The sequence below is a fragment of the Pholcus phalangioides genome, unplaced genomic scaffold, assembly GCF_987345545.1.
Source record: "Pholcus phalangioides strain wild (caught in Gottingen) unplaced genomic scaffold, Ppha-v1.0 ptg000037l_1, whole genome shotgun sequence".
Taxonomy (NCBI): Eukaryota; Metazoa; Arthropoda; class Arachnida; order Araneae; family Pholcidae; genus Pholcus; species Pholcus phalangioides.
The window spans coordinates 270764-414942 of NW_028301624.1; positions in this window are offsets into that span (position 1 = coordinate 270764).

Below are 144179 nucleotides of genomic sequence, written 5' to 3' on the forward strand. Positions count from 1 at the left end.
CGTCCCAAATGATCCCAGATATGCTCGATTGGTGACAAATCTGGGGATAGAGCAGGCCAGGGGTGACCGTGTATCGTAAGCAATGGCACCCCATACCATGACACCAGCTGTGGGAGCGGTGTGTCGCTGTAAAGCGAAGGCAGGATTGAAGCGTTCACCACGGGGCCTCCGCACACGAACACGATTGTCATCACTGCTCAAGTTGAATCTCGATTCGTCGCTGAAGACGACCTGGTTCCATTCCGTTGCAGTCCAATCCCGTCGTGCTCGACACCACTCCAAACGGAGGCGTTGGTGGGTGGGTGTCATTGGCAGCACACGTATTGGGCGCCGCGATACCAGATGCCCTTCAGCCAGGCGCCTTGCGATGGTTCGGGAAGACACAGGGACCCGTAGTGAAGCTGCTGCCTGTGTCTGGATAGCGGCCAATGAGGCAGTTGGCTCTACGCGTGCGTTTCGGATGATGTGACGGTCTTCTCGACGACTGGTCTGTCGAGGGCGTCCTGAATCTGGTCGCCGTGTAAATGACGTCTCTTCTGTCCACTGGTCCCAACACCTCCTCACAGTAAAATCAGAACGGCCTAGTTGACGAGCTACTCGCCGAGCTGACCACCCAGCTTCCATCACCCCGATGATTCTTCCCCTATCGAACTCTGACAACTGCTCATATGGTCTTCGACGGCGGCGTAACGGCATGTCTACCTCAGCATTTCCTTTGCAAACGATTAAATACACTCCAGTAAGCTCTGCTTACCTGTTTTATACTCCAAGGAGAACGAAGTTCAATGCCCTCTAGTGGCATTACGCAATGCGCAATCACGCTGCATTTCTAATCATTTGCATATCTGCCCGACATGTACCTTCAGGCCAACTTTCGTTTCGATCCCACAATTATTTCTTGGTGCGCAAATTTTTATGGCAATGAGTGTATAAGCAGTTGAAGAAATTTTGGAAGATCAAGAATCATCTTAAATCAGAGAAAATGTCAAATCGTTACAGTTTTCCCTTCAGTGTTTATGCTATGCTTTATTCAAATTGTATATTTTGTAAGAACAAAAACCATATTTATTTTTTATGCAAAATAATTCTATAGAGAGTAGAAAATTATTTTACAATCATATTAAATATTTATTATTTGTATAACATAGTCACTTTAAACATTACATGCAATTAACGTGTGCATTTCCAATGGGAATTTTTATATTGAAAAGCAATGTTTGAGGTTTTTGACGGATTGTTTTTGACGTTACAGTTTAAACCGCAGTTTAAACCGTCAAAAACTGCCATGTGTCAAAACCTGCCACCCCTGCTTTGATCCCTTAGTATTTCAATTGCTGAGTTGTCTTGTCTTTGGAAGTGACTCTTGGCCAGTTTTCTGATGAATGCAAACACTGAAGGAACTTTCAATTTCTTATGAAAATCAAAAATTCGATAATATCTGCGTACTCCGGTAAATCTTAGAACAGTATTTTAAAATTTCTGAAGATTGTAAATAGTCGCTTTCTGAGCATCTGCCCATGCAGGAGCTCCATGTAAGTTAACACTGGTCTTATAACTTAGGCATACATTAGCATTTTGTTTTTAAGCGATAGGTGCTACTTTGGAAAAAAAAATCTTAGCAGAGAGACTTACCATAAAATTAGGCGGGCCGGATGTTATGTCATATTTCCTCTCCGTTTTGCAGGGCCTATAATTCATTCAAGAAAATTTTATGGAAACATTTCGCCTTCACCGGGCAAGGATACTTGATGTGCCTAGTAAAGTATACGGGATCGATATAGTACAGTTTTTGATAATCTATATGAACAGTAGCGTATTTACGGAGCGGGGTGGGGGGCTAGCGGGCTATAGCACTGAGCGGCGACAATTTGAGGAATGAATGGCCGAGAAAAATATTAGAATGGGAGGAGGACGGCAAAATTTGTATAACTCTAAATAAATCCGCCTCTGCCGAGCAGTGCTGTCTTGACACGTGGGTCTACCCGGGCACGACTCGGGGCCTCAAGAGCAGAGAGAAACTTTATAAAAATGAGATCTGGTTGAAATTTTCTAGGGTATTTTTTCGTTTTAAGCGTGAAAATTTGGTAGGGACAAGCATTTCGAGCCAGGTGGGGCCTCAAAAATATTAATTTACTCAGGGGTCCCTTGATGCTTTTAAGGCGACCCCCGCTGCCGAGACAGTAAGAGACTAGGTGAGTGGGTGACCAAAAGAGTGACGTAGAGAAATTGAAAGGACAGAGTGGGAAAAAGAGTGAGAGAGAGAGAGAGAGAGAGAGAAAGAATTAAAGCATGAGCAAACATGTGAATGAATAAAAACGTGACCCCCCCAGAGCGAGGGATCAGATCAGTGAGTGACCTAGAGCATGTGCAAACATGTGAATGACCAAAAGAGAGAGTGAGCTGGAGAATGTGAAAGCATTTCAATGTCAAAAAAGTCATCTAGAGTGCGTGCAAACATGTGAATGAACAAAAGAATGACTTGGAGCATGTAAAAACGTGTAAATGATCAAAAGAGCAAGGAACAGTGTCTATAAAGCAAGGAACAGTGTAATTGAGTGACAAAAACAGTGTGCAAGTATATGAATGAACAAAACAGTGTGCAAGTATATGAATGAACAAAACAGTGTGCAAGTATATGAATGAACAAAACAGTGTGCAAGTATATGAATGAACAAAACAGTGTGCAAGTATATGAATGAACAAAACAGTGTGCAAGTATATGAATGAACAAAACAGTGTGCAAGTATATGAATGAACAAAACAGTGTGCAAGTATATGAATGAACAAAACAGTGTGCAAGTATATGAATGAACAAAACAGTGTGCAAGTATATGAATGAACAAAACAGTGCGCAAGCATGTGTGACCAAAACAGTGTGCAAGCATATAGATCACTAAAACAGTGTGCGAGCATATAGGTCACTAAAACAGTGTGCAAGCATATGGGTCACTAAAACAGTGTGCAAGCATGTGCATGACTAAAAAAATGACAGTGTGTGGGCATGGTAGTGACCAAAAGAATGGATTTGAGACACGGGTATACTTGCAGGCGGGGGTGGGGGGGGCGGAAGCGGATTATAGTGCAGGATGACGAATTCTGTAAAACATTCGTCAAGAAAATTAGACTAGAATGGGAAAAATTAGTGTAGCCCGAAGCGGCAAAACCATAAATGCGCCTCTGTATATGAGAGAAAGGTATATCCCATCAAAAACATTTTATTCATAAACTGAAGCCGTCTCGAGATTCTTTGGCCGTAAAAAGTTGTGATATCTGATGTAAAGCCAAGTCTAATGCTGCTATTAACTGTGACACTTCGATTTACAAATCACCCCAAGCCTGTACACTTTTAGTTGAAGAACATTTGGGACTTGGAAATTACACGCGGCACATAATTATTACATCTCACTATGTTATGTAAAATTAAGTCAGAACGCTAAAAGTACAGATATCCCCTTAGATAAGAAGTATTTGATGGAATTTGATTAATGGCGTGAGTAATAAAACTTGAACACACTGTCGTGCTGTGTAATTGCGAAGTCCCAAAATGTTTTTCAACTAATGGTCTCGATCATAGTTTCCCAACCTTTTTTGTCCCATCTCTCTCTTCTTCAGAAATTTTTTTCTCCCATCTCCCCCCAACGCAATCTAACCCATAGGATCCTATGTTAAACCCGTAGCTTCTACCGCCCCCAGGGGACGTTAACGCCCACGTTGGGAATCACTGCTGTAGATCCTTGGAGCGATTTTTGAATCAAAGTGTCACAGTTAATAGCAGCATTTGACTTGGCTCTACATCAGATATCACAACTTTTTACGGCTAAAGAATCTCGAGATTTGGCTTCAGTTTTTACATGAAATGTTTTGGATGGGATTTCACTTCTTTTTGTAAGAACCGTAGTCCTTTTTCTGACGTTGCGAACTTTTTGGACACCGTTTTATTTATTTTACAAATTATATTTTGTGCATTGCTTCACCATACAATGTAAAGTAAACGAGTTAAAAGGCCTTCTCACTATGATGACCGCATGATCCGCATTTTAAAGGATATTTGAGTAATTTTTCTGTCCCCTACCTTACTTTTAAAAATGTGTTCAAGTTTTTCCAGAGGCGCATTTATAGTTTTGCCGCCTGCGCGGGCTACGCGAATTTTGCCGCCCTTCTCCCATTCTAGTCTAGTTTTCTTGGCTACCCTTCCCGCGAATTTGCTACCCTGTCCGATAACCCGCTTAGTACACCCCACCTTCTGCAAGTGCAACTGTGTCTCTAAGTCACTCCTCTGGTCACTCTATCTTATCCACTCTTTTTGTCATTCACATGCTTGCACACTATTTTGGTCACTCACGTGCTTGCACATTGTTTTGGTCCCTCACATGCTTTCGCACTGTTTTGAATACTCACATGCTCGCACACGCTCTAGGTCACTCTTTTGGTTGCTCACTGACATGGTTCCTTTCATTATGGGTCACTCGTTTGATCATTTATACGTTTACACATGCTCTTTTGTTCAATCACATGCTTTCACAATCTCTAGGTCAGTGTTTCTCAATCGCCGGGTCGCGGACCAACCAGTACCGGGCCCTAACACTAGTCATACCGAGCCCTAAGTGATTCACAGTTTCATTTTTCTTATTAATTCCTCATTAGTTGTGTGTATGGCCGAATCTTTCACTTACCCAAAGAGATTTACCGGGCCGCGGGCTTCCAAAGGTTGAAAACCACTGCTCTGGGTCACGCTTTTGGTCATTCACACGCTTGCTTACGCTCTAGGATTCACTGACTAGGTCCTTCGCTTTGCAGGTCTTTTTTTTTTAGTCATTCACATGCTTGCTCAAGCTCCAAGTTGTTTTTTTCTTCGCAAATAGATGATTTTAAAAATTATATCAATCATAATAGAGCTATAATAAATGAAATTTCTGTTTTCGAAATTAACTCTGAATTGTTATATTGAGACAGCACTAAACCAAAACTATTGTCGATATACGTATGCAAAAACCATTTTTTCCGATCTTCGGCAAATTTTGAACAATTTCAAATATACTTGGCAATCCTGCAATCAATTGACATTGTTCCTTGTTCCTTGGCGACAGTCGGTAATATCCCGAATTTTCCCGTATTTCCAATCCTCACGAAAATTTTCCGGATGTTTTTGATTTTTCCTTGTTTTGATTCCTAAACACAATCTTCATACCAAATTTCATGTTTCTAGGGTTGCTAGAAGTGCCTAAGATTTTTGATGATCGGTGAGTGAGCCAATCAGTCAGTGTCAAAATAATGAAACTTTGAGTTAAAATTTCTCAAGAACTACAAATGATAAGAAAAAAGTGAAATTAAGAAGTTTAATTGAATCTCTAAATGCCCTAGATATGCCAAGTTTCACGTCTCTGAGCAGCTTCAATGAGGAGATATGAAGGTCTCAAAAGTGCCTAAGTTGCTTCCAGAAAAGGATGTCACGGCCGTGCTTGTTTTGATCGACTTGTCGGGGGCACTGCCGTTGCCGTGCCCGCCAGATATAGCATTAATTCCATGCTCGCATAGATGAAAAATTAATTCTCCTCTGCCGCAATATTCATGAGCAGTATGAAGTTGACAGTAAACGTCGAAATCAAGTATCAGAAGATCTTTGTAGCAATCGAAGATATTCTGACAAGAGACCTTGACTTTAATTAGATTGTTGAGCCGCATTTGCGCACAATCTAAAATATATTTTAGTCCATTTTACGGATACGCACTTGTCAGATTTTATTATTCTAAACGGAATAAAAAAGCACTCAGGCAGATATAATTTTCAGACGAGACGTTTTCATGCCGCCAAGTTGACATTTATTTGTCCTCGCGTAGAGCATATTTATTGGCTGACAAACCAATTCCATATTTGAGCTGCGATGAGAAATGTGATTCTCTTTTCTCAATTTAAAACTATCGATGATGAAGAAGAGAAAGAATGAGACACAGAACAATTCTTCGTTTTCTTAGACAGTTTCGACATTTCACTCATTAAAGAGGTAGGTTATATGCGATAACGTCATTCAGTTACTATAAACAATCCTGAATGTCCATATTCCATCAAAAAAATAGCAGTCATGACAATGACAACTGTGCCGAAACTGCATTACCTTCAAAATGTCGCTTTGCTACGCTGGTTTCTGATACACGGTCTCGCAATGTCATAAAAATGGATTAGATCATACGTGCTCAACCCATGACCCACGGGCCAAATGTGGCTCTCGGAGTCATATGATGTGGTAATCGACCTCTCACTTAATTTTGAAAAATGAATTCAACGGCACATTTACAGGCCAATTACGGGAGCCGCCCATAAGTTCAAGAGCACTTAAGCCACCGTGGCACATTTAAGGATCACTTAAGTCACCTATAGAAAATTTACAGATCATTGAAAGACTCGTGATACAGTTCCTCATCACTTAATCGACCTGCGATATATTTATAAATCATTGAGTGACCTTCGACACTGTTTCAGAGCAATTAAGTGGCCCGCAGCACAGTTACAGCACACGGTTGAAGAAATTTACTATCGTTTTACCATTAGTGTAGCACGCGTTGCGGATTTGCTGCTCGCTGTAGTCAGACTTTTCGGAATAAGAAGCCGAGTCTCTTTTGCGAGTGGAAGTTGCGTCCAACTCGTAACTCAGTCCAACTCAGAAACCCAACTTAGTCGAGCGGATGAGATGAAACGTGTGCACAAGTGAAGTGTCTATACAATCCACGTGACCAAGATAGAATTTTTGCGGACGATGAACTTGACGGCGATAGCTTGGGAGCGAGGGAGTGACCTCCGTAGGCAAATGACAAGGTGGATCAACTTATCAAACGCACTATGTGCAACGCTGAAGTAAAAGTTCATTTACTCAAGCCATTGATCAAAGATAATTTTACAGCTTTTATTATTTATACGTTTTTTTTTTCAATCTCTGAATTCGAACCTGTGGACCTTGACAGTTCTGTAACAGCGGAGAACTGCACCAATCATATCTTTGTAGAGGTCTTCCGCTTTCCTACATTGGTTTCCATCACAAGAGATTGAAAAATTTAAAAATACATACAGGGTGTTCAGGAAGTCCTAATTCGGCCTTGTCTCATCAACCGTTCGTCGCAGAGGTATGTTCCAATTTAAAAAGTGCTCAAAAGACGTTCAAAAATTATCCTGCACCAGTTTCAACAGTGAAAATGTAGTTTGTCATAAAAGAAAAAAATATATATATTTTTATATGGGTTTTTCCTTGTCTTCTAATTTCCAATTAGAAAGTTGTTGCCTTGTTGTTGCCTGAAGCCAAAAAAAAAAAAAAAACGAAAAGAAAAACCATATAACTCCCTAACCACTGGACTGCCCAACTGGTTAAGGAACTAGCCTCTGACTGTGCAGACCTGAGTTCGAGGCATGGATGTCTACTAACACTAACAAACCTGGACAGATCTTACGGATCTCTTGGGAATACGTGAGGATCATATTATTGTTTGGATAGTTTTCCACAAGACTTCTAGATTGCAAAACAAGAAGCGGTTTGACGGACAAACACAGATTTATTTACAGAACAGCAATTTACACGTTAAAAATTTTACAAGCTAATCAGAGAGCTAACAACTTTCTCGTAAAGTTTAAACACAACTGAATCTCTCTATTCGAGTCTCTCTGAGCCTGTCTAGCCTGCCATCTTGTGAGCGCCGCACTATTTATAACCCCGGAGGAACTTCGAGAAAAAGAACATTCCACAAAATTCTATTTTACAGTTTCCTAGTCGACGGCACCACCGTACGGAGGGGTTGAACCAATGTCTGGAGGGGCGGGACTTTCTATATTTTTCTCTACACGCCCTGCCTGTTCTCCACCAATCACAGTCATTTTCGCCAAACCGAAACCGGTATCAACCGATTTCGATATTTCTGAGAGCCATCGAACGAATCGCGCCATGTATCGTCGATAGTTCGTAACATTATTATTATTGCCGTTAAGTGCAATGTTCGCTGAGATATTTGGATTCGAAATAGATAAAAGGGGAAATGGACAGCATAATGAGCTCGTCCTTAGTCATTAGTTATGCTGTCCTTTCTCCCGTTTTCCCCTAATTTCGGAATTCAAATATCTCAGTGAATATTGCACCCAGAAATGGAATTTTTTTGTTGACCTCAAGAGAGGCAGTGCGATGACTTTGTAATTGGAAGTTATGTGACAAGGGGGGGGGGGGACGCGTATAAAAATTAAAATTTTGGCACTTTTTATTATTATTTTTCATTTGAACGGCATCTAATATGGTGGGCGACATCATTTGAAACATTTTTCTAATTGAAAGTTGTCTCTAAACCAACGGTTCAGGAAATAGTCATTAGACAACGATGAGAGTGGACACCCTGTATATCGCTTGAACACCCAAGACTTCTGCTGCCACCTATTGAATAAAAACAAAACTGTGTCATACTTCTTAAAATAAAATCATCGTTGGTTTTAAACCAATGTAAAGCACGAAAATGAACAACATGTGACATGAAATTATATATTTTTTTATTTTCATGCTGCATGTTGGTTTGTATGTCAGAACCGCTGCGGTCCTCAACCAGAGCTTCCTTAATTACTTTGGTTTCTGAATCAAAATATCTCAGTGAATTTTGCACTTGGAAACATGGAATTTTTTTGTTGGCCCTAGGAGAGACAAGGCAATAACTTTCCGATCGGAAGTTCAGGGACGTGAGGATCGTAGAAATATCTACGTTTTCTTTTATTTTATGGCACGCTCTATATTTTCACTCTTTAACCTGGTACTGGTATTTTTAAACTGAAACCATATACCACCACGACGAATGGTTGATTAGATGAATTCCGAATCATGACTTACAGGTTACCCTGTATATTTTAACAACGTAACAGTTCTTATTGAAAAATTCGTGAAAAAAAAAGAAAACAGCAGCTTTACGGTATTTTGTGTAAAAAAGAAGACAGTAAGTACAAGCGCAACAATATTGATATGAAATCTTCTTCACTGCGAAAAGTCGCATTTGACGGATCGCTTCTGGAGACGGAACCCATATTTTCATTCTTGAAATCTGTGCGGAAAGGATTTTACTCAAAATTTATGATGGAATATCTTTTGTTGAAAGATAAAGTGATTTATATGAAATCATTTTTCATCCGTTCGCGGAATGAAATCCAGAAGTTTAAGAAAGAATGCGATTCTTTTTGTACAGTAGCCATATTCGTTGTTTCTTGTTCTTCTCCGTCTTTACTGATCTTTTCACTTTCTTCATTTTGAAGATGATCCGAAGAAAGTGATGGATGACGAGTCGCGTTTCAATGTTTTCTCATTCAAAGATTGAAATCTGATCAGTCAGCTTTTTCATCAGCTGTGTCATCCTATAAAATATATTTTCTATAAAAGCGGGCAGCTCTTGTGATCAAAATCTTTCCTCGATTTTGTCTTTTCACATCATGTAGAAATAAAACATTCAAATTATTCAAATGTTGTGTGAATCCTCCAAAAATTTAACCGACTGATGTGTATTCGTTTTTGAATATCATTCTTTGAAATACTTTCATTCATTCAAGCCGAATACAACTCTGGTCTATCGTCTTAGGCATTTTATTACTGACAGAGTTGTGCCGGAAGTGTGAGTGTGCGTCCTCTTGATCTCCTGGAACTCGAAACCCCTGGGCGAAGAAAACCATTATATAAAAAGTATACGAATAAACACATACAGTACACACAACTGCCTCGCGACATTGGGTCAGTCCCGGCCCAGTCTTCAAAGCTCAGTCACCTCGCAAGCGGTTGCCTAATTGGCACGGTTTTCAGGGTCCTGCTTCACGACAGTTGCCTGTATGGTGCAGCTCTTGTTCTTCCACGAGTAAGATTATCAAGTGTAGCCAATGGCCCAGACCCTTAAATACAACAAAATTACATTTCGATGTGATCTACTTCTTTATGATAAACACACGCATAAAGACAAAATTCTCAGTTTACTCACACCTGGCCGCCCTTGCGTATGAACATACTGCTTTAGAAAATATTTTCCAGTGATTCGATGGTTTTTGCAATTAGTCGTTAGTGCTTTGAGCGATTAGTTTCGAATTGAATTGCGCGGCATTAATATTCCGCCGATTTTGTCAGGCAGTAGATTAAAAAGATCTATTTACTTAAACAAGATTCCGACAACAGAAGAAAGAGGTCTCTGTTAAAATATATGATTCCGAATAATTTTAAAGCTATTTTACTCAGTTGTTGTTTTCCCTCGTAAGAGAAACTCACATTGTTTTGGACAATGTTCAAAAAGGAAAGTATGTTTTTTTTTTTTTTTTTCAGAAGGAAAGTGCGATATAGTTATTAGTAAGATGAGTGAAAGAAAACAAAGCACATGAAACGACAATTACTGACTTGATCCATTATACTCGTACATAAAATAGGCATAGCAAAAACACACGCTCAAACCATGCATACAAGGCAGCACCCGTTTAAACGTCGTTTCTTCTATTATAGGAAATTTTTTGTTGAAAAAATGTTTTTAAGTCATTTCTTCTCTTTTGTATATAAAAGAAACAAAGTTTTGGAACAAAAGGCAGAAAAAGAAAATGCTTTCGGCTCTTCCTGCAAATGACAAGATCGAAATTCCATTTTTCTTTCTTTATTTTTTTTCAGATAAAAAATTTCTTTTATTCAGTACGAAGATTTCTGCCGTGCTCAGTCGTAAAAGTCTGTCTTCAAACAAAACAAAACTCCATGTAAAATAAATACTTTTTAACTACAGAACAGAAGAGACCGAGCACGACCACGCTCTGCCGCTTACGCGGTGTAAGCTCATTACCCCAGATGGCGTGATCATGCCACAGAAAACTCTGAAATATAAAGGAGAAAAAAATAATTGGGGTCCCTACCATGGGATCTAAAGGGCCCCTAAGTCTTGTTTGTGGATTCATATACTGTACAATTACAAAAACCATGTGCGAAGTTATGGACGAAGAGAATCACATTGCACAATGAGCTTGGAGCCCCATATTTTAGGGTGCCAATAGGATCCGTTGACAGTATTCATTCAAATACGAGATTCAAAGTAACATGTACTAGTATAAATATATACACAAAAGTGTGAGACTGTACAAAACATATAAGTAAAAATAACAAATAAATCAGGAGCCCTCACGTGGGACCTAGAGGACCCCGAGTCACAGACATTCGGATACAATTTCAAATACAAATACAAATTCAAATACACCGCCACAACAGACAAAATGCCTAACGAGGTGGCTGATAAGAAGATGCCCATAAAAATATGGTTGTCATATATTTCAAAAATACAACAACCCAATTAAAAATGCAATTAACACATATTATAAACAATATATACACATGATAAAATATTATACAACGCCCATAAAGAATACTTATGGTTGTCTTATTCTAAGAATGGATAGCTTCTCGATTTACCCCAACATGTTTATCGTATTTTTTTTTAAACGTGTCAAATGTGTTACAATTTAGTACCTCCGGGGGTAAGCTATTCCATTTATTAACAACCCTATTAGAGAAAAATTCCCTGCGACACCATAGCCTTGCATTGTCATTCACCAATCGATACTGGTGTCCCCTTGTAAAAGCAGTCGATTGGCGGTATACTAAAAGTTCATGGTCCATCCTATCCATCCCATTGAAAATTTTGAACACTTCGATCATATCTCCTCGACACCTGCGTTCATCCAATGTAAACATATTCAAAAAATGAAGTCTCTCTTCATAACTCAAGCCCTGTGTGCCAATAAGGACACGCGTAGCTCTTCTCTGCACCCCTTCAACCAAGTCTATGTCCCTCTGTAGGCATGGTCTCCAAAACCTTACAGCATACTCCAGTCCAGGACGAACTAAGCCTCGAAAAAGCGTAAGAATGACTTTAGGAGAACGCGAAGAGATCTTTTTGAAAATGAGACCAAGCATTCTATTCGTTTTTTTGACCACCGCTGAACAATGTTCAGAAAACCTAAGTCGCTCGTCAATGAGAATTGCTAAATCGGTGACCCTAGTTGCATCTGGGATAGTGACACCATTCAACTCGTAAGAGAACCGTGGGTTGTTCGAACCAAAATGAGCGACCATGCACTTATCAACGCTAAACGTCATGCTCCATTCATTTGCCCATGCTGCAATCCTGTTTAAGTTGGTCTGGAGCAACTCCCTATCGCTTTCATTCCCGATTACCCCCATTAGCTTCACATCATCTGCGAATTTTCTAGTAATCCCATCGATACCCTGATCGAGTTTGTCGATAAAAAGTGAAAAAAGTATGGGGCCAAGGACACTTCCCTGAGGAACTCCACTTGTGACGTCTGTCCAACCAGAGAATTTCCCGTTCACCATAACTCGTTGCGACCTATCTCTTAACCACGATTCTAGCCAATTCAGCAAGTTGCCCCCCTATTCCAATCTCGTGTAAATGCTTCAAGAGTTTGCCATGTTGGACCCGATCAAAAAGCATGCCGAAGAGGGCATCCAAATATGAAAAGGATCAGGCTATACAAGGAGTTCGGGGGCCCCCTATTTCCGGGTTCCTAGAGGACACTTGAAAATTTTGAAGGGCCTCTTTGATAATATGCGTTCAAATGCTAGATTTGAAGAGGCATATATAAAAGTATACATATATGAGAACAAAAGTGCGAGATCGTGCAATGAAGTGCAGGGGTCCTGGTGTGGGACCTTAGCGACCCAAAGTCATTTCCATTCAAATACAATTTAAAAAAACATGTGCGAGGTAAGGCATAATAAAAATAAACCTTCCAGGTACATTGAGGAAAATAAAAACCAACTATTATAACTCAAAATACGATAAAAAGACACCAAACATGCTGTTTCGCTCCTGCTTCAGTGGTAGAATGTCTGTAATAGGGCAGACTATTCGCTTGAACACAACACGTGATTGATATGAGGTCGGCGAATGATGATGATGATAACAGAGGAAGATAATTAACTTGTACACAACTTAGTATATACGGGTCAGTCAACTCCATTTTTTGAAATCAATCCCAGACCATCACTGAGAAGACATTCATTACAAATAAAAATTCCAACTGCCAGGAACAATGCTAAATTTTATAACTTCCGATGCCGAGTTGGAAGAGTATGGAACAAATTACCACCAGATCTCGTGTGTTCATCTACATATCACAGATTCTGTCACTCTCTCAACGCTTCTGATCTTTCAACATTTTTAATGTGCTATGCATTTTAGTTCATGTCGGGTTTTATTGGTGCATATATGCTTGTTTTATTTATATAACTTTTTTTTTTCCATCAGTTCTATTGATTATTTCACTTTGGAATTACATGTGATGATTTTTTATTTACTTTTCTTTGTTTTTTTTAAATATATATATATATATACATGTATTTTATTCTGATTTATATATTGAATTTTATTGTGTAAACATGTTTATTTTATTGTTGTTTTGTGTTCGGGGATTTTTTATTTTTTTAATTTTTTTATTGGCGTCATCTTTTATGCATTTTTCTCCTTGTATATATTCGTGTGTATGAATGTGTACTGATGTTCCCTGCCGTCTCTTTCCAATTTTATTGATTGTTTGAATAGTGCACCTGTGGAGTTAGAGCCTACTGGCCTTGCACAGGTTTGTATATAATAAATAAATAAATAAATAAATAATTGACTTGACTCGATAACGGTAATGATGTATATGATTACGATTGTAGGACGGGGTGTATATCGATCATAGAGTGGAAGGAAGTGGTCAATTTTAAGAATTGGCCCCAAATATTGAAGAAATATGAAGTATTGGAGAAATCTTTAATTAAACAAGATAATTTTTATGAAAGTGGAGTCCTTCATAGAAATCGAAGTCGAAATGAATGATTTTGGCTGAATTAAAGTCAAGTGTTCATTGTTGATCCAACAATATTGTGCTATCGGAGACCGCTTTTTACGCAGCGCTTATTTTCCGAAAGTGAAAATTTCAGTTTATCTGCAGGGTGTTTCAAAAAAAAAAAAAAAATCGCCAAAATGAAAGGGTCATTCAGGCATACGATAACAATTCGAAATCACATAAGGACATAGGTGCGCAAGCGCCATATGGAAACAGCAGACATCATTCAAAATAATATGTTATACAAGGACGACGAAGAGAATTCTTCTACAATAATTTCTTTAGGAACATACTATACTACAGTAGATGCTTAAAGTTTTTGCCAGACGCAATGGCAATTCATATATACACATATGAATGGCCGCTGCGGTGGTCGAGTGATTATAGTGACGGACTCGCGATGCGAGGATCCGGGTTCGAACCCCACAGTGGTGGTCGGCTGAAGTTGGTTTTCTGTGGTTCCCAACTTCAAGGCGCAAATGCGAGCCGATCTCCCCGTTAAAAAGTCTCGCCACAGAGAGCAACAGTCCTACAACGATAAATCATTCAATCATAACACTTCACTCATAGTTAGAAAAACTGGTGGCAGATGGCAGCACTACACATAACAAGCATTACAGAGAAACAAAAAACTTTACGTCAGGTTTCACTACACGTACACGCACATTCCCGCATGTACCGATTCGTTGGGGTTCCGCGGGGGGCGGGGTGCATGTGTGGTGTAGCAGTAGTGGGTAGGGCCTCCAAAAAATGGCTCGGGGATCCATGATGTTCTTAAGTCAGCCACCTCGTTGGGCAATTTGCCTGTTGTGGTATTTGTATTTGTATATACATTAGATCAGTCGACTCCACCTTTGACGCCCCCCCCCCGCGTATATCCACCCATGGAGCAGGCAGACATTCAATACGATACTTCCTTAACACGAAAATTCTAGCACCTGCCATTTTTATTTAAAAATCTGGAACACAGATGGCATCACTACTAACTGGTATGAGATACTTCCCGGCCTGACGAATGCGATTCACCATAAGGGGTTCTTCCTAAAAAACATAAAGGAAGCATTTATTCTTTCCGGAAAAGAAAATATTACATCCTACCCCAGAGACCACCAATAACATCTCCCAGGCAGCAATTTAGAACCTCTGGAGTTGCAATAAATACTTTACATCCTTACATTAAATTACCAGTAACGAGTATACGAGAAATGAAAGACGCATAACTCTAACAACATAAATATAACGGGCCATAAATACATCCAGAACACACCTTCCGGTATGTACAATTCATTCGGAATTCCTCAGAGGAATGTATACGAGGTGCATGTACGATTAAGGAACAGTGATATATGTAATTAGTACCCTTATAAAAAAACACGGAGGAATTCAAGCATTTATTACTTTGTCTTCCAATATGGAGAACTGATCGCAGTGATTCGTTAACACAATCATAAATACGATAGGGCCATGAACCATTTACCACCCCATGTTCTCAATAGGGAACATCGGTTTCATTAATTTATTATAAAAAAATATTTTTAGTTCATGAAAACTTAATTTTTTTTCTGAAGGTGAGATTCCAAGTTTGATTTACAAAACAAAAAAAAAATTCATTAGTACTTTTGTCATAAATTCAACGTTTTTTTAATTCACCTATTTTTAAGGAAAAATAAAATGCAATTTAAAAAAAAAATTTAATGTTGTATTAATATGGACAAGTTCAGAAAATATGCAGGAAATTTTTTAATGATATTTTCAGTTGAAAGCTCTAAACTAAAAGATCAGGAGTAGAAATAGAGTAAAAAATTATGAATTTTAATCCTATTTTTAATTCGACCGATAAAATTTAATGAATGCCTGGAGAGCTTACATGGTGAATGATGCTCAGGCCGGCCATCTTTAAATCAACAATGATTTTGCTGTACGTAAAATACAAATTAAAAAAAAATCACAATAAAATAAAAACTAAAAAAATAACAAGAATTTGTGAAACCATTGCTTTATACGGACCTTATTTTAAAAGCTTCTATATGTTACTGCCAAAGCCCAAAGTGCGGCAACTTCACAAATTTTATTTGTAGAAATTATTCTGTTCTTTGGCCGGCCAATTCACGAAGTTGCTACTACTACTTAACCGACCATGCACCTCGTACACATTCCTCTTCGGAATTTCTAACGAATCAGCACGGAATGTGTGTTCTGAGTGTATGCTTGGACTTAACGTATTTATGTTGTCGAGTTGCGCTTGTTTTGTGTTCATGCTGCCATCTGGCTTCCATTTTCTGAAGTAAAGATGGGAAATGCTTGAATTTTCATGTTTTGTCAGTATCGTGTTGTAGGCCTGCCTGCTCTCTGAGGAGAGACTTTTCAAATGGGAGACTGGCTCACATTCGTGCCTCGAAGCACGAAGATCTTACTTAGTAGGATCACGAAGTTATCCTACTAAGTAAGTGGAGATCCCTAGCCAATCTTCGATGAGTTGATGTAAGACAGTCTAGTAGGGCCCAAATCCATTTTCTTTTCATCGCCAACGTGTGAGACATGACTGTATATGCAGTAGCTGTATTGGATACTAGCTCCATGTGACGAGAGAGAAAACATTCTTCATATCATAATATAGTCTTTTGTGGCAAATTTTGAAATGGGCATTTGAACTGGAACGGCATTTCGCGAATTGGCTGATTTAGGGTTTTGGCAGTTGTTTTAAGGTAATTGGAAAATCTGGCTTCTTGCGATAATCCTGAATGAGACCAGTCTGTTTGAACATTGATTGGTGCAGTGGTAAGATACTCGTCTACCACTATGAAGCTTGCCGTGAAGAACCACGGGTTTAAATCCGGACAAAAAACATCAGAAACAAGTTCTTTACTTACCGAACCTAGGGCGACCACCGATAGATGGTGCGAGAATTTCCCCAACACCCTCTGTTTGCTAATTGCCGAATGGCGATATATGACCGGAGTTGGTGTGCAGTCATATAGTCTGTTTGAACACGCAATACCAAATTTTCTAATTAGCTTAAAGGTGTATGGGTCCATTATACTAACAGCCTAAAAGAACAAATTACACAAATCACAAAGTACTAGATAATTTGATAATTTTCCAACTAGGCGCATTGTAAAAATGATCAGGCTCTTTGCTATAAACCAGATTTTCTAATTCGCCTAAATATACGGTGTATACATACAACCAAAAGGCTGAAACTGCGGAATACACAAATTTACCACGCACTTCTAGAAAGGCGTAAGCCTTCAAATTTTTACGGGTCGCTTGCAATACGAAAAGTTGGGAACCACTGATGTAAGCAATGCAGTGTATATTGAATTAATGCGTTTTGCAGATTTAAACCGGATCCACAAAACTCATCTTGTCAAGGTAGCAAATGTTCTCGGTCAATATTTTCGACATTTTCAAGGGTTGTCATTGACGAATTGTACCCGAAACGTAGACTCAGTGATGAGACAGAAAATTTTTTTACCATAATATTTATAGTTGCATTAATTGAACGTAATTAACTTTGTTTATCGTGTATCAAGACATTATTTTGTCTCGTACATGCACTAACTGTTCTCATTAAAATGCTAAACTACATCCCATAGGTACCTATTTTAATGGTACTTAATTTAATGAAATTAATTGTTCCATCAGTGTTCGGACTCAAATAGAATCCACCGTAATGCAGTTTAATGTAATGATAGCTATTGTGATTGCAAGTTTAACTTAAGTTTGTTCATTTACAAGAAAATACCCCAGTTGATAATCGCTCTAAACGTTGCAAGTGGTCATCGTTTTGAACTCGGGAAATACTCTTTGGTGAGAGATCAAGATACATTAAATACAAAGGAGAAGGAATGGTTTGAGATAACTCCTAAAATACTAGATCGTTACCGCAAAAGAGAGGTAAATATCCACCCATTATATTTTACATCTTTGCCAATCGTTTTATAATGGGGGTAACAGATTGAATCAAATTTACGTGTTTAGTTGTATTCATCCAGAGAATTCATATCCAGAAGAAAACATTTGATGGCTCTGAATAATTATCTTAATGATTTACAAGTGAGTTTTCCTGTTGGATTGCCCTTCAACAAATTTCCTTCGAGATCGATCTGAAAAGTACAGAACGTGTCACTTATGAGTGCTGAAAGGTTATTTCAATTGTAATGAAGACATTCGGAACATTTACACAAAATACAACATTCATTTCCAAGTTTTAATTAACATTTTCACGTTTACTCGCCAGTAAATGGGACTAAAGCAACTCAAATGGTGCGAATTTAATTTCTCCATGATATTTTATTCACTCTCGTAGGAAGAGATATGCCATGTTCATATAAAACTGAAAATTCTCTAGTAGGTGTTGGATATGCACGCATACTTCACAGTTGCTATGGTGGTAGAAAAAAAGTTTAAGGACAACCGAAAAATCATCATGTCTCAAAAACTTAGGGATGTAAATATATGAAAATGTTAGAGTGACAATTGCAAGTAAAAATAAACATTTTCCAGGGAAGATAATTTTGATAAGTACCGCACTTTTTCCGAAAATGAAAATAAAAATTATGGTAAAGGTCGAAACCTGGGAAAAGATATAAGAGCACACAATTGGAAACTATGTGCAAAAAGTTTGTTTTTAATCAAGAAAGACACCTTTATTCTTTATAATATTTATGATTCGGGTTGTCATAGATTGAGTTAAGCCATGAATAACTAGTTTTGTAACTGTCTTCCAAGCTTGTTTGACGGCTGCAATAAGATGATGTTTGTTTTCGTACTGAGTGCCCTTTAATGAGTCAAAATGCGACGCCAATGTTTAGTGGCCATTCAAGTATTACGTAAGCAGATTTTCAGCCATTTTTGACCCTCTGCACCCCCCTTGTCAGCGAAACACTGCCTCCCCCCCCCCTCAGCAAAATTTCGTCAGCAGCTTAGAATATTTCATATCTTCAAAAAGGGGTGGTTGATGACGTAAGCAACCTTCAAACCCCCCTCCCCCTTGTCATGAAGAGTTAGCAAATCCGAAACCCCCTCCCCCCTCGATGCTGACGTAATACTTGAATGCCCCCTTACAGGATAAAGAGAAAGACTACTCAATGACCACTCGAGAGGTTATACCTGAATTAGCTTCAAACTAACACCCTTTAGACTCTTAAACATGCCCTGTTGGAACAAAAACTGTCTAAAAGTTCTTATAGGTGACTCAGAAAATATAAATTCTCCTGAAGCTGTTTTGATATGCATATATTTCCAAAATACGGCTCTGTCAATGCACAGGTCAGTAACATTCAAAACCATCCGGTCCATCTAAATTGCTTCTCATCAAAGAAAACATCCTCATATCACTTGGCACCAAATGATGTGCTGTTCGGCCAATTCACGTCGCTTTCCTCTGTGCTGTTTTATGAGGGGAGGTGTGCTTCTCTCTCAGTTTTACATACCAGCCATTTGAATGTTTTTTATCACATCAGGCGCAGTTCGACCTGTGCTAGGCGAGTTGCATTTATTCTGAATTACCCAAGGAATTTTTTTTCACGTAAAATCTGTGAATAATAGTCTTTTTTTAACGAATGTTAAGAGAAGGAAGCCTTCTTATACGCAAGCTTTCAGTCGATAATTCTCTCTGGCCCGTTTACTAAACTTCAACCAAAAAAGTCTTCATTCTTTTAATTCTTCTCGAAATTTCATGATTAGGCATCGAAGTATTTCTGAGAGGAAGCATGTATTTTGCACTGTCAATGTCCAATAAATATGTTGTCTTTGGCCATCTTCACACTTTCAGAAAAAAGTTCGATTCCCCAGCGCAGTGAGTGTTAGGAAAATTGTTTTCACTGGAAAATGTTTAGTTCCACTTGTAATTATCGCTCTGAAATTCTCATATATTTACACTAGCACAAGTTTTTTACATATTACGATTTTTTTTTAAGTTGTCCTTAAACTTTTTCCACCGCCTTATTAGCGTTTGTATATACGCAGCCAAAAATGTATTACTACTCACAAAGTAGTTATTTCGAAACAGAATAAACAGGTATAGATAATACCTGCATTATATTTTTTTTATATGAAAAGCTCCAGGACATTTCGAACATAATAGCCACCTACTTGATACATTTTTATTTTCATTCCTCATTTGTTAGTGGAAGAGGATCAACAAATGAGCAAGAAAACTACGTCGCAGAAGAGGATTATCGATACTTTGAATAATAAATATTGTGACGGGCATATAATAAACGGATATCACCAACTTGTTAATTTCAATAAATGGGCGTAGTTTGGCACATTCTGGAAAGAAGGAGGTTTGAATCGAGGGGCTATCAACGGGTTGTCATGCCGTTTATGTGCTTCGCGCCGGACGTCTTCTGTTGCTGACAGGTAATTTGTATAATTTGCGTTGTGTTATGCGGTCCGAGTAAACGACATTGAAAACAATATGCGAAACGATATTCGTAAAATGGTGGAAGTGCCTCGTTTTGTGATATAATGCGTTCTGCTTTGAGAAAATGCGTTTCCGTTACAGTGTTCGTGGAAACGGAATATCAGGCATGATCATCATCCTATTGTCTGAAGTAATAATGAACAGATTAATGCTATTAAGCAATAACAGTAATAATCAGTTTAAAGACGACGTCCCCTGATGGGGATTGTGATCATGATTATATATTTGTTCTGTTTGCATAATTTATATTATACAGGGTGTTCTGTAAGTGCGAATGTGACGTTTATCTCATCAACCGTTCGCCGTAGAGGTATGGGATTAATTTAATAAAAAAATGTTCAAAATGTGTTCGGGAATCACTCTGTAGCAATTTCGGGAGTGAAAATACAGTGTGTCACAAAATAAAGAAATCTAAATTTTTATATTGTCTCTCTGTCCAGTGGTATATTTCCATAGATCACTAAAGTTGGCAGTGAAACACTTTCGCATCACTTAAACGACTCGTGGCACATTTCCTGGTCACTTAAGTCACCATGGCATGTTTTAAAAATCTCCTAAGCTTCCTGCGGCACATTTCCAAAATATCGATGTGGCTCCTGTCACATTTTCAGATTCTCTAACCTGCCCGTGTTATATTTACAGTCAGTTCATTTAAGTTACCCGTGACACATTTCCAGATCACTTAAGTCGATTGTGACAATATTTCAGACCGCTTAAATGGTCCATTTTCAGATCACTTCAGTAGAATGCGGCACACTTCTAGGTCGCCTAAGTAACTAAACAACCCCTACGCCCACTCAAGGCATGTTTCAAGATCCATTGAGTGGCCCGTGGCACACTTCTAGATCACTTAATTGGCTTTTGAGGTACATTTTCAGACTACTTAAGTGGCTCGCGCACTCCAAAAAGTTGCACCGTATGGCTACGTGCCCCAAGTGCGTTTCGGTTTCAAATTCCATGTCTTAATCCTTTGGCTTTCGTGAGAAGCAGATGTCTATCAGATTCATACGTTCGTAGATTCAATACTATCAGGGAAAAAAAGGAAACACGGTTCAAGCAAATCAGTCAGAAAATAAGGAAAATGATTTAAACAAATACGTCGTAAGCACATTTTTTTCAGAATTCCATCTCAAAAAAATCAATTCCTATCATCTTCTGATGGTTGGGCAGGCCACTGAGGCTTTCATCTAAAAGCGACGGGAACGGTTTAAGGGTTAAGAAGTCTTGTGAAAAGTGCTGGTTTCATGGATTTATGAACAGAATAAACAGGTAATGCTAGGTGATCCGTAAAAATAAAATCAACAACATTCTAAAGTGAATTTCTTCTGAATGAGAGGTTCTCGGGGCAAAAAATCGTTGTCTGTAAGCGTTCATTTTATGGGTATCACCAGAAGGTGTCCAAAGTGCGATACTAGATACGGAAGTCGATGATTCATTTCTAGATGAAAGTTCAAGACTTATCTAGTAACTAAATGAGTACTACTACTGAACCAAAGATGCATCTCGTCCATATTTCTCTGCGGAGCATCTAACGAATCGGTACGTTTTGAATGTGCGGCAACGTGTTGTAAACCTAACGTAAAATTTTTTTCTGTGTAATGTTTGTTATGAGTAGCATTGCTTCCAGAAAGTCTCTTTGATGAGCTGTAATGGTTAAGTTGCTGGAAAGATAACATCTCTCCTCAAAAAGTTGATTTCTTATCTCTCCCAACCTCCCGAAACCCTTGAAATCTTTCCACGGACCCCGATGGTTATGTAGGCCACTGGTCAAGAACGATTGGTGCAGAAGGATGTTTTTGGTTAAAGTCGCAGAGCAATCTGATAAGTGGGGGGGGGGGGAATAGGATTTTTATACAGCTTGAAAATGCTCCATAAAAAATGCATTTTGCCCTAAAAATCTAAAATTACTCTCATTAAAACGAAAACAAAAAAAAGACAAAAAAATTATTTTTCCATTGCCGCTTAATTTAATTTTTGTGAAATAATATCCTAATGAGGAATATTAATGCAATTGAAACTATTTTAAATCATCAGTAATCTCCTAAGTTGTAGCTTGAACTGAAATTCTTCAATTTACCAACTGCCAAATGTATGTATAGGCCTCTCTCATGGAACCAATATAACACAGCTTTTTTTTCTTTTTTTTAAAAATTGTTTTGGTTTCTTTACCAAACTTTACCCTCATAGGATATGCTTTTAGGCAGTAAAGTATGCTTTTAGCGCGTATGCTTTTAGCCTACTTTAGCTGAGTATGCTTTTAGCGCATTTGCGTTTCATGTTAGATCATGCATTCTTTGATGACAAGTTTGTAGTGTGTGTACTATCATCTCTTAAAGTTTTCCCCATGTTTTCTGAATCATCCTGTATATATTATATGTCTCCTCTAGGAATTCTCTAGGAATTTATCCGTTAAGACGCTACTGCGACAATCAAGACACCATGGCTAAATTATTTATATGCATGGCAAAATTATTCGCCTTTGGGCTTCACGTATTTTTTTCCACAATGTCTTAAAGGTTGAAAACTCATGTTTTTTTTAGACCAGGTTGTAACGGTTTCCAGGTTTTTCGCAACAAAAAACAGCCGATAGGTGGCGCTGGTATGAGTGACTTCGGTGGAAATATGCAAGTGAGACGGTCATAAGAACTTGCGCAATCCACAACCAGTTAACCGTTGTAAACCGTGTATGTGGACCTGCTGCACACTGCCGTTGCTGGATTTGTGACTCGCCTGCAATGTGTTATCTCCTGTGGTTTTGGTGGTCATGTGGAACTCACATACTGCTTGAATAAACGATTTGGAGGCATTCTGTTCGTTATCTGCCTGTCTTTTCTTTGACTTGTGTACGTCAGCGCCACCTATCACCTGTTTTTTGAGTTATTTTTTTCCTGTCTTAAAAAAATTCTCGTGACCTAGCGATGCTAACCCAGCAAACCGTTTTTTATTTCGGTTATTTTTCCGGTTTATGTCAATTTTTAAAGTTTCCACGGACTTTTTGCCCACCCTGTGCATTAATCAAAATGGTTTCGTAATCTAAGCGTCTAGGAAAGTCAAATATTATATAAGTTATGTTTTTATTATTATTAAGTTGATTTTCAGTGTGAAAAATGTTTAATATTTTAGGGACAATGCGGGAAAAGCTCTTTCTATGTGATGTTTCATTAGGTTCTAACTCGATTATATCTATTTGTAGTTATATTTTGATTTTTCGTCAAATATTTTTCATTTAATTCAAAGAATTATGTAGTTTTCCTTTTCAACTCCTCTTATTATTCATCCAATTATTTTTCCCAATAATTCTTCTATTAAAAATTTAAATGTGGAGAAAACCACAGTATAGAATTTTGGTAATTTTTTTATAAGAATCGTGAAAACACCGGGAAATTTCATTGACATTGAAACGAAAAAAACCTACGGGACACAAAGACATTCTCTGCTGAATTACGGGACGTCTGGAGACGCTAAAAATAAAGCTCTTTCCAGAATAATATGGGAATTACTAGACTGTCATTTATAGACGATATGAGAAAAAAAGAAAAAAACTCTATGCAAAAAAAAAAAAAAGATGTCCCATTGATTTCTCAATTCCTGACCAAATTCAATTAAGGTATCAATGTCGCCAGACCTTTTGTGTTCCTTTTCATGGAATAGCAATGCAGTAGCATCCAAAGAACCTGAGATAAAGGGTAATTGTAAGGAGGCTACAAAAAGCAAAGATGTCTGGCATCAAATTAATGACATTGTCCTTTAAGACAAACTTCCTCCAAGTTCAGTCATAAATCAAAGGTCATGAATAGGCTCTGATACTACTTATATTAATAGAAAGATCAGATCGTTTCTTTTATTTTATGAATTTCTGTATAAGGTGATCCGAAAGTAACCGAAAAAGTTAAAATTCGATGATTCAAAAATTGCAGACAGTAGCACCTATATAATAAATGCTATTTCCACGACACGCCGGAGTCGTTACAAGCTGACGTTATGCGTGACGTCATTGCTAAAAATTACCCGTTTTGCTACTACGTTAATTACGATAGTTTGAAATCACTGCGCTGACCATTTTACTGAATTTTTTCCAAAATAATCTTTTCGATTATTGTCAAGAAAGGTATTATTGATTATTAAGATTATTGTCATTTAAGGTAGTGAGTATTTGTATATATATATAGGGGTTCGCTTCTCGGATCAATTTCAATTCACGTACGTTAGTTAATTTTTATTTGGTTGATGGAAAGCCAACTCGTGACAGATAGTGTTTCAATTATCTTTTGAACTTTCTAGAATTTTTAATCATTTTCTTTTGTTTTCATTTGAATTAGGTCTAGCTTTTAGAAGTGTTGGCTTCGTTAATACCAATGCAACTGCAACATAAAAGCATGAGAAGTAAATATATAAAAAAATCCTAGTATAAAATGTTTGAAGTTATTATCATCAGTTATCTAATCATCTGTTATTATCTAATATCAGAGAATATTATTACTTACCAACTTTTTTACTCTGATTTAATCCATTTGTTAGCTTATAGATTATAAAATACGTATTACAAAAATACCGCACGCGCCGTACCTATGATACTAAAACAACGCCATTACTAATTTATTTTTAAAGGCCCGGATGTATATGCCTTCATAAAAGTCTAAATCGGCCATGGATTCACTTTTAGAAAAACTCTCGCTTCCTGAAATTTGAATCCATGGCCCTCTTTCCAGCAATGGGCGGCAATGGTCGATTTTTCACACTCTTGATTTTTAACACTGCAAGCATGTTCATTTAATCTTAGCCATCGCCGCTCACTGCTGGCAAGAGGGCCGTAGATATCAGTTTCAGGAAGCGAGAGTTTTTCACAAAGTGAAATCCACGGCCGATTTAGACTTCTACGAAGACACATAACTCCGGGCCGCCTTCAAAAATAAATTAGTTAAACGACAGTAAATCAACACCACCCATCGCATCGCCATGACATAAACTTATACGAGCGGAAATTTAAAGAAAATTCGAATAGACCAATCGAAAGCTCCATTTTGCAAGCAGCCAATCAGGTTGTTGCAAAAGACTTACACGCAGGCGCTTCCCATCATTCTCGCCACGACGTTTGACATGAACCGACGTATTGTTTTTTCGTTTCGCTGACCAACCGAGATTGAAAATTTGGTACTCAATCCAAGTAGGAAACTCGGTCCACTTGATACTCTTATCCTCTGAAGACGACACCCATAGCGTTTCGAAATGCATTAGGAATGTTTTAGTATGTCCTGGTGTTTGCCTTATTCGTTGACAAATTTTTTTTGAGTATTATTAGGCAAAGTCATCTACTCTTCCGTATATCCAAAGCCAACGAATTTACCGGCCATTTTGCGAAAGCTCTGTATGCTTCAAACTTTGGCAAAATTCTAGTTTAAGAATAGTCAGGATAAATTATTGCTGGTGTTGGGAACATGAAGGTAAATCAGGAATAAGCAAGGGGCCGCGGAAATGTTGTTTCTGGGTAAAGGAGTGACGGAGACGAACTACGAGAACTACTGTATTACGTTACTACAAAAACATATGAAGAAAAACGATTAAATTTTAAAGATTTCGGAATGTTTTTTTCCATACAAAGACTCCGTATTCTACACTATCCCTAAAACCAAATCCTATATTTCGATTGGCCAGAGAACGAAATCATTGATTTTCGTTTTAGCCTTCCTCACACTCTTGACGGCAGCTTGTATTGACAAAGAGCAGCATACAGGAACATTTAATAAAACAATCCGTTAAGACACTTCTTCGTCTTCTTCTAGAGTGATACGTACTCGGCAGAGTGTATGACATGTGTGAATCAACATGCACTTATAAATAATAGGGTTCACCTGGTGTATAGAGAAATAGCACGAGATGATGTCAAGTATTCTCGTGCTCTGTTTCATCTGAAACGAAAGTGTCCAAATGTATGCGTATGAAATTGAACGAAATTACTACATCCACGGGAGCTAACAGAGTTCCAGCCATGGAGGAGGGAACAAATCCTCAAGTATTAAGTAGACACCAACGAATAAGGCAAATACACGAAAACAAAATATTTTCGTGTATTTGCCTTATTCGTTGGTGTCTTCTTAATATTCTTGGGCAAAGTTGATCAACTCTTCTAAATCCTCAAGTATTATTTTTTTTTAACACTATAAATTTACTGTAGAGGTTCCGAGAAATATTCTCGTCTTAGTCCCACCAAAGATTTCAGAATAGAGGACTCCAGGATGCGGAAGCCATGATTCCCTGGATTACTTTATTTTATACAAAATTTTCCTTGGTTTATAGTTTAGTTTTTTTTTATTTAGCCACAGTTGCTTTATAAAATTCTTGTTCTAAACTCAGAATAACATCGGTCTATCCCTAGTGGGGAATTTACCATCATTTTATCCTCTTTCAGGGATCTGCGTACAAATTAACAAATACATCTTTGAGATCGGTTCTGGGTTACTCAGGTCAGCAACAATCTTTTGTTGTCAGGTTATTCCAAAGCAATTCTTTCCTTGAAGATACGAGAGTAAGCAGTCTTTATACAGCCTTTCGAGATGGCCAACGGTCATTGCTCTACTCTATTCCACTCTTTCAGGGATAAGTGAGGTGTGCTAGAAACTTGTACCCAATAGTCCACGAATGTATTTAGTACTAAGCGTGAAGTTGGTGCTACATCTTCATGTCTCAAATTATGAGTGAAATGTAATGATTGAATATTTGTACCACTGTAGAGTCTGTAACTCTCTGTGACAAGATTTTTCTGAAGAAAAGATCGGTCGCATTTGCACCTCGATGTTTGAAATCCACAGTAAACCAACTTTAGTCAACCCCCACTACGGTATTTCTGGGTCACCGTGATTCGAGTCCACCATAGGTTTGAATTCAGTACTGCTATCCGAAGTGTCGAAACACAATCTAAAGAAGTTCATCGGCACGTGCTTTCAAGTCGGAGAGTGGCATCAAATCCTTATACATATTCATGGATAAACTTTATAGGTTCAAAGTGCATAATCACTTACTTGCACAACACGAATTCCTCCGGTTTTATGTTCAGCATTTCAAATACGTCCCTAGATGGAGGAGGTTGACAGGACTCCAGCCCGAAGGTTATGGAAAAAATTTTTTTCTCCTCTATAAATTATTACAGAGCAGCCAGTCAGAAATTCTGACCTAGGAGCCTGGCTCTAGGATGTTAAAGGATGGTGCGATTTTTCACCGTCTGTAATTCGGTCATGAAACTGTATCATAAAAAATAGAGGGAAAAACTATGTATACAAACTATCGAGAATCGATATTATCAATTAACTAAACTAATTTAGGAAATCGAATAATCGATATTAGTGCACGAGCAAATTAATCAAAAGTATTACAAACTTTTGCGTCCTTAAGTAAAAAAGCAATCAGAAATTTATTGATGTTTCTCCTTGAATTTCGTTGATGATTTTTTTAGGGATAAACATGTGTGTCAACATGTTTTTCTTGAAATTTGGCACTGTTTCAGCGAGCAGTAAAACAAATCTCAATATACTAGTCTCATAAGACTACAACTAACCGATTTGCTAGCTGAGGTGAAAATCCCAGAATAGTAAGTATACAAAGTGTACCGCAAGTACTGATTCGGCCTTTATCTAATCAATCGCTTTTCGTAGAGGTATGTTTTAAAAATGCTCACAATTGTGTTCTGAAATCACCCTGCACCAGTTTTGAGTCAAAGTAAGTCACTAAGTGGAAAATCCAAATTTTTATACAATGACATTAGCTCTCTAACTTTAAATTAGAAAATTGTTGCCCAGTCTCTTTTGAGCTCAGACAAAACCCGTATTTTAACCGCAATATTCACCAAGATATTTGAATTCAAAAATCGGAGAAAAAGTGGGAAAGAACCGTATAAATTGACGGTCACAAGCAAATTATACAAAATTTGTTTTAATTAACTTGTTTTAGTTAATTTGTTTTCCAACCTTCTCTCCAACCTGAATTAAAATATGTCAGCAAATATTGCGTTTAGAAACGTGAATTTTTGTTCAACGTGAGAAAGTTCACCAACTTTCCAATTGGAAGTTAGAGGGAGAAACCGCATAAAAATGTGGATGTTTCATTTTGTGCCACACTGTATTTTCACTCTCAAAACTGGTACAGGGTAATTTCTGAACACATTTTGAGCATTTTTCAAACTGGAACCGTACCTCTACGACGAACGATTGATGAGATAAAGGCAGAATTGAGACTTACAAGACACCCTGTATATTTGCACCAAATACAGAATAATATTCACTTGTTGCATTGCGCAAAAACCAGTATCAATAATCTTAGGAGTTAAGTTCCTTTGTTCTCAGGTACTAGCTGTTAGCGTTTCTTTTCCTTCAAATGACTTGGGAGCAAAAATAGTTCTGAAAATGACCAACAAAGGGCATGTGATTGATTCATAATTTTCCCTTTGTTCATGTTGATTTTCGTAGTCAGCGCATACAACATGTTGAAAATACCGATCACTGTACTACTACTTAACCGTAGATAGATAGATAGATAGAACCGCTCGCAACCCCGGACTGATGCAAAGCACCTTACTTCCGTTCCCTCAAAAGAGGCAGAGTTGTGTCGGAAAAGTTAGCAAAGATTTATAGTGGTGGCTCCCCTTGCCCCGTGCCCGCAAGTTTCGAATTACTAGCGTCGTTCTCCCCAGGAAGACAGCCATCAACCAATGCAACAAACAAGCCATTTGACAAAAATGGGTGACTGAATCCAATAACTAGGGAGAAAAATTGCACATGCGCCCAGTGGCACATAAGGGCCGGAGACCGCAGCCGAAAGAAATGTGGAAAAGACTTGTGGGCAAGAAAGAAGAAGAAGAAGCTGGCAAGTTGAAGTGGGAGAGCTTTGAGAATGATCAAAATACACAATACACAATGTATACAAATTACATATATACAGCGCCTCGACTGTGACGGGAAACGAAGAAACAAAGCCTCCGTCCACAGTGCTGAGCAGTTTTGCCTGTCCAATTGCAGAATATGCAATATACACACACACACAGAATTCACACAGAGCCTGCACTGCAACGGGAATAATCAAGCAAAGCCTCCGTTGACAGTGCTGGGCATTCACATTTGAATTACATGCATATATTATTTACTTTACAAAAATTTCCCTTTTTTATACTATTGGGAATTCACAAAAACATTACTCTATGAAGGTAGTATTGGGTACAAATATCACCATGAGCTCATACAAATATATATTCAAGGTTACAAATTACTATCATACTATAAAAGTGCGGCGGGAACAATCAAACACAGCCCCTGTTCACAGTGCTGGGTGGCAGCGATCGCATTTGAATTACCCACACATATTTACATAATATATTTACATAATATAAGCTAATTACATAATATAAATTTCCCTTTTTATAATAATTGTTGATACACATAAACATTACTATGTACGTCACATATTCACAACAAATGCCATAATGAGCTCCTACTAATATACAAGGTTACTAAACCACCATCATACTATGAAATTGTATATACAAAAACATTCATAAATTATACAGGGTGTATTACTCAAATGTTATGGTTTAGGAGCCTAAGTGCGCCCCTCTATATGGAACCCGCATCCGTTTCAGATTCCACTTCCGAATCACTAGTGGATTGTTCACTACTTCCAGTTATTATCAAAATAACTACTTAACCGTACATGCACTTGCGTTCAAATAGAAATTTAAAAATCGCCTGACAACTCTTCTTCATTATTGATAAATCAATATAAAACCAGCGATTACGCATAATCACAGGATTTATCACGTTTACCACATGATATATATATCATAATCTCCGGTTATTATGTATAATAACCCAGATTATAACGCATTATCTCGTCGGCCATTTTGTTACGTTTTATGCATTTCCCTCAATTTATCACTTTTACCTGGCGATTATGCATAACACACAAGCTTCGTTGGTAAAGATTCTCTAAAAATTCATCGCATTTAACAAATTTCAAGTATTTATCAAGTTCATCAAGTACGCTTGGGTATTATGCATCACCGATAAAAATTATGTAATATTTTTAGTATTTATCAAATTTACCAACGAGGCTTGGGCATTATGCATAACTACTGGTAAAAGTGTTAAAAAAACATCAATCGTACACGGACAGATCAGCAAATAAATCGATTAGTTATGCATTATAACCGATTCATTACATTTTTGGTGTAACTTATTATATACTAAAACATTTGAGCCCTTTGCCTCTTTGGCCCCGCCTCCCCCTTTTATTGACGTGATTCCCGGCCAATGAGCGTAACCCGATGTTAAACCTTATGTATAGGATGGAATGAGGGCACAAGGACTGTGGGATTACGCTCGAATTAGAAGATACTTCCATTCCCTCAGAAACAACTGTTAATTTCTCTTCTGAAGAAACTTCTGGATACTATTTTGACTAAATCAGACACCCAGTTTGTTGAAATTCCTATAAGGGCAAGTCACTTAAATTAAGTAAACTATAGACTAGCGGTTCTCAACCGGGGTTCCGTGTGCACTTTCCAGGGACTCTCGAGGAAAGTAAAATAAATCTGTGAATTTGATAAATAGTCAAACTTCATTATAGAGACATCGAAGATTCGGTGAAAATTTGTCGTTAAAACCGAGGTGTCGTTACAACCAGAGTCGACGCTTTTAAGATATTTTATGTGTGGAAAATATATAATCACAGTCAAGTAGTGTGTGTATGAATTCGTTTTATTATAACTAGGGTGACCATATTTGACCAATATAAATACTGGACATTTTGCGATCATGAATACGGGACACATCGCCAATTCTCGCCCAGATATTTCCAAGTGTCAGACAAATCGCCAATTTCTTAAAAATTACAATTGGCGAGAAAAAAAGGTTGAACACGGCCATGACCGTCTTATCGGCATCACGGACCCACATGAAAAACAATTTTTCTGGGGCTCCCTGACTAGAGTGAGAGAGAGAAAGAGAAATACCCCCCCCCCCCTTCCGCTATATACTCAATTTCATACTCACTGTCGAAAATTTGGCCAGATCTCATTTTCACGATGCCTTTTTTTCTCTCGAGGTCCCCGGTTCGTGCCCGGGAGAGTCCATGCATTAAGACGGCATTGAACATGGCCATATATGTGAGATTAATATTGGTATTTATAGTCATAATTACCTCACAGACACACATACACACATCCGTCCCTCATTTTAGTAAGGGTTACGAATTAAAGTAAGCTTTGTTGAAAAGACAGGATCTTTTAAATAAGAAAAAATGGCAACAATGGCAAAATTACGAAATTTTCCGTATATTATCACCTTAATAATGATAAAACGGAATAACGACAGAAAAATGCTCGTTATATCCGGGGTCGTTGCATTTTAACTGACGTTATAAGAGAGACCCATTAACATTATTCTAAATGTAAATTAGTCAGAACCGCTAATCAATGACGTTATGAACAAGTTGACGTTACAAGGGAAGTTGTTATAATCGAGTTCAACTGTATATATATATAAAAGAAGCCTATGCCATAAAGGGGCTCCGCCATAGAAATTATATACTAAAATGGCTCCGTGAGTCAAAAGAGGTTGAGAACAGTTGTTACACGACCAGCGCTTCTCAACCTTTCTGATCCCAAGGATTAGTAGGTCGGAAACAATTTGACGGACCACTTGTGTCCCGTATTACGAGACAATCCTTTAATTCTGGTTGTTCCGAAATATTTTTATACTATAAATATATTGAATTTGTAATATTTACTAAGATCCATGAATACACAACGTTATCATAATGTATAAATTATATTACAACAATTATGACAATAAATATTCATCTCACATAATTTTAGGTTAAACGGTATTTTTTCGCAACTTTAATAACAACTGGTGATTGTGCCACTTCGGACAACGTTTTTGATGGCAATTGGCAATGCCCTGTATTTTCCCTATCTAAGAGACCAGTTTAACGTATTTTTCTCAATGAAATATGGTCATCTGCTGATTTGAATATTTTTTCCCGTGAAATACATTTTTGTTTACTGCGATTTGAAGCAGTCCTCCATTTCCCCCACTCTGCAGTAATTTCAGCAGCAATTAGAAAATTACATTAGAGGCAATAAATTGCATTTTTGACTAAAGTCCCGACATTTTTCAGAAATTTCGGAATTCCCGAAATTTTCCACTGTGATGTATGTTGAACCCAAGTATGAAGGTATAATTGTTATTAGAAGCCACTTGGAGGTAAAAAACTAACAGCAATATTACAACGTTTGAATAATTTTCCATTCAGTTTGAATAAAGTTTTATTCTAACTGAATGAAATTAATTTTATTAAGCCTCGCTTATGAACAACCTATATTAGGGATTCTTAACCTATGGGTCACTACCCAAACTGTTGTCGCAGTGGCTTCAGAGATGGGTGATACAAATCCACTTACAGCCACGCATTCTTGAGCAATGAGTCGTGACCCAAACTTTATTCGTTGGAGCTTCCGAGATAGGTCGTACAAATCCACATACAGTCTTGTTATACATGCAAGTATTGCTTCACTGGTTTGACCAATTTCGAAAAGCAAGAAGTCCCATGGGTCACGAAGATAATCTTGTGTTGATTTTGGGTCGCGACTGAAAAAGATTAAGAACCCCCGACTTATACCATCGTCGCGGACCATAGGTTGAGAAACACTGCTATAGACCAACAGATAGATTATTATGAGGAAGCATCTTATTAGAGCAAAAAAAAATCCCTTTTACGTCTTCTGGTAGCAAGTCCATTAACCTAATCTCTAATCATTGCCATATCTGCTTGAGACACAACTCCTTGGCAAGTTTTTGCAGCAAAGCGACAACACTCCTCTTCCTCCTCGGAGTTTTTTCTTTAGCATATGTAAATAGCATATGTTCCAGTTACATGGATCAATCAATGATTGAGCGATTTTCTCCCTTCCTTCTTACGAGATTAAAAATACGGCTGTGTGTGTGTGTGTGATGGCAGCTTGCTAACATCATTAATATTGTCCATCATTAATCTCCTTTTCTCTAAGAAAAATATAAAAAGAATGATGAAAAACACTTCACGCATAATCAATTTAACTTAACGCCCCATTTGCGCTGATCAAGCTCTTTTATGGCGTCACCACGCTTTAAACCAGCGATTCCTAACCTATGGGTCACGCCGCAAACTTGATTCGCAGGGGCTTTCGAGATGGGTCGTAAAAATTCACTTACAGAAAGGTATTCTCAAGGGTCTCGAACCGAACTTGATTTGCATAGGCTTTACAGATGGGTGGTACAAATCCACTTATAGCCAAGGATTCTTGAGCTATGGGTCGTGATCCAAGCTTAATTCGCAGACTTCCTAGATGAGTCGTCCACTTACAGTCCTGTTATGAATGCACGTATTGTGTCACTGGTTTCACTAATTTTGAAAATCAACAGTTACGTTGGTCGTGAAACTGATCTTGTTGTTGATTTTGGGTCAATGCTGAAAAAGGTTAAGAACCGCTGCTTTAAACTGCAATTGGGAAATTAAAGGACTGTGAACTCGGATATAACATGGTAAGTGTGCAGTAATTCGGACACAGCGTTTACTTATATTTTTCGTTATCCAAAATCTCAAGCATTTTTCTTTGAGTTAAGGTATTTATTTTATTGCAGCCATTCCTTGATTTACATCAGTACGCAACTTAGAGGTGTGGATTTCTCTCAGGTAAACCTACTATGCATTTCATAGAGATAATCTGAAAGAGTGAAAGGAAGAAGTTTTTTCTGGATATCACGTCAAAGTGAATTCAGAAAGAAAAGTATATTGGTCAAGGGAAACGAACCCAATTCCTCTTGCATACCGGGAAAGTGTGCTATCCGCATACATCACAGGAGGCACGACCATTCCTACCTCAGACAAATTCTAGCGCAGAAATTTATCTGGTGCTTTACTATTGTTATATCGTTTCGTAAGATCATCCACGCGACATTTTTTGGCTGAAAATTATGTGGTTAAGCAGTTATGCCTGAAATTATTTACTTCTTATCATAACGTATGTTAAGGAAACATTTTATGGATATTATGCTGAGGTGAACTCGGAAAGAAAAATGCTCTTGTCTCCGCCGGGACTCGAACCCAGGCTCTCTTGCATACCGGGCAAGCATGCTACCATCTACACCACTGAAGACACGAACCTGCCTTCCTTATTTCACGCACTGTGGCGTGAGACACTGAAGTAGAGTCATTAGTAGCCTCTCAACTTCAGGAATCACCTCAGTATAATATCCAGAAAATAAAATGTTTCCTTGATATCTTGGGCTGAGAAAAAGCCATCATCTCTCTATAACGTATGTTGTTCACTTTGGTGCTGCTCACCGGTTTAGAAAACTAGTTATAATTAAAGAGTTATGATAGACAGTTTAGTTTTTTTTTGCTTGATAGGTGGCGGCAGAGGTTCTGGTGCAAGGATTTTTCTCTCGTGTATAATAATAGAGCTTATCATTTTTATGCTGGAACCACTGCTACCATGAACAAGAAATAAATAAAATGTGCATTTAAATATATTCTATTGCCCGTTAGTTTCGAGCTATTTTCATATTCGGCGTACTGAAAAGTTTTTGTGTGGCCGACATTAATACATAGTAACCGGTGTTATGATAAACACAGCATTTACACACCGGTTTGGAGCATAAGAATAAAGAATATATAATATACGCCGTTATATATTTTTTAATTTGACGCTGCACACCGGTTTTAAACGAACAATCGATTTCACTTCAATAATTATAATATGTAGTTCTGTTGTTATTTGATAGGTAGCAGCAAGACCCCAAGCTCAACGTTGTTTCTGTATGTATATGTATGCATGCATGTTGTACTGGTTCCACATGTATATATAAAAATAGAGTATAAATATATTAAAATACAATAAAGTTAGAAGGAGTTAGGTCATTTTTGCGAAAAACATTTTATCATCGGTTTGCAAGTTATTTGTCCCATTTATATTGCTAAAATCAGGCAAATCGTTCACCTAATTTCACCGATTCGCAAGTAATAAAAGGTTGAAGAACACTGTTGTGAAGAAAGCGCAGAAAGTTGTCCGGATAAGAATATTGAATAGTGGCATTTTAATAATGATCATGTGTTCTGCCTAAAGTAATTGCAGTTAATTGAATATTATAGTTGTTCAACCTTTGGATAATTCTTAATAACAATTAAAAAACAACACTCACACAGTTTCTCATTATACTTAGTAAAGCGTTCCAGTCAAGCACAATTTCATGACTTAAATTTTGTTCGATATACGAACGGGCAAACAAAAGATTACCTCATTGTATGCATGATAAACTAAGATGAAGAAAATGTAAATATCCTTCATGATTTCATCTGATAAAAGTAATTTCTTCCTTTTGTCATTTCCCCCGAAAGCTAATATAATGAGGGTAATAAACGTAACGTGATAAAGAAATTCCTTTCGTAATGGCTTGCCTATGCGTTACGTGAAACGAAAATTACCAGTTGCCTTCCCAGGTAAAGTAGAAAATTCCTAGAGGAAAACCATGAAAATCGGATTGGAAAAACAGTGTTAAGAAGCCATAGGCTGTTTTTTAACACGGTTATGAAGCACGCGATGGTAATGACAGGAAGAAGCCGTCGCTCTCCAAGATCCGTGATAGAAAATGGCTTCGGAGTTCGTAAGAACTTTTCAAAACTCAATTTCTTACTTAAATTTTAATTCTCATACGGGATTGCGAGACGCTAATCCTGGGATCCACGCACTATTATGAAATAGTTTTTATTTAGACAAAAAATTATATTTGCTGGGTTTTATGAGTGTCAAAATGAAGCATGCCAGCAATAGTAATTATAATGCCCGCTCAGTAATAGGATTCTTTAAGGGGTCTACTATTTTTTAACATGGTAAAAAAACTTTGTTATGTAGAAATATTATTAAAAATTTTATTTTTATTTATGTACATCCATTGATTTATCTCAAATTTCTACCACATAGTGAAGGCGCCATAGGTACTTGAGTATGCAAAATATGAGACCGCATTTCGTCAATTGATATAAACTCACAACAGCTCAAATGTTAATATTCTGTATGTTACCGGTCCATTTTATGGTCCAAAAAAAATCCATTGAGCACATGCTATAGAGTAATTTTAAGGATACATTTGATGACGATGGGTAGTTTTTCCTGATGATAAAATTAATGATAGGTTTTTGAATGAAATAAAAATGAAAAATATTAATAAAAACATAATTAGATAAGAAAGGGTAAATTTATACAGAAATATGCGAAATAAAGACACAGATTATAAACAAATATACACATGATAAAATATTATACAATGCCCATAAAGAATACTTATGGTTGTCTTATTCTAAGTATGGATAGCTTCTCGATTTACCCCAAAATGTTTATCGTATTTCTTTTTAAACGTGTCAATTGTGTTACAATTTACTACCTCCGGGGGTAAGCTATTCCATTTATTAACAACCCTATTAGAGAAAAATTCCCTGCGACACCATAACCTTGCATTGTCCCTCACCAATCGATACTGGTGTCCCCTTGTAAAAGCAGTCGATTGGCGGTGTACTAAAAGTTCATGGTCCATCCTATCCATCCCATTGAAAATTTTGAACACTTCGATCATATCTCCTCGACACCTGCGTTCATCATATGTAAAAATTTCCAAGAAATGAAGTCTCTCTTCATAACTCAAGCCCTGTGTGCGTAGCTCTTCTCTGCACCCCCTTAAACCAAGTCTATGTCCCTCTGTAAGTATGGTCTCTGTAGTGACCATATGTTCTTTGAATAGTGAGCACTCATCATGACAAGCATAAACAGAAATTTATTAATAAAAAAAAATAAAATAAGAACGCTAACATGAGACGACGATCCTACTCGATCGCTTTTCCACACCCTTCTCTCTCTCTGTTTATTCTCGAATGTCCAATTTTGTTTTTGCAATCTTCCGTCTCCTGAGGCTTTTCTGTGATTTTCAATTTTAGTGGGGAAGGACAATCGCCCTTCTTCGGTGTCTGCGGCCTCGAAAAGTAGTCCATGTACGTTTGGTGGAATAATGCATTGTTCTCGAATTTTATCCGTTACTGCAGCGAGAATTTCAACAGGTTTACAAAAATCTTCGTTATTTCCTATTTCCAACGAAGCACTAATATTCACAAGTGATGCTTCAATTCTTTCTCAAAATGTACTCGCTAAGATGATTTTCCCTTTCATAATTATTGGTTCCTGTATACAGTCAGAATGAAGCACTGGAATTTGACAACCAGAATCCACTAAGCTTTCTGATTTTTCTATCATATACGCAAATATCAGCATAACGTAAAGGGTTCAAATCCAGACTCGATTCACTGGAATTAAATAATTCCGATCGAATTTCTGCGATCAACACATTTTCTTTCGATTTCTCTTTTGTGTTAGCCTTATATCTTCGGTCACAATCTCGAGCGAAATGGTTCAGTCCACAGATGTAACACTCCTTTGGGGTTTTTCTGATAATCGTGTTTTCGGTCTTGTTCCAGTCCTTATTGCTACGATATTTCCGAGTTGGTGGTTGATATGCTGTTCTTGTGAATGTTTCTCGTCCCTCTTCATAGCTGAAGTGTTGTCGCTGTAACAATGACTTTCCTTCTTCGAAGAAATCCTTCGAACTCTTGCAGATGTCTGCCCTGACGTTCTCGTAGTCATCCAATTTACTAGCAAGAATGTCGGGTCGCTTGAATTGAGACACTCGTCAATAAAATGATCTCGAATTTCTGACGGTACTTTCCGTTTTATCTGATCCGTAATAATCAGACAGTTCTTCAACCGTGGTAATCTCCAGGCCTCGGATCCATTCAGTGAAGAAGTTTCTGAGTTCATAAGCAAAATCACACCACGTTGCTTCCGATCGTTTACGGTGCTTCGTGAACATCTGTCGAAACCTCTCGGGAGTAAGCCTATATCTCTTCAGTAAAATGGATTTGACATGGCCATAGTTATCTGTTGTCTCTTCATCTTCTCTAGCTTTGACTTGCGCCACATCATAAGGTAATAGTCCAATCAGATATGAAACACAAAGTTTCCTTTTTATTTCAGCTCTTTTCGCTTGCCTTTCAAACAGCACCAGGTAGAGGCTGATCTCGTTGCTCTTCGGATCGAACTTTTGTCAAATATTGTGTAGCTCTAGCCTTGGCCTTGAGTTAATCGGGGATTCACCTGCCATGCTGATGCGAATCCTTTCATTTTCTAGTTGCATTTTTCTGAGTTCGAACTCCATTCGTCTCTCCTCACTAGCTTCCATGCGTTTTCTCTCCTCACTTGCTTCCATCTCTTTCCGTTTTCTCTCCTCACTTGCTTCTACCTCTTTCCGTTTTCTCTCCTCACTTGCTTCCATCTCTTTCCGTTTTCTCTCCTCACTTGCTTCCATCTCTTTCCGTTTTCTCTCCTCACTTGTTTCCATCTCTGTCCGTTTTCTCTCCTCAATTACGGTGTTCAAAAACTGTTCGATGAACTCTTTGTCATAGCATTCTGCCTCCGTTATTGCGGATTTGAGTTGAAATACTTTCATCTGCATAACATTTTCAAGCCCCATTTCCGCAGCGACTTGCTGTAAGTTCTCTTTTTTGCCTCTGGCTAAGAAAGCCATGATTCTCTCAAAGAAAAGAAAACCAGCGAATTTTCTTATGAAAAAAAACACTCACCGCACTTTTCCCCTTCGTGCTTCCAACCCTCTTCAAGTGCTCTTCGTATTGTCTCCTCACGACAAAAGTTCTCTTCGCGTCGCCTTCTCACGACGAAAGTTTTTCCGTTAAATATTGTCCGATCTATTGCTCACTATCCTGTCGACTGCGCCAATGTAGTGACCTTATGTTCTTTGAATAGTGAGCACTCATCATGACAAGCACAAACAGAAATTTATTAATAAAAAAAAAAAAAAGAACGTTAACATGAGACGACGATCCTACTCGATCGAACGCTTTCCCACACACCTCTCCCTCTCTGTTTTTTTTCGAATGTCCAATTTTGTTTTTGCAATCTTCCGTCTCCTGAGGCTTTTCTTCTTCTTGCGCTCTCGAGGCTTGTACCATATTTTTACGTCGAGGTTCTCAACTGAGAGACGCGCTACAGAACACTAGTCTCCAAAACCTCACAGCATATTACAGTCCAGGACGAACTAAGCCTCGAAAAAGCGGAAGAATGACTTTAGTAGAACGCGAAGAGACCTTTTTGAAAATGAGACCAAGCATTCTATTCGCTTTTTTGACCACCGCTGAACAATGTTCAGAAAACCTAAGTCGCTCGTCAATGAGAATTCCCAAATCGGTGACCCTAGTTGCATCCGGGATAGTGAGACAATTCAACTCGTAAGAGAACCGTGGGTTGTTCGAACCAAAATGAGCGACCATGCACTTATCAACGCTAAACGTCATGCTCCATTCATTTGTCCATGTTGCAATCCTGTTTATGTTGGTCTGGAGCAACTCCCTATCGTTTTGATTCCCGATTACCCCATTAGCTTCACATCATCTGCGAATTTGCTAGTAATCCCATCGATACCCTGATCGAGTTTGTCGATAAAAAGTGAAAAAAGTATGGGGCAAGGACACTTCCCTGAGGAACTCCACTTGTGACGTCTGTCCAACCAGAGAATTCCCCGTTCACCATAACTCGTTGCGACCTATCTCTTAACCACGATTCTATCCAATTCAGCAAGTTTCCCCCAATTCCAATCTCGTGCAAACGCTTCAAGAGTTTGCCATGTTGGACCCGATCGAATGCCTTCTGGAAATCAAGGTAAACAACGTCGACATTTTTGCTCTTACCCAAAGCCTTAGTCACGTGAAACCCTAAATAGGATAAATTACCTATTTTTAATAGCCCTGTATTTATACGACGTGTTGTTTCAGTTGTAATTGTGATCAAACAATGACGCCATATTGTTTTATTGCAATAGTATCATATAAAAATATACACATCTTATATATAAATGTGAAAGTATGTATGTATGTATGTATGTATGTATGCTCTTTATACAAATCTACAGTTTTAGACCGATCGTCGCCAGATTTTGCATATATACCAAACAGGTCCGGGATTGAACCGTAGGCTACTTTAAAAGTTCGTCAGAGCTGGGCAAATGCCCGAAATGGGCAAAAAACTGTCGGGCAACAATGGTTTTGGGGGCCTCAACAATCACTTTCGGAACGTTTACTTTGGTTACCGTGGTTTCCAACAATGCGTTTCAGACGTGTATATATGCCTTTAGAATGGTTTGTCACGCCTTTAACGCTGCCATCATTACAGTTTATTCCTTTATAATGGTTTGGCTCTTTTCCAATACTCCCAGTAATTGAAGAAAACCCTGGAAGCGCCAGATATTTTTGCTTGCATGCATACAGGGTGTCCTGTATGCATATGTGGCCTTTATCTCATCAACCACCCATCGTTGAGATATAGTTTCAATTTAAAAAGTGCTTAAAAGGAGTTTGAACAATATTCGCTGCAGAAGCTGGACATCTGACGTCACTAACAACGGAGAACAACAACTACGACGATAAAACAGGGAATAAAAATGTTCAACGCCAGCTGATGAACTCAATGCTTGCCTCAAATCATCAGCACTCTACTTCACCAAACACCAACTCTGGCCATATTGCTACATTGCAATTTACTGCCATTAGTGAGATGGGTTGGAAGTGAAGGTTCTGTCTATCGGTGGTCGCCTCGAGTTTGTTAGGACATCAACACTCTGGCACGAAGCTAAAAAATTATTATTATCCACCAACATGCGAGTTCAACTGCAAAATGACTCAGCACTGCTATCGTTTTCACATCAGTTGATCAAACTTGGCAATGGAAGAATTCCCGTAGACCCAAGCACTGGACTGATAACGTTCCCAAATGGATTTTGCCAGTTCTTATATATATAAACTCAGTTCAAGAACTTGCAGACAAAGTCTTCCCAAACATTCAACAAAATCACCGAAACCATGAGTGGCTTTGTGAGAGTGCGATTCTGGCACCGAAAAATGAGTGTGAACAAGATCAACGGAAAAATCCTAAAAATTATTCCGGGAGACTCCACATCTTACAAATCGGTTAACACTGTCACAGACACAGCGCAGACAGTTCTGTATCCTGCAGAATTTTTGAACTCCTTTGGATATTCCGGGTGTGCCACCACACAATTTGACCCTCAAAGTCGGAGCACCTGTAATGCTTTTAAGAAATTTGGAGACACCGATACTCTGCTATGCCAACAGACTCTGCGTGAAGAAATTGCACAATTACATCATTGAAGCAACGATTCTAACTGGATGTTACAAAGAAAAAGAAGTCTTCATTCCACGTATCCCACTCATCACCGACGAAATGCCATTCACTTTCAAGCGGTTACAGTTCCCGATTCGTTTAGCTTTTGCCATGACAATAAACAAAGTGCAAGGCCAGTTGTTAGCAGTGGCAGGTATCAAGCTACTTGAGCCCTCGGACACCTTTTCGTCACCTGTTCGTGTGTTGGTAATAGCAAAAATTTGTACATCTACACACCAGATGGAAAAAGAAAAAATATTGTGTATCCACAAGCGATTGCCTGAAGATTTTAATTAAAATATTTAAAAATAAAAGTAATTTTTTCTTACTTGATGCAGAAATTTTTTTGATTAAGAAGTAATTAATAAGCTATACATATATAAATTTTTTACGGGGCGGGCAACGTCGCCGGGTATCAGCTAGTTCCTAATAATAATGAACTCGCTTTTTTCGACAGAGGAACTTTAACAGTTCACCGTAGAATTTTTCAAGTGTTTAACATTCCATTATTAATTCGTGTATAAATTGAAGCGTAATCTCCATATTAACTCAGATGACGATATTGGCGCATAGGTTATGCAAGTAAGAATTTCAAAGTAGAGTGGTATGTTTAGCATCATGTAATTTACATCATGTTATTTACATCGGAATAAGCACCCTTCAGGATTAATTTTTGAAGATCTACGCATTTTTGGGCCATCTTTTTTTTTTTCAATAGATGCTTTCCATAATCAGCGTAAGAGTCCTGTGCGTCTAAGGAATTGACATTAATTGGAAACTACTGGCAGTCTATACTGACATTTTGTTGCCTCTCTGGGTTCATATTTAGCTTTTTTTCCTTAATTTGAGTTTCAGCTTCGAGGTCCAGTTGACAACGGGGTTATCCCATTGGGTTGGGAGTGCATACGTGAGTTAGAACCAGAGCTCCCATGCATCTTAGTAGGTTTGGGAGTGGATTTCCCCAAGCTCTAGTGTTTGAGTTGCTGGTTTTTTAACCTCTATTTGAGCATGAACTTGATTGATCTTGAATGATAATTTCTTATTTAGATAATTCCGTTTCAATTTAATTGTAGAGGTCTAGTTGGCAGCGGGTATAAAGTAGAGGTTCCGCTGTATATGATTTGGGTGGGTACGCATGCGTGAGTAGGAACCGGAGCTTCCGCGCATCTTGGAAATAATTAGTTCCTATGCATTTTAATACAAATACAAGACCCACAACAGGCAAAATGCCCAACGAAATGGCTGAGAAAAAGATGTCCATAATAAATATGGATGTTATATATTTCTATATTACAGAAACACAATTAAAAGTGAAATTATAAAAATAATGAATAATGAATAATAAATAAAACTATAAATGTAATGTGAAGACAATATTATATTTTAATTATATACACCATTGGTCTGTTGTCAACCCCAATATATACTACACTATCAATATGCCCTGGACGGATTATGTAATCCCTTGGGCTAATATATAAATGGTAATATATATGTTTTTTTTTGTTTGTTTTTTTTTTGTATATTGCGTCTGTATTATATGTTGTAATATGTGTGTGTGTAATAAATTTCAATTTCAATTTCAATTTCAAATACTATACATAAATAATGTTAAACTAATTCATTTATTCGACACAAGAGCCCAATTATTCAACGTTTCCGGCCAAAAATGATTGAAAATTAAAAACAAAAATTCACAAAGAGGTAAAATATTGAAAAAAAAATCATTAAATGCTGTTTCAATTTTGAAAATCATTTGAAGTTTAAAAACTCGAAATTTCTTAGAGGCGATTCTCTCTGTGTTCTTCTGAAACCCTAAATATTAGCCTGTGTGTGTGCCCCTTTCCTCCAGAATCCCCGTGGATATCCAAAACCTGGTCTAAAGTGCGAGTTTTCAACCTTCAAGACAGTGCGGTCCGAAAAAAAATCCATTAAGGCCAATAGCCAATAAATCATACTGTGGTACCCTGATTCTCGCAGTAGCGTCTTATGCGTGAACCCAACGGGGCCCGGGGCTTCGAGACAAATAGGGGAGCTCCACATTATTGGAGAATTTTACTTATTCTGAGATAATATTTTTTCATTGAGTATGATTTTTTATTGATATTTAAAGTATTCCGTCATCAAATATGACATTCCATCAATTTGTGAATTATTTTTGTCATTGGATATGAATTTTTTTTCATTCTGAAATTATTTCCTTATGAAGAATGATTTTTTATTAATTTTGCAATTATTTTTTCATATATATAAATATGAATTTTCATTAATTCTTACACACACACAAATTATTTTCCTTCTAAATATGAATTTTTATAAATCATGATTGCTCCCTTAAGAAATCGAATTGCTCCTTTTGCAAATGATATGGTTCCCCGTGGGGAGTGGGCCCCACGTTAGGAATCGCGGCTCTAAGCGATTGGTATTGCAATTTTAAAATTCATTTTTTCTCCTTATAGTGTAATTGACATGGTTTTTTCATACGAAATTGGAGATGTAATTATGAATTTGACGACATTGACGTTTATAATATTTTGCACATCTGTTGGGGAAAGTTCATTTGTGCAACTTAGGCATTTATACAACGTTTTAATCCGGCCTCTTGAACGTCGTGTAAACGAGAGAGAGACAGAGAGGTTCTACTGCCATATATTTCACTGCCTACGAAAAGAATTTACAGAGTTGAGACACAGTAAAATAAAAATGAGTTAAAACTCGCCATTTGTCAAGAAGTTTAAGTCAAGAACCCACTTTTAGAGACTCAAAGGCTTTTAACTGGCCACCATTACGCTTTTCGTTCTTTTTAAATAAGGGCGAAAAAGAAAACGGCGCATAATTACGGTAATTTCGAGGCTATGAATGACCGTAATTAAGTCGGATATATAGCGACGTTATTAATTTATGTCTGCAGTATTATGAAAGGCGTGAAATCGTTTCTACAACATTTACGAGTATACTCGAGCTTTATTACAGTAATTAGAAAGAAATTAATACACTCACTGAATTTTGTGTCCAAACTATTTTTCCTCGATGGGACTATGTAAAGAGCCATTACTTTGATTCTTGTTTCTCTCGGAGATTATAGAGCATAATTATCGTTTTATAACTACATTTGTGACTCAAAGACATACACCATGTAGCCAAAAGTCTGTGTCCACTTGGGAGTTTAGATACTTTTTCTCGCATTTCTAGTAAAATACTGAGCGAATCATGCTGAAATTTCAGTCATATATGCCCTATGTTACTACTCACCATTTCCAATGAGAATTTAGTCATTATATTTAGGGGACCGACAAAAAATTAAATAAGAAAAAAATATCTCATCAACGCTGTATCAGAAAAAAGTAGCAAAAGACTTTTAACTTCGACAAAATATTGTGCTAAGCTTTTGCAATACTTGGAAGCATTTTCGTGAGAATAGCACGCACATTCACGGAAATATAAATGTTTTCTATGAAAATTTAAATTTGGTTTTATGGACTGAACCCGTTTCCCCCCCCCCACCATTCAAATGATTATTAGTTGCGCATGCGCAAGAAATATTTATTTTTTTATTTTTTTTCATAATTAAATTGCCAGATTTATAGTGCATAGTGTCAGCACATGAAAATTCCAGCTGAATGTCATGAAAATTCAGAAAGATATCAGTGAAACAGTGAGCAGTAATTTTGAAACTTCGGGGGGGGGGGGTGAATATAAATGAATGAGAAGGGATTTTCTATAAATAGGTAGCCAACACAATTATTTTCTGTTATTTGATTATTTCGAGAATATGCCCAGAACATTATACGAATGAGCGAAGACGCGTGGCCGATGCTATATAAGAGAAGTGCTCAAGCATAACACGCGTATATGATGTCAAAATGATTAAAAACTGAATTAAATAATCAAATGATAGAATACAATTGAAATACTAGATTTGTAGAAAACTCCTGGTCATTCAGTTACTTACAGCAACTTTCGAAACAACTGCTCACTGTATCGCCGATATCTTTCTGAATTTTCATGACATTCAGCCGGGATTTTATGTAAGTTGCACTATATATCTGCCAATCAAGTTAGGGGAAAAAAGTCTCATCACTTGCGCATCGCTCAAAACAATCATTTACTGAAAATATTCATATCTCATTGAATAACGATTTTTCCCATTGTAAATGTTTAAATAGCATGTATCATGTGTGGCGTCATTTTGTCGGTAAATTTCGTAAAAAATTAGTTGAAAACTCCGTATGTCATAAGCAAAAATCATGTGGCCCCCTTCCGCACTTGTCGTGACTCTCTTTTCTATCTGTGCCCCCGTTTTAGAGTATCCCGGGGCCAATAGTACGTAACCCGCAATAAACAAGCAAACAAATGGACAATAGGCCATTAAATCTTCTGCATTGGAATGCGGATGGACTTGTTAAAAATTTTGCAGAATTCAAAGGGTTGCTAATAGACGAAGACATAGATATAGCTGGTATATCTGAAACATTTCTCAAGCCATATAAAAGATTAAAGGTGGCAAACTACACGTGCCTAAGAGAGGACAGACTATCTGGCAGAAAAGGTGGAATTGCAATCTTTATAAAAAATTCGTTGAATTTTCAAAGAATCAACTTAATTTCATCGGGTAACGTCGAAAATCTGGTAATTGACTTTCATTTAAGGAGCAACAAGGTCATGCGATTAGCAACAATCTACAAACCGCCGAATAACGAAATGGGCTATGATTTGATCAAAAAAATTTTCCAAACACAGAACCCGTGTATTGTCATGGGAGACTTTAATCTAAAAAATAAATTCTGGGGTTCCAGAATAAACGCTAGACAAGGTATAGCCTTCAAAGATTACTGTGATAGAAATGCAATCAGTGTTATTGGTTCAGACATACCCACGCATTGTCCAAAGGTACTAAATCACAGACCAGATGTTCTGGACTTTGCAATCACCAGAAAATTTTACCATCAGATTACTTCAGAGATGCTTTACAAACTGAATTCCGACCACCGCCCAGTGAAATTGAATGTTGACCTCAGAATCAACTCATCTAGAATGAAAATCAAAAGTATCAACTGGCAGAAATACCGACAAACCAGTCACGGCCCAGGCTCTGTCCCTCCAGGGATATAAGCCTTTTACCCTTGCGGGTTGGGTCGCGCTGGGGTGACATACCAACGTAATCTTCAAGAGGTTGAAATTCTTCAGTATAATTTCGACGATATTCAGCAAGCAGACGATGCCACGAAAGAATTAACGAAACAAATACAAAGAGCCATAGAAGAGGCAACAGCAGAAAGAGAAAAGAATATGCATCCTTTAAAACTACCAGAGGAAATAAAAGAGCTTATAAGGGAAAAAAAACAAATGGAGGAAAAAATTTCAGCAAACACGATTCCCGCCTTTCAAAACAATTTATAACAGGAAAACGGCTGAAGTCAGACAGAATATTAGAAAATATCTCAATGACAGATGGAGAGATTGGCTTCAAGAATCCCAAGCGGAGGATGGGTCCCTTTTTGACGTGTATAAAAGAATGAAAGCAAACCCGCAAATTTTACCACCAATTTATAATAGTCAGCATGAACTATTATATGAAGACCAAGCAAAAGCAAACGAATTTGCAAGAACTTTCGAAAATCAATTTTCCCCAAATAACAATACACCACAGGGGCTCGTAGATGACGTGAATGAGGAAGTGCAAAGATATTTCAATGATATTCCAGTACATAATTCCAGTATCTTATATCACACAAACGTCAAGGAGCTAGAGGAAATAATCAAAAAAATTAAACCCAAGAAGGTAGCAGGATTTGATGGCAAGGCAATAAAAATGTTTACCCCAAACATGATCATCTCAATTGCTAACTTTTTCAATGGACTTCTTGATAAAGTTTACTTTCCAGATTACTGGAAGACTGCAATTATAAAGGTCACATCGAAGCAAGGTAAACCAAAAGAGTACTGCAATTCATACAGACCCATCGCTCTTCTTCCACATCTATCTAAATTATTCGAAAGGGTATTTGCAGCAAGATTGATTAAATTTATAGAAGATCACAATCTAGCCAGAGCCGAGCAGTTTGGTTTTAAAAGAGGTCACGGCACAACAAATCAACTCGTGAGGGTTGTGGAATGTCTTCAAGAGGCTAAAAACTACAAAGACTATGCAGTAGGAGCTTTTTTAGATTATAACAAGGCATTCGATTGCATTTGGCACGAGAAGCTCCTACTGAAGATGATCAACAGAGGTTATCCCTCGATAATCATAAAATTTTTGCGATCATACTTACTTTCCAGAACATTTCAGGTCAAAATAGGAGAAGTATGTTCTTCCAAAAAGTGCATTAAGGCGGGAATCAATCAACGATCAAACTTAGGACCTATATTACACAATATTTTTATGGATGATTATCCGCAGGTGCCTAAAGGAATTTTATCTTTATATGCTGGCGATGTCCTCATGATATGCACAGACAGGATAGCTTCTAAGGCTCTTAGCAACCTCCAGGAGCTGATGGAAGGAGTGGAATACTGGAATTTAGTAAATAGGGCCACATTAAATGTTTCAAAGTGTGTTTTTATGTGGCTGACAAATAAAGAGATTCCACAAAATTCTTACTTGTTTATTGAACATCAAGCGATTGACCCAAGCATAGTGACTAAGCACTTAGGAGTATACATAGACACTCGCCTAAATTTCAAATATCATGTCGAGCAAGTGATAAAAAAATCCCAAATTGCAATGGAAAGTCTCCTCCGTTTTTGCTACCCAAAGTCACATTCATCACTAAAGAACAAAAAAATTATGTATGAACAAATGATCAGACCTGTTCTTACATATGGTGCACCGGCTTGGGCTTTCGCTCAGAAAAGCAATATTTACAACCTCCAGAAACATCAAAATTATATTCTCAGGAGATTCACAGGTGCTCCAAAATACTTCAGACTAACCGACCTGCACGCTGATCTTCAAATTCCATCCATCTACAAATATATAAAGAAACTGGCCAAAAAGAACTTTGAGAAGCAAGAGGCTTCAGGAGTGGATATTATCAGCTCAGCATCCAACTACCCAGCTGAACAGAAATTAGCACAGCTAAGACCAAAGAATATCTTGGTTACAAATTTTGTAAAGGAATTTTAATTGTCGTAGAACAAGCAATAATGGTTAATCATACTGAAGTTATGATTAAAAAGACCTTGTATTTTTATTAATAATGTACCATAGAATAGTATAGATAAATATTACTATAAATAAATTTCATCAAATTTTTGTAAAATGTTGGAAATGATGGAAATGTTAATCACTACCGGTCAATTCCATTTTTAATATTGGTGTAGTGAGATTGGTGGAGTGTTCATGTAAATACAGTCATGTAATATATCAGTTCATGTAAACGAAATTAAATTTTAATTGAAAGGTATACGATATGAACGTTATGTGAATTATATAACCATTTGTTATGTGACCTAATCAGCATAGATTTTTTAATCTAATATAATTGTCAAATATTCAAGAGCTACGTAATATGATTCTGAGGAGTGTATTGATGTTCTGTAAATTATGATGACCATTTGTAACCTTATACTCTATTTTTCTATTTTATAATTATATATTTTTTAAATATATTTGTCAAATGTTTAGAAATCATATTGAATGGTTTTGGTGACATTGTTGGAGTTTTTCATGTACATACACATATCATTTTTTTATCTAAATGGAAATATATTGCAAAATATGCTGTAAACTTATGTTGTGTTAATCACTTTGTGAAACTGATTTGTTTAATATTGTAGATATTGGGAATGTTTGCAATCGACGAGATTTATTTTTGAAAGTAAGTGTAATCTGATGGGGTAGAAGATGTTTTAACCCCTGAAAACTGTTAACATTATATTGATATTGTTTTGTATCAGTGAGAATATTTTATATATAAAGGGTTATATATAATTTTTTTTAAAATGTACTGGTAGTGGTTTTTAAGCAACCATTTTGCCATTGACTGATCAATATCTCTACCTATGTAGAGAAACGAAGACGAAAGCTTAGTGATCGGCAGTCGTATTTCACTTGAATGAACGGTTAAGATCAAAGAGGACGTAAACAAGAATTATTGTGTGTACTCCAGACCAGACCAGAATTGAACGTTTCCGTCGCTGCCCAGCCTTTGCAGGCTGTCTGGCGACTTACAGATCACCAGGGGTGGTATGAGAAGGAAAAAGACAAGTTTGTGCATGTGTGTAAGGTATGTAGTGTATGTGTAGAGAATGAATGAGCCAGGAGAGTATTGTTTACAAATCTTCGCGAAATGAATGCTCATCGAGATAAAACACAACACAATCGAAGAACAAGGGGGAAATGTCTTAAGGGAAGTAGCTGATGATATGCTACCCAAAAACCCCAACATTATAAATATTTACATAATCGAGAGACACTGACCAGAGATGTTTGAGGTACTGTTGAACGGTCATCAGTCATATGTGTACTCTCCTAAATCCTAAATATGACATAGTGGCCTGTGGGTTCCGACTGAAATTGGCAATCAGTGCATACCCCTGAGTCATTTCTTAGCCATCCTGGACTAGTAGTGCGATTTTCGCCATGGTTGTATATGTTTTATTTTTAAACTACTTAGAGTTTAATATTACCCATATTGGGTTATTAATCTAGGGGGAAAAGAAAGCTTAAGTAGGCTGGAGGAGAAATAGAAAGCAGAAAGTGTCACTCAACAAGGCAGTGACAGAATGTCACTTCATCAGCCTGTTAGGACGTCATTAAGTTATAATTAATGCTATTCTTTTAACATTAATCATTCATCATAATGCATATATTACCTACTCTCATTTTTATGTTCAGCGTCAACTATAGATCATATTAATAAATGCGATTATATGTTATTAAATGCAGTTAATTATGATTATTTGATTAAATATATATTATCTACAAAATTTGATATTTTGCAGTTGGTCTAATTATTTACACTATATATAGTTGCTTATATACATTTTTCACAATCCCGGTACCTCCGGTCTTTTCATAACCAGAAAGTTTTTGGGTCTGGAAAAAGCTGATATCTGATCTTTTGGGTAAGTGGATATTTCCCTAAGATGTTGGTATTCTGACTCTTCAAGAGTTTGGAAGAGATTATTAGCCAGCTTTTGAGCAAAGGCGTGTATGGTGGGCATTCCTATATCGTTTCTTATACTTCTATTCCTGATGAACCAATTGGCTCCCAGCATAGCTCTTATTGTTTTGTTTTGATATTGTTCTAATTTAACCATGTGTTGATTGCTCGAGTAGAGCCACACTGGTGCAGCATATAAAAGTATGGATCTGATAGCCATTTTGTATACATTTAATTTGTTCTTGATTGCCAATGTTGATCTGCTTGCAAGTATGCGTTTTAAAGTGTGTTTTGCTACGTCTGCTCTTCGTATTACATAATTGCGTTGTTGCACAAATGTCAATCGTTTGTCAATTATTATTCCCAGGTATTTAGTACTTATAACAGGTTCAATGAATTTCCCCCCAACCACTATTCCGGCATCTGGGGGTAGATCTAGTTTTCCTGTGATCCACATAAATACTGTCTTGTCTGCATTAAGTTTAACTCTGCTGTTTTCGCACCATGTTTCGACTTGATCAATTAATTCTTGTAAATTACTTAATGCCTTCTGTGGTTTTCTATCTGTACAAATTATCATTGAATCGTCTGCGTACAGCGCAGTAATACCCTTAATTGCCACTGGAAAATCATTCATGTGATAATTGTGGAGGCAAGGTCCTATAACACTGCCTTGCACTATAGATGATCTAATTCGTCTAGTTGTAGATATTGTGTCATTGATTTTTACATAAAAAGTTCTTGCTGCAAGATAATGACGTACAATTTTAATTATGCTAAAGGGTAGGGCCATTCTAATCATTTTATAGAGCAACCCCTCATGCCACACTTTGTCAAATGACTTGCTTAAATCCAACAGTGCAACTGCAGCTGTATCATGATAAATTCTAGCTTCTTGGAGTGTTTCTATAACTCTTAATAATTGTGTGGTTGTAGAATGACCGTCTCTAAATCCATGTTGTTAGGGCCCAATTGTTGGATGAGACTTTTCGTAAGTGTTGATACGTGTTACCACAACTCTCTCGAATAACTTTCCAAAATTACTAAGCAATGAGATGGGTCTCCAATTGCTTGGAAAGTGCAAATCTTGGCCAGCTTTTGGTATAATTTTAACAATTTCTGTTTTCCAGTTAGATGGGAAATATTTGAGCTCCAGCAATCCATTAAAAATTTTGACAATATATTCTAAAATGTTATTTTACTTCACAAAAATATCAACCGATATAATTTTGAAGCAAATTCAATTATTTAATAAATTTTATTGTTTATAAAAATATTTTGTTATATCATATTATATTATTTTTTAATATAATTCACTAATCGGAAACGTTTTATCAATGTCAATTAAAAAAATCATACTAGTTTTATTCGGTAGGTGGCAGGAGATATATCAGATCAATGATTTATGTTATTAACACGTTAGATTGCAGTGGTTCTTAACATAATGTCATATGGCCCTCTAGTGTCGCTGGGATATTCTGGGAGGGGAGGGAGCACAGGTGAAAATCAGATGAAGGGGACCCATGACAAGTGCTGAAGAGTGGTCCTCAGAGAGAGAGGTGATAGATTTCAAGTGAATCATGGTGGGAGAAAATGTTAATACTTTCTGAATCCAGCACAGCATGGAACCAGGATCATCTAAATCCGCAGGCCCATATGGGAAGGGGGCATATGATGAGATCTGGTGCTACAATTTCTGGATGTAATTAATATGTAAGCTACTTCTTTCCAGCCAAGTACGTGTGACCCCAGAACACTTTGTCAGTGCCGTCTTAATACGTGGGCCGCCCACCCTGGAACGGCCCATGGACCTCAAGTTTGAAAAGGTGCTCATGATAACGATATTTGGTGAAAATTTTCTAGAGCTTCAATATGTGAATAGTATACTAGACTGACATTCTATCCAAGAAAGGGGGCTTAGAAAATTACTGTATCTAGGGGGAAGGGAAGCCGAGATGGGGTTCAAGACGACCCTGCACTTTTCCTGAGGACCCATGATGTTGAGACGCTCTCCCCGCAAGAGGGAAGTTCACTGATTTCTAGCCAGGATAGGCGCGGGCCAAGGTCAATATCTCCGAAAGTTCATTGGCTCATCCAATATATGATTTTATTGTATTATAAATTATTATTATTGGTTAAATGTCGTTCTTATTAGTCATTTTTATGTGAATGAATAATTGTGGAACGAATTATCCGTGTTTCCATTATTTCCTATGAGGCAGTTTGATTCGAATAACAAGCTATTCGTATAACGATCACGTTCGCGGAATGAATTAAGTTCGTTAACCGAAGTTCCACTGTATATGTTACGGTAAAAGCCCGAAGAGTGATAAATCCTAGGTTGGTGAAAACCCGAAAAATGCTTGTAAACGAATATATTTTGGACTTTTACCAAGCACTTCGGACAGACATTTAGCAACTTTCATGAAACTAATTAAAAATGCGAATTTTCTAGTTTTCATAAATTTGAAAGCTTGTCATTTATTAATCACAACGATCATGATGCTAATTAAGATCATAATTAATTAACTAATTAATCATTCAAATTCGTGAGAATTAGTATATTATATGCGAAACTGTCCGACCTAAAAAATAGACTACTTCAACAGTTGTCAGAGCTGGCCAAATGCTCGAAATGGGTGAAAAGCTGTCAGGCAGTAATCGTTCGCGGCTCTCAACAAAACAGTGACTTTCGGAATTTTTACTTTGGTTACCGTAGTTCCGCAACAATGCGTTTCAGACATGCATATGCCGTTATAACGGGTTGTAACTTCTTTAATGCTTTTATAATGTGTATAGACAAAACCAGGCAGGTCCGGATATTATAGCTAGTATCTTTATATTTTCAATGAACATCTTTAATCTATATTATAACAATAATACATTATACGGGAACACAATATAACAACTCACGCTTTATATTGGGTTCCTGTATTTTTGTTATGTTTGGCATGTATGCTTTTTATGGGCATCTTTTTTCCGCCACATTGTTGGACAATTTGCCTGTAGTGGCTTTTGTATTTGTATATAAGAAAAGGGTATTGACGATAAGAAGGAACAAAATCTAGTAATAGTAACTACTGTCTTTGGATATTAGAAGCATCTTACGTTGATGCTGGAAGGTATAAGGGTAATCCCGAAGATATTCTTTGTGCTGTAAGAGATCCTATTAGTTGTCTATTCCGAGAACGTTATAAATGAATGAACACGTTACGTTATGGAGCATTAAGAAAGGTTCGGCGTCTGTAATTCATTACGAATAGAAATGCCACGGGCAATGCTTTGATGAGAAAGGAAAATGTAACAATTTTTTTCGTTGCTTTCTCTGTAATTGCTCCGATTATACGTGATTTCTCGGGAGATGTTCGTTATACTACGAGAGAAATCAATCTCAAAAAACAGCTCACGAACAAAAATCTTCCTGGTTTTCTTTAAAGTGGAATAGAGGCTTACTTTTTGGGAAACTGGTGAAAGGTATTGCTACTAAAATAGCCTTGAAATGGTGATGAAAATTGATTTAGACCTTTAGCCTTGAATTACTATTATTATTGTTACTCTTTTCAAGGTAAACGAGAGAAGAAATTGAGAGTGTGTGTTAAACACACACTCTCTTGGAACGCATTGCTAGGGAACCACGGTAACCAAAGTAAACGTTTGGAAAGTGACTGTTGGGGTCCAGAAACCATTGTTGCCCGACGGGTTTTCGCCTATTTCGGGCACTTGCCCAACTCTGATGAGATTTTAAAGTAGCCTACGGTCCAATCCCGGTCCTGTTTGGTATATATGCAAAATTTGGCGACGATCGGTCTAAAATTGTGGATTTGTATAAAGAGCAGACATACATACATACTTTCACATTTACAGTATATATAAGATATCCGAAACAATAAAGCCAAGACATTGTGGAAAGGATTCGTCGTCAATTCAAGATCCTGGTCTTCTGCCACATTCTAGATGACTAAATGCTGCCACTATAGTGCTATGGCTGCAGGCCTATATATTTAGCGAAATCTTTCTGCGAACCTGAAGTCCTCTTCATCATGAAATCGTACATGACTGTGTGGTTCCACAAAAATAAAGAAAAAATAAATAAAGTATTTTAGTGGCATATGCTTATATAAGCACGTTTTTCCAGCAGTTCAAACATTGCGGTATTTATTTTACTACTAACTTAACCCTTCTCCGAGGATGACGTCACTCTCCACTATCCATACAGAGGTTTTTAACAGCTGGCTGATGCGAAGATATGTATAGGAAAGAGAGAAAATTCAGCTTCCAGCCCCTGCGGGGAATCGAACCCACGTCCTTTCACTTTCCGGGTGAACGCACAAGACTACAGAGGCAACGAATACCTCAATCTTGCCTTGGAGCTCGTGTGCACTGAACGGGACCGTACATGGACGGTCTGACCTAACTCGGGGCAAAACTCACAATTGCTGGAACGATTGAGTTATTCGTTGCCTCTGTAGTCCAGTGGTCTACGGCGTTCACCCGGAAAGTGAAAGGACGTGGGTTAGATTCCCCGTAGGAGGCAGTTGAATATTTTCTCTCTTCCCTAAATATAGCTTCGCATCAGCCAGCTGTTCAAAACCTTTGTAACTTAACCCTTGCAGAGGGAATCCCGAGATATCTGGCCAAACATAATCTGCTTTATTTCGGTCACCCTAAAATATATCGGGTTCTTACCCGCTTTTATTTTCAATGTGGCAGTTACAATGCGGATCAGGAAAATTTTAAACACCATTTAAAGGTTCAAGGTTGTTAATCCAGTAATTTAACGCAATGCGTTCTTTGCGAACCCTGAAAATTCACTGTGTGTTGACAATGATAGTTGGTGACATACATTGGAGAGAGCTTGGATGCAGAAGAATTTTATACAAATACAAATACAACGCCACAACAGGCAAAATGCCCAACGAGGTGGCTGAGAAAAAGATTCCCATAACAAATATGGATGTCATACATATAAAAAATACAGCGACCCAATTAAAAACACAATCAAAAAATTATAAACAATATATACACATGATAAAATATTTATCGTATTTCTTTTTAAACGTGTCAATTGTATTACAATTTACTACCTCCGGGGGTAAGCTATTCCATTTATTAACCCTATTAGAGAAAAATTCCCTGCGACACCATAACCTTGCATTGTCCCTCACCAATCGATACTGGTGTCCCCTTAAAAGCAAGATAACCCACCTCTAAAGAAAAAACTATTGGACACTTCGTTTGTCACCTAAGATAAACTTTGAAGCTACCACGATTACCTTGAGATTATTTACTGAAATACTGGCCTGTGTTGGTCCACCCTCTCCAGTGCTACGGGAAGTATGTGGTGATGATATTATATCTCCATCAATTCTCCGACTCTTACATCACAGCCATCAAAACGTTTCCCTGTCTTAACTTACTCAGACAGTCCATAGATATAACAAACTTGTTATCGAGTCCTAAACTAATGTAGACATGAAGCTGGAGATGACTACATCAGATCTGCGCTCTTATCAAGGTCAGTTATGCTTGATTTCTCCCATAAGTCAGATTTTGAACGTATCAATTTCGGCAATTAGTTTGGATACAAACAAAAATATTTATAATATTTTATAAATATTTATAATTATGTATAAAAATATTTCTTAAACTACACGCATGCGCCTACTTTGGATGGTTGTTTGGGTAGGGTGTTGTTATGTCTATCGCCATAAGCAATTCGCTACTGTGTCAGCTCAGCCGGAATTATGTAGGTCTGTACCCAAGTCTGCGTATATAGAGTTATGTGTGGAGTTAGTGCTGCCATCTGTATTTCAAACTGTGACTGATGTGTAATGATTGAATATTTGTGCCGTTGTATGTTTATTGGTCTCTGTAGTGAGACTTTTCAACGGGCAATCGAACCTCGATCCTCGTGATGAGAGTCAATCACGATCGATGCCCACATGACCGAACAGCGGCTAAGAACTGAGCCTGATTGGTTTTCAGGCTCAAAGTCATCGGTCACTCATCGGTCATTCCTTTTATTTTTTTTCCTAAGTAGAACGGATATCTGCTGATGAGTAGCCTACTTTTACTCAATTCGGAGAAACTTCGAGTTTGTCATAAAATACACACTGATCCTTATATAAAACAATCTTTTTTCAACGCCAATCGTGAAAGTAAGATTAGATATAAAATTCTTGAGAGAGAATTCGCCATTTCTAAAATTTCCAAATTGCAATTATCGTCATTTTCTTAAATTTCATCAGAAAAATTAACGCTCCGATAAATAAATCTTTTGCCCAAACTATTTCGAAACAATGCACGTTAAAAATCTCCACACAGTATATACGAGGGCATTTTTCAAGATAATGTTCAGGACGGAGCGAAATTACGATCGCCTCCAGAAGCCGCTCTGATTGTCTCAGAAGATAACGGTAAAAACTCATTTTATGCAATTTTTCCGTCTCTTTTATTTCGAAACAAAGAAGGATTTATGGAATGCGATTTCGTCCCCGTCATTAAGTTTGTTTTTCTTTTCTGGCAAATTCTCAGATGATGAGCACGACATACAAAGCGGGACGCACAAATATCGGGACACTCGAAATGTATTTTTCTTTCCGTTTCGATGCACAGACGTCATTGCGATTCAACATCAAAACTATATGTTTGTATATACAGTTGCGTTACATTTACTTTACTGCAGTATCATATTCAGTTGCTTTCAGTTGGGTTTTTTTTTGAAGCATTATTCAGAATTTTGATACGGTATTTGGTAGATTTGATGTTCGCGAAGTGTAACCATATTAAATAGGCAATAACAACAGAGGAGTGACGATTATTCTCATCGGGGTGGAATAATACTGTATTAGACATAGCACTTGCCTTCGACAAGTCGATTATCGTCGATTTCCACCAATAGTTGCCATTTATTGTCAATTTCCAGTCGCTGTGCAGTTACTTGGACATTATGATGAACTCGCATGTCGAGGTTCCAGGCTCTATGCTCGCAGGAGACACCTGTCATCAAGATAGATGACAGCACCTAAAACAAATGCATGAACGAAATTTGCATGAATTAACAAGTTAGTTGCACTATAATTAATTCCAGCTGCCTCTAAACTATCGAAAATTGAAAATATATTTGTGAAACAATTAACATATGAATAACTAAGAAATCAATGAAGCTGTTATAAGTTAGCCATTTTAAATCACCTGAATTACCAACGGAATATGATCATAATCGCATGGTATTTTCGTCCAAGTGTTCGTAAGTTCGGAATAGAGGCAGTATATGTCACTTAGGCGACCCGGTCTTCCATTCTCTCTCCACAGAGGTCAGGCAGATCTGCAACACGATACTTACACACAACATCAAAATTCAAGCTTTACCATCTAACTTCAAAATGCAACTGATAGCTTTCGAGCATATGCAACCAATGAGAGTATTTGTAATATTTGCACTAATGTTACAATAATCTCATTGGTTGCATATGCCCGAAAGTGGTCTGCTTCCGTGCTACTTAGTAGCACGTGAATCACGGGCCTTACTCTGACATTATAAATATGATGCAGCTACGCATATACACACGCAAGACGTTTCGACATGTACCGATTTGTTAGAAATTCTCCAGAGGAATGTGTGTGAGGTGCGTGCATTGTCAAGTACTAATCAATGCTTACTCACGTACGTATATCTCACTTAAACGAAAAATAAGATGAAATGTCTGCGTTTGTGTTGAAATTGCCAATTCTTCTAACTGATTTTGAGAAAGTTCGATTTCATTTCAGAAAATACTTTTTCGCCTCTAATTGTTTAAGATTTCTGAAAAAACGAACTAAAATTATCTTCAGATTTTTCTTTTTCTTCACTCTCAATCTTTCATTTTGACCTTCATGAATTTCATTCCAAGGAAGATCACCGGAGAACGAGGTTTATCAAAAAATAAATGCTTTGCAGAAAGAGAAGTATACATTAACAGATGTGGGGAAAGTTGCTTCAGCCACTTATAAGCATTGCCAAAACCGAATATGTACTTATAACCAGGAGAGATAGTCAGAGAGAGAACCATCGATTTCGTGACTCTCCATCACGCTAAAGGCATAGAGAGTAAAGAATTGCACTCACAAAATATTTTTGAGGGAACCTCAAATATTTCCTGAGAAATCTTAGAAGTGCCACCACGTGTTTGCTTCGTTGCTAGAAGCCAAAATCAACAAATGCTGCCCCACGAAATGACGCAGACTTAAATATTAATTCCTTGGCCGCCGTGATGTTGAAGAGACGCAAATATCCAGAGGTCTCAGACTCGACATCGTTTACATATCCATGCAACTTTTGGAAATAGAAATGAGAATAACTGAGAGCGATTTCTATAGATTATTTCGTGTTGAAATTGGCGAATTTGAATTTTTTTTTTAAATCGGATTTGAATTTTGATGTTTTCTAGACATTTCGCATGTATATTTTCAATTTCCATAATTAACTTAATTAACTGATTTATTTAAAATAGAATACATAGAGAAAAAATAATAATTTTTCCTTATTCAATAATTCCTCTGACCCGCAAGCACTTGTTCCGGATGGGTATAAACAAAACGTTACTTTTTCCTTGATAGATCGCAATGAGTGATGAACCATAACGTCACTCATAGTGAAACACTTGGCGAAAATTATATTTGGCGAAGTTGAGTGGTATTTTTTTTTCTCTCTATATATACATAAATTGTTTTATTTTCTCATGTGGTTGCAGGTGGTTTTTTCGATTCTCGTTCGATTCTTTTTGAAGAATGGGTTTCGATTCTAAAAAATGGCCCTTTAAAGGGGAAAATTAATTTTTTCAATGGAGTTGCCTTCATCTTTGGTGAATAATATTGTGGAAGAGAAGGATAAGACTTTCGATTCTACTAAGAAGCATTTAGCGAATTTTTTGGCGAAACTGAATTTCGCCAAAAGCTCCGCCCCTCGTGACGTATTGCTATTTTTCTTGCTCGGAGTATCCAATCACTGCGTGCTAATGCTTCGTGTTATTAAGAATGTAAGGATTGTAATTACGAGTTCCGGATACCTACCAATAAGTCAGATAGCTCGAATGTTACAAGTTGTAGCGAAAAATAATCTTTCTGGACCAAAGGGCCACTGAAGTTTCTGAACAAAACTGACGGAACACTAATTTAAAGAATATGGTCTTAATTTATTATTCCAACCTATGTGAATATCATTTTCATTAGTTGCTCATGACAATAATTTTCATTTAATCAGCATTAAATCAAATCCGAACCACCTATCTTACCTTCAAGGACTACCTCTGGTCCACGAATCATAGACTGATCTAACCCACAGTAATTATCAAATTGTATAAAAAGTATTCGGGGACAAAAATTACAATTGAAGTAACATTTGAAGCACTATAAATAATAGAAAAATTTTACGATTTACAAGTGTCTAATTTATTGTTCCAACGAGTGCCTCGACGTCATATCAGGTTGCCACGAAGTAAACACATCGAGCCAAACATAGGCGGAGATTGACTTGGAAGTCTGGGGGGGGGGGCACGATGATGATGATGTCAATTCATGTATACATTAGATCAGTAGACTCCACGTTTGACTCTGGGGGGGGGGCAATGCCCTCCCACGCCCCCCCCCTCCGTATCCCCGCCCATGCAGCCAAACATGAAACTAATAAATCTAGCCTAATAGCATGATAAACTGCAAAAAGCTGTAAGAAATTTGAAATTGAAAAAAAAAAAAATACGGTGAACTTTTTATTCAGCGAATCACTATTCAAGATGATGTGATCTGCCTTTATGCTAATATTTTCTGAATCTCACATAAAATCTTTCTTCTTGATATCATTAATAAATTTGAAAGTAATACCACAATTATATCGTAAATGAAATATTTCTGATTATTATAGCCAGAATGAATCTGAGAATCACCAAAAGTATTTTCGTTTTACTTTTAAACTAAAATAAGATAAAGTTTAATAAGGAAGTCTAAAGAAATAGTTACACACTCGAAATTCATATTTACGTATTTATATCTTTAAAAAAAATTATTTAAGCTTTTCTTTTTCAGATTTTTAGTGAATGCAAATTTATGAGATTAAGAATTTGAATTCATTCATTTCAATAAAACTAGTGGAAATAATTGTTCCTCAGTTGGTGTTTGCATATATTTTTCCCTTCAGCAAATAATTGCGGATATTATTTTGAACGAGAATTTCATTTCATACTTCTTTTTTAATAAATAACGTGATCATAGCGTATTTCTCAGAGATCTATATGATATACCCAGGGAATTTGTCAGTGTGCTTTCAAATGAAGCAACTCGATGTGAATACCGTATTTAGTTATATAAATACGCTTTGTAGTATTATCGTCTTTCATTATTTTCTAAAATGATGAATTTTTTTTTATTTTGTTCCCGTTCACGGTGCATAATGTTGAAAAGAAGCAAAAGAAATTTTCACCAACAAAAAATATTTATATAGGCTCTTTGGAAAATTAAATTTTCAGATGCCCCGCCGGAATTCCCAAAGAATGTATAACATAGGTGTCTCAATGCAGTTTTCCCCTCGCAAATAAAAATGGATTTCTTTTATTGTCATTGGATTTCTATTTTTAAGAAATGAAATTCGTCTGGTTCTAGTTCGTAATGTTTTTCAATGTTTTATATTTTTCTAGAGACGGCAATGGCAGTAAAATAGAAACAGTCGTTACATATTTGTTTGAAGCATGCTGCATTATTAATACAATGTAATTGCTAGAAAAGGGAAAAATAAGACTTCAGAGGAAGAAACTACTCACTACTTTATATATTTTAGACTTTCAGTATGCTGTGTATCATGGAATAAAAATTAACAAAGATCCTAATTAAGAAAGATATACTGAATTTAACTTTTTTTCTTTTCTCTTTAGATTTTATCCTCGCCTTTTTCTTTTGTTTCAGTAATCACTTTTTCTCCCACTACACATATTTTCTTCAAACATTTCTAATTTTTCACTGATTTTATTTACTTTATTCTAGTTTTATTTATTCTTTTTATCCCTCTTTTATCATCAGTTTTTATGTTTCACAAATTTTATTTTTGATTCCATTTCATTTTTTTATTACGATTCATTTTCTTTATTCACTTCATTATTTTTTTTTCTAAATTTATTTTACTTTTTTATTTCATTTTAATTTTATCTTTTTTGGAATAAATTGTTCTCTCAATCTTTTCTTGTTTTTATTCTTTTTAATTTTTGCGATTCGTTTACTTTATTTTTGCTACACATTTTTTTCTTTCGATATTTTTATTTTTTCTCTTTTATTTTTATATTTATTTTTATTTTATTTACATATTTTTTAATTGCTTTTGAAGTACTTTCTGGTGGTTCATTCTATTTTTTTATTAAGCACATGGTTAGCAGTGAACAAATTGCAATACAATATTTCTAAATCAGTTTGCATTCTTTCAGACCTTGGCAAAAGCCTTTAGATACTGTGTCATTGTCAATAAAATTCAATCAGGATGAGTTAAAGCATGTCTATATGGTTAGATACATCGGAGTGTTAATTGATGAGCATCTTTCATAGTCTAATCATATACTAGAAGTCGGCAAATCATTAAACTCCTATATATGCACATTTTCGAAAGCAAGGAATTTTGTACCTTTTTATGTAATACGCATGTTATATTTTCCACTGTTTCTCTCTAAATAAACTTATTGTTTGGGAGTACGGTCATATGCCAATTAAACGATTCTGCGGTCCCTAATTAAAGAAAATTTAGAGGGTGGTGAGCTTTGCCTCATATTTCTAAACTCTGGCTCCTCTTTTTAAACTCTGGTGAATTCTTCCGTTGGGTATCTTAATATAATCCAACAAGATTTTCTACCAGACACTATCCCGACCACTACAGAGAGAACAAATTTCAAGAAAAATACAGTATTCTTCCGGGTTATTCACGTTTGGAATTCTCTGCCATTGAGTGTTCGTAATAAATTTTTATCATTGTTCAAAATGACTATTTAAAATAAGCACCAATGGATCAAAATGGATTAAAATAGCGTTATCTGGCGTGCTTTCCCCCCCCTCGTGATTACGCAAAATACGCCACATTTATGCTTTAAAATCTCAATCAGGAATTATTTACATCTGAAATCATAATAACATAATAAAGATGTCTATTTTCTTTTATTTATTACGACGAATGGCGTTCAACTCCGTTATTTATTCCTCATTTCTTTGAAACATTCTCATTCTTTGTATTTATCACGATTTAGTGCATTTTTTGACGTACTGTCATATCTGTTTAAAGAGACGCTATCAAGAAATTATCAGGAATATATCGGGTTGCTCATCATTAGCGTTCGCATGATTGGTTTTTTGTTTCCCATCTAATCCTCAATCATAACGTAAAGCAGATTTCTAAAGCCCCGTTCAAAAAATTTTATCTAGCCATCATTCAGATTTCTATTTTTGTGATTTGTAAATGTTGAAAACTGTTCATTTCTTCTTGACAGACGATCAATTAGATTGCATTATCGAGTTTTTTCAAGAAGAAAATTTAAAAAAAAAAGGTAAACGTCTTTTTAAAGCGTGATTGAGTGTCGTTATTCGGTTTTATTTTCTTTGGAATTCTAGATAAAAACAAATGAAAGAAATCCTACTAATAACGAGTGGATCCCGAAATTAATCACTGGGTTACAGAGACCTGCAATTCCGTTCTGCTTGCTTTTTTTATGTACAAAAATTTGTTTTATTTGATGTTCCTTTTTTGGTAAAATTCCATGAATTTCACGCAGTAATTTTTCCCAAATTGGTACGATCAAACACTTTCCGGAATCCTTTGTTACTCTTTTAAGAGGGGTAAAAAAATAGGTTCAACTGAGCGCACATGAATTACAACGTAAGTGAGTGCTAATTGCGAAAAATTTGAATTCATTCCAAACAACTTCAGCAAGTCTCTCTTGCAATTTTTCTTTTATTTTTCAAGGATCTAATAATAAAATTCTATTTTTGTTTCAAAGAGTCTCTTATCAAATGCTGCTCAATGCGAACCTTTTTTTCTGTACTTAACAAATACTAATAAAAACCACTTCCAGCGTCCACAATGAACCGAGCACGCTACAGGTGCCCATATATCAGACTATGGCTGGTGGTCAATAGTGGTGGGGGGGATATCTTAAACAATACTTGTGTTAAAATAAAGCTTGTATTATTGAAATGTGAAGGTTGAGATGAAAGAAAACTCAATCGCCGTATTGACAGAAACATTGACTACATCAAAAATAAAACTTTCAAACACGTAAATATCACGGACTTCTAGCAGAAATTAAAACAATTGTTATAAATAAAACAAGATATCAACGAATAAAATAGGGGGGATGAATATAGACACATTCAAAATCAAAACTATCTTTCAAAAAATTTTCAAATGTTGTCTATCATATATCATTTTAGAAAGGAATTAAGTTTAAAAGAAGAATAGTTCCTAAAAAGTTATGAAAACTTACGATATTGAACTTTTGTGGTCTTTTAGTCCTATATGCCATAATTAGTGAAATATTTTTCATGCACAGACATGTAAAAAAAAATATATGTATATACGCAATTGCCCAACGAGGTGGCTGAAAAAATTATGTCCATAAAAAATATAGATTGGTCAAATGATCAAATGCAGCAACCCAACATAAAAGCAAATGTCACCAAAGAGAAAAAAAAATTAATAATATATAATATACTGCCCATAAAAAAGATTATGGCTGTGTTATCTAAGTACGGATAGCTTTTCAATTTACCTCAACATGTTTATCGTATTTCTTTTTAAACATGTCAATTGTGTTCTAATTTACTACCAAGGGAATAAGCTATTCCATTTATTATATATCAACCCTATTCAAGTAAACTTCCTTGAACTGTAGCCTGGAGTTATCACTTGCCAAACGATACTGGTGTCCCCTTGTCGAAGCAGCTGATTGACGGCGTATTAATAACTCATGGCCCATCCTATCTATCTCGGTGAAAATTTGAAATCCTTCGATCATATCCCTCCGACGCCTGCGTTCCTCTAATGTAAACATATTCCTCTTAAATCAAGTCCAATCAAGTGTTCATAGCTCAAGCCTTATGGGCCAACAAAAGCACGCGTAGCTCTTCTCTGCACCCCCGTCAACAAAGTCTATGTAGGTAAGGTCTCCAAACCCTTACGACATACTCCAGTCCAGTGGACGAACTAAGCCTCTGGAAAGTGGAAAAATGACTTTAGGAGAACGCGAAGAGACCTTTTTGAAAATTAAACCAAGCATTCTACTACTACTACTACTACTACTGAAACTACCACTACTACTACCTAAGCCGCTCGCCAATGAACATTCACAAATCGGTGAACCTAGTTGCATCCAGGATAGTGACACCATTCAAGTCGTAAGAAAAACGTGGGTTGTTCGAACCAAAATGAGCGACCAAGTACTTATCAACATTGAAGGTGTGTTGTGTACTTAAAGTACTTATCAACATGCTCCATTCATTAGCCCATGCTGCAATCGTATTCAAATTCGTGTGGGGCATCTCCCTACTAAACAACATAAAACATTGTCTAATGACCAAAATCATTTATTTATTTATTTATTCACGTCTCAACAGGCAAGGATTGCCCAATTACAGAGATGGACAAGAGACGAAAAATACAAAAACACAAATACATCAAACTACAATAAACAAAAATGAGTGGAACAGTAGAAATACATAGGGAAAAGCATAATAACATGAATAGTCATTACTCCCATATAACTTTTAAGAAATTCTCTTATAGTTGAATTGAACATATCGGGTTTCACATCGCACTGATTATATATATTGCACTTCTTAAAAATAAAATAATTACGTAATAATTAAAATACGACGTAAAATATTTGTTCGGGGTTTAGGGAGGCGCAAAGTTCGCCGAACAGGCCTAGGACGTGTTCTATTCTCAATCTTCTTCAAAATTTCTATCGCAAAACTCAAAAAGTTTTGTTAGTGTACAAGAGTTACCGGGAGAGATATTACATGTATCCAAAATTATAAATTCACATGCTTTAAAAAAGCTGTTGCTAAACGGTTTTCTGTTGAAAACATTTTCTACAGAATAAAATTTTAAAAGTTCTTTAGTAACGCGGCGAGACGAGAATAGAAATGAGCTTCGTTTTGCAATGACGAAACACGTCAACTCATTGGAACTGCTTATTATCCTATCTTTGAAATATAAAAGTCAACTCAAAATATGAACGAAACTAATTTAATTTAATTTCTCGACTGGTTTGCCTGTCATTTTGCCACGTTCTTGTCGTTCAGAATGATTAAGTAGAATCCCGTCAGACAATGATTATATAGACTATGAGGTACTTCAATGACTAGTTTTAGAAATTAGCAGAGCATTTATTTTTTATTTTTCTCTAACTCTACATAATGGTTTCCCATAAAAGATAGGGTTTCATTTCCTATATGCAGAATAACGAATGTTTTCATAAAATTAGAAACATGTTCTTTATTGTACGATCCTTAAGAATATTTATAGCAGAATAGTTCATCGTTTCGATTGAGAAATTCTTAGAACGTACGTATTTGTACGTTTTTAATTCCGATATTCATCATCATAGCGAGATTATTGCGCTTTTTTTTTTAAATTCTAACACGATTTTTATTATCTTATGGTTTTTATCGTACTGCATTTTTAGCTTAATTGCACACAATAACGAAATTCGACGTAAACTATCAACGACCACTGAATGTAGACAATACGAAACTAATAGCATAACATAATGTAGAAGCAATACAGTTTATCGTTATTCACGAACTCGTATTATACGCGTGTCTACATCTGAAAACGAGGGAAAAAAATTAACACGAATGTCTCCGTGATTACCGCAACCTCATGGAACAGTTAATGGCCACAAGCGCCCGAGTGGTGCGGTGGTAAGATGCTCGTTTTCCACTACGAAGAAGGCTAAGGTCCACTGATTCGAGTATCCGAGCATAGAACGTCAGAAACAACTTCCTTACACACCGAGCCTGGGGCGACCACCGATAGATGGCACCTCCATTTCCCATCCATCTGCAATGGTTGGAAATTGTCTTACGACGATTTATGACCGGAGTTCGTGTGCTGTAAAGTAGTTAATGGCCACGTTGAAAAAAATATTTTGAACAAACTGAAATTTTTATCTTTTTTTATTCGTCAAGCAATTATGTTTTGAAGCTTTAAATATACTAATATTAGTAAGAACAATTTATTCGTCTGAAAATTGGATTTTTATAATTACAAAACATTTGGAACACAGATTATTCAATCATCCAATTTTTTCCGTTTTCTAATCTCGTAGAATTGTTTTTGTCCACATTTCTTTGTTTTCGGTGAAATTTGTTCTCTTACGAAAATAGTGACTCACTGAACAAATTACTTTCGATACGTTAAATACGATTAAAAAGTGGGATTATATTTCCTTTTTCAGAAGTGGTTTGTTCTTTAAAACAATCACATGGAGAATCATCTATTTCTTCACGTCCTTATCAAATATGTTTTTTTTCTGCTAAAACTCCTTCGATGCCACCTCAGTTAAACTATATATATTTCATAAAACTTGCCCATCGCTTCAAAAAATAAAATAAAATAATGATGGCGTGAAATTGTTCATGGCATCAATGCTATATAAACATTTTGGCGTTGCCTGTGGAAACTCATTTTCAAACGCGATCTATTGTCTGCAAACGTTATTCGAAGTCCAACATGCAGATACAACTCACGCATTATGTAGGATATATTTCTCCTGACAAAATCATGAAAAGTCAATTTAAAACAAAAGTAATATTACATATAGAAGTCCATGGAATCACCTCCAGACAGTCACAGGCGAAAATAATTGCTTCTCGATCTAAGTCTTTAATGTTAATTCTACGCCCTCCAAAACTTTAACTTTATGCTATTAATTTAAAATATATGACCGAAAACTTCTGTTTACGTTTCGTCAGACATCCGTGAATACGATTATGTTTTACACAAACGGAAAACATAGATTTTTACTGTTTTCTTCTCGTGGAGATACGCTGTGTTTCGTATTTCTTTCTGGTCGGTCAAATATGTCTGGGCACGAAATATTATCAGGAAGTTTCGGTAAAGTGCACTTGTCTCTATTTTTTTCTTGAATCATTTATACATGCACATCGGATATATTGTCTCATATTTGCGAGGAACGAATTTGATTATATATTAAAAAAATATGGAATATATTCACCTTTTCTACCCACCTTCAGAAACATCCGATGTCTGAATATAATGCTGCTGATGCTTGGAATATATCGAAATGTCGAAATATTTCATTTCCAGAGGAAAATGTTCACATAAGAAACAAAACTCGTGGAAAAATGGTAGCATATAAAGTAAATGGTTATACAGGATTTGTAAATGTAACTACTTGTATCCCCCCCCCCCCGAATTGTAAAGAAAGACTCAGAAATAACGATTTCTTTATGTTTTAGAATTTTTCTCTTTTCTATCTCGGGAGAAAAAATCCTGGCGTTAATTGCTTTGCCTTCTGACGTAAGACGTTTAGAATTTGCATTTCACCAACATAAAAGAAAAAATACAATTCCCTTTATCAAGTTTCTTTCTTGACACAGTCACGAAATTACTTCAATGTAAATAATACAGATAGAAGTATATGTTATTTTAAGAAAAAATCACAGAGCAAAAGTTAGAAATTATTTCTGTAATATTTTTCTCACACAGGAGTATGTTAAGATGAATTCCTTAAATGGTTCTAGTAACCTTTAAAATCTCCTATAGAAAGTCAAATATTTTAGAAGGAATTTGGCAAGAATATTTTTTTCTAGACCCTTGGTAGGGCAATGTGCATGTCGGGAACATTGAATTTGTACTTGAAAAATGTATAAATGAGAGACAGTGTAAAAATGTTCAAGAAAAAATTTAATGTCATCCTCTCTGATTGCAGGTCATAACAGTAGATGGCACACAAATGACTACTACTACTTAACCGAACATGTACCTCGTACACATTCCTCTTCGGAATTTCTAACGAATCAGCACATGCCGGAATGTGTGTTCTGAGTGTATGCTTGGCTCTAACGTATTTATGTTGTCGAGTTGCGCTTGTTTCGTGTTCATGCTGCCATCTGGCTTCCATTTTCTGAAGTAAGGATGGAAATGCTTGAATTGTCATGTGTTGTGAGTATCGTGTTGTAGGCCTGCCTGCTCTCTGCTGAGAGACTTTTTCAAATGGGAGATAGGCTCCACACAAATGACCATGTGAGCTATGTATATACATAGTTCACACAGTCATTGGTGTACCATCTACCGTTTTTTCATTGGTGTATATACACCAATGACTCGAGGGGGGGGGGGGTTATATCCAAATCGTTTTAATTGCAGAATGTGGAAAAAAAAAACAAATGAGCAAACGTTTAATAATTTATCAAGTTTCTTCTCATAACATTTTTCATGGATAAATTTCTACAAAGAAAGCGGAAAAGAGATGTCGATGACGACAAAGCACTGATAGCATTCTGCTCTAAAAAATCTAGGTCTCTAACTCTCCCTCTCTCGTTGGCGAACATTGCCACTACGGAGAGGCTTGATCACAAGGTTGACGAGTATGTACTGTTCAAACTTCAAACATTGGGTGTGGGGGGGGGGGGATCATCCGATCAAGAAACTTGAAATGTTAAAGCTTGATAGTCTTTTGCAAAGTAACGCATACGTCGCTGTATAAATCAGGTTGGATGCAAGGGTATCACAAGCTCTTCGAGCCCGACATAAAAATGAATGCAGTACATACAAATACAAATACAACGCCACAACAGGCAAAATGCCCAACGAGGTGGGTGAGAAAAAGATGCCCATAAAAATATGGATGTCATATATTTCAAAAATATAGCAACCCATTTAAAAATGCAATTAACAAAAATTGTAAACAATATATGCACATGAAAAAAAATATTATACAATGCCCATAAATAATTATTATGGTTGTCTTATCGGTCAGTAATCGGTTCTTTCTCGCAAATGGAATGACTATGCACAACTGGTGACTTCTGGGGCGAGATTTCACTAACTTTGTGTCGAACGAACATTCAATGTTCGATGGAAGTTGATGTATAGGTTAGCCCAAAAAATAAACAGGTTATACGTAATACACATATAACACTTCATGCCATGAGTTAACTCGTTAGAAATCCTCGAGTGAAATGCATAATTTTTAGGTGCATCTGCGGTTTAGTAGTGGTAGTGGATTACAGGTTTTGAGAATTGTACTCGAAATTGAAAAAAAAACAGCAACACATTTTTAAAAATGTTTTTAGACATTCATACTAAATATGATTTTGGGAACAAATTTCGGATACATGTCTAACTAATTTTAGAAACTACGAATTTACAAAGGGGGAAAAATTATGAACCATGAACATGTGAATTGAATTTTCTTTGGTCAAATACTGAATTGTGGAGGTTTATTCTACTGTCATATTTGAATAAATGTTGGTTATAATTGGATCAGCAATCATGATGCAGCTGTAGGTAAGATGTAAATCTTACTCATGATCTACAAAGCTATTGAAAATCGATCTAAGCAAAATAAAGCGTCCAAACTATTAAGAACTCTTCGGGGCAATGGAACAAAATTCAGAATTGTGATTTTACAAAAACTCCAATTTTTTGAAAATGCTAACGTAATGTGATAATCAAAAGATATTATATTATCAATATACAGTTGGATCCGCTTATAGCGAAGTTGGGAAAAACAGCGAAACTATTCGTTATATTCATACCGACTTTAAAGCGGTGCGTTTTCATGCAAAATAGAACATTTTACATGCACGATATTCATTTTTCAGTAATCTGAGCATTCTGAAATGAATAGATGGAAATAAAATATTATAAAAAAGATGAAAAGTTTATTAAAATCTCACGTAATTGGTTCATCATTAAAAATACACTCATTGCCATAAAAATTTGCGCATCAAGAAATAATTGAGCGATCGAAACGAAAGTTGGCCTGAAGGTACATATCGGGCAGATATGCGAATGATTAGAAATGCAGCGTGATTGCGCATTGCGTAATGCCACTAGAGGGCGTTGAACTTCGTTCTCCTTGGAGTATAAAACAGGTAAGCAGAGCTTGCTGGAGTGTATTTAATCGTTTGCAAAGGAAATGCTGAGGTAGACATGCCGTTACGCCACCGTCGAAGACCATATGAGCAGTTGTCCGAGTTCGATAGGGGAAGAATCATCCGGATGATGGAAGCTGGGTGGTCAGCTCGGCGAGTAGCTCGTCAACTAGGCCGTTCTGATTTTACTGTGAGGAGGTGTTGGGACCAGTGGACAGAAGAGACGTCATTTACACGGCGACCAGGTTCAGGACGCCCTCGACAGACCAGTCGTCAAGAAGACCGTCACATCATCCGAAACGCACGCGTAGAGCCAACTGCCTCATTGGCCGCTATCCAGTCACAGGCAGCAGCTTCACTACGGGTCCCTGTGTCTTCCCGAACCATCGCAAGGCGCCTGGCTGAAGGACAGCTGGTATCGCGGCGCCCATTACGTGTGCTGCTAATGACACCCACCCACCAACGCCTCCGTTTGGAGTGGTGTCGAGCACGACGGGATTGCAGCGGAATGGAACCAGGTCGTCTTCAGCGACGAATCGAGATTCAACTTAGCAGTGATGACAATCGTGTTCGTGTGTGGAGGCCCCGTGGTGAACGTTTCAATCCTGCCTTCGATTTACAGCGACACACCGCTCCCACAGCTAGTGTCATGGTATGGGGTGCCATTTCTTACGATACACGGTCACCCCTAATATTGATCCATGGCACAATGACAGCCCAGCGGTACGTCCATAACATCCTTCAGCCACATGTGTTGCCACTCATGGCAGGGCTCCCAGGAGCCATTTTTTAACAAGACAATGCTACGCCACACACAGCAAGGATGTCACAAGACTGCCTCCGCCACATTACCACCCTTCCCTGGCCTGCTCTATCCCCAGATTTGTCACCAATCGAGCATATCTGGGATCATTTGGGACGACAAGTTGGACACCCTACGAGGTTGGTCGAACTAGAGGCGCATTTACAGCAACTGTGGAACGAGATGTCTCAGGACATCATACGGAACTTGTATGCCTAAATGCCCGCTCGTATCGCATCGTGCATTCGCGCTAGAGGGGGTCCAACAGAGTACTAAAACTTCCGTTCATCTGTACTTTTTTCTGCAATAAATGATCCTTTTTCTTGGATTTTCTAATCACTTACTTATATCAACGTAGTACTTACATGTGTAAAATTTCGTTTCATTTTGACGACTTCTTCTGGGTGCGCAAATTTTTATGGTAATGAGTGTATGTGTCAATCATTGCTTTGTATCCTTGATATTTTTGTGAACGTCTATGGGCGTTTTGCGTTTAAATCATCCATGCCAAATAAGCATGAAAAATGTTCGTTTTTGAAATATATGACATCCATATTTGTTATGGGCATCTTTTTCTCAGCCACCTCGTTGGACATTTTGCCTGTTGTGGCGTTGTATTTGTATTTGTGTGCGTGCCTTTTCTTTTAGTAAGAGCACGGACCCCGGAAACATTTTCAGTCTCAATTTTTCGAACTGTTTAACGAAAGAATAGCAATAAAACCTCGAGCAGACCTGCAATTTTTTCGATACCTCTCTTTCTTTCTCGATTTTCGACTTTCAACCAAATGCATTATTTTGAAGCAATGAGTAACGTTTTGCACTTGGACGTTCTCAAAATTGATTTGCACAAGATGAAACCACCGCAACCAACGTCCAAATGCAGCCTGAGAATGGAAAATGTGCACTAAAAGTGGTTTGGAGGTTAGATTCTGGAGAATAAATAAATTCAAAATCTTTTCTTCCTAATAAGGTTTTCTGCAAACAATTTTTTAATAACGTGATCATCACTTATCCTCAACAGATCTTTACCATCTGTTCAGGAAATTTGTTACTGTGTTAGTAGACATCCATGCCCGAACCTGGACCTGTGCAATCAGAAGCTAGCTCCCCAGGCCACTGGACTGCCAAGTGGCAGTCCAGTGGCTAGGGGTCTTAGTAAAATTAATAAGATTTAACAGAAAAGAGTAGAAAAAATAAAGAGAAGCAAAATATATAGGATTTTACAATACCCGAAATAGCCCTACCAGAATATTCTCACAGCAAAGAAAAGAGACATTATCAGCTCTGCAGAATAGTGAATTTGCAAATAAGAAAATTTAGATAAGATTACAAAGAAATTCGCCGCACAATTCCATGTTTGAAAATTTGTCGAAAATTCGTTATAGACGTACAGAAATCGTTGTTCGTTACAAGAAATCAAAATGCATAGGCAAACAATACGAAATTCACGGGATAAGGAAAAATTTCGTTATGTGTAAAAATTCGTAATATCTGTGCTAGTCTGTCTATACTGTAAAGTAGTTTATTATGCGTTTTGTCTACATTATTCACGCTGTCAAAACCATTTGCGATACGTGTAAAAACACTCGTCTCTATAACCTTTCTTCATTATTAAGTTTATTTTTTGGAATTTTTATTCTCTATCAAGTATACTGTCGGGAACAAGTGAGTTTCAAAAATTATAAAGAAAGAAGAAACACCAAAGTTTTCAATACCATTTCGCCACAAGAAACTTTCTACATCATATCAGCAGATTCTACATCATATCTTCACTCTGGCGTGGAAGTCGCCCACACGAGTGATTGTCACTCGAGAAGCCCCGATCAGAATGGTCTTTACTGAATGCGTAAGAGTGAGAGGAATTAAAAGTTCCATCGCCTCTGTTTATAAATAGCCAAATCCGCAGCTGCTTCATGAGTTTCTCGAAACTTAATAAGTGTCAGTAAATAATTCCCTTTTTAAACTTTGACAAGACGAGCTTACGGGCCACAGTTTCGACATTGACTGAAGTAATTAAAACAGAAGATGCAACATTTTTGAAGAGTTGGTTGGAGAAATAAATGGTGGTGAATTCGAATTCAAAGGAGATCATTTTATGAGACACAATCTAGGTTTTTTTTAAATCATTTGAAACGAAGATAAAAATGTTTCCTAAAAGAAAAATAATTATTCGTGACCTGGATAATATAAGTGACTGGTTAATGTAAGTTTTCTGTGTGATTGTCCGTCTAAAATCGAACTACAACAACTACTAATAGTTGAAGTATGGTGAAAATTAAAATTTCAAAATTTACTTGTTCGCAATTTATCATCTTGATCGGCGCCCCACAACACATCTCACCGCGCGAAAAATGCAAATCTCGGCAGAGATTGAGAAATGCGTGGTATACGATGTAACTGAAATTTTCAATTCGACACTGTCGTGATTTAACTAACTCGCTCACTCATTCGCTCCGTCACTCAATATTTCACTCGCTCACTCTCTCACGGACTCTGTAGTTTCATGACGAATTTTCCGTCGATGAATTGCTGGTCTGTGAATTTTCCTGACCGTAAATTTTTCCAGCTGTGAATTGCATGGCGGCGAATTTTCCTAGCGGTGAATTTTCCGTAAACCCTCCTAGTCATTCTTCCGCTTTTTCGAGGCTTAGTTCGTCCTGGACTGGAGTATGCTGTTGGAGTATGCTTTTGGAGACCATACCTACACAGGGACATTGACTGGGTTAAAGGTGTGCAGAGAAGAGCTACGCGTGTCCTTATTGGCACACAGGGCTTGGGTTATGAAGAGAGACTTCATTTTTTGAATATTTTCACATTGGATGAACGCAGGTGTCGAGGAGATATGATCGAAGTGTTCGAAATTTTCAATGGGATGGATAGGATGGACCATGAACGTTTAGTACACCGCCAATTGACTGCTTTTACAAGGGGACACCAGTATCGATTGGTGAGGGACAATGCAAGGTTATGGTGTCGCAGGGAATTTTTCTCTAATAGCGTTGTTAATAAATGGAATAGCTTACCCCCGGAGGTAGTAAATTGTAACACAATTGACACGTTTGAAAAGAAATACGATAAACATGTTGGGGTAAATCCAGAAGCTATCCATTCTTAGAATCAGACAACCATAAGTATTCTTTATGGGCATTGTATAATATTTCATCATGTATATATATTGTTTGTAATTAAATTTTTAATTGGGTTGCTGTATTTTTGAAATATATGACATCCATATTGTTGTGGGCATCTTTTTCTCAGCCACCTCGCTGGGCATTTTGCCTGTTGTGGCGTTGTTTTTTGTATTTGTATAAGTATTTGGGCATGCATCTGATCTTCAAGGTGAAGATAAGATATGGAACAGGAGTATTTCGGCTTTGTTCCTCCCATGCAAGTACTGCATTGCTTGGTGCCAATCGAATACTATCTTACAGATCTTAGTGCAATAGGCAATGACAGAAAATCCACAGGAGTGATTTTCTACTAAACTTCATTTACTTTAGAGACTCTTCATAATAATACCTCAGCCGATGATACTGCAGTGAAGAGCATTTTACAGGTACCTAGATTTATTGAAGTAGAAATATATAAACTCGCCGTGCATGGAAATCTTTACGTGCGAGAATCTATAAATGCAACTACTTTTTATGAAATGCTAGAGAAATATATTATGGCATCGCTATTCTGAAAAATGCCATCGTCGTGAGAGAAAATAATATGCATTGACGAGTCGAGACGGCCAAAAACATTCTATAGCATTCAGCAGGATCCATTTTATTGCTGCACCTAGCCTAGAACAACGTAATCGAAGCTTGCACAGTAACTGCAAAATGTTACGACTATTCTGAGCAAGGCAGTGTATTTATCTTTATAACTAGACATGGTTCCTATATCGAAAAATGTTTTTAAATTTTAGCAGAGTCATTGGAGCATGATGTGATCGTAATTAAACTATAAGTAATGTTCAACACGATCGCATAACTCGTACATTACAATTAACTCTCGACATGGGATTCACTTGAGAGAATTGTCATGTCATACGTTGAAAAGAATCCGTTAAATATTTCGGTCGCGTAATTTCTAAAGGAATTCGAAACTTTAGAAGTTTCTCTCTAGAAATACTTCGGGAATTGTCTCGAAAGCTTGTCGCGGGGTCATTTCGAGGCGCATTCTTTCGAGAAATGAAAGCGGCACAACAATTTTCGGATCACGGACGTGTTTCGAATTCTTCTCGAATCGAAAATTATTTCAAACAAAATGCTAAAGTATTTTCTTTCTCACTCTATAATGAACTAATGCTATGTAATGTAGTTTATATACCGGGTGTCCTGTAAGTCCTAACTCAGTCTTTATCTCATCAACCGTTCGTGGTACAGGTAAGTTTCTAATTTTAAAAATGCCCAAAATGCACTCAGAAATCACCCTGTACCAGTTTCGAGGGTGAAAATAAAGTGTGTCGCAAAATAAAAAATAAAAATATTTATATGCACCATGTCCTAAAAAATCCAATTAGCGAGAGTTTTTGCCCTGTCATTACTATGGTCAACAAAAAAAATTACGTTTCCAAGTGCAATATTTGCTGAGATATTTCAATTAAAAAATCGAAGAAAAGTGGGGGAAATAGCAGCAGAGACTAACGGACAACGCTTCCTCCCATTCTTTACGTTGTTATTTTTTTACCAACTTTTCTCCAATTTTTGAATACAAATATTCAGGTAATATTCATATTAGAAACATGGGGATTTTTTTGTTGTGCTCAGAAAAGACAGGACAAAAAGTTTTCAATAGGGAGTTGGAGCACAGGGAAACCGTGTAGAAACATAGATTTTTCATTTTGTGACACACCGTATTTTCACTCTTGAAACTGGTACAAGGTGATTTCTGAACAGATATTTTTTGAATTGAATCATACCCCTACGACAAACGGTTGATGAGATAAATGCCGAATTAGGATTTACACGCTAGTCTGTATAAGGAAGTCGAAGTAAAATAGATATCTTCCATTTCACGTGCTACTACATCTATTGAGATTTCGTATTTGGTGATAATATTAGGTGGGAATCCTTACCAAGAAATAGAACCAATATGCTGAATCAAAAAATTATATTTACTATCTCAAATAACCTTTTCAATCGAGGTGACATTCCCATACACGTTCCGGCATTATTTGCTGCGAAGAAAATCTATATTTCATGGTATTTATAGACCCCGAACGAAATAAGTGAAGTCGTCAGTTTTCCAACTTTAATCGGAAAACTCTTTTATGTTTTTTTATGTTTACGCATTTATTCATCGATACTAATAAGAAAAACCGTCATACATGCATATGTTGTTTATCACTCCCCCCCCCCCCCCCCCCCAGTTAGACAGTGATAAACAACTTGAAAATCCCCCATGATGCTATAGAGCAGTGGTTGGCCCGGTAAAGCTCTCTTGCGTAAGTGAAAGGCCAGGTCATACACACAACTAACGAGAAATTAATGGGAAAAATAAAACTGCGAATCACTCACCGGTGTGACTAGTGTTAGGGCCTGATACTGGACCGCTGCTCGGCGGTTGAGAAACACTGCTATAGAGTCGGCGTCACTCGGTTTCCACCATCGTCACGGCTGCTACAGGAGAATATTTGTTTCCCACTTCCAGAAATAAAAATAAATAAAAAATGAAAAAACTTATGGCCCCCGGGGGGGGGGCGAAGTGCTTACGTTGCTTCTTGCGACAGAGCCTGAGTGTCTCGCGGTTTCTCCAGTTCTCCAGAAATTCACTTCGGCAAGTTTTCAAAAGTGTTTACTAATTACTGGAAATATGCTCAATATTTGAAACTAAGTACAATGTGCATCACAAGTATTGCATTTCATTGTGCTCTTTTTTAGCCAGCGATTCGCTCCAGTTAAATGGAACGGTAATTTTCTGTTAATTTTTTCACAGATGGTGTGTAGGGTAATAGGAGTACTTTTAAGTGTAATCTGGGTTGGACTAGAATATCTCTTCAAGATGGAATGTTTAGTAAGATAGAAAAGGAAAGATTTAGAAATTATATGTATGCGGTTCTCTGTGGGCTCACCTTGACAGTGTTGGGGCAGGATCGGAAGATTGCATTTGTGATTCGTGTAAATTGACAGTAATACGACACCACCACATCATGAACTACAAAAAAAACGGAGAAATTTTTCATTGTCATAGACTCATTAAACGTTGTTTTTGATAAATTTCAAGTAGTTTTCTTCATTATGTGTGAACCCCATATCTTCTAACATTTCTCAACCTTTTTGAAACCTAGGCCTAGTAAAATACTTGAAACAATTTTACGCATCACTTGTGCCCCAAATTACGGAACATTTCCGTATATAATTTGGGGTATTCCAAATTTTTTTATACATATGTCTCTTTTTTTTTAACGATACTTTTATTTGAATTTGTAACATTTACTAAAGTCGCGATTACGCAGCGTTTTCATAATATAGCATATAAATTATATTATGATAATATTATGGCAAAAAATATAGATATCCATTTTACATATTTGTCAGGTTCAACGTTTTTTTAGCAGTTTTTCAGAAATTTTAATAAAAATTAGTGATTTTGTCTACTTCCGACAACATTTTTTATGGCAATTGGTTATGTACCAAACACATTTGTTTACTCTGTCTTTTATTTACCCACCCTTCAGCAATTTTAGAAGTAATTATAAAATTGCATTTAAGGCAATAAATTGAATTTTTTGGCAAAATTTAGTGATATCCCGTATTTACGATCACAAGTTCTTGCATTTTTCTCGATAATGTACAGTGAACCTAAGTATGAAGAAATATTTTTAATTGAACCTCATATCTTTATTACTAATAATGTTTCAAAACAACGGTTAACTAATTTTTCATTGGGTGAGAATTAAACTATCTAGTCTGCCTGCGGACTACTCACACCATCGTCGCGCATCCTCGGTTGGGAAACGCTGCCATATTTCATATTACCCGATGAAAATGATTTCAAACTGAAATTTGAAGAAAAAATAAAAGTGGTAATCTCCACATTACCCGAATGCACTCTATTTATTATTTGAAGTATATTTGGAAAATATGTATTTATTGAGAGATGAGGGTGTTTTCTTGGCCCACAATACATTGGGAAAGAGATATCTCTGGATATTATGGCAATGCGAACCATTCTAAAGAAACGGTAGTTGTCTTCTACGTGAATCTAAATTGGGCCCTCGTGTATGCCGCGCAAGTGCCCTACCATTATACTAGAAAATCACCCTTTCCTTGTTAAACACACTAATTACATGCTGTGCTGAGTGGAGTATGTAAGATGAACCGGGATCGGTTCCCGGAAGAGATCACTAACTTCTCTTTCCAAAGGTTCGTTGTCGGCATAACATCCAGAAAAATCTCTTTTCCAACGTAGATTTATTATTTGAAAACTCTGTTGAGTGTCTTTCATGCAATAAATATGGTTCACGCATGTTTACAAAAAACGGGATGTTTTCAGCATGATATTTTTTATACGTATTTCGATACGAAAGACCAATAATGAAATTCACTGCCATTCTCATCAGTATAATGGCTACAATGGTAGCACGCGACTGCTTATTTCAACAATTGAAGAAATTCTTAACTATCTTTTCCTTTTGATAGTTTAGTAGGCTACTCCCCACACTCATAATTTATCGTAGGTTTTCGTGGCAATGATTAGGTAATAATGTTTTGTTCAATAAATTTTTTGGTTTTTATCTTGGAAACGCCGAATGAAGAGCTCCGATGAGAAGAAAATATTAGTGGGAAGGATTTCCACAGTTGCCAAGTTTATAGCCAACATATACATGGATTTACGACTCAAAAATATCAAAATTTTCTCATTTATTTTCGAAAAAAAAAGTGAAAAAATGTACATTCTTCCGAAAATAATAAGACAATCATATTATTTATGGAGGTAGAAACGGGTCGTATGGTCTGTGCATAAGCATTTGCAGAGTTGTATATACGAATAACGAAACTATATAGGCTTAATTGTGTAATGGCTTGTAAAAAAAATTAGCCACACCCCTGAGCTATAATGATATACCGTATTTATTCGCATATAGGAGACGCGGTTTTTATTCAATTTTCACTGCTTCGAAAACCTAGGTCGTCCTACATGCGCGAGCGAATATCCAAACAATAGATGTAAAAAAAACACATAATGAAAAACTGGAATTAATTTTAGAAATAACTTCAGAACTAATGATAATTTCGACTGATTGAAAGTGATATTTTAGGATTTATTGAAGATTCGATATTGATGAAAAATTGATCAGAATCGGGGAGTAAAATAATTGAAAATTAATAATTAAAATAATCAAAAGTTATGAATGAAACGCTCATAAATAATGCAAGAAATAGTTCCAGAATTTATGAAAGACGATTTCAGAATTTGTGAAAATTTTCAGTACATATGAGGCTCCTTGTTTGATTCAGGGCCCTGGGCCAGACACAGTGATCCCAACAGTAGCATCACGGCCGGGGGAGCTTTAGGGAGCACTCGCAGTAATTTTTAAAATCATTATGAGCGCCCCTAGAAGTTATTCAGAAATCTCCTATAACATAATACTTCGACTTACGTCATCTAGCATTTGCATCGTCTCACCATAAACATGTTATGCTATTATCTGTGAATAAGCAAAATAAGGAGTTGAATTAATAAATCTAGTTTTTTCCCACTATTTTGATCTTTAAAATAATACTTCGTCCTATATCCGAGTAAATACGGTACGTACAAGATGTTTCACGAAGAACGTTAAAATAAACAGAAAAAACTTGTTGTTGGTTCTCAGATGAAGAAAAAAAAACCCAGTGAAATACCCCAAAAAGGTGGAACATTCACATGTGAATGTATCTTTTGATCAATAACCGTAGAAAAATGTTATTATTTTTTTTGTTTCCGCCATTGAATACCGCACGAATGTGCCACTATCCTAATGCTTACCTCTTTTTTCTGCCGATAATTTTTTTTTCATATTTTATTTCAATTTTAGCACTTTTTGTGAAAGAATCCGTTTACGTTAAGGATATTCTATATGAGATATTTAAAAATATTAGATCTTTTCCTATTGCCCTATATCCAGAACTAACTTACGAACAGTTTTAGAGAAATATTTATTTTATAGTTTTCTTCGTTTTTAATTCCATTAGCATTTTCCCTCCTTCTCTACGGTAACAGGATTCAATCTAACAGATAAACTCAGAACACACTCAAGACTTCATAGCTTAACGGAGGTTCTATTAATTCAAAGTTTATATCAGAGGTAATCACCATCGTGTCGATTCTCTTCACGTATTAACACCGAGAAATCTCCTATCATGTAAGAGCTTTTGTACGTGTCCGTGGACTTAACCCTTAGATAAGTGCAAACGACGCTTACAAATGTTCTTATTAAATCTTGATGTACTTACTCCGGTCTCTTCATACAGACTCTGGTCTAATGTTTGTTCAATGTCAAGATATTGCGGTACAAAATCAGCCTCTTTATGATTATTTTGCTCACGTTCTTTACGAGAAGGAGCGATGACGCTCGTAAGTGATCAAGTCATCAGAAATTACATTTTTTGTGGGTAGAAGTCTTTTCATCATTTTCTTCCGACGTTAACCACCAACGAAAGAATTTCCGCTAAACCCCAGAACGTTTTCTGTTTCCTTTATAATTTGCAGCTGCTTTTTTATTCATTCAGACATTTCAATAATTAAAAAGATAATTTTTTAGACCAGTCTCTCTTGGCTTTCCCTTCCGTGTTTCAAATTCCATTGTGACATCAGGAAGCATCCTTTTAAGTGTATTTTTGCCAAACGTGATCCTTCAACGATTTCTTTTATGCGAACAATATACACGGTGTCCCATAAATTCGTAAATAGTTAAAAAAAATCATAAAAGTTGAAGGAATTGGTATGTATGTATGACGTTGTTGCAAAAACGTTACGCTGTCGAATTGGATTTTTTTTTATTTGGTACGGACAAAAAAAGTCAAAATTTTTGTCCATAGAGTGCCAGAGAAACCAATCCGGTAGAGGTGATTGGACAAGAACCTTTCTTCAATATATTCTCTGAGTGAAACGTTCGTAAAGCTTCAGCAGGCAATTCCTGGCTGAGGTAAAACAACTTCATCAACAGTGCTTTACCCACCAATGTCAACATCACAATGAAAACCTTATGCAAGCGCGAGTTAAAGCAAGCTTCAGAAATGAGCTGTAAATCGTACACCCTGAATTTTATGATTTTTGTTTTTTATATTAACTGTGATTTGATTTCTTGCGACAAACTCTATTAACAAAAACTGAGGCTAGAAAAGTCCATGCTTTGGACGTTGTACTTTAGAAGGGACTGTTAGAATTGCCCTTCGCAACTCAGACGGAAATGAATTTTCCTGTTAATCGCCATTTTAGGCGATCAACACAATTGAAAATTCAATCAAAAAAATTATAAACAACATATATATACATGAAAATATATTACATAATGGCCATAATGTATTTATGGTTGTCTTATTCTAAGTATGGATAGCTTCTCGATTTACTCCAACATGTTTATCGTATTTCTTTTTAAACGTGTCAATTGTGTTAGAATTTACTATCCCCGGGGTATGAGTGAAAAATTAATCAAATCACTGTTAACATGTTGCATCTTCAACATCTTACTTCTTATATATGGTGACTATATTATCATTTATTCATATTACATCATATTATCCCATGTAATTTGTTAATATCAATCATCATCAATATATGATATCCATTAGCTCCCGGGGTAAAGATGTTTTCAAAGATGATCCCTCAGCCAGTAACGATGTAGAAGCATGCTTGATGTAGAATGTGTTCATCAAAGAAAAGCTGCAAGACAAGAACCTGTTGCAAGAAATGTAAAGCTTACATATGTACAGAGAATAGCAATGTATATTGCAAAACATGCAATTCAAATGAACTTCAAAAGGTGTTTCAAACGTTATAAACAAAAACTTTTCATAAAAACCGAAGATTTGTAACTTGAAGCACAGGATCATATAAAGAGCATGTAATATATAGTGTAATTTAATTTCTTGCAAGGGAAATGCATTGTTTTGATAAATGAACCTCATATCAACTGTTATTCGATTTATTATACTATTGAAATAATTTTCATATATCTTTTCTGTAGTAAATTGAAGAAAATGCATAAATATTCAGTGTGAGTCCATTGGATCCCTCAGTACCGAAATGTATACAAATTGGCCGGTAGTCTAAGGGTTAAGATAATATATATAATCAACAGCCGGAACTCTCGGCTCAATAAGCTTCGAAAGGCTCTCATTATTACGCAAATTAAGGTGAACTTCCCCGTCAATAACTATGGCATGAAAAATAACTTGATTTGCATGCATTATTATTTCATAGTCTCGTTTGTACAGTAATCGTTCGGAAATTGTTAAGTACCTCATAAACAGTAATTTATGCGTTCATTCATGGAAAATGACGGAATTGGCAATTTTGCCGTTATTCGTCCGTGGCTTTTAGAGCTCCAAAAGTCCATAAGCGTGGTGCGATGGTCGCACCTTACTCTTTGGTATCTGGTCGATCACTCGTTCGATGAATCGAAAATGTTCACTAATGTTCGCATGTTGGAACAAAATAACGAGGTAATATCATGAACGATTTCTTGAAGATTTATCGACACTCGTTTTGCGTACAGAAAGCATTAACGACCAATAAATTTGCTGCTGTAATGTTAACGCTCACGAAAAAAGCATCGACCGAAAATATTCACATTCCATTGGATTGACAGTGGTATGAATGGCATAGCTTTTTTTCATATAAACATTTCTCATAGGCGGCAATAGTTGTGAAAAACGTTTCTTAGGTTATCCATTTTGTTTATAAATAATAGGTCTACGGTGGACGCATATTTAAAAAAAAAAGAGATTAAAATTTCAATCACCAGTCAGCAACTCTTTCCTATTTAAAGGCACTCGGAGGAACCCTTCGGTGGAAATACGTACCTACTGGTTTTAATCATCGAGTCCTACTTCTAGAGGAATATTTTATCATCGAGTCCCTATACACAGGGTGTCCTGTGAGTTCTAAATGCGGTCTTTATCTCATCAACCGTTCGTCGTAGAGGAATGGTTTCAATTTAAAAAAAATGTTCAAAATGTGTTCAGGGATCACTTTGTACCAGTTTGGAGAGGAAAAATACAGTGCGTAACAAAATAAAAAAAAAGAATGTAAGTTTTTATATGGACCAGAGATAAAAAATTCAATCAGAAGAAAGCTGTTGTACTGTATCTCCTGAGCCCAACAAAAAAACTCATGTTTGAAAATGTAATATTCGCTGAAATATTTGAATTCAAAATCGGGAGAAAATTCGAACGAACAGCACAAAATAACAAACGAAGTTCCTTTCCCTTATTTGCGCTGTTATTTCCCAACATTTCTGTTTTTTAAATTAAAATATCTCAATGAATATTGCAATCAAAAACGTGAATTTTTTTGTTGGCCTCAGAAGAGACAGAGCAACAGTTTTATAATTAGAAATTAGAAAAAGAGGGGATCATATAATTTTTTATTTATTTTGTGACACACTGTATTTTTACTCTTAAACTCGTAGCGGGTGATTTTTGAACACATATTTAGAGCGGTTTTTTTTAAATTAGAACCATTTCTGTACGACGAGAGAGAACGGCGGTAAAGACCGCATTTAGAACTTACGATGATTTAGAACGATGATTGAAACCAGAAGGTACGTATTTCCACCGAAGGGTTCCTAATTTAAATAGGAAAGAGTTTCCGAGACTAGTGTGACTGAAATTTCAATCTCATTTTAAAATGTGCGTCGAAAGTGATAAATTTAGGAAAATTTATCAAACTTATTTATCGTAACACACACATGTACACGTATATATATTTTACATCAATTTCGAGAATTTCAAAAATCACCTTTTCAAACGAAAAATATTTTGTGCTTCTATTTCCAATTTTATACGCGTGACACTAAAATACTGGTTGCGCAAAATTTAAAAATAGCGATGTCCATTAGTTATTATCAGTAATTTGAATAAACGTTTTCGAATATTACCACTACTAAACCATAGATGCGCTTTTATCTCGAACATCTATGTGAGGAACTTCTAACGAATTGGTGCATGCTTTGGACTTTTTCCAAATTACCTTCACCGCTTCAAAAAACGAGTTGTGTGGTGAAATCGGCACTCCCATCCATTACTTGACAACGTGTAAATTAACTGCACATCTAAAGCACGTGGCTGTACCCGCTGCTGAAAATGCCACACTCTGGATCAGAGAGATTTTTAAAAATAAAAGTAGAATAAATAAAGTCAAGAAAATAATTAGATGGATAGAAGACAATGAAGACAAAGTGATCCCACGGACGCCTTATCTTATCAGCTATAGCACAAGTACAAACTGCACCACCTCGCCGCTCACAAAGAAAAAAGAAACTGATCAACTACAAAGAAGACTGACTGATAGCACAAGACCAGTATGATGTCATGGAAATCGAACGATTTAAATTGAGGATGAAATCGATTATGAATTTTATCTGATTTATTATTGATTTCAATATGTGATTTAGGACTTTATACTCGAATTAAGATTTAATATGGAATATAGGATTATATGCTTGATTTCCGATTGTATGCATAGATTGTGATCTCGCAACTGATTTTATACTTAGATTATGATTTTATAGTTGTTATGCTTGTAATGGATATTTTGTAATGTATGCTTTTTTATGAATAAATTGCCAGAGGTATCCAGTCCGTGAGGACAATGAGCCGATATTGCCATATGGCGATGTGGCCTGGGTATCTTTCGGTTTGACGGTGCATGCCAGAAAGTTTGGTGTGTGCGGCACTGACGCAATATGTTGTCGAAGTTAGGTATTAAGTCTAATAAAGTTTTTGTTCTGGAGAAATGCTGCCATCTGTTTTTCATATTGGACGTGGAAATCGTTTTTGTTATTAGGTTATGTAAGCATCGTGTGGCGGTTTGACTGCTCTACTTGGGAAGACTTCTTTTAAATGGATGACCAACTCGCATTCCTCATCGAAGTTGCAAAACCACAGAAAGCTAACTTCAGCCGACCACTTCTGTATTTCTTGAGGGATAAAGAAAACCATTTCCATACTCAAAAATTGCACCATTTCAAATTTCAAGCAATTTAACGTACAGACCAGTGTTAAGAAGTTGAAAAGTTTAAATGCTTTTGATGAACTCGCGGACACACACCAACCGGCTTATCAGGGTGAACAGGAAATTAATGAGGATGGGAAACTTCGAAAGCGTGTTGGTTGATTAGCACCCGGAGCCCTCGCTTCTCTTTGAAATTATTTAGCGCCCATTTAAAGACAAAAGGAACGAAAAATCTGTAATCGAATAACGGGGACGGGAAAACTTCATTAAAACTCCATCAATTTCACGCGCCGGAACCATATCGAATGCGAGATTTCATTAGAACCGTATGATAAAGCCAGTACGTGCGCAATTCATCATTCAACGAGGAAGAGAGATTTAAAATCATCTCACAAGGAAAGGTCCCGAATTTGTCGTCCTGGAAAAATTATGAGAATATTTAAGTATATTCATCTCATCCGGAAACACACGAAAACAAAAAAAAAAAAAAAAATAGCGGGAGAAAGCAATTATTAAAGCCGCAAAAATATTCGAAAATGATAACAGTTGAATACTCATCGCCTCTCGCGCTTCTCTGTCAGGAAAATCTGTTATTTCTTTTTTTCTCTGTGGGACTTGATCATGTGGTGTTTAATGACGTTGCTCTGACACTCTAGGGTTGCGGTATTTCTAAATTCAATCTTGGTCGTTATTGGCGTTTGAAATATTAATGTTTCTCTCATTTTTTGAGTCATCCATTATAAAAATTCTCTCGGATTTTTTTATACAGGGTGGGCAAAAAGTCCGCGTGGAAACTTTAAAAATTCATAAATACTGAAAACAATAACCGAAATAAAAAACGGTTTGCAGGGTTAGCATCGCTAGGTTACGGGAATTTTTTTAAGACAGGGAAAAATAACTCAAAAACAGCCGTTAGGTGGCGCTGATGTACACAAGTCAAAGAAAATATACACAAATAACTAACAGAATGCCTCCAAATCGTTTATTACAGCAGTATGTGTTCCACATGACCATCACCACAGGGAATAACACATTGCACGCGAGTCACAAATCCAGCAACGGCAGAGTGCAGCAGCACATACACGACTTAAACGGTGAACTGGTTGTGGATTAGGAGCGCAAGTTCTTATAACCATAGTTTTTAGCTAATTTGAAGCCCATTTTACATTCATAAATAACTATACACGGAAGAGCCAAAAAAACTGGTAAACCTGCCTAATATCGTGTAGGGCCCCCGCGAGCCCGCAGAACTACCGCAACACGACGTGGCATGGACTCGACTAATGTCTGAAGTAGTGCTGGAGGTAATTGACACCATGAATCCTGCAGGGCTGTCCATAGATCCGTAGGAGTAAGAGGGGGTGGAGATCTCTTCTGAACAGCACGTTGCAAGGCATCCCAGATATGTTCAATAATGTTCATGTCTGGGGATTTAGGTGGCCAGCGGAAGTGTCTAAAGTCAGAAGAGTGTTCCTGGAGCCACTTTGTAGCAATTCTGGACGTGTCGGGTGTCGCATTGTCCTGCTGAAATTGTCCAAGTCCGTCGGAATGCACAATGGACATGAATGGGTGCAGGTGATCAGACAGGATGCTTACGTACCTGTCACCTGTCAGAGTCGTATCTAGACGTATCAGTGGTCCCATATCATGCCAACTGCACACGCCCCATACCATCACAGAGCCTCCACCAACTTGAACAATCCCCTGTTGACATGTAGGGTCCATGGATTCATGAGGTTGTCTCCATACCCGTACGCATCCATCAGCTCGAAGCAACTGGAGACTCGTCAGACCAGGCAACGTGTTTCCAGTCCTCAGCAGTCCAATGTCGGTGTTGTCGGGCCCAGGCGAGGCGTAAAGCTTTGTGTCGTGCAGTCATGAAGGGTACACGAGTGGGCCTTCGGCTTCGAAAGCCCATATGGATGATGTTTCGTTGAATGGTTCGCACGCTGACACTTGTTGATGGCCCAGCACTGAAATCTGCATCAATTTGCGGAAGGGTTGCACGTCTGTCACGTTTAATGATTCTCGTCAGTCGTCGTTGGTCCCGTTCTTGCATGATCTTTTTCCGGCCGCAGCGATGTCGTAGATTTAATTTTTTACCGGATTCCCGATATTCACGATACACTTGTGAAATGGTCGTACGTGAAAATCCAAATTTCATCGCTACCTCGGAGATGGTATGTCCCATCTCTCGTGCGCCGACTATAACACCACGTTCAAACTCACTTAAATCTCGATAAACTGCCATTGTAGCAGCAGTAATCGATCTAACAACTCTGTCAGACACTTGTTGTGTTATATAGGCGTTGCCGACCGCAGCGCCGTACTCTGATTGGTTCCATATCTCTATTTGCATACGCATGCCTGTACCAGTTTTTTTGGCTCTTCAGTTTAGTTTTCCATTATGAATACGCAATTAAACAACATTGAATAAAAGTAGGGAATAATCCAGGAACCGAAAATAAAATCCTGTTTTCGCTATGAAACACCGTTTTTTTACGGTTTGGGTCAATTTGATCCAGTCCACTGTTCTAGGTATACCGAAAGTACTGCGGTTATAGTGTAAATGATGAATAAAAGTATTGGGTGGTCCATCGAGCAAAATGGTTTAGAAATAGAATACTGGTTTTTCCCTGTATCAAAAAAATTCCCGTGACCTAGCGATGCTAACCCTGCAAACCGCGTTTTATTTCGGTTATTTTTCCGGTGTTTATTCATTTTTAAAGTTTCTACGTGCTTTTTGCCCACCCTGTATATTTGTGCACATTTAAACGAGTAGAGAATAAGTGGTAGTTTTTCAAAAACTTTTGAAGCCGTTCCCTTTCCTTGTCAAATATAAGTTTTTCGACCATTATATGTTTGTTTTAAAAATAATTTTCATTAGGTTCATAAACCTAATGAAAATACAGAACTTTGCGGTATAATTTGAATATTTGAGAGAAAACTTCTATTTTATTTTTTTTCCTACTAATACAGGTTACATTTGCCAAAAGACCCATAACGATATAAACTTGCCTATAACGATATATTTTATTTTTAAACTGTCTACAACGATAGCCTGTCTGTAACAATATTTTCCCTAGGTTCCCCCACACAGGTTTCACTGTATACAGAAATTTCATCAATACATAAAGGCAATAATATACGCGTGAATGTACAATATGCTATATTATATGCATATCTATGTAGAATGGTTACAGGAACAGTTATGGTTAATGGAACAGATTACTTTATGAGAAATAGGAATTTATTATTATAAAACTTTTTATTGATTTTCTGGTAGGACGATTAACCCCTTGAAAGTCACATACGGGGTGTATGCATATGTCCCTCTTTGTTTATTTTTGCGTTATGCACATTGTTATGTGTTTTGTTCCATGAAAAAAATATATACAAATACAAATACAAATACAACGCCACAACAGGCAGATTGCCCAACGAGATGGCTGACTTAAGAACATCATGGATCCCCGAGCCCGACCTACTACTGCTACACCACACATGCACCCAACCCACACACCCACCCAGCGGAACCCCCAACGAATCGGTACATGCGGGAATGTGCGTGTGCGTGTAGTGAAACCTGACGTGAAGTTTTTTGTTTCTCTGTAATGCTTGTTATGTGTAGTGCTGCCATCTGCCACCAGTTTTTCTAACTATGAGTGAAGTGTTATGATTGAATGATTTATCGTTGTAGGACTGTTGCTCTCTGTGGCGAGACTTTTTAACGGGGAGATCGGCTCGCATTTGCGCCTTGAAGTTGGGAACCACAGAAAACCAACTTCAGCCAACCACCACTGTGGGGGTCGAACCCGGATCCTCGCTATTGTCCCTCTCCTATTTGTATATACATAAAAACATAGAAACCACAAATGTAGTAAAACATAATAGTTCATTTATCGGTGTCTGGCACGTACTTCTATTTGCATTAACCTTGCACTGGAAATAAGGAGCATCTCTTACAATATCTCGAAAATAGTCAGCCATCATCTAAGTTGAAAATTTTCTCTGTTGACGTTTTTTCTAACGTTGTTCATAGGTCTTCCATCTTTCACCATACAATAATGTTCGTAAAGCACTTTCTAACTGTTAACAGAGCAATATCTCAAAGGGCAAGAACGAATAAAACTTTTCCATGGTGGTGATCGTGTTCAGCAGGTCAAAACCATTCCGAATTTTACATTTGCATGTCAGAAACTGGAGAAACCGCGAGACACCCAGGCTCTGTCGCAGGAAGCATCGTAAGCTCTTCGCCCCCCCCCCCCCCGAAGGATGGAGGTCCAGGGCATCTCCGGCATAACCAATATTCATTGATACGTCAAAGATTACATATAGTGAGAGGAAATTAAAAATTATGTAAAATGAAGAATCAAATTAATCAAGTTAAAGTCAAAGTGCAACGGGCACGGATAATAAATAATCATAGAAATGTCCAAATTGTATAAAATCATGTCGCTAAAGGCGCAATCAGAAATTTGATTAAATTAAATAAATAAATAAATTGAAATTAAATAAATAAATAAATTTGATTGATCAAGGATTGTATGACAGAAAGGCAGAGCGCCCCATTCCGCTCGGGCAGTTCAGTACACTCTGCCCAATTCGCTTTTGATCACAGTTGAAGGTCTTTAAAATATCTCCGGGACACTTGATTATAGATTTAGGATTCATCCTGCTCCTCGCCTTCAAACAGTGCCACCAGCGCACTGTCAGGGTGAAGACGTGGCGATCTTCTTAACGGAGGCACTGGTACCGGAGTTACAGGAGTTGGAGGAGACGGATCCCTTATCTTCTCAGGATGTTCCTCAAGGAATATCACCATTTTTCTTATCTTTTCTCTTGATTCTTCTCGACGTAGTACGCCAAGCATCCATGGTCTGTGTAGATGGGCAGCCGGTGAACGGAAGTGATAGGGCATCATTTCTGGACAGCATGTGGCGTAGTGCAGGGGCGTGCCAGGCTCAAGACAAGAACATTTGTCACTGCAATCGCTTTAAAGCGATGTAAGTTTGCCGGGAAAGGTCCATGACCGTAGACAAATAAGATGAGCCCGCGTGACCAGCCCCTGCTCCTAGTATCTACTTTCTTTAAAACTTCATGAGTTGATCTTCCTGATGCCTCCGGCATATCCCAATCCAGTTGCCACTTTGCTATCATGTCCAGCCAGAGGAGAGACTTGGCCTACGAAGCTGTATGTCAGGAGCAATTTCATTGTTTTCCAATGTTATTAAATGAATTTCCGCGTCTAACGAATTTCAAGCTACAGTCAGACAGACATGGCCGCTGGCCATCCAGAGAGACCATCTTGGGATGGTTAATACTCTTAGCACTCATCTCTTCCAAAGGGTTGGACTGTCTCGGAGAGCCTCATGGTGTCAGACTCGATTAACAGATCTAAAACTCCGCTAGCATTCACGCCGAAGATAAAGTAATTTTCAAAGAATTCAAACTAGAAATTGAAGATTCTTTAATCCCCCTTTCTTCCTTTCAAACCGGTCTATCTTTCAAATCAGGTCTATCACCATGGGCAATTTACTACCTAGTGAGCAACGCCGGAAGTGTAAGTATGTGTACGTAACAGTTGCAGTGTTTATCTAATATTGTGTCTGATTTTTCAGTGCTGCCATCGGTATTTCAGAAGTGAGATGAGTAAAGTGTAATGATTGGATGTTTGCAGGTCTGTTGCTCTTTGTGGCTAGACTTTTTAACGAGGAGATCGGCTCGTATTTGCACCTCGAAGTTGGTAACCGCAGCAAACCAACTTCAGCCGACCAACACTGTAGCGCCGATGGGGATCGAACCCGGGACTTCGCGATGCGAGTCCATCACTATGACCACTCAACCACCACAGCAACTTTTTAGCCCCCTAAAGAATATGCTGAAAGGCACCATCGCTCGGAACCTTTCAGCCTATGTACGTTCCAAGGAAGAAATATTATATTTTACTACTATAGCGCAGTGGTAGCACACCCCTCCGGAATGTGAGAAGGCGGGGGAACGAGTCCCCGTATAGGCAGAGAAGTTCATTGTTCTTTCTAAAAATCAGTATCTTCACATAAAAAGCCAATTTTTATCATATCTTTCTTTGAAGAGGCATTTACACAAGATTAAGTTCTTTTACAGCATCTATTTTTTTTCTTCCAATCAAAGACAAATTTGACAGAAATCCATGAGTTTTACCTGAATAAAATTGATCTAGTCTGTTTAGATTCAGATTTAACAGATTAAATAGGATTGAATCTGAAGAATTTTTAAATGGAAATTCTCTCTCGTGGAAAAATAACAATTAGATGCAAGTTCTTCGAATGCAATCACTTTTTCATCGAGCTAAAGGAAAAAAAATCACAATTTCTAATTAGAGAATTCGGTTCACATAATGAAAGTTAATTCACTGTTAATTTTTTTTTTCATGTCAAGTGGAGTCAGGATACATTCAGTTCTTTTTTTTCCGATCAGTGAACGAGATTCCAACGAATTCGTAAAAATTCAAGAGGAAATTTAACCAAAGAAAAGAAATGCCCTCTTTCAGTTCCGTCAGATAAAGAAAAATATATTACTTAGAATTCTTCGGAAATTCGAATGAAAATTCCGAATCGCATTCTTAAAGCACGTTAGAAATAAAATTTTATAACTTTCCTCATTATCATACATATGTAAGTAATGGTCTTCTGTGAATCTGATTTCGCTGCATAAGGTCTGTTACGAGATTCTCTTTCGAGATTTCAAAGATAAAGCTCCAAGTCGGAGAAAATCCGGGGAATAAATTGAACAAGAAACTGAATAAGATGCTTGATATCTGAATATTTTCGATAGAAAGTTCTCTAAACTTTTATCTTCTCGGTATTTTTTTTCCCCGCCTGATCAGCGAAATCCCCGAAAAAATTTCCGAAGTAGGAAAAGGGAAAACAAGGATCATAAATAATACTTACATAAACATGCTATTCGTATGTGCATATATGTACAGTAGCGTATTTACGGGGAGGGGCATAGCCGTCTGTAGCCCAGGGCGTCAGATTTGAAGAATGATTGGTCAAGAAAATTAACAGGATTTGAGAAGGGTGGAAAATTTTTTATAGGCCACAGGGAATAAAACCGTAAATTCGTCTCTGCCTAGAGAGCGAGGGACTAGGTCAGTGAGTGACAAAACATTTGACCTAGGGAGTGAAAGCATGTGAGTGAACGAAAAGAGTGGCCTATAGTGTGTGCAAGCATGTCTCCAACATCTTGGAGAATTAGTGCCCCTAGGCTAGGATTTTCATCGCGCCTTCCCAAGCCAGACTTTCATGGGCCCTTCTATAGTGAATTTACAGCATGGGAAAAAACAAAACAATATGGTAATTGTTCCGGCCATGGGATCCGAGACAATTACCATGATTTTTTTTTATGCTATAAATTCATCAAAAAAGGGTTTTTGGGAAGTCTGACTTGTCGGGTTCGCTTAAAATCCCAACCTAGGGCCCTGTTCCAGGATGTGGGGGGTCATGTAAGCATGTGAGTGACCATAAGAGTTTTTTAGAGATGCAGGCGTAAAGGGTGGGGGTGGCGAGCGAATCATAGCACAGGGAGAGGAATTCGAGGAATGAGTGGTCAAGAAAATCACACTGGAATGAGAGAAGAGCGGCAAAACCATGAATGCGCCTATGAATATTTCGATCGATCTCTTCGAAATATTTTCGATAGAAAATCCAGGAAACTTTTATCTTCTCGGTATTTTTTCATGGCTGATCAGCGGAATTGTCGAAAAAATTTTCAAAATCTTTTTCAAAAGAAAAGGGTACCAAGAATTAATACTTTGTATTATATACTATGCACGTATGTGCGTATGTATATGTACAGGCATTTTTCTATCTTCAAGCCACGAATGGAATCTGGTTTATCGCTCTTTTCCAGAAAAATTCTATTTTCTCCGTTAGCTTTTCAATAGCCAGGAAAAAAAAAATCTGGACACGAGAAAGAAAGATTCTTGCAGCATATGCTTATTTTTTTTCAATGTCGCCAAAGCAAGAAGGGATAAGAAATGCAATTTTGAATTTTACGCTCGACAAATGCCGGCAGTAAATCGTATTATTCCAATTACTATGAGCATAAAACTCCAAAACGTCCATAAAAATACGATCGAAATTAGGATTTCACTGTATATGCATTTTTAAAAAATATTTGAATCGTTCCTTTTTCCCCTTCAAACAGAAAAATGAAGAAATATTACAAATGGTATTGGAATTTTTAAATTGAATTGCACTTTGTTTTGTATTCATTCCCTGATGCTTTCTTTTAAATCGTATACATTCGAACTTGGTTAATGCAAAGCACAAGGGGCAGCAAGAAAGTTCGAATTATTCAATTGTCTTATTCCATGTTGCCTGTAGCTCACGATACATTTTTTTTTCATTCATAGCTCAGTATAATACTGCGAAGAAAATGAGAGAAATACAAATAACGAGTTTCATTTGTCATTTCTCATTTATTTGATGGACTGGTTACAATTTTCTTTCATGAACCGAATGGAGGACAGAAACAGCTCTATACATTAGCCGAATGGCTATATTTCAATGAGTCACAAGAAAAAGTATGTGCTCTTTTTCATCTTGGATCATCTACTTTGCAGTATATATATTTTTTCTGGTCGTTGAGATTGCTTTGTAGCAGATCGAATTCGTTGAAAACAGTAAATAAAAGTGTACAGTAGATGCCGTTTCGAACTTGTCACATTCTTTTCTTATTTCCGAATAAAAGAAGCCGATATTTCAGTTAAAGGGCTCTCGATTCTCTGCAAGATTAGGGCTTTGGGAATGAAATGGCAGCAAAAATTTCGAAAAAAACGTTCACGTTTGAACAACGCCTCGAAAATTGAAAAGCTTTAAATCTGACGTCCCCTTTCGTGATAAGTCCGATCTGTAGACATTTTTCCTCCCACTTTCATTTCCTCGTCAGAAATATAGCGTCGATATAGATTTTACCAATCAGACACGTCACGTATTTTTCTTCTATAAATAACCGATCGTCTCAGAAACACAATCATGGGACAGAAAAGTCACTTCCAGCTAAAGCCCACAGTAAGATCAAGATCACTTCGATGAACATTCAGGAGCGTGGGTGAGAGTTGCACGAATTTCAAGAAATGTGATTGCGTGTTTACAATTCATCACCGTACACATGTTTTAAAAAGCACATAAACCGATTATTATATTTTCACTCGCTATAATACCCGGCGCTGCTCGGGTTTTCTTCAATTGCTGGAAGGATTGGAAAAATGACAAACCATTTTATAAAGGGTTATACTATTGTTCATATAATACTACTTCACCAAACACCACCTCTGGTCATATTGCAATTTACTGTCATTATTGAGTTGGGTTGGAAATGAAGGCGCCATCTGTCGGTGTCCATACATAATACTGGCAGCATTAAAAAAGTGAAAAAAACATTTTTAAGGCATATGCACGTCTGAAACGCATTGCTAGGGAACCACGGTGACCAAAGTAAACATTCCAAAAGTGATTGTTGTGGCCCAGGAAATATTGTTGTCCGACAGTTTTTTTTGTCCATTTGGGGAGAATTTACCCTGCTCTGACAAACTTTTAAAGAAGCCTATCGTTCAATCCTGGGCCTGTTTGGTATATATGCAAAATTTGGTGACGATAGATCTAAAATTGTAGATTTACATAGAAAACGTACACTCACAGAGAGAGAAAATCAATTTTATATATATATAGATTTATGTAATTAACATTAATTTTAAAAATTAGAGCGAAATTCTTTTCTTTTTTCTCATCCAGTATAAGTCTTTCAATAGGAAACAGATGGATGGAAAAAATTAATTTTCATTGAAAATGCTAGAATATTCAGAAAACATGGTGGAAAAAAATTGAAATATGCCTCAAAATCACTAAAAAATATAATAAAATGCCTCGAAATGACAGAAAATCATGGAAAAGAAAACGCTCTATCGCATGAAAAAATAGAGAAATATTCGAAATCATAGAAAATATGCAAAGTTATAAAAATCCTAGCCGTAGTGATGACTGATTGAATAACACAGGTCCGCGTTGGAAGAGCTTTCTTAAAAATATATATACAATTAGTGTTTGTGTTTTTTTATATTTTTTAATGCTAATTACTGGAAAAATAATTATAAAATTCCATCACGTCTACTTTTGAGATAAAGTGAAAATTAAATTACAATAGGAAGCATGCAATCTACATTGGAACTGTGCGCTGTAAAAAAAAACATATTAAATCATTGTTAACGATAATTCAATGATTTTAGGGATAGGATATAGTCTAAATGTTAAGTATGTATTCATGAGGTGTGATATGAAAGAAAAATAAAAATTTTTGGAAATATATATGGATTTGGGTTATTATCCCCTAAAATATGAAATGGTTTTGTGAAAGTCCCCCACGTGATAGAAAAAAATGGATCGCATTTTTGGAATCAGCACTAAAAATAATGTGTACTAATCAGTCATCATAACTAAAAAGGGTTTTTTTTTGTAGACGTATGTAATTACCGTTTTCACTCGCTCCATGTTATACAACGTCTAATATTACTCCTTTTCTACTTATATCTCAAAACAGATTCAGTTACGAGGTAAGGGACAACTGTAATAAACACTTTGAAGTATCGTGGAGATCCATTTTTATGACACGCATTTACGTGACTTCTATACATCACGAGGTAAGCATTAAAAAAACACAAATACGCCATTCATACCCGATAACGTCCCATCAAAGTAATCGTCCGTAAGCTGAGCTGGAATCTCACTTTGGCCATTTTCCGAAATGGGATTCACTTTTTTCTTTTCTAAACACTGGTACAAAAGTCACGGAACGTGCGTTTAGGTATTTCGGTGATTTTGAGTTTAAAAAAAATGCAGTCGGTGCACGAAAAGAGGAAATTATCAATGCATGAGATGTTGTAAGATGCATTTACAAAACTTGTTTTCAAATAAAGCTTCTCATGTCATAGTCAGTTTTTCATTTATTTTGTAAATTCCGAGAACATCAAGAAAATGACTAAAGTCCACGTTTTTCTTCCCTCCGCATTTAACATACGCTTTTATCCGTCAAGCATGTCTTGCCATGTCTTATTTTTCCTGTTCTTTGTTTTAGTTCTAGACGTGTCCTTTGATTTCAACTCTGGTTCGTTAGATATTTACATTGGTTTCTTCCATTGACGTTATCGCAACTTCCATCGTTTTTCTCATTAGTTTTCCTCTAATTTAATTAGTTTCTAAATTTTTAATTCCTTACTTTATATATTTGAATTATTTTGTTTTCAATTAATATTTTTTCTACTTTTTCGAGTGTTTCTTTTCCGTTATTTTCTCTCTATTTTTTTTTTTTTGCATTTTAGTTTGTTTATATTAAAATTTTCCCAGCTAATTTTTTATTGTTTTATTATCTAATTTCTTTGTATTTCTCATTTTATTTTTATTCTGTAGCGTCGTAATATATATCTAACTGTTTTTCATATTTTTCAACTTCTTTTTGTTTTTATTTTCCATTATTCTTTGAATACTGTGTTTCTATTACTTCATTCCATTTTTATCCTGACATATTTTATTTCTTTTGTTTCATCTGTCTTGTTTATGCTACGCGATAAATGTGATAAATCTGGTTATTATACATAATCATCGAGCATTTTGGTCAGTTTGATAAATTTCCCTAAGTTAATCGCTTTTACCGGCGATTATGCATAATTACCCAAGCGTCGCGTCGTTGGTAAATATGATAAATCGTACTATATGTAATACAAATACAAATACAAATACAACGCCACGACAGGCAAAATGCCCAACGAGGTGGCTGATAAAAAGATGCCCATAAAAATATGGTTGTCATATGTTTCAAAAATACAGCAACCCAATTAAAAATGCAATTAACACAAATTATAAACAATATATACACATGATAAAATATTATACAATGCCCATAAAGAATACTTATGGTTGTCTTATTCTAAGAATGGATAGCTTCTCGATTTACCCCAACATGTTTATCGTATTTCTTTTTAAACGTGTCAATTGTGTTACAATTTACTACCTCCTCTCGTGTAATGCAATACACGATAATTCATGTACAGTATTGCATCATTATATCGGGGTACGGTCGTTAAATTTGTCACCATCATATCGGGGTCGAGCAGATTTCAAAATTGTTAAAGGGTAATAATTCACGAACAAGTAAAAACTTTCGAAAAAAATAATTTCATAATTAATGGAAATTTAAAATTAATGAGAAAATAGTTTCAGAATTGTCGAGACAAATTTCATATTTAATAAACGAAATAAATAATTAATTCTTGAACGGAAATTAGTCGAAAATAAATAAAAGTTCAAATTTAAATAATGAAAGAAATAAAAGTGTTCAATAATTTGGGGAACCCTGTTTAAATGACCGAAAATACTCAGCACCTCCTAGAGATAGAAGGCTTCTGCACTGTTTGCCATAAACATCATTCAGACTATCTAGCAAGTTTGCCACATTCTGAAACACAGCATCCTATTTCGTTTCTTCTTATTTTGGAGTAGAATCTTCCCGATTGGCTCACAAGTACCCCGACAAACCATTCGCGGCCCAGGCTCTGTCCCTCCAGGGATATAAGCCTTTTACCCTTTCGGGTTGGGTCGCGCTGGGGAGACCACAAGTACCCCACAGTGATTGGATGTGGGGGAATAGAAATCGCCAATTCTGAGCCCGATCATTTCTTTTCCGCACGACGGCGGGCAGGCACCAGCAGGGAATTTTTTTCCCTGAATATTCTCAGAGAAAATGGACTACATATTGATGCCACAAGCAGAGTGCGTACGCCTACTATCTCTAGGAGGTGATGGAATACCACGGTATGATTTGGTGACCCGCGGGGTTCACAGAAAGTTTGATTTGGCCCGCAATGTCTGAAAGGTTGAAGACCTCTGCTATAGGAGACATTGGCTAGAGTCTTTTCCTGGTGATGGTTGTTATAGTGCTGCCATCTTCAATCTATTTTTGAAGTTATGAGTGAAGTAATGTAATGATTGAAGATTTGTACCGTTGTATACAGGGCTGTCTGCACAAGAGTGAAAGAAAAATTAATTATTTTTTCATTGATTGTTTTTACGATTTTCAATTTTAATGGGAGTGTTTCCTTTTCGAAACACCCTGTGCTTTCTATTTCATTAGTTGTGCGTTTTACTTTTGACTAGTGCAGGTATTCCTGACCTATGGGTCGCGACTCAAACTTGGGTCGCCGGGGCTCCCAAGATGGGTCGTTTAGATCAACTAAAAGCCAGGGGCTCTTTAGTTATGGGTCTCGATTAAAACTTGAGGGGCTTCCGAGACTTCCGAAACGTACAACAATACATTTACAGCCAGCGACCTTTGAGCTATGGGCCACAACCCAAACTTGATCCGTAGGGGTTTCCGAAATGGCTCATACAAAGTTACTGGCAGCCATGGGCCCTTGAGTTACGGGTCCCGATTCAAACTTGATTGACAAGAGTTTCCGTCCGAGAATGAATTATTCGTTCCAACACGTACCATCACCCGAAGTACAAGTCTATGTTCCTTTGGAAATGAAATTTTAGGTCCTTGTAGTAGGGGTTACGCAGACACACTTTATCATATTTACTGAGTAAATTTTTGACAAGCCTGAGAGACGAAGTAAACGTTTAATATATTCAACATGTTTTACGTGTATTGGACGAATTCCTGGTCTGTTCTTGGGGAGTAATATCTATTTCTCTTAGTTTTGTGGGATGTGCAGAACATGAGGTGTTTGTTTTTCATACATGCGAACGACATTGAAAAGGCGAGAATATGCTAGTGAGTGTATGTTTACTATTATTATTATATGTCATGACACTGTATAAATGGGTATACGGTTCGTAGGCGTTCGCATTTGCATGACAAACGCTTTCGCTCGAGGGTGAATAGTTATCACGTTTTTGTGTAGAACCCACATTTCGGGAACCACTGCCATAATGGAAAATTCATTTTGACTGTAGCAAAATTAAATATTTAGACTGTCTATCATGTGTGATCGGATAGATTTCATGATGTGAATTGTTTTTTTCTTCTTCTATATTTGTTGGATGTCCTAACAAGAAAAGGAAAAAAATCAAAAATGAAGAGAAAAGGAACTGTCAAAAGACTCTTTTAAACATGGTTCTGTAATCTCTACACTTCGCCATTTTTTTTTTTTCTGATTCTTCTTCCGACTGAGAAACAAATAAAAAGATTTGGTTTCGTTCCACAGCCGAACGCTTCCGAGTTTTTTCTGGGTTTTGAAATCACTTCACGTTGGTTTATTTACCAAAAACCACGGGAAATAAGAAAAATCCCAACAAAGTAAAAATTAAATTCAAAACCTTCACACTATGAGTGAGAAAAAAAGTGATAAAAGTTACTCACGAAATGAAACTTACGCAGGAAATCTCAAGGGGACGTAACGAAGATATCAAAGAAAAACCACGAAAATTTCCAAACACATGATCATTACTATACTTTCTGTTTTCTCAATCACAGTAATGATCTTACCTCGATTTTTTTTTTCAATTTCAGAATCTTCCGATACTTTGCTTAACGCAATGACCGCTTTAATTTAGCTGATTGAAAATATTATTTGAAACTCTTCTGTGAGAAATTGATAAATTATTGGAAAATATGAGAGGAAGTTATATACGAATACTCAGTTCTCCTATTTTCCATTACGTTCCCTGTAATGAACAAGATAAAGTATTAGTAAATACTATAAAAAGAAATTGGATATAGTTTTCAGAAATATTACTTTTGAATTTGTCGTGGGAGCAAAGCTTAATTCAGATTGTCCCCGATATTCAAAGTCGGTTTAATGATACTAACGGGAGAGAGAGAGAAATTTTATTTAAATGAGATCGAAAATAAATGAAAAATGGTGAAGCGAATGAAGAAAAGGTGAGAGCAAACGAAGGAGATCGTGAATAAAACTGAAGACCAAATTCAATGCTAGAGTCCAAATGCCAGGAAAATGAACCGAAATTGAAGATGTGCGATATTTCATTATTTTTGCTCTTTTTTCAGAATATTTCCAAACATTCTTATATTGCAATGATGTGAACAATAAAGGCCAGAATTTGAATTTCGACGTGGACGTGAATTTCCTCATTGAAGAGCGCGAGTAAATATGCACTGTATAAAAAGTGAACCAAAAGTCACTGAAATAAGGGTGCTCAAACTTTTGGACAGTGCGGGCCACTTCATTAATTTAGAAACGTGTTGCGTACCACTTCATTAAGTGATCTGGAATATAGCGCCGCAGGCTACTTAAACGATCTGTAAATGTGCTGAGAGTCACTTCAGTTATCTGTAAATATGATGGTCACTCAAGTGATCTGGAACTTTGCCGCAGTCTAATTAAATGGTCTGGAACTGTGCAACGGATCATTTAAGTGATCTGGAATTTGCGCGTAGCACTTTGCTCGGATTGCTTAAATGGTCTAGAACTGTGCCGCAAGTCACTCAAGTGATCTAAAATTTTATGCGATGGTCACTCTTGAGCTGTGCCAGAGGTCCCTTAAATGATCTGTAAATGTTTCACGGTTGCTTAAGTGCTCTGAAACTGTGGCGTGGTAATCTGTAAATGCACAGCGGGCCACATAAGTGATCTGGAACTATGCTACGTGTTACTTAAGTACTATAGATGTGCCACCGTGATATGGAGATATGCTGTGAGTCACTCAAGTGATCTGTAAGTCTGCCACGGGACACTTAATTGAGGTAACTGCATCGCGTTTAACTTAAGCGGCACATTTGAAGATCACTCAAGTCATTTGAAGATCACTCAAGTCATTTGAAGATCACTCAAATTACTCGCGTTGGAATTCAACATCACTTAAGTGACCCGCGGTACACTTCCAGATCACTTCATTTCTAGAAAAGTAGGGTTGAGGTTGAAATCTTAAGTGCAATATCCACAGCGATATTCGGATTCGAAAAAACGGAGGAAATTTTTGAATGAATAGCTCTCTGAATGCGGAAAAACTTGAAAACGCGCATTTAACGCTGTTCTTTGCCAAATTCCCTCCGTTTTTCGAATTCGAATGTCTCTGCGAATATTTCACTCAGAAAAATAATTTTTTTTGGCTGACGTCAGGAGAGACAGGGCAACAACTTTGTAACTGGAAGTTATTGCAAACGGGGACCGTATAAAAATTTGGATTTTTTTTAAATTTTGTTAATCACTGTATTTTTACTTTCAAAACTGGAATAGGGTAATTTTCGAAGACCTGTTTCGAACAGGAGTAATTTTGAACAGGGTAATTTTTGAGCACCCTTTTCGCTGGTTCACAAATCATTTATTCCGTTTATACCGGTCCGCGAAAATTTTCACTCAATCTCACAGGTCCGCAAGTTGAAAAAGTTTGAAGAACACTGTATTATGTATATACATAACACTACACTGAAGTTCCAAAAGTCATGGGATACCTCTTAATATCGTGTGGGACCCCCTTTTTACCCGGCGAAGTGCAGCAATATTGAAAGGTATCCCATGACTTTTGGCACTTCAGTGTATATTATAATGAGTGGCAAAGTCATATCTCAAAAGCAAGAGCCAATAGTACTTTTTGATGGTGATGTTCGCGCTCAGCAGGTGAAATTCATTCGGAACGATATAGTTCGGACGCAATTTAATTTTCGTTCAGATTTTTTAGCCAAATTTCGAATTAGTAATTTTATCCACATGAGAAGTGAATCCATGTCATAATTTTTTGTTTAAAAAATGTTATAAGATGAGATTTTATAAGAATATGTCTCAATGTTCATGAATTTCCGAAAAATGCAGTGACCTTTTTGACAACTCTTATATATACCATAAAAAGTATGGAATTCCAAATCTATTGCTTGGATCTAGAACCAGAAGCGTTCGATTCGTTCTTTATGTCCTTTATTAACCACCAGATTTTCCGGAGCTGTTTGAGATAAAAATGCCCCGTGGTATGGGGCCAACCATTAACGGTTATTTCACTCTATTTCCCGTCAAAGTCCACAATTAACGCGTCAACTCAATGATATAATTTAAATTCTTGGAACGAAAAATTAATTAACCGAGTGGCGTCGTGGTCTATAGCCTACGGGATGTATCCCGTACGCCGTATAGAGAAATATATCCTACGGGATTTCTAAACGTAAAAACCACCGCAGAAAAAATCACCTTGGTTACAGAACAAACACGTTACAGAAAAACTGTTACTGTTTTATACAGTAACTGTTAATGGGATCAGTTACTGAAGATGTGTTTAGTTTGTGTGTGTACCCATGATAAAACACTTGACTCATAACGATGATCTCCGGACCCAGACGAAAATTAGATACTTATGTTAACGAGTATAAGAAACTCCTTTCTCTCCAAAAATTGAGTCCCCCAAAAGGGGATGGGTCTTATACATGGATAGAATTAAAAATATTCATAAATTACAATTCCTCGAAGCTCAAATCTTCGTAACTGGAGAGTGACTCTGATGAGCATGGCTCTTAGTAATGAATGGTAATGAGCTAAATGATTCACGGCTGATTGTGATGCATCAGATGAGAATGATGAGGAATTAAATAGTGTCTATGATGAATGAAACATATATTTTCATATACATTTTAAAATCAAAAAATATCTTTGATGAAAACTTATTTCAAAATTTTAAGCCCAAAAAATCAAAGGGTCGCTTACACACGTTAAAATACGGTGATTTACGGATATATCTGGCCGCTTGTGGACACGTAGCGTATCGTTTTCCATCTGACATCGTTTGAGAAACATAACACTACCACACACAGATTCGTTTATTTAATTAACGACACACAAGTGAGGGCACAATGATATCGCGAGTATAATAAAGCTATTGTCATTCATCCTCGCACCACTAGAGGCAGAAAGTGAGAGAGCAGTGTCAGAAGAAGAGAAATAACGGTAAACACAATAGTTAGCCATTTCGCTGATCATTTCCCAATGATGATGGCAAACGCCTGGTCATTTACATTTACGAAGATAACATCAACCGACCTTATAGCCCCGAAGATAAGTTCAATAGCGCAATCGTCATCACAAACGCTTAGGCAGTCGATCAAATAAATCACTTGTTCGCATTTGGATACTGCATTAATGTTCGTTCACACACTTAAACCATCAAATTAGTATTCAGGTTTAGGATTCATACATGGGATTTTTACGAGAAATATTATGAGTTAATTGATTAAATGATAATAATACGGTATAAGCTAACAACATACACTGAGTGGTATATACTGTATATTGCCACCAACTACTAAATATTCGGTTGGTCTTCTTGTATGGTCTTCTTGTATGGTCTACTTGAAATTGGGGAGTGAAATATGAGCATTGAAATTTTACTATTGTATTACTTTCTTAGACTCTTCTCACACGGATATAGGTTACTGATGTTGCCTGGATACTCTCGACTTCGAAAACTGAACAAAACCTCCACGTACTCATAGTGATTTCTGCAGTTTTGGTCTGGTCGAGCTTCATTTAATCAAAATAATAACATACAGAAAATATACAAATATACACGTGCAAAAATATATGCAAACTAGGGGGGGGGGGCAAAGCCCTCCTGACGCCTACGGCGTCCACCCCCCCCCCCCCTTACTCCTCCAATGGAGCTAACTACTCATCACATCTTCTTTAATTATAAAGCGAAATATTCCTCAGGACTGCAAATGCCTGCGAAATAGTTATTCATTGCCAGTTTCCCATTCTCATTTCGATAAGCAATGCACTGCCATCATAAATACAACAGAATACTCGATGCACCGCAATACATACGTGATACACCACGATAGGCAATACATCACAATAAGTAATGCACCACTATATGCAATGCACCACCATATCAGCAATACTGCAAATTAAGTAGTGATTCACTATATATGGTGTATCACAACACGCAAAGCACCGCTATCGGCAATAAAGCACAATATGCAATGCACCACAGTACGCAATGTATCGCATTGAACAAAACACAATAATACGCAATGCACCACAATACGAATAAGCACTGCGTTGCAATAAGCAATACAGAACGCGATGCACTACAATATGGACTGCACCACTATTTGCAGTACGCCGCAGTAAGCAATACACCCCAATATGCATTAAGCACTCATTAAAATAAGCAATAAATCACGCGATGCACTGCAAAACGCAATGCATTGCAATCAGTAATGCACCACCATTTGCAGTGCACCACAATAAGCAATACAGTATAATATGCAATCCCCCACAATAAGCAATACAGTATAATATGCAATCCCCCACAATAAGCAATACAGTATAATATGCAATCCCCCACAATAAGCAATACAGTATAATATGCAATCCCCCACAATAAGCAATACAGTATAATATGCAATCCCCCACAATAAGCAATACAGTATAATATGCAATCCACCACAATACGCAAACGCGGTATATCGCATCAAGCAAAGCAGAATAATACGCAATGCACCTCAATACGCAATAAGAACTGCATTACAATAAGCAATACAGCACGTTATGCACTACAGTACGTAATACATAACAGTACAAATCCGGTGACGGATTTTTACTGTCGGACGAGTGCACTGACGGCAATCGAGGGACCCGGGTTCGACTCCCGGTAGAGGCAGAGATGAGTTTTTCCCTTCCTTAAAAAAATTAACATCTCAAATAATAAATATCTCCACAACATCCAGTCTTCTGTATATCTTGAAAAAATTTAATTCATTAATTATGAATTTAGAATACTTTGCGTTTGAATAATTCTGAATGTTCAATAATTCGGCATTTGAATGAGTCAGTATTTTCATTATTTCTGAAACTGTTTCTCTGATTAGTTGTGAATGTCCATGAAATTTTATGTTTCATTTTTAATACCGACTTCTTACTTCTTCCCCAATGTTATTTTACTTTGGGTCCCAAGATATCCAAAAAATATTCGGGCTCTAGTGCTTCCAAACCCTTTGACACAGCTTTGTTCTTGTGATCGTGTGAAGATGGTGAAATAGTACAGTTTTAACTCAATTTAATTTTTTGTGAACTAATTTTTACTCAGTCCCCTGGGTCGCGACGCTTACCCAGCATTATCGCCATTCGTATGACAACTGTCGTTCTTTCCCTTAAGTTAGGTCGTAGCATTTTCCTGCCAATTTCCATAAACATTCACTATATTGAAACATGTATATGGTAGTTTGGAAAAGTGGTCGGAATTCAGTAGGAATGAATTATTTATTCCACCACGTACCTTCACCTGAAGTACGAGTCTATGTTCCTTTGGAAATGAAATTTTAGGTCCTTGTGGTAGTGGTTACGCAGACACACTTTATCATATTTACTGAGTAAATTTTTGACAAGCCTGAGAGACGAAGTAAACATTTAATATATTCAACATGTTTTACGTGTATTGGACAAATTCCTGGTCTGTTCTTGGGGAGTAATATCTATTTCTCTTAGTTTTGTGGGATGTGCTAAACATGAGGTGTTTGTTTTTCATACATGCGAATGACATTGAAAAGGCGAGAATATGCTAGTGAGTGTATGTTTACTATTATTATTATATGTCATGACACTGTATAAATGGGTATACGGTTCGTAGGCGTTCGCATTTGCATGACAAACGCTTTCGCTCGAGGGTGAATAGTTATCACGTTTTTGTGTAGAAATAAAGAGAAAATTTTAACTTTTCCCGAATAGAATGATTTACTAAAATATTTCTTCGCAAACAATTCAATTTTATATAAGTTTCCTCTCTCACATGCATATACATGCTCTCAGTATAAACGTATGCGTTTGTATGCATATTCCATACAAAGAGACATGCGTTGTGAAAGAGAATATTCATTTTAAAAACACGCAACACTCTGACTAATGATATTCTTGTGAAAGCAGCGCATTCAGTTGCGTGAATCCGTGTCCACGAGATTTGAACACGTAAAAAAGTATTTCGTTTAGTTTAGAGTTTTAGATGAATAAAAGGGATAACATGATGTGAAAAGATTTGTTTACTTTTGGCTCATTAAAGATTTGATTTGCTCCTAATTCAAATAAGCACAAGGTTTGTCATGAAAGTCGTATTGGAAGAGATCTCAGCAACGCAATACGCTCGATGACTGTGTCCTGGTGTTCATATCATGTATACAGGGTGTCTTAGTACCATGTTTACAAACTTCTAGGAGTAGGGATCACTTCGAGAAGTAGGGATCATATAGCAATGCATGATTGGAAATGCTTCCCTGATGAGGTAGGGTACGCAGAAAACACCAGAAGTGAAAGGACACCTCGTAAGTGAACAAGCGTTTTAATAATAAATGTGCATCGAAAAAGTAATAGAGGTGAAAAACGTTCGAAGTGTCATTCATGAGCTGTAATGCAGGTCCCGCATCTTAGGCGCATTGAATTTCGAGCATTCTGGAATATTCCGGGCATGTCTAGGACTTCCTTGCTATGCAAGCAATAAGTTCCTCAGTGCTGGCAACTGGGGTTCCATACACCAATGTTTTAATATGCCTCTTTTCCGGGGGACTACTGAAGAAGTAATGAAGGCATGATAGATCCGGCAATCGAGCAGTTCCATGCACCAAACGCCCGAAACCACTGTTCTCGTATAACGGCATCTAACGCGTCAAGAATGCATTTCCGACCCTGCTTAACATGTGATTCCGAGTCGTCTGGGTGCACCTTACTAGAAGTTTGTAAACGTGCTGCTGGGACACCCTGTGTAATTGACATCAAGCACAGATCATACACATAGATGGCATAAACACAGATTATCGACATTTTGGCTAATATATATGGATTCAAACAACAACAACGTGATGTATTATTTACACGATAAAATAATTTTATTTTACAAAGCCATTTTTTACACCACTTAACGGGGGGAGAAGAGATTATAAGGGTGCGAAGTCAGAGGAAAAAGTCTTTATCATAAGAAAATAAACAAATTTTTTAGTAAAACAAACAAAGTGTTCTGGTGATACCAGTTCCACCCATAACGGACACGGAGTCCGATTTTATGTATTTCCCTGGGAGAGGAATCGGCATCCAATGAGAGATTCGTGTATAATCACAGTATATACAGAAATGCTTAAAATATCTAATCACCAAAGAAAATGCAGTATTAGTAAAAGAAATAATTCCAGAAATGATGAAAATTCCAAAATCAAATCAATTGAAGTTCAGAAAACTTGTTTACTAGTAAAAAAATGCTATTGGTCATTCTCATGAAATTGCACAAAAAATGAAAGAAAAATGATCAAAAATAAATATCAACCACAAAATAAAATAAAAAATTCCTGGGGGAACTTCTTTAAATGCAGCCAAGTCAGCAGCTAAGCGTACTTGAACAAGTTAGTAATTTTTAGTATATATTAAAGAATTTAAGAATTAAAAATGATATATTTTAATATGACCAAATGCAAGAGCATGTTGAAAATAACTTTTTCCAAATTTTTGAGTCATTTTCGAATTCATCACCTTCAATTGTATGAAGGCCAGCATACGTGTACCTTCGGCGTTGAGCGGTAAATTTCAGCCTGATTACACCAAAGTAATCTCATGTGAGAGTTTTTGTATTTCTGTACTATTTTGAGGGAAAACATCATTTTCGAAGATACATATGTATGACGGAAGGGCTTATGTTCATGAAATGCATATTACGTTCATTAAGAAATACATTTTTTGATTAATTTTGATAAGGCTTTCACTAGTCATTATCATTGTTTCTACAGATATCAGTTATACATAATCAGTTTTTGAAAAAATTATAACATAAAAATAAAAGTATTAATCATTATAAACTGAAGAGCCAAAAAAACTGGTACAGGCATGCGTATGCAAATAAAGAAATATGGAACCAATCAGAGTACGGCGCAGCGGTCGGCAACGCCTATATAACACAACAAGTGTCTGGCACAGTTGTTAGATCGATTACTGCTGCTGCAATGGCAGGTTATTGAGATTTAAGTGAGTGTGAACATGGTGTTATAGTCGGCGCACGAGAGATGGGACATAGCATCTCCGAGGTAGCGATGAAATTTGGATTTTCACGTACGATCATTTCACGAGTGTACCGTGAATATCGGGAATCCGGTAAAAAGTTAAATCTACGACATCGCTGCGGACGGAAAAAGATCATGCAAGAACGGGACCAACGACGACTGACGAGAATCATTAAACGTGACAGACGTGCAACCCTTCCGCAAATTGATGCAGATTTCAGTGCTGGGCCATCAACAAGTGTCAGCGTGCGAACCATTCAACGAAACATCATCCATATGGGCTTTCGAAGCCGAAGGCCCACTCGTGTACCCTTCATGACTGCACGACACAAAGCTTTACGCCTCGCCTGGGCCCGACAACACCGACATTGGACTGCTGAGGACTGGAAACACGTTGCCTGGTCTGACGAGTCTCCAGTTGCTTCGAGCTGATGGATGCGTACGGGTATGGAGACAACCTCATGAATCCATGGACCCTACATGTGAACAGGGGATTTTTCAAGTTGGTGGAGGCTCTGTGATGGTTGGGGCGTGTGCAGTTGGCATGATATGGGAACATTGATACGTCTAGATACGACTCTGACAGGTGACAGGTACGTAAGCATCCTGTCTGATCACCTGCACCCATTCATGTCCATTGTGCATTCCGACGGACTTGGACAATTTCAGCAGGACAATGCGACCCCCCACACGTCCAGAACTGCTACAAAGTGGTTCCAGGAACACTATTCTGACTTTAGATACTTCCGCTGGCCACCAAAATCCCCAGACATGAACATTATTGAACATATCTGGGATGCCTTGCAATGTGTTGTTCAGAAGAGATCTCCACCCCCTCTTACTCCTACGGATTTATGGACAGCCCTGCAGGATTCATGGTGTCAATTACCTCCAGCACTACTTCAGACATTAGTCGAGTCCATGCCACGTCGTGTTGCGGCACTTCTGCGTGCTCGCGGGGGCCCTACACGATATTAGGCAGTTTTTTGGCGTATATATATATATATATATATACAGTAGTTGATTTAATCAAATGATTTATTAAGCTATAATTAAGTAAAGTAATTATAAGTATATGTATGCTATTATTAAGTTAAAAAAATTGGCTAGTTTTTTCTTTCTTTTCTCTGTTCATGAAGTTGCATCTCAGCTTTATGATATTATTGCAATACCTTTTCAAATTAAAATTCATATACATTGTGTCCTTAATTAGTTACTCAAATCAGCAGACGGATGTATTTAATTTATTTAGATTTTCTGAGTCTCCTGGTGAAATAGAAGCTATACCGCAACAACTCACATCTTTCAGGTGTTTCTGATGACAGTGATAATGGCTGGCCTACAGTTTTTAATGAAGAAGATGACTCTGGCGAATGTGGTTCAGATGGTGAAACAGTTGCCGATAAGAGCAGCACAAATAAAAAAAACCAAGGAACTCATATAAAAAAAAAAGTGGACATTCCCCAGTCAGTGATAGTCAAAGCCTATAATACATCCATGGGAGAAATAGACCTGTGAGATGGATACTTGGCATATTACCACAGTGTGTGTTAAGAACAAACAAATGTCCTATTAGAGTTTTCACTCACTTTGTCAATCTTGCTATTTCGAAATGTTGGGTAATGTGTGTTAGGTATCAAAAAAAGAAGTGCCTATAAGACTTTAATTGAATATAGAATGGCGCTGTTTCATCACCGCTCTACAAGTATGAAGAAAATATAGTTTCACGTAGAGATAGGTTTCTACTTTTGGATAGTTCTGAAGACGAGAAAGTGCTTAAGTAAAGCAGCGAAAAGTTGTTCCCCAACCCATGATAGATGTTCTCCTGGATGGAGTGAATCACTTTTCCCGATACATGGAAGATAAAAATGCATCGAAATACAGACGAAATAAACACAAAGCACACTTAACTCAGATACCATAAATATATCAAGGCCACATGTATTCACACACGGAAAAAAACCTTAGTATGCGTAACCCATTAGGAATTTTCCAGAGAAATGTTAATAAAATGAATGTAAGATTTTGTAGTAATAGTACTTCCTGGACGCATAACATGAAGAATTTGTCTGTTCCCGAATACCACACAACTTCAGAACAGTTAGTCGCTTCGGAGGGAAAATGGTAGCAAATTTGACTTTATGGCGGTATATATAGACCAAACCTAAAGATGATCTCTAAACTACAAGTGAGGAAATCAAGCTTTATGTTTTCGTTGACAGTGGCAACAAACTACTATCCAGAGTAGGGAAAAGTAGTGGAGAGAGAGAGAAAGGGTGAACGCATTTCTCATCCTTTTCTTACTTCGCACATGCCCTTTTCACATGTTGCCACTCCTTGATGGAAATAATAACGCACCTACATTTATCAGTTTAAACGCGGGTTCCAGGGCCTCCATTGACATCGTCTTGCATTTGTATAGTCATTGGAAATCTAACTTCGAGTTTTCACCCATAGTCTGTCGAAATGTCACACTCGCGTGGAATGACCGCTGATGACGCACAATTAACCAAAAATGATAGCCCTATAAGACTTGGTGTGGCACTAGTTATGGTTTTGAGAAAAAGTAAAATCCGTCCAAAGGCGTGTGCGTGCTTATTTAGTCATGTCATGTCGAATGGTCTTGTCGTTTTCAACAGAAATCAGATACGAAAGAAAACTTCATCTTGTTCAAAATACGAGTAGGTGCATATCTCATTCCTTACATCGAAAACCATTTTATGAATTACGTTCTTGGCTTGAAGGAATATTTTGTAACATTCAGTATCGATCTCACGAATAAAATGGCGTTTCAGACATATTGATAACCACTTCCATTTATTTTTTGTTCCAGCTTCTCGATTAATCGATATGAGGGTAAGTTCTGGAAAATTATTGGGAAATACGGAAAGAAAGAGTGTATCGTAAGCTAAAAAATGGTTCCACGTGGTATTGGTAATTTGAATCACCGTCCACATTTTTCGTTTTTCATGTAATATAGAGATTCATGTATCGAACAATTTTTTTTTTATATTCCCAAAAAGGAATTGAAGAGAATTCAAGATAATATTCTATTTCGAAAGTAAGAAAAAATTGAACGATTTCTCTTGTTTCGTTCTAGCATCAATTTCAATAACTCTCCTAAATATCGCTTCGGTCAACAGTAAATTCCCTTCAGAAAATGCAAAGTATTTGGTTATTCGTCGATAGTGCATACATGCACTACCATTCTTATTACGTTTTCTTTATGCACAGAACATTTTACTAGAACATCGGAAGTAATTTCCCTACAATGAATTATGCTGATGTAGCGAATATTTTCATCGAAAAAGTGGGTTTGCACAGACTCAACCGTATATCGTCTAGTGCAGTGTTTGCCAAAGTGGGAAATATCGCCACCTGGTGTGCGATGGAATGGTCCAGGAGGTAGATAGAAGCTACGGATTTCACATAGGATTCTATGGGTTCACTTGAGTTAGGAGGCGATGAGAAAAAAAAATTCTGAAGAAGAACCGATGGAATGAAAAGTTTGGGGAACTATGGTCTAGTGCACGTACAAATGTGAGCAGGTCGTTTTCAAAAATGGCTCTCTACATGGAACAATGACGCTACATGCTACAATATTTCAATTACACTCATAAGAACACATGAATGAGAGAATAAAACCATGATAAAAGATTCAGAGACAGTACATGGCTCCTTTAAATACAAGATGTCACTACTACACTGTACGTGCAACTCGCGAATCCTCGTAAAAATCCCTCTAAAAAAATTCTAACGAATTGGCACGTGCCAAATTATATGTTCTGAACCTAGCGTAAAGTTTGTTTATGAGGAATGTTTGTTATTTTTGTGCTTCAGAGAGAAGCACCGTCACCTGTCTTCGAATTCGGAAGCAAATAACTCGGAAGGTTATTTTGCTTATTATATTGCGAGCGAAGTTTTAAAATGTTGTAGACCTGATTATTACGTTATGGCTATTGTCCGAGAAATCTTTATAGGAGGTAGAATCTCTTGTTGTGCAAAAAACTATTTTAAAATGCTTATTTCATTTTATTTCATACTAGCTATAATACCCGGCGCTGTCCGGGTTTTCTTCAATTAGTGGGAAATATGAAGAACAGGCATACATAGACAGACAAAGGATGATCCCCATAGAAATGAGTGTCAAAATTGCCGATTTTAGCGTAGAAATGCGGAAATTTAGTGGGGTTTTCCGCCGCATCAATAATTTGAAAAATTGTATAGAATTCCCGATTTTTCAAATATGCGTTCACTTACGAAGCCCAGAAAAAATTAAATATGAAGTAATTAGCCTTTACTTTTGAGTTGGATATCCATGCGATAACATTGATTTCAACTTTTTATTTGCATCTTCTCAAGCATGAAAATCAATGTCTCCGTAGTGTCTTTTAATATTCAACTGCATAAATTCATATAGTTTAGGTTGTTTTTAAAATTAATTATGGGCCCGTAAAGTACATCGAAGAAATTCCACAGCTTTAATTAATAGGATAACTTGGAGTTCAAGGACAGGGCGAATCGAAATACCTAGCGCCCCCTTGAAAAAGGAAAAAAAAACAGGGTGTTTCTAAAAGAATCACCCGATATGAAATGCGTATATTACGAAAAATATTGAACATAGACACTTACGATTAATTTTATATTACATGACTAATCATAAAGTTTTTTACAAACCAAATTAAAGGTGCTCAATATTCCCACCTTTAGGATGCGCGGCATATGTGTATACGGTAGTCAAATTCGTCCCAAACTTTTGCGATCATGTTTACATTCATTGTGAGTGGATTTCTGTGGACTACGTGCGAAACTCTGTCGGATGCGCTGCTAATTTTCGTCTGACATGCGGACGGCCAAGGGATTTCCCTTTACATCCCGCGTCTCGGAATTGTTTATACCATTGCCTAATGCTCTGAGCGGTAGGAAGTTCAACACCGGGGTATTGCCAACAAAAATCACGATGAAAAGTTGTTACGGACTCACACTACACGAAGCTTAAAACACAAAACGATTTCTGTTGTGCAGTCGCCATCTTGACAAACACTGAAGTGGCGGCCGTAGGAAGAGCGTTAATGCTACATGTCGTCAACCGCGTGAAACTTGAGATTTCCCTCTTTCTATCTATACATTATTAGATCAAAACGGATTAAAAGCTGAATAGTTATGATTTTTAAAATCGAATGATTCTTTTTGAAACACCCTGTATATTCATTTCTACGTTTCTTTAAATCTAGATTTGTTTCTTTCATGAGTCGCAGGAAGGCGCCATATTAGTTAACTTAGGCACGGTTTGTATGTCCCTCAAAGAAAGCGGGAGATATCACGTGATCCAAAAAAGCCTCATTGAAGAAAACCCTGGCAGCGCCGGGTATTATAGCTAGTTTTATATAAGTAGTAGTGAAATTTGCGTTTCCGGGACGTAGAGGCTTCTATGGGAGAGGCCGCATTTCTCTATTACGTATACATATAGATACATTTCTGAAAATATGTCCCTGATATGAAAATTAACATAGTTATTAAACGATAACTCGCAGTGAAAACATTTCCCGTCCTATGTTTATAAGCTTCGAAAAAGCATTTGTTTATATGCTTCGAAAAAACATGTAAACCAGAATCACACTGTGTTTTCGGTTTATACACTTTTTCAATTTCAATCACACAAATATCAACTGTTAAAATTTTACAGCAAATGCGATATTTTTGCTTATAAAATATTCACTAACAACATACTGTATTGTTTTTGTCATGTGGATCATTAGTCAGAAACTGGTCATCAATTCATATCATAATCGTTGTATTTTTTATTTAATAGGTGGCAGAATGGGTTCCAGTTTAATGATGTTTCTCAACTACAGTACAGTATGTGTTATAACACATACTATACTGTATACAGTAGCTATTTTCTAGAAGGCATGTTTTGGCTAATCCAATTTTAATTTTGCCCGTTTGTTGGTTGTGGAAAAATGCAACTGGAAAGGCACCATTTTTTCATGGTGAATAATATTGCAAAATATGAATGTTTAGAGTCTGAGATTGGCTGAGAATGCTTCCGCATACACATTTTTTGGCTGCGCAGAAAACAGTTCGCTATATAGCAGTGTTTCTCGACCGCTGGGACCTGATATCATTCATGCCGGGCCGCGTGTGATTAGCCGTTTCATTTTTCTTCATTCATTTTCTGTTGGTTGTGTTTGACCGGGCCTTCGTCTCACTAAAATTAATAAACCGGGCCGCGGGATTGAAAAGGTAGAGAACCACTGCTATATAGTATAGGTAGCATGTTATTTTGTCAATCTTGCACAAATATCGAAATTCTGTACGCAGAGAAATAGGTCAGTGCAGATGACGTAAAAGGCAATGCGCCCCCATATGAAAGAAAACAAAGTTAGAAGGTACATTTCATGTAATGAATTGAAAATTTCCTTTCTCCGCGAATAACTCAGTGTTCATCATGCCCCCTCCCCCGACTGGCATGTTTGGTGGGACCTCTTCTGCACTGACTTTATAGTATAAAAATATATATATAATAATTAGATTTGTCCCAGGCCTTCGTGGTAGTGCCCTGCCTGCCCTACCCTTGTAGGGGTAACGGTGCTCATTTATACAATTGAGGATAGATACATTTGATTTCGTACATAAGAGATACTCAAGGTTTTTAACAACTGGTAGTTGCGGAGATGAATTTTTGGAAAGAGAGAAAATTCAAATTCGTGGGTTCGATTCCCCGCAAAGGCAGTTGAATTTTATCTCTTTCCAAAAATTCATCTCCGCAACAGCCAGTTGTTAAAAACCTTCTTATGGTAGCGGAGAGTCACGTCAACTTTTCATAGGGGATACTCGCCGACAATACACATTAACAGCCTATGATTCAGTGATTAGCATCGAAATTATTTCAGTTAAAGCATGTTCCAGAGTTCTTGTACGGGAGCTCTTATTCTGGTGATGATTATAATCAAAACTCTTCATTCGTGAGTATGCCTCTCAACAGGATGACAGAGCTCCAACTTCTGAGTCCAAACCATAAGTTCAATCGGGCAAGGCGCGGAGACTCATCACCCCCACATCCTTCAGTAGGGCCACTAGGCTGAAATCTTTGGTGGACCCCCAGGTCAGAATCTTCACGAGCCCTCCTCTATTATGAACTTGTAGTGTTAGAAAAAAATGACGAGAATCGTCTCGGACTGGAGCCCTGCCAGCCCCACCCACTTAGGGGGGGGGGGCATTCGGGGAGTTCAGTTGAATTGGGGTTCCATGGTAAGATAATAAATATGTATATTAAGAGCAGACGCACGCGGAGGATAGAAGGACCAGTGACCCCTCCAAGCCGACCAAAAATTTAAAATTTCAATATCGCTGTAAAAAAAAATTAAAATATCGAAAGAAAATTTATTTTATATGCTATATTTTCGATTTCTGTTAATTTCCCCCCACAAACCTTTTGTACCCCTTTCCAAAAGTGGTGCGTACTTCCCTGATTAAGAGGTGTGACTAAGCCCTCTTTTATTTTGCCCTTTAGCTATGATGCCGTTGAGATAGCAGTAGAAACTTTTTTTGGACATATTCAAAAACTTGTTTGAGTTCCGTAGAACAATCTCGTTATCATCAAAGGTTCCGCGGAACAACCATATAACCATCAAGGTTTCCGCGAGAAACTCCACGTTGGAAACCCCTGTTATAGACAGTCTTCACTTGTTACAGACGTGAAATTTTCATACTTCGTTTCGAATGGTTTTACATTTCCCGTGATTTGAAAAGCCGATATTTCATTTCAACGTAATGTGCCACGATGATGAAAATCATCGAAAAGAAGAGTTGCATATTTATGTATTTTATCACAATTTTATGTACTTTGCGATACATCGTAGCTGTTCAAAGACATGACTGATCATATTTCAAAGCGCAAGCAACACTTTTAAATACAGACGTGACGTGTCGTCCATCACACGAGTCTATATTTTTACGAATCCTCTTCCAGACGGAAAAGAAACGTCAGACACGTGACAGCCGTAGAAAAAGAATTGCGACTCGTAGAAAAAATAGCGAAATGATCGTGGTGCATGATGGTCTCAAAATTCGCATATGATAAAGAATATGCGAATGAGACGATTTCTTATTTGGAGACGCAAATTCTCTTCTCCTTGGAAAATGTATCCGTTTGATTTCTTGGAGAATAAAAATGAAAAATGGATGCGAAGATTTGAATAAGGAAAATCGGTTGATAAATCGACTTTCCTTTTCCACTCACTATTCCTTAGAAGACAAGCCGCTAAATAAATATTGAAAAGAGAAACTTTTCGCCTCTTAGAATTTGCAAATAAAATATGGATGCCATCTTGAAAAATGATTCCATATACAGGGTGCATAGTCCATTTATCCAGGAATAACTCGCGAACCGCTGATCCTAGAGCATTAGTCTTCAACCTTTCAGAAATTTCGGGCCAAATTAAAACTTTCCTTGAAGCCCACGGGCCACAAGGTAGTTATACCGTGGTATTACAAGTTATTCAACATGGTTCCTCAAATTAATGAATTCTTCTATTTACTCTGTGGAATTATTTCTTTCATTAAATTTTGATATTTATTCATTTTAAAATAACTTTTTTTCACAGACTCCGATTATAATTTATTGAAATTCAAATCAAATTATTCACTTCCAACATACAAAGATTTAGATTGGTTTAAAAGAAAAACATATTTATCATCCAAAGGCTGTGATGCCTGTACGGATGATTGAAAATTTACATGATAATTAATGAATAAAATATGTAAAGCATACGACATGAACAGAAACATAGAAAAAAAGACACATACACCACATAAAAGAGACAAAATTATCATTGTCAAATACAAAAATACGTAAAGATAAAAAATCAAGAAAGAAAAAACATACACAACATAAAAAAAGACAAAGATCTTAATGTATGGCGAGAAATGTAAAATAAAACATGACATTAGATGAAAAATATATGAAGAAAAATGAAACTCGCACATACATAGACAAACACAAAGAGGAACAATTTTTTTTTTTAATTTAAAAAATATACATAATTAAAGTGGAGAATTTTTATCGCCAGCTTTAAAAACAGGAGTAATAGTGGCTCGTTTCAGTGACTCCGGAAATACAGCAAGTTCAAATGAGGTAGGTATTTGTGAACTTTGCGATAAATGCGACATTATTTGCAGCAAGCTCTTCAATCAAATATATATTAATTCCATCGTAATCATACGAATTAGTTTTAGAAAAAGAATTTAAAGTATTATGTGCCTGAAGATCGACTACATCAAAAAAGGCAAAGGGATTTATGGTAGGCGCAAGGTATGTTTTAAAATCATAATATTTACCAAATAAAGACGTATTGTGGCTTATATGATCGAAGTGGGTGTTGAATTTATTTGCAAGTTCTAGATTATCAGCAGAATCTGGCAACATAATAGCTTTATTTTGGTTTTTCACAATACTGTTAATAAATTCCCATTTCTTTTTATTTGTATCGCATTTCATAAACCGCTGCTTGTAATATTCATTTTTAACTAATTTAATACGCATTTTAAGCTCATTGGCTGTGCTTACGTTGTGTGTACGCTGTTCTATAGATTCTGTCAAATGGATATTTCCGCATTTTTTTATACAGTTTTTCTTTTCTACGAACCATACGTAGAAATTCGTTTGTCATCCAGTTACTATTAAATTTATGTGTTCTCCTAGTGCGAAATTGTTTGAAATTGTTTTTAATAGAATTCAATACAAATGCAAAAACTTTATATTGCGTATCGATATCAACATTATCCCTCCAATTGTATTTATAATTATTTAGAAAATTAGAAAGCATATTTTTGTCGATTACTGTAAAGTACCTACAATCAGAAATTTTTGAGCTTGTAATTGTATCATGGCTCAATTTCATAACTATGGGAAAATGATCAGTGAGATTATTAATAATTATTCCAGACGAAATAGTGAATGGGTTATTTTGTGATTTAAAAAATATATGATCGATGCAAGTGGATGTGTCTCTCACTCCAGTAGGTTTATTTATCAGACACTTAGAACCATATTGGCTTAGACAGTTCAGGTAATCATGGACGTCATACTGTTTGTAAAAATGTCTATATTTAAATTCCCAATAATTATAATATTATCGAAATTAAGGTTGGATAAAACGGATTGGAGCTCATTATTAAATTCAGCTTGTGAATTGGTGAAAACGGTAGATAGATAAGAGTGCAATATTGAATTCTTTACTGAATAACAGGATACATTCAGCCATATATATAGTGAAATGAATATCAATCTGATGAAAAATCAGATTTTTCCGTACAAAGACTGCGATTCCCCCGACCTGCTATTTTCTCTGCAACAGAAAAACGTGTTGAAATCATCCAACTTATTATACAAGTTCACTTCATTACTATAAATCCAGATTTCAGAAAAAAATAATAAAGATACTTTGTTTAAACAACCTGAAAATTCTGCTAAAAAATTATCATAGTTAGCTCGCAAACTCGCGGCTAGTCAATTGCTTTCCCACCCCAAATTATATGGTAAAAGTTGTTTGTTTCGGTGAGTTCTATCGCCCCTTCTAACCATCAATTTAGTTACACCCTGTATACAGAACATGTACTGTTACATAAATTTTGTTGGAAAAAAAATTATTAATGAGCAAAATCCATGAATGCGAGTGAGGTTGAAGAACGGTTGAAGTGTTGGACAGTTGTTCAAAACTTCGGCTTCAAAAATATGCTCGGAGCTCAAAGCTTCCTGGATTTAGATAAGGAGATGAATTCGGAGAGAAAAGTCATCTGTTACCACCGGGAAACAAACCACACTCCTCTTGCAGTCGGAGGAAAGGCACTAGCCAATGCCACAAGATATGCGAATAGACAAAAAAAATTAAGTCCTTCTCTTGATTTTAATTCGCGGGTTAGTAGGATTAGTTTATCCGGAAGCATTTTAGCATTCGGCTATTGAATTTAAATATACGTAATATAATATATATTATACTGGGGGGGGGGCTCTGCCCCCCTGCCCCCTTTGGCGGCCCCCCCCCAATTCACAACATATATTGTTTATTTCGTCCCACTTCATCAGCGTGCTATGGAAAGGGACGTGTGAAAGCACCAGCTTACTGAAGAAGTGAATTTTACAATAATAAAGCATTTCATTTCATACCGTGCACCGCCCAGGCTCTATCGACCATTGTAATAATAATAAATAATTTAAAGCAACCAAAAACAAATGAGATTCATCAAGTACCTCCAGCAAACATCCCCATGCGGGTCCCCAGATTCAATTCGCTGAATTTTAGTGGGGCCCCAGACTGGATATATCTCGGGCTAATTTTACAATGTTAACAACAAAAATCAATGAGATACATCCAGGGGCCCCCGAATTAGAACCTGTCAACATTTCCATGGGGCCCTGGCCTGCAAGCTTGTCGGACACCCCTCTGTGAGGAGCCACGATAATTTTTCATTTTTATCAATTATACAATGAATAAAATACCCTGTATTTTATTCGTTGTATAAATCCCACATCCAGTAGCGGGGACACAATACGCAGATGTTTAGAGGGGAATCCAGACTGGATTTATCTCAGCCTTCCGCTGCTGCAAATTCTACAATGTTAAACAACAGAAAAGAATGAGATTCATCTAGGGCCCCAAAATGAAACCTGTAAACATGGAGGGCCCCCGACTTGGAAGCTTGTCGGTCATCCCCCACTGCGAGTGCCATGAAAATTTTTCATTTGTATTCGTTTTACCGACGAAAAAAATCCAAGGCCCCAACCAATTACCCGGGACACCAATTCGCATACTTTTAGTGGATCCCCAGACTGGCTTCATCTCGGGCTTCCGCTGTTGCAAATTCTACAATACAAAAGAATGAGATTGATCCAGGGCCCCTAAAATGAAACCTGTAAACATGGGGGCCCCCCGACTTGGAAGCTTGACGGTCATCCCCGCTGCTAGTGCCATGAAAAATTTCCATTTGTATTCATTTTAGCAACGAATAAAATCCAGGCCCACCCACGCAACTACTCGTGACCGACCGAATTCGAAAATTGTATGGGGGCCCCAGACTGGATATATCTTGGGCTTCCGCTATCGCAAGTTTTTCAACGTTAAAGCAGCAAGAAAACAATGAGATCCATCAAGGGTCCCTGGAAATGAAAACTTTTAACTTCCCCATGAAGGTATACGTGCAATCCCCCCGGGTACCCCGACCCTGTGTGTTGGGAGCCTTGGTGTTATATGTATATTATACATATACATATCTCTCGGCATGACCCCCACAAGGGCAGGGCTGACAGGGGCCGGAACGATTTTTATCACTTTTTGATTTTTCACACTATAAATTAACCACAGAGGGGCCCCTGAAAAACTTATTTGGGGGCTCGCCATCTAAATTCCGGCCTAGGGACCCTGCTGTAGGATGTGGGAGCCTCTCGGTACATACACATAACATGGTCCCGATGGGTCAAATGGGTACCGATATATACTAGAGTTAAATGAATACTTGACCCAAAATCGTAACACCGACTTCCGTAACACAAAAACGTAACAGATTTCCGTCACTCAAAAACGTAACAGATTTCCGTCACTCAAAAACGTCACCCATTTCCGTAACATAAAATCGTCACTGATTTCGGTTGCTTAGAAACAGACCCTTTCCGAGTTTGTGATTTTATGTTATAGAGTAGATTTAGACATGAAAACGAGACATACACTCATCCGAACTATAAGTCATTCAATTTGTGTCTAAGTTATAAACATCTTTGTTCAATGATATACTCATAGAGGCTAAAGATTTTGGCTATTCTGAGGATTCCAAAGAATATGTGAGAAATTGAGTATCACGACCCAAGAGGGATTCTTGCAGCAATTCATCTTGATCATCTCCCACCTGTTTCGTGAATCGAAAAGTCTTTAAAATTCTCAATTCCAAAGAAAAAAGATTTTTTTTTCTGGATGTGAATGAAGAGAGAATCTTGATCCAAGATCTTTTAAATCTTCACGTATCTCTGAATAACTTTATTCATTCATCGTCAAACACGCGGTATCCTATAGAGAAATACAGAATGGATAACTTCTCTTTTTCCCCTTTCCAAAATACAGTATTATAAATGGTTCTTCGGGGTGGATCTGTAACAAAGAAGATTTCATCTGACATTCTCGAGAAGAGATCTTCCAGTTTGGGATATTAATACAATGATTGATTAACTTTACGGTTGCTGTCGCTTTAAATAGATGATGTTGTGGAAGGGGATACACAGGAAAAAAATCCTTCTCGCGTCCATGATTTCGGGAAAAAAATTAATACTTCTCTTCGTGTGTATATTAAAATGATGTGCGGAATAAATGTGATACGTGATTTTAAAGCTTTTGTGTGTTTGTGTGATCTAAAATGTTTTCTTCAATCTTTTTATACCTGCAGACCAATGAAAGTTTGTGAACACTTTCTTGGATTGGCATAAACGGCAGAAATTATTTGCGGACCGGTTAAATAAAAAATAATAATAATAGGAAAATTTCTCGAGCTTCTCAATCATTATGCAGTCAAACTTCGTTAATTCTAAGCTCAAGGGACAGCAAAAGAGCTTCGAATTTTCCAATTAATCTACACTAGATCTTTAAAATGACTACAAATTGAAACTTAATCATCAATTATTTGCATGAAATTAATAATTGATCTCGGCTGCTACATTGTTGTGGATTAGAATGTGAATAACAGGAATTGTGGATCATGTAGATGCGAATTATGATTCTGTGGAGATTTTCCATAAGATTTGCATCAATTTTGGAACCGAAAGGTGTGGAAAATGTTACCCTTTTGTTAAATACTCCTAAAGATATGGCCCGAAACTCAACATGTGTGTAGATGTTTCGCTAGGTTAGCATGACCAGTATTTGTATAACTTGTCGAATCTGTTTCCTATTCAGTGAAATAAGTTTTGTGGTAATATTCGGTTGGGTTTCCGAAGTCAGTTTGGCTTGTTGACGCTGAAAAAGAAAGAATCGCATCTTGGTCACTCATTGAGAAAAGATTTTTTCCTGGCTGGAATCAGTGGAGTTCTGATAAATGTTTTCTCATCTTTGAGTTATAGAGCTTTCGAATAAACCTTTGTGTGCATCTTATGTACGTTTGTTGCGATTTCACTTTGAATTATACGGTTTGTAAAACTTTAAACTTTCAGACAGAGACGCTCACCATTATTATCTGTTAATTCTATTTGAGTTCTTCGATACGTACGATTATTCGGTTTAAAACCACAGTACCTTCGGAAAGCATGTTGCGAAGAGACTCTTTTCAGATCTCAGCTACCGGTAATTATTCAAGATCTAATCAGTCCGAATTCCCCCTTTAGTATTGCAAATTGCATTTCGTCATCGGGGTTAAATTAAACTGGGAATAGTCATTTCCACGTTTCCGGCTTTCGTTAAGGTTTTATCTAATGATGGCTCTTTAAAGTGTTAGGTTGGATAATTTCTTATATACTAATTAATTATATAGAAAAACAGTATTTGTTTTATTTTTGTCTTAAAAATGACCTACCAAATTATTTACATGATTATATGTATTTATTATACATACACATATATATACAGAGTGGGCAAAAAGTCCGTTGAAACTTTAAAAATGAATAAAAACCGAAATAAAAAGTGGTTTGCAGGGTTAGCATCGCTAGGACACGGGAATTTTTTTAAGACAGGCAAAAAAACCCTCAAAAACAGTCGATAGGTAGCACGGGTACGAGCGACTTTGGTGGAAATATGCAAATGAGCCGATTATAAGAACTTGCGCTCCTAATCCACAATCAGTTCACCGTTGTAAAAAACCGTGTGTGTGTGGACCTGCTGCACTTTGCCGTTGCTGGATTTGTGACTCGCCTGCAATGTGTTATCCCCTGTGATGGTGGTCATGTGGAAAACATACTGCTGTAATAAACTATTTGGAAGCATTCTGTTCGTTATTTGCGTATCTTTTCTTTGACTTGTGTACGTCAGCGCCACGTATTGGCTGTGTTTTGAGTTAATTTTTCTTCCTGTCTTAAAAAAATTTCCCGGGGCCTAGCGATGATAACCCTGCAAATCATTTTTTATTTCGGTTATTCTTCCGGTTTTTATGAATTTTTAAAGTTTCTACGGACTTTTTGCCCACCTTGTATATATATATATATATATGCGTGTGCGTATATATATATATATAACTATAAGTACATATATACATTTCAATTCTTTTTAAATGCATTTAAAATTTTTTCTTATGATGAAGAACCCAGGCATTTGCTTTCAATTTCGAATATTTTCGTATTCTGCCACAAATTATTTCTCCAAAATTTAGCATTCAATTTCTTTATATTGTGATTGCCAATTTTGCTATCATCTATATGCTACTTCGAATCTAAAATTTTAACAAAAATTATAATATTTAGTTTGTGTATTATGCATATTTATTTTGTGTATTATACATATTTAGTTTGTGTATTATACATATTTAGTTTGTGTATTATACATATTTAGTTTGTGTATTATACATATTTAGTTTGTGTATTATACATATTTAGTGTGTACCATCATTATATTTATATTTCTTACCATTCTCTTCTTATTCTGCTTTTCATAATCTGGTAGATAAAGGGCTAAATCAGTGTTTCCCAACCGGTGTGCCCCGGCACTCTATTTTTGTGTTATAATTTATGTTTCTTGTCTTCATGTAAATAAATATTGTTTTTTGAGTGTCAAGTTTTATTTGTGTTCAATTAACTAGACATTAATATTTGTTAGATTATCCTCAACTTTTTTGATTAAATTTGCTGTATCTGTATCTTCTAAACAAAGCACTATATCATCTGCAATGGTTATCAATTTGCCATTTACATATATATATATATATTAAAAATAATATAGGATCCAGAGCAGAACCTAATTTCCCTCTTCTTAAACATTTTCTTTCGTTTTCTTGCTTTCAATAAAAAATCAATTTTATTGAAGAAAAGTTGATGTGATGTCTCCTCCAAATTATGGATGGAAAATCCTTCATAAACCACACTTCAATGACAATGCAACTGTGAAATTCACCACGATTGTAAATGGCTGTTTGCCGCAAACATGACGCGTTTATTTGCAATGAACAAACACGCGTGGTGGTTTACCGAGCATTAGACGCTGTCAGATATTCCGTTCATACGCACGAATACTCACTTCATTGAGCATTCGCTGCTCCCAAATATCGGAATCCATAATTAGATCCCAAATATTTATCTAAAACTGCTGAAATGCACTGAAGCACATGCTTTCCCCAAAGCGCACAAATTGGTGTTTGTATCTTCTAAATTTGGATTTAGTGTAGATCTGTAGTTCGCACCTTATATACCGTTCACTTCTCGCGCTGGAACTGTTCCGGTTCTTACGAAACAACGTGATTGAATTAACGATCGTATCCTTCAGCGTAATTTAATTTTTGAGGGTTCCATGGAACAGGTCTTTCGGAAAAAGAATGACTCTCACACGCGAGAAAAGGAATTACCCGGGTTTCCCCTTCAGTCACTTTGTGTATGTGCGTGTGTCTTGACTTGACATACTCGTCTGTTCGCATCCGATATCTGAAAATGCAAGCCTTAAATATTATTAAATCATTGCGAAAGCTAAATAGAGAAAAATAGTTTTGGTTTTTTCTTACTAATTCAAACTTAAGCATCGTTTCTAAGTTAAAAATGTAAACTGCCTCTGGTGATAGACCAGGGCTATTTATAATGAGAAAAGTAACGCACGCGTAATTCGACTACATGTAATTATTTAAATAATGATAGAGCCAATGATGAAGGTGTAAATATTCTTTTGCCTAATGTAATCACAAAAAGTAAACTGAAAAGGCATACACGCCGATAAATAAGTAATTCCTAATGCATTGCGACTCACTATTAGTGCCGTCTGTAGAGGAAAAATATAACCTCTACCATGCCGATCGGGGATCCCATTTGGGTTGGTTGCCAAATTTAAACTCCTAGTTGAATATTTCCTTCCTATCAACGAAAAAAATTCGCCTGTTCCAGTCAGACATCGTGGTCAAAATAAAGCTGAGAGCCTGCATGTAAGCCACTTCACAAGAAATCAATCAGGACGTCGCATTAGATTTACATGCAGGCTCTCAGCTTTTGATCATGACGTCTGACTTGAACAGAACTTTTTCCCGCTGATCAACCGGAAGTTTAACTATCTAAAGTCCAAGACGGCGTAGATATAAGGAGTATTATCAAGCATATATATTGCTGTCCCGCCCCTAGAGGCATACAGCTTGTCCTGAAGTTCAACATTTCAATCAATCCCTCTCAGTCCAATTTTCTCAGAGGTGTCTAAAAATATAAGGATATAAGGAGTAAGGGGATTTTTTGGATTCGTGAAGGGTACAGAAGAAAATGAAAAATCTCGTCAGAAGCGAAAACCTGAAAAGAAAGTCTAAGCCAGGATTAAACTATAAAATTTATACAAAAATTGCCACGTTTTCAAGACAAATAAATTCAATTGGTCGAATGGTCGACGCGTTTCGACTCTTCAATGGAGAGCCGTCATCAGGACCTCGTGGTCAGAATTTACACGAATGAGTCGTGGAGGGCTGATGTTTGCGTCTGGTAGTCCGGAGAGTTCGCCTTTGTATTTGCTGCGTCCGAATGGTCTTTGGATGCGAATTGGGGAGCCATCTGTTGCAAAGTGTTGAAAGTTTTGTCACGACTGAGGTTGATAAAGCCTGTCCAAGCTGACGAAATAGGTGGCGTGTTTCTTCCATCATTAACGAAGAAATTCTGGCATGTTCTGTTCTGATGAAGTATCCCTCGAGAAAATTCAATTCGGAATTATGTGTTGCTTTATTAAAAACAAACGCTTTCTCAAAATCAAAATAATGTGGCCGTTGCCAACAGTGTTAGGCAATAGCCGAACTATCCGTCTGTCCCTTCTCAACATGCTTTCGGTGTTCGAGAACTCGAATATTTATATTTCTCCTAGTTCGGCTATTGCCCGACACTGTTGGCAACGTTCACAATATTTTGATTTTGATAAAGCGTTTGTTTTAAAAAAGCAACACACAATTTCGAATTTAATTTTCTCGAGGGATACTTCATCAGAACATGCCAGAATTTCCTCGTTAATGATGGAAGAAACACGCCACCTATTTCGTCAGCTTGGACAGGTTTTATTAACCTCAGTCGTGACAAAACTTTCAACACTTTGCAACAGATGGCTCCCCAATTCGCATCCAAAGACCACTCGGACGCAGCGAATACAAAGGCGAACTCTTACGGACGCAGCGTATACAAAGGACGACCAGACGTAAACAACACCCCTGCACGACTCATTCGTGTGAATTCTGACCACGAGGTCCTGATGACGGCTCTCCATTGAAGAGCCGAAACACGTTGACCATTCGATCAATTGAATTTATTTGTCTTGAAAACGTGGCAATTTTTGTATAAATTAAAACCAGGCAAAGTTTTCAATTTTTGTGATAAACTATAAAAGTTTTAAAAAAGTTATTTTATGAAACTTGAAAAATGCAACCAATGAGCATATCGGTTACAATGTAACCGATACGCTTATTAGTTGTTGTTTTCTTCAAGTTTTATGAAAGAATTTTCATGAAACGTTTAGTGTAATATCTTATCCTAAGTCACATAAAAGGGTGAGGAGAAAAAGAGTAAAAAAAGAGTAGTTGAAACTTGGATGAGTCTATTTTGAGTGAAAAAAGTACCAGCTGTAAAAGAGTTAAATTGAGTGACCAACCCAACTGGGGCCCCCTATCAGCATGGTAGTGGTTATATTTTCCTCTCAAGACGACACTCATGGCATGTCGAAATACCTCAGGAATTTCGTGGTTTGACGGTGTGTTTGTCTTTTTGGATGTTCTTCTTTTGAAAATAACATAATTGTTATATTCAGTTTATCGAAATAAAACATTTTGATATCATTTAAGGGGTGTCACGACCCCTGAAGTCGAATTTTCAAACATCACTTCAAAAAGTACTTCATTCAATCGCAAATGAAATACTAAAAATTTCGTGTCAATCGGTTAATTTGTTCTTTCATAATAAAAGAAAGAAATTGCTGAATTATAGTGTAAACGTATACAAGTAAAAACACTTTGAACGCGATTTTCCCAGAATGCAATTTCTGAGCTCATCCGTAAGATTAAAAAAAACTACTACCCCCCAAAATTCTGAAATTTTGCAGAAATGTTTATTCATTATGCGTTGGTAAAATGGACCTCGAACTTGAATATCAAACGTTTCGTTCGAAATTCCTGAATTTTTAAAATTTGAGAAAATATATACATAAATTTCTGAAATCTAAATTCAACATTTTTTAAAATTACTCCAGTCAATTGCTAAATCCGAACTTCATTTTACTAACACATGTCGAATCACCATTTCTACAAAATTTCAGAGTTTTTGTGGCAGTAGTGTTTTTTTTAATCTTACGGATGAGCTCAGAAACTGCATTCTGAGAAAATCGCGTTCGAAGTGTTTTCTTGAATACGTTAACACTTTCCTGATACACCCGTCCCCCGGGAAAGCTTCGATATCTCTCTGAGATGGGAAGCGGGGTGTGTCCGGTCCTTCAATGTTCAATGTATACGTTTACACTATAATTCAGCATTTGTTTCTTTCATTATGAAAGAACAAATTAACTGATTGACACGAAATTTTTATTTGCGATTGAATGAATTTATTTTTGAAGTCATGTTTGAAAATTCGATTTCAGGGGGTCGTGACACCCCCTTAAGCGGAATCTTGACCCCTTGCCCCGAAAAAAGTTTGTTTATTCGGTCTCGTAACCCTAATTTGTTCATGGTGCCCGATAGGTTTTTAAGTGCTTTTCAATCACTTATTGACTATTCTAACCGATTTCGATGCTTAATTTTCTTTTCTTTAAATTATGAATAAATGGCGTATGCAAATATATCCTTCCTTGTTCGATTTTTCTCCCACTTTCAGTTATATAAGCTGAAGACTCAGTAGCTCCTTTGTTGTATGCAGACACCATCTATTTTCTAAAAAAATGTTTAGGCACTCCAAAACAGAAAAAAGGGAAAACAATTATGCCCTTGAGAAAAGACAAATCTCTAAATGTGTACACAGTTAAACGGTTAGGAATAGCAGAATTTTTTTGTTTTGTTACAATCTTTGCTGTAATGTTTAGGAATAAATTTGATCCTCCCATCAGAGGATAGTAACCACAATCCACCATGATAACCTAAAAGACGAGGAGGGAGTAAAATAATCACGCGAGTCATCAACATATGAGTGTAGTGCATCCTTTGAAAAGGGAAACCAATGTGGATTTTAGCAGAAATGCAATGGATTTTATAAGAACATTCGTACATTCTTTCTTTGAATGGATATTGTATTGTTTAATAAATCGAATGATAAGTTTTCGTAAACACTATACGTATAGCAATAAGGGACCATTCAATTATTATGTAAGCAGATTTTCAGCAATTTTTGACCCCCTCCCCCCTTGTCAGCAGCTTAGAATGTTTCATATCTTCAAAAGGGGTGGTTGATGACGGAAGCAACCTTCAAACCCCCTCCCCCCCCCGTTGTCATCAAAAGTCGGAAAATCTGAAACTCCCCCCCCCCCCACCCCGATTCCTACGTAATATTTGAATGACCCGTAAGTAAACGTAAATAAGGTTCATCACTACTACTTACCGTAATTGCACCTCTTTAACATTACTCTGAAGAAGTCCTAGTGAATTCGCTGCATCCAGGAAGGGATGTTGAGTGTGTGTGTGTATGTGTTGCCCTAACGTATTTATAATGTGAGAGATGTTTGTTTCGTGTCATTGTAGTGTTGCCATCTGTCTACCACATTTTGAAGTGATAATTACAAATGCACGAATTTTTTTGTTATGTAAATATCGTGTTGGAGATCTGCCTGATCTCTGTAGACAGACTTTTTCGAAAGATAGAACGGCTCGCATTCACAAGTCTAAGATGGAAAACAGCGGTAAGACTAACTTCAGTCCATCACCACTCTGCCGTCTACGGAAGATAGATCACTGGCTACCCAGAATCTAGCAACGTCAGCGCTTTCCTGATAGAGCATGAACGAAAAAATGACCCATAAAGTCACATTAAAAACGTCGAGTTCTTATTTTGAGCCAAACCACGGGAGTACTGCATGGAATCGAGAAATGAAACGTTTGAACCACGAAGGCGACGAGACGGTGCAAATGCGCGATAGGCTTCTTGACGTCTCCAAGAAACGAACACAGTTACAAACAAAAGAGAGACAGTTTATTGCGAAGTTTATGGAAATATAAAACGAAATTATACGTTTTCCGGCTTCTGTGGAAATTTCCAAGATGTCGTTGAATACGAAATTAGTCTCGTCGCTCCCTCCCAACATATGCTAATTGAATGTGACATATGCTGATGAATGTAACATATAACGTTGACCGTGTATTGCGTTACATTTGAATATTATGCAATTCCGAGCAGTAAATTTGAAGTTTTCAAAAGTTAAAGAGTTATTCGAATGTGAAACGTCCCTGTTGTTCATTGAATTCGATGTGATATAGTAATCGAAACATTTCCAAAATGCCTAAAACTGGGAGCATTTATCTCCAAATTATATTGACAAATGGATTTCTTTTCTTGTGAATTATTCTCAAGCCACGCCAGTTTGATGGCCATATACAAGATGCGTACCTTATTAATGTTCAAGTTATCTGACTACTTTTAGAACGTCATTTTGGAAGAGAATATAGAAATTTATTTTATTTTATTTTCATTTTTTATGAAAGCTCTATTTCTCGTGACCTCAAAACTGCCCTTGTTTTGTTTATAAGAAGTTTGGAACCGAAGTTATGTCTACTTTGGTATTGTGTTTTTACATACAAGTAAATACTTGAAGTAAAACTTTAAACGCGTTTCAAAGTTTTCATGATTAGAAAAAAAATCTATTAATTTATCTATTTGTTACAAAATTTTAATATGATATTCTGTCACTTATATTGTTAAAAAATCGTAAACCAAAATCTAAGGTCTATCACATGTATTTGTCATATTACAGGGTTTTTTACATACAATATGTCAAATAAATTTCCAGAACATTCACACGTACATCAACAGATTTGGGTGCAACTTATAAGCATAACATAGTCCTTAAAATTTTAGTTCGTATATTATGCATTACTGGCTAAATGATGTGTGGAAATAACAAATCATTTCCTTCTTGGAATTTTTTTGCAATCCTGTTTTGAATATTGCATGGATATCGCTGAAAATTTGACATAAAGATATCTTTTTCATAGAAAATGGCACAGTTAGTCGAAAATTTACTATCGCGTCCACTCTTTTGAGATACTTTCACTCCGACAGACTAGACACGACCCAGGCTCTGTCCCTCCCGGGATATAAGCCTTTTACCCGTGCGGGGTATACTTTCACTCCAGTACCATTTTACAGAAAACTGACTAAAATGGTAGTCGGATACATTTCCGGCCCATTAACAAGAGCAATGTATAAAATGGACTAATATCGATAGAACCTGGGTTGTGTTCGATTTCAAAGAAAGGCATATACACTGAATGTTAAAAGATTAGGATCTGATCAATTTAATGCTTCCAATTGAGTTACGATATTCGATGGAATTTCTAATGCAATTTTAATATTTTAATAATAATAAAAAAAGACACGACTTATATTCTTCTTTGTCATCAACGAAGAGAACCAACAGAGAACCAATTTTAATACCATGTAAAATGAAATAACGATCAGATTTTGATAAATTTCAAACGTTCTATTTGCAAATCATTAAGAAAAGAAAAACGGAATGAAATTCCATTAAATTTTAATGATGGAATGTGGACAGATATTAGTATACCAATATGATTCCACTCGAGGGAACCTATTTTAATGAAAGCGGATATTAATAAATTCAAAAATATAACATGATACTCGGGGAAACACAAACATGGATTCTGTTTTGTTTTTCTGCCTAAATAAATGAATTGAAATTCCCAAAGTGATATCGTGACTCAATATAAGTATCGTATTGTTTTGAAACTATTTGTGATGCTCTCGGATTTTTTCTTTTATTTAAATAAATTTTTTGGTAATTTATTCGGAACTAAAGTGTGTTTAATTGGATTTTTTTTCCGAACAAAAATGAAACGAATGAAAAATCTGCAAAATATCCGGTGGAAAAAATAATTTGCAAATATCCTGTGAGTGTTGACTCGTACAGTCAAAGCCGGTTAAAACTACCTCGGTTGTTATGACACCTCGGCTATAATGTCAATAATTGGTGGTCTGTACCGATTCCTATAGTTAATGAACCTTGCTTATCACGTCCATGAAAAGCAAAATCTTCGGATATAACGACAAAATTTCTGTCACTGTTGTTTTCGTTTCATTGAAGCTGTACGTATAACGTTGAAAAGACGATTTATTGCATGTATGTCGTTCCAACTTACTCATTAACCATACGAAAAATTTCCGTATATATTTTGCCCTTCCGACTATTTTTTCATAAAATTGTCCTTTTTTTTACGAATCTTGCTTTCATTCGTAATCTTTACTAGAATCAGAAATAAATTAATTTGTATAATAAAATATACAATTGTAAATTGTATTATAAAAATTATGACTATAAATATTCACACACACATATCTCATTTTTTTTATTTCAAGGACATGCAAAGGCATTTGCCAAATTAATTTACTTATAGATTATACTTTAGTAGACTTGCTCTAGTATTTTTTCCTCGCCAAGGGTGATTTATCAACAATATTTGGTAATTTCATCGTCATCTGGCAACATGTTTGGCGAGAATCAGTGATGTCCCGTATTAATTTCCCATTTTCTCGATTAAAGTGGTCCACCTAGTCATAAAGAAATAAAATATCATGCAAAGTAAGTATTTTATATTTGATCGCCTCGAATTAGTACATTTTTGGTCAGAAAAGGACTAGGAAACGTTAACCTTGGTTGTAACTACACCTCGGCTATAACGACAAAATTTCGTGGAATATTCGATGTCGTTATAACCGAGTTTCACTGTACATCCCTTTAAGAAAGAGCGCAAACCATCCCAAAATGGCCTCTCTGGGCGGTCAGTGGTCATGTCTGTTTGTACTACCTTCTCCTGTTCTTATAACATACAGCAGATGTCTCCCTTGATTCTGATAAACAAAACAAAAACAGTAATTCACAAAGGGTGAAACGATTGAAGGTATCAAGATGCAGAAAATAATATTGAATTTTTGTCATATAGGTCTGTGATCCATCGCCTAATCGTTCCAATAATAATTATCAATTTGATAAATTGATTGTGAATAATAATCGTCTATTTCATCAATTGATTGCCAATAGTAATCGTCAATTTGATAAATTGATTGTCAATAATAATCGTTAATTTTATTTCAGTCGTCATTGATGATATGAAACAACTGAATGAAATCAATCTCATTTCACCTCACATATTCTCACATTTTCTTTTTGTTGAAAATTGATACTCAATCGATACAAAAAACAAGTCGAAACTATTCAATCCCAGCCAGAGGTTACATTCGAGGAAGCAACAGGGGCGTAACAGGATCTATTTTTGGAAGGAATTTAACGAGAAACTTTCTCCAAACAAATATTTTGAGTTTAAAACCTTCAAAAAGCATTTAAATTAACAGAAATTGATCAATAAAGCATATGAAAAGTACGTCCGTAGGTCTCTGGGAAAGGTCACCAAAATAATAATTTTTTTGAACTGAAACGCAGTAACTTATTTAAGGTTTAATTACAAGAGACGATGGAGGAAACAAAAAAAAAAAGACATCAAATTCAGAGCAGTCTCAGTGAAACAAACACCATATATCTCTGTGAGTGTAGCCATTCATCAACTGTCGTTATTTTTAAAGTTTATCGATACTAACCATGTTAAACGAACGACGTTATCTTCCTATTCGTGACTAAAGTGTTTTATGGCAATAAAATGGAAGATTTCGAGTGATTTTTGTTACGATCCGTGAGATGCGTGCCTTTAACCCCTCCAATGTTTTGACGTAAATACGCCTTTTAAATCATCTGACAATACTGGGAACATTCGCTGAAAGTTGCGTGACGAAATTCTTTAAATGTCTCCAAAAGTACGCAATGCAATTCAAAAGCAATGGCATCGACAGATGCATATTGCAAAGAAAAATAGAATGATATCACTCCGGTTTTAATATCTCTTCTCTCTCGTCTGGGAACCAAACCCGCTGCTCTGATTCGTAACAAATTGTTTTACGCTATGTCTTAGAATGTTCGAGATTCACGTAGACGTCAATGGTATCGGGAAATAGAACTTGCCTAAAGTACCAAAGGGTGTCTAGACGTGTCGCGAGTTCGATACCCGGTTTGTCCTTGTCAGAAAGTTTGCTGATGTTTGGGTACAACCGAATCGGTGACATGACCACAGAAAAAAATTGCTACCGCAGAGAATCCCACATCGAGGAGTTAGCGCACCAACCTCTCGTGGAGTATAAGAAAAGCTGCCGTTCGGAATCTGAAATAAATCGTAGGTCTCTGTTTAATTAGCCCTGATGTGCAGAAAATGACCGTGGCGCGATAAAAACGATCAATGATCAATAACCAGGAAATAAGTGTAGTTTGTGGGGGGAATATTCAATATTACCTTACTTTTGTGCGTTGATACCTTGAAATAATTTATATCTGAAAATTGATAAATGTTTTGCAATCACTTATGGTTGCAAAGTTTCGCCTATAATTCATTCATACCATGTGTAAATAATATTCCTTTGTCAAGAACTGACTCGACGACTGATCTTGGTGTCCTATATTCTTCGGATTTTACTTTCTCAAAACACATTAATGGTATTGTGTTTGGATCTTACAAAAAACTGGGCTACATTATGAGAATTACCAAAGATTTTAAAGATACTAAAGTTTTAACCTGTGCTCCCTAACTCTTTTATTCGATCTAAACTTGAATATGGTTGCATTATTTGGAACCCACAGTTCATGATTACCAAATAAAATTATTGGAGTCAGTCCAATACAGATTTCTCAAACATTTGTTTTTCAAAAAGTTCGGTGTTAATCATGATATTCTTACTGGTACGTTTTTACGCTCGTTATTTTTCATGTTGTTGGTCTAAGTGATCGTAGAGATTTTTTATTGATATCATTTTTCCATAATAAGATTGATTGTATGAAAATTTTACAGGAAGTTAATATTAATGTTCCAATTTTCCGAACGAGATCTTATAATTTATTCGCAATTAAGAGATACAGAACAAATTTATGTAATTTTGATCCTATTTATAGATTCAGCCAGCTATATAATTGTCGAACTGGGAAATCTAGATATTTTTGATTCCCCTTTAATGGATTTTAGAAATTACTTTTTTAAGACTACGGGGCGTAGACTTTTGTTTATTTCTATTCATGTAATTCATGCATTTTTCAGCTTTATTTGCTAATATTTATTTGGTTTGATGCAAATGTGTTCATTTTTTCCCCTCTCCAACTGTAACTAGATTTTTCCGGTGATGGAATGATGATAAATAAATAAATAAATAGCTTTTTATGGTTTGGGTGTTAGGTGCACTGTATACGGTCGTAAGAAAATTACTTTGTGTTATATTTAAACTTCCTTCCAACTGAGAAAATTTTTAAAACCTTGGAGAGTCAATACATTGAGAAACTATTAAAATCATATCATTTTATGAATCGAGTCATCTTTCACTTAATTTCGAGTCAATTGCATTTCCCTCCTCGTGCTTACAAGATGCAGTCGAAGGTCGTGTTTTTACGAACTCATTCGATCATAATTAGTTCGTAAAATCAAAAGTTTCTACAGGGGGAAATATGTCAATTTCAAAGGAATTGTATACTGTGTGGAAATAGTTTTTTGACGTGAATACGTCTTTTAAATTATATGAAGATACTGAGTGCATTTTCGCGAAAAGTTTCGTGACGTAATGCTTTAAACGCTCCTATCTCAAGAAGTATTTAACATATATCAGTATTTAAAAGAGCTGCGGGTAGATATTCTTACCGCAAATCTAATGATACATTTCTGGTTTTAATCCCCTTCTTTCGATCCGGGCACCAGGCTCATTGCCCGCTTTCGTAACGAAATTGTTTCACGCTATATCTCGAGCTCTTCGCAACGAAAATAGACGGCGTTTGTAAAATTTGTTAGCGATTCCAAAGACAAAGCCGATGAAAATGATATAATTTCATTATGTCAGTACCTACCACGTGGTTCAAAGCACAAAAACGTATTCACGTCAGAACTTGCGGTCGTGCCTATGACACAGCTTACCCCCATTTTATACAAAGGAAACAACGTCAGTAAACCCAAAATACGAAGAGAACAACAGCTTGGGTTTACCAATGTTGTTTGTTGTTTCCGTATCATATTTTCTCACCCAAAAGTTAATTTATTCCTTTTTTATTCCTCTTTCCTTCTTTCAATGAAATGTATTTTTCATGCAAAGATTGACCAAAAGTGGAAACGGTGTCCTGGAGAAAACGGGAGAAAAAGAGATCGGATTATTTTTTATTTATTATGAAAGTACAGGATTAATTGTACTAAGACGTTTTAGCGATTCAATAACAAATGACGATGTGATATATTGAGATTGGGGACGTCTATGAGTAAATATTTATCATTGGAGTGGATGGCGATTTTCGGCCGTGGAACAAGTATTTGTTCTCATTTGTCTTTGTCAATCTCGGTTTTTTGTTTTGTTTTCTAAACGAGAGATTTTGAAACTTCCTACATCAGGGGATGTTCATATTAGGTTCGTAGATGAAACTGTTGTGTCGGAGCCATGATTGCTCGAGCAACGAGCAACCCCAGTATTTTTTGCCATGCGCCCGAGTACACCAGAATGTATTCAAAAATCTGAATTTTTTTACATGAGTCTCAAGCCGGGCGCCACGGGTCTAAATAACTTCCGACGCTCCCTGCGTGAATTTATTTCCTACCACTTAAACTAAACTTTTAGATTCTAGACCATGCACAAATCAGCGACGCGAAATAAAACATGCATCAAATAAAAAATATAAAATGAGAAGTTAATTCTAAAACTATTCGTTTATTATAATGGATATATAAATAACAGTATAATGCGAAATTAATTGTGAGCGAATGCCGAATTATCATAGGCGTGAACTTGTATCCGGTAGATGAGCCCAAGGCAACTCAATGTTTTCCTCCATCTCGATAGTAATAATACCTCTAGAAATTTGGTTTGAGCCCGCCCCCCCACCCGCAATATTTTTGAGTCCTCCCGGCAGCGAATAAACAAATCCTACTCTGCTAGTAACATTATAGAAATTTTCCGCATCGTGATTGGTCGAAGTTAGTGATGGATACTTGGCGAAATTCAAATTCGGCGAAGTTGAGCAATGTTTTTTTTTCCTCTCTTACGTTTTATTTTCTCACATGGTTTCAGTCGGTTTTTCGATTCCTCGAATTTCATTGTTTTATTTTATTAATTTCAAAAAGGCTTTAATTACATTATTTAATATTAATTATACATTTAGAGATACGTAAATTTCGCAACAAAAAAGTTTTAAAATCAAATTTCACATTAAAAAAAAACTGGCCATATTACTAGAAAGGGTTAAAGTTCTTGATTGAAATCTGACATTGTAGTACAGTCGAATCCCGTTATAACGAACTTCAAGAGACCCGAGAAATTTCTTCGCAATAACGAAATTTCGTTATGAAAGAATTCCAGGTTTTTGCATTGTTCCTATGTAAAGTTTTCTGGGGGATTAGGAAAGTGTACGTCAAAATTAGATTTTCGCTGTAACAGTATTCGTTAAAACGGGATTCGACTGTAATATCTCTACTTCCCCCTAATATAACCTTATTTTTAAAATGTTTTTTATATTTTTTTCGAAATTCCAAAAAGTTGCACATACTGTCTAGTACACTTATAACATAACCCGCGTATAGCATAAACCGTGGATATAGCATAGGTAGTGTAATCCTTAGAATTTGGCCCCATTCATACCAGACCAGAATTGAACGTTTTCGTCGGTTCCTAGCCTTTACAGGCTGTCTTCCGACCTACAAATTGCCAGGGAGTGGCATATGAAGGAAAAGACAAGTTGTGCTTGCGTGTCAGTGGTGTAGTGAGTGTATGTGTAGAGAGAAATAGATTTTAATGTCAATCCAAGTGGGTAATTTACAGATCTTGGAATTCAGAGCACTCTCATCACGAGAAATACTTACTATATTCCAGTGATGGTAATCTTGTCAAGCAAAATTTCCCTCGAAAGTTTCCCTTTTGACTAAATTTTTCCCACACATTCCGAAAATTGCCCTGCCATCTATCGGTGGAATTATGCAGTCAAGTATTTTACACTAGAAAAAAGCATTTGTTTCGCATTTATATTTTTTTTTCAACGAAAATTCTTTTGTAAGCTCTCAAAATTTCCCACAAAGGCCAATAAATTTCCCATGTGGACCAATGTTTCCCACGAGTTACCATCACTTCTATATTCTGCTATATTCGTGAGGGTTGTGGAATGTCTTCAAGAAGCTAAAAACTACAAAGACTATGCAGTAGCAGCGCCGTCTTAACGCATGGGCCCACCCGGGCACGGCCCGGGGGCCTCAAGAGAAGAGGGGCCTCACAAAACTGAAATCAGGTTGAATTTTTTTAGAGTTTACAAGGTAGGGCCTCAGAAAAACCACTTGGCCCGGGGGCCCATGATGCTCTTAAGACAGCACTGTGCAGTAGGAGCTTTTTTAGATTATAACAAGGCATTCGATTGCATTTGGCACGAGAAGCTCCTACTGAAGATGATCAACAGAGGTTATCCCTCGATAATCATCAAATTTTTGCGTTCATACTTACTTTTCAGAACATTTCAGGTCAAAATAGGAGAAGCATGTTCTTCCAAAAAGTGCATTAAGGCGGGAAACAATCAAGGATCAAACTTAGGACCTATATTACACAATATTTTTATGGATGATTATCCGCAGGTGCCTAAAGGAATTTTATCTTTATATGCTGGCGATGTCCTCATGATATGCACAGACAGGATAGCTTCTAAGGCTCTTAGCAACCTCCAGGAGCTGATGGAAGGAGTGGAATACTGGAATTTAGTAAATAGGGCCACATTAAATGTTTCAAAGTGTGTTTTTATGTGGCTGACAAATAAAGAGATTCCACAAAATTCTTACTTGTTTATTGAACATCAAGCGATTGACCCAAGCATAGTGACTAAGTACTTAGGAGTATACATAGACACGCGCCTAAATTTCAAATATCATGTCGAGCAAGTGATAAAAAAATTGCAATGGAAAGTCTCCTCCGTTTTTGCTACCCAAAGTCACATGTATCACTAAAGAACAAGAAAATTATGTATGAACAAATTATCAGACCTGTTCTTACATATGGTGCACCGGCTTGGGCTTTCGCTCAGAAAAGCAATATTTACAATCTCCAGAAACATCAAAATTATATTCTCAGGAGATTCACAGGTGCTCCAAAATACTTTAGACTAACCAACCTGCACGCTGATCTTCAAATTCCATCGATCTACAAATATATAAAGAAACTGGCCAAAAAGTACTTTGAGAAGCAAGATGCTTCAGAAGTGGATATTATCAGCTCAGCATCCACCTACCCAGCTGAACAGAAATTAGCACAGCTAAGACCAAAGAATATCTTGGTTACAAATTTTAGAAAGGAATTCTAATTGTCGTAGAACAAGCAATAATGATTAATCATACTGAAGTTATGATTGAAAAGACCTTGTATTTCTATTAATAATGTACCACAGCATAGTATAGATAATTATTACTATAAATAAATTTCATCAAATTTTTGTGATATGATGGAAATGTTAATCACTACCAATCAATTCCATTTTTAACATTGGTGGAGTGAGAACAGTTTATGTAAATACAGTCATTCATAAAATTAAATATTAATTGAAAGGTATATGATATGAACGCGTTGTGAATTATATAACCATTTGTTATGTGACCTAATCAGCATAGATTTTTTAATTTAATATAATTGTCAAATGTTCAAGAGTTACGTAATATGATTCTGAGGAGTGTATTGTGGTTCTGTAAATTCTAATGACCATTTGTAACCTTATACTCTATTTTTCTATTTTATAATTATATATTTTTTAAATATGTTTGTCAGATGTTTAGAAATCATATTGAATGGTTTTGGTGACATTGTTGGAGTTTTTCATGTATATACACATATCATTTTTTTGTCTAAATGGAAATATATTGCAAAATATGCTGTAAATTTATGTTGTGTAAATCACTTTGTGAAAAACTGATTGTTTAATATTGTACATATTGTGAGTATATTTGTAGTCGACGAGATTTATTTTGAAAGTAAGTGTAATCTGATGGGGTAGAAGATGTTTTAACCCTTGGAAACTGTTGACAGTATATTGATATTGTTTTGTATTAGTGAGAATATTTTATATATAAAAGGTTATATATAATTTTAAAAAATATTACTGGTGGTTGTTTTTAAGCAACCATTTTGCCATTGACTGATCAATATCTCTACCTAAGTAGAGAAACCAAGACGAAAAAGACGAGAGATCAGTGCTCGGTACTTCGCATCAACTGGCAACGGCTATATTCTGAAGGAACATTTATCATTGAGGGGGTGAAAAGAGTAGCTGGTGTTGTGTTACCCAAAAATCCCCACGGATTATGTGACATAATTGACTGATGCTAATCAGAGATTTATGTTTACAGGGCATGAGTAATTTTTTTAAAAATATCGTTCATTCATTAAATGGTGCAATAATTATACACTTTTCATGGTTGCACTGTCTGTGAACACCCCTCAGAAGTCAACCTTCTTATGGGTTGGTACTAAATTCCAGACCTTGCAGTACTTTACGTATACATTCATAAATATACAAGCAAGACTAATGCCGTTAACATAATGAATATCGGTGTAATTTCCAAAAATAACAAAATTGTAATAACTGCACTACACAACTTTGAGCACAATCCCCAAATGTCCACAAAATAAAAATAAGTATTGTATCTTATAAGTTTGCGAAAAAAAGAGTAAATGAGAATATATGCTATTATTTGCGGTTAACACGAGCATCCATACGATTAAACATTCAAATAAATGCTGATTACCATATTTCAACAGACTACTGATATGGTAAATATTATAACACAGATTTCTTTTTTTTTTAAGTTCAAAGCTAGTTCATTGTCCAGGTGACATCTAATACATCCATAGGTTTGGGATACGTCGTGGAAACTCAATGGCCCATTCATAGTCTATATATTTTTACCTCTGTTATAACATACCCTGCTTAAAATTAAAAATACACTGTGGATATAACAAACCAAAAGAATGGTTTTAATCAAGAATATAATCCGGATACAGTCGAATACCGTTATAGCGAAAATCTCGTTTTAACGAACACTTTTCTAATCCCCGAAATAAGTTTACATAGGAACAATGCTAGGTGACCTGAAATTCCTTTGTTACGAAATTTCGTTTCAACGAAGTGATTCCTTTTCTTGGCGTTCGCTATGAAAGGATTCGACTGTATAACATACTGCAAAAAAAAACCTAGAAAATAGTCAAAAACAAAATTTTTTGTACATTTATTTGGGTGATATCTTGAGTAGGAGTTTGTATTATTATTCAGTTCTTGGTGATATCTCTCGACGTTTTCGCACAAAAAAAACCTAAATTTTTTTTTAATAATTTAACACGTTGCCAGAATAGTTACATTTCTCAGCAATACAATTTTTGACATTTAATAAAATCCTGTCTTTCTGTTTGAAACTGCATCGCCTATGCTTTTCGAATTATTGAATTTTTATTTGTTTTTATTACTTTGTGATCTTTTCATTGGTGACGATGATGGAAGAACAATTGTTGCAAATCAACTCGGTCACTTGAAAAGCTATGTTAATGCAATATGACCGTGTATATAAAATTCATAAACATCAATGAATTTTTAAATTGTACACTGCTGTCAACTTCAAAGGGATAAACCGTTAGCATAAATCTCAAAAAAATCATTAACAATTCCAGAAAATGTGTACATGCTGTATATCTCGTCTTCTAGTACAATTCCAAAACTTAGCAGCTATCAATCAAAAACTATATTCATACTATATTATATTTCAATTATCTGCTGCATAAGCTTATTTTATCCACGACAATCTCAATAATGCATATATGCTATTGCTACGTAAGCTAATTTCAACTCCTCGCTTATAACATACACTTCTAGAATCACCTAGGGGCTATGTTATAACCGAACTCGACTGTATTTACATCTAAACACAATGTCAGAGGGGAAAGAAGTGATGCTTGTGGTGCCCCCCCCCTTTTAAGCACGTTCACAAGTACTAAGCAAAATTACGACGTTCCACTTCAAAAAGTGCAAATTACCAAGATTTCGTGACAAAGTTGTAAAAATAAAATTTTAGCATTTATTCGTCAAAATTGGCAAATTTCGCATTTATCGCAGTCATTAACACGAAATTTACGTATCTCTAATTATATTATTATTTTCATAACTATTTACTAATTTTTGTAGCATCAACTGAAAAGCGCCTAGCGAGTTATTTGGCGTAATCTAGTTTCGCCAAAAGCTACGCCCCTCGTGAGGTCTTGGTATCTTTCTTGCTCGTAGTAACCAATCACCTGCGTGCTAACACTTCCTGTGTTACTAAGAGAGTAGGGATTGTAATTACGCCTCCCGGCATCTTCAATAACTTTACACCATTGCATATTGTACTTGACATTATTTCTAATTCGATGATATACGAGTCAGTTTCAAGTCTGTTACTATACGAAATTACTGTAATATGCAACCTCTCTCAAACCAGCGTTTCTCAACCTGTGGGTCCGTGACGATGGCATAAGTGGCCCGCAGACAGACTTGAATTATTCACTCTCTGTAATTGATATTAGTAATATACATATGGGTTCAAATAAAATCATTATTTACTTTCATACTTTCATACTTAGGCTTACTATTGCATCAGTCAATAAGCGATATAAGTAAATTTTGCAAAAAATTGAGATTCATTGCTTTCAATGGACTTTGCTAATTACTACTAAAATTGCCAACGGTGTGGAAATAAAAGGCTGCTAGAAATCACTGTAAGAAAATGTATTTCAGGTACGGTTAACTGAGATCTTAAATAATAATTCGTAAAATACGAAACATTCCAATTGTCATCAAAAACAATGTCAGAAGGCAAAATCACCATTATCACCATATATATTCAATAGGAAAGTATCGTGGGCCGGGTCACGAACATATATGAAATATTAAAATAAAAAGCACACACAATTAAATAATCCAAAAAAATTGACGGTTGTGCCGCATTAAAAGCTTTAATTTAATTATTTAATCTTCGAACATTTTCATCAGATGATTAATGAGCCATACAAAATTGAAATTTAAACAAACATAATTAAAATTAAACAGGTATTTAATTGAATTTTGAGTCGTGAATAAATCAATCAATTAGCACATATTTCGCAAAAGTAAAAGAATGGATTATCACAATGCCCCACACACACACACAAAAGGAACTTACCAAAGGCTGGTCACCACCATCCTCTTCGCGGCCGGTAGTGGACCCAAACGGATCTTTAGCTACATGTTCAATAATTAAAATGGGTGAAAAATTGCAAGCAGCCCAGGGAACTATATAATACGCGAACCCTTCACACCGAAAACCATAAAGAAAGTAAGAGCAACTAAGAGAGACTTCTAATAAAAAAAAAGTTCTAATCTGATTGGCTAATTGAACCGTGGGAATTCAATGATATTTAACTCTATGTTTTGATGTCTGGGCGCCATTCAGTATAAACCGAGTCGCGGCGCACCAGTTTTTGCAATGTACATCAAAAAGTGGTAAGCAAGGGATGATTGCGAAGTAGTGAAAGCGAGGAAACTGTGTTTCTTCGTGATTCAAATGAGAATAATTCAGCCTATGTTATTTCCGAAGTTTAAATATCTCAATGGAGAAAATGGCAATCACGACAAAACTGCCTTTTGTATCGCTTGGAATTAATCATTTTTGAAACGTATCGAAGATTTTTGTACGTGACGAGGAGTCCTTATGCTAGCGAAAAATTCGGTTTTTGTCGAGGACTTTTATACTCCAGATTTTTTAGAGTTTTTTACTTACGGATATTCGATGACAGCTTGTATCGACAACACTTGAGACATTTGATGAAACGGTTCACTGGGTATTTTTGTTATTCTAGTGTTATACTCGGTGGAATGTTGAAGGCGGAAACATGTGTGAATCCATATACACATACATTCCAGTGTAGATGTATTGAAAAATGATTCGAG